The following is a 121,896-nucleotide window of genomic DNA, read 5'->3' on the forward strand; positions in this document are numbered from 1 at the left end:
ATCGAGGCACCATATACATGTACTTTTGTAGAGGAAGTTTTCTTTTTTTTTCAAATAGATAATTCTTCAAGTATTTTGTTTGGTGTGGTTCTCCACTTTCCGACTTTGATGATTTAAACCCACAATCTAGCTAGCTAATTATAATGTTAGTTATGTATTCACGTGAATAAATAATTAACTTTTGTTCAAGATCTTATAAATATACTTCACTAATTATTCATAAATATTTGACTGTAAATTCAATTATTATTGTCCCAGCAGAAATTTATTATCTTTAAATTCTACACATGTATAACCTACGAAAGAAAGACAAATTAATTACTTGAAGAGGTTAGTTAGCCAATAAAAAATGTTTAACAATCCATTTTTACTAATTTATGTAAGTAAGGCCAATTTAGAATTAGTATTTTATCAAAGATATTAATATCGAGTAGCCACAACTTTTTGTTTGTCAATAAGCTACAATTACTTTCCTACTCAAAAATGTTATTGTCATTGATTGATTTTAAAGAAAAATAGAATTATATTAATGAAAAAATAATAATCGTGTATCCCTTTTTAAGGCAATACTCTTTATATATTGTATTTTTTTTAAAAACCTTAGCAAAGTATTATATTGAAAAATAAATTATAAATCTAAGACCTCTACGTATATAACCTATACTTGATTTTATGAAGAGACTATGAATTCACATATCTCATATTTAAGCCTGCAAATCCTCCATTTAGCATAAACGTAATCGTTGTTCTGAGCCGGTTGTGACGCGCGAAGAGGCTATAATTGCAATTTGGCTATTTGAGAAAATCTGCCTACAAAATTTGAAGGCCTAAATGTATTCCCAATATGGCTGCATTAAAAAATCTTGGAAAAATTACTTGAATGAGTACCTTTTAATAAATAATTATTGATTTTAGTGATTCTTTTTAGAGAAAATTGTATGAAATAGCAAATTATTAATTCAAATTAAATGATACAACCATAGTTTATTTTATTTGTAATTTGCAGCAAATATCCATTTTTTTGTCATCTGATTCTGTATACAATTAGTCATTTTATACATTTCACTATAAAATGTATAAAATGTGTTTGTGTTTGTATAAAGTGAGAGAAAAGTGTATATACAAATACAAATACATATATTTTCATCCTATACACTTATAATTATACAAATACAGATCTTACTATACAAATTACAATATATAAATGAATTTATACAAAACTGAACAATTTGTATAAAACTGGATGTATCTAGTGAATTATAAAAATTAAAAGCTCCATAACAAACATAAAATTTGTTATGGAGCGCAATTATGCAAACTATAGCTATAACATACAAATATGATTTTTATGTTTGCTATATGTGAAAGTTGCTCTACTTTTTACTTATTATCGTTCATAGCAATACTATATTAAATCTGCAATATGTATTAAAAGTGAATTATGTATGCAATATGTATGCAATATATATGTATTATAACTATTTTAAAAAAATATATTATGCTTGTTTGGTAAGAAATTGACACATTGTATTATCAATGTATTAAAATGTGTGATAAATGTATTATTCATCAACAAAACTTGTATTATATGTGAATAATAAATTATTCTTTGTAATATGTATTAAAATTGTATTATAAATGTATTAAAAGTGATCAAGTGAAAAAAAAATGTTATTGCTATAAATGATAAATATTTTTTAATATAGTATATTTATGTAAGTTTCCCTTAAATCTTCATCTTTGTTAGGAAACTTACAAAAATCCCACTACTTTAGAAGCTAATTGTAACAACCTTTTTTTCATCATTATAGAAATGCCAATGGGGGAAAATTAGGGGCCGGCAAACTTTTTCGTAGTATTTGGATTTTCCCAACCTAGTCCAGATTAAGACAAAATTGGAGTCTTTAAGGTGTAGGGAAATCTGGTAACAACCAGGTGAGTTAATTATTATTTTGATTATATGAGTAGTTAGATAACCCGTTAAAGAACCTGTACGACTTTACGAAATTGAATTCGGGCAAGTAAAACTCCCGAAATCGATCTTAGCGTAAAGGGTATTTTTTGATCGTCGTTGTTTAGAGGTGTGTTGTGAAATGAGGGTCTTCGAATTCTTTAAATAGCTCACTACTTCCGTGCAAGCCGCTTTAGCGGGATTGGTGTCGCTCTGGCGGGGCAACTGCATCGGGGTGAGGGCCGCTGTGGCGGATTCAACGCGACTTAAAGTCGTAAATAAACCCTTAAACGATCTTATTTGGCACTTTTCAATTTTTAGAGCTAAGGAACGAACCCCAGGCGACTCCTACTCGTTTTTCACCATTCTTGAGGCTAAAGGTAAGTTTTTCACTCCCCGAATTCATTTTTTAATCCATAGAACGTATTAAAATGGGTAATTATCGATGGAGAAGGGTTTTGATCTAGATTCTATGGTGGAAACAACCCTATTTTGGATACTTGGGGTCATGGGTTTGATCTAGGGTTCATAGAATTGTTAGCAATCCGGGTAATTAGTGATTGTTTGTTGATTCCCGTGTTATTATGATTATTTGTAGACGTAGAACAAGCGGAACGAATCTAAAAAGGGAAGGATCAAGTTTCTTAGGGTTTCAAGCTTGTTTCGAGGTAGGTGATGGTTGTGATTCTATGATTGTGTGATGTATGTTTGTTCTTGTTTCATTATGATACATGTATGTATATGAATGTTGCATTATTGATCACACTTGTTGTAAATGAGATAGATGAATGATGTTTACCAAGAAATCATGACTTAATTGTATGATCTTAAGGATATACTCGTGATTGTGATTGTGGTGTGTTGAATGGATCAGTTGGCACGTTCCGGCATAACTAACTTGGATCGGTTACCACGTTTCGGCATAATTATGGGATCAGTTGCCATGTTCCGGCATAATCATTGGATCGGGTACCACGTTTCTGTATGCTAATTGTTTGGGTTTGAGTTCCATGAGAGGACCAATGACTTGTCATAATTATGTATCTTGAGAAAATGTGAAGTTGTTCATTATTCGTATATGTTGATGTTATTGTATATGTTCGATATATGCATGTGAGTATATTGTTGTATTGACTAATGGATGTTACACTTAGTGGGATAACCGCGTGATCCTACCAGTACACTGTGGTTGTGTACTGATATTGCACTAGCGCCAATTCTTTCGGGCTACAATGAGTTCTCTTTCGTCTACGTTCACCATTTCCGGACTTAGACTATGTTCAAGTTAGTTGATTAGTTCATTAGATTGGGGTTGCATCCTTTCTTGGTTAGACTTGTTGAACTTTAGATGCTTTGGTATATTGACTTTCAGGTTCTAGGTTATTTCTTCCGCATTGTTAGTTTATTATTGTTAGACTTTTGTTAGAGTTATGGGAAGTCTATTTCTTTCCTTAGTATCTTTCGTGTACTTAAATGCCTTAGTTTTGATTTAGTTGCTTGTTTTGGGTGTAGTAGTGGTTCTCTCACCGAAGGGTTAGTGTGGGTGTCAATCACGATAGTCTGGGTCGTGACAAAGTTGGTATCAGAGCCTAGGTTCGTTGATCTCGATGTACCAAAATGAGTCTAGTAGAGTCTTGCGGAACGGTACAGGGTCGCATTTACTTTTCTTCGAGAGGCTATAGGAATTTAGGAAATCTCTTTGTTTTCCCTTGTCTCTTTTCGTGCTATGACTTGATTCCAATTGGGATCTGGCGATTCAAATTGGTATCTAACCTCCTTCACTTTTCTGTCCGCAGATGGTTAACACTAGATTCAATGACGTCAATCCCATAACTCTCGTTAATGCTCCAGTTGAGGAATCTGCAGCAAGAGGTCGTAGTTGAGGCATGGGTAGAGGAAGAGCTAGGGGTAGAGGCCGTGGAAGAGTAGCGTCTGCTGGAAATGGAGCTCCTATTGAGAATGCTCCTATGAATGAGAACCCTTTTGCGTATCATGAAGAGATAGAAGAGAATGTTGATGTTGAGAATGTTAAGGATGTGGGACAAGAGGAAGAGGTGCAGGCTGAGACTACCGATGTTCCTCCCATAGACCCAGTGTTAGCTCGACATATCATGTCATTCTTGAAAAGGTTGGTTGGTCCTGAAGTGCTTCCTTCTGTTCAAGCAACTCAAGTTCCCGCTAATCCCCTTGTTGCTAGCATTGCTCCCAAGACGAGTGGAACAGGAGGTAACGATGCTTTCTTCCGTTCTTTGTTGGGTTCTATTATGACTGGTAATGAGCATGAAATGTTGACTAAGTTTTTGAAGCTAAAGCCTCTTGTGTTTCTTGGTTCTAAGAATGAAGATGTTTATGAGTTTATCTAAGATTGATATGAGAGGCTTCATAAGTTGGGAATTATCTATCAACATGGGGTTGAGTTCGTGTCCTTTCAACTTCAAGGTGAGGCTAAGAAGTGGTGGAGAGCTTATATGGAATGTAGATCTTCAACTTTACCTCCACTTACTTGGACCCAATTCCATGCTCTGTTTCTAGAAAAGTATGTGCCTAGGACTTTGAGGGATCACAAGAAGGATAAGTTCATGGCTTTGGAGCAAGGTGGTATGACTGTGGCTGCTTATGAGGCTAAGTTCCATGCTTTGTCTAGATATGCTACTCAATTGGTGACGACTAAGAAAGAGAGAATCCGGTTATTTATTAGGAGACTAAATTCTGAGTTGCAAGGATTATCTGTTCATATGACTTCTGCAGGGAGGAGCTTCAATGAGGTAACAGACTATGTTAAGAAAGTGGAGGGGGGGGGGGGGGGGGGTGAGACAAGATGGTCAAGCTAAGGCATGGGAAAAAAGGGCCAAGAACTCGGGTAACATTCAAGGTTCTTATTCCAAGGGGTCCGGAAGGCCAACGCTTTCAGCCAAGCCAATTCAGTCCACTATGCCCGCCTCTGCAAGTAGTTACTCGGAAACTCAATCTCATAATTTTCAGGATAGCTAGAAAGTCGCGCCTTTGGTGGGTAGCAGGCAATCTTTTGATCGCACGTGTTACAACTCTGGTGAACATGGGATATGAGGAGAGATTGTCCCCACCCACGTGTGTTAGATTCCGCACAACAATAGACTAGAGCAGTGGTACCCGTGGGAAATGGTAATAATGGTCGAAGGCGTCCATAAGGTGGATGAAAAGGTAATCAGCGAGGTCATGGAGGTAGAGTAAATGGTAATACAGGCAGATGTAATGTGCAACCAGGCAGGGAAGTGGTTCGTCAAGATGATAGGGCTCAGTGTTATGCCTTTTCGGGGAATAATGAGGTAGAGTCATTTGACTCGGTGATCACATGTACTATTCTTGTCTGTGATCGGATGGCTAATATGTTATTTGATCCGGGTTCTACTTATTCTTATGTATTTGTGCGCGATTTGCCTCAGAGTTTGATATGATTTATGATATACTTGATGCCCTTATCCATGTTTCTACCCTAGTTGGAGAGTCAGTCATAGTTACCTATGTCTATCGTGCTTGCCCTATTTTGTTTATGGGTTTTCAGACTTGGGATGATTTAGTGATTTTGGATATGATTGACTTTGACATAATCTTAGGCATGAGTTGGTTGTCCCCCTATTATGTCGTGCTTTATTGTAATACTAAATCTGTAACTCTAGAAATTTCGAGAAGGGAAAAATTAGAGTGGGAAGGGGTGTACAAGCCTAAGCAAGCTAAGATCATATCCTCCATTCGGGTTAGAAAATTGGTAGAGCAGGGTTGTTTGACTTATTTGGCTTATATTAGGAATGTTGAGATTGAGGCTCCATCCATTGGGTTTATTTCTGTGTTGTCAGAATTTAGAGAAGTGTTTCCTAATGACTTGCTTGGTATGCCTCCGGATAGAGATATAGATTTCTACATTGATTTAGAGCTTGGTACGCTCTCCATTTCTATTCCTCAATATCGTATGGCTCCGGCGAAATTAAGAGAGCTTAAGACTCAAATCCAAGAGCTTCTTGACAAGGGATTTATTCGACTTAGTGCTTCCCCATGGGGTGCTCCAGTTTTGTTTGTTAAGAAAAATGATGGTAGTATGAGAATGTGTATGGATTACCAGCAATTGAATAGGGTCACTATTCGAAACAAGTATCATTTGCCTCAAATAGATGATCTTTTAGACAATTGCGAGGTGTATCAGTTTTCTCTAAGATTGATCTAAGGTCTTGTTACCATCAATTAAAAATTAGGCCTGAGGATGTGCCCAAGACGGCGTTTAGGACTCGCTATGGGCACTATGAATTCCTAGTTATGTCCTTTGGTTTGACTTATGCACCTGCAACGTTCATGAGTTTGGTGAATGGGCTTTTTAAGCCGTTTCTTGATTAATTTGTTGTAGTCTTTATTGATGATATTTTGGTCTACTCGAAAAGTGAGGAAGAGCATGCCGACCATCTTCGTGTTGTTTTGGGCGTTCTTGGGAAACAAAGGTTGTATGCTAAATTTTCTAAGTGTGAATTTTGGTTCACTTCGGTAGCATTTTTGGGGCATGTAGTTTCAAAAGAAGGGGTAATGGTAGATCCTCAAAAGATTGAAGCGGTTAAGAATTAGGTTCGGCCTAGCTCCGTGATGGAAGTTAGGAGTTTGTAGGGCTCGCTAGCTATTATCGTCGATTTGTGAAGAACTTTGCTTCTATCGCCACTCACTTGACTAATTTGACCAAAAAGGAGATACTATTTGAATGGACTGAAAAAAGTGAGGAGAGCTTTCAAAAGCTCAAGACTCTCTTGACCACCACACCTATTCTAGCATTACCGGTGGAAGGTAAGGATTTTTATAGTTTATTGTGATGCTTCTCATTTTGGGTTGGGTGCGGTGTTGATGCAGAATAAGAATGTTATAGCGTATGTGTCGCGCCAATTGAAGGTGCATGAGAGAAATTATCCAACGCATGATTTGGAGTTGGCAGCGGTAGTATTTGCTCTTAAGATCTGGCGGCATTATTTTTATGGCATTAAGTGTGAAGTATTTACTATTTACTGATCATCGTAGTTTGCAACATCTGTTCACTCAAAAAGATCTGAATTTGAGACAACGAAGGTGGATGGAGTTACTTAAAGATTATGATGTCACCATTCAATACCATTCGGGTAAGGTTAATGTAGTGGCAGACGCTTTGAGTCGAAAAATGGTGAGTATGGGTAGTTTAGCTTGCTTGAGTGTAACCAAGCGACCTTTGACTAAGGAAATTCAGACCTTAGAATCTAAGTTTATGCAGTTGGGCATCTGAGAAAGAGGTGGGGTATTAGCTAACATTGAAGTAAGTTCCACATTCATTGAGATCAAGACCAAACAATTTGAAGATGAAAATTTGGAGGAGCTTAGAAAGAATATTGTGATTGGTAAGGCGCAAGAGACCACTCTTGATGCGGAAGGTGTGCTCACTTTTAAGGGAAAAATTTGTATTCCTAGAGTAGATAACTTGATTGAGAAATTGTTGGCAGAGTCTCATGGTTAACGACATTCTATTCATCCGGGTGTGACCAAGATGTATCGAGATTTGAAGCGAATTTATTGATGGTCGGGCATGAAGAAGGATATAGCAGAGTTTGCGGCGAAGTGTCCAAATTGTCAACAAGTGACGTATGAACATCAAAGGCCTGCATGTTTGTTTCAGAGAATGCCAATTCCGGAATGGAAGTGGGAAATAATAGCCATGGATTTTTTTGTTGGTCTTCGCAAGACTTTGGGAATGCTTGATTCTATTTGGGTATTGATTGATAAATTGACTAAGTCAGCCCATTGTATTTCGGTAAGAATAGATTATAATGTTGAACAATTGACTAAAGTTTATGTGAAAGAGATAGTGAGGTTGCATGTGGTGCCCCTTTCTATAAGCTCAGATTGTGGTACCAATTCACATCCAAGTTTTGGAGGAAATTACATGATGAATTGGGCACACAACTCACTTTTAGTACAACCTTTCATCCACAAACAGATGGACAGTCAGAAAGGACCATTCAAGTATTGGAAGACATGTTAGGGGATGTGTGATTGATTTTGGAGGGCATTGGGATAAGTTCTTACCTTTGTGTGAATTTTCTTATAATAATAGTTATCACTCCAGCATAAATATGGCACTATTTGAGGGACTCTATGGAAGGAGATGTAGATCACCCATAAGATGGTTTGAAGCTGGCGATGTGAAACATTTGGGGGTTGATTTAGTGAAGAATGCTCAAGATAAGGTGAGGAGTATTCAAGCAAAACTATTAGCAGGCCAGAGAAGACAAAAGAAGTATGCGGATCATAAGTGTAACATCTCACAATTTGAAATAACTAGGAAGAAGCTAATAATTGGAAATAGTCATTTTTGGAAAAATGAAAATCTGGAAATTTTGTTAAATTAGAATGAGTTGAATTTTGGTCAACTTCAAATGGCCATAACTTTTATCTCAGGATGAGTTAGGTGTACTTCCATATATGGTAGGAAATCTCTTGGAATGATCTTTCCAACAACGCCAAGTTTGCGCGATTCCGAGTTCATACGAGTGAGTTATGCCATTTGGAAGTTGGGTTGTTCGAATAAGGAAAGTCTGAACCGGATTTTAGAAGAGTAGTTTGGTCTTTTTCTTACCCAACAAAATTAATTCATTTTTAGGATTTTAATTGGGGTAAAGTCAGATTTTAGTCTGTTTAGAACAAGTGAATTTCACACTAGGGCTTGGAGAAAGGAGAAGATAGGAGAAAAGAGAAGAAAAAGCAAGATTTGTCAAGATCGTCGAGTTTATCTTGTGGATTTCATCAAGGGGTGATCCATATGAAGTATGTGAGATCACATTGTGTTGGGTTAGTTCACCCATGCGCTAGTCATGATTCAATTCAGCGAAATATGTTTGATTTGAAAGTAAATCCTTTGAGTTCTTGATAAAATTCGTTTGAATTCTTGTGGGTTGTTTTGTTGAAGTTTCTTGCGCTTTGATTCATGTTTCCTGGTGTAATTTCGGTTTGAATCTAGTATATAATACTGGTATAAATGATTCTAAGTGTTTGGGGAAAGAACCATTGAAGTTTAGAGGGTTTAGAGATAAAAAAACGAGCAAGAAAAGTTGGAGTTCACCTGGGAAAGGGCTTGGGGCGTCGCGCCTCTCAGAGCCACATGAGAGGCTCTTTGAACTTTGACCTCTGGGGAGCCGCGCCAGCCAGAGAGCCCCAAGTCAGTCTCTTAACTTTGAGGGTTGGCGCCCCGCGCCTCTCAGAGCGCCAGGGACACCAGTTCTCCTCATTCGTTCCCCTACCTTTTAGTACTTGTTCCTTAGAAATATACCTATCTTTTCTAGTTGATTTCAACACTCTAAGGTACATATAAACATCATGAAATCATCCATAAACATGAGATCATGAACCTTGAATTCATAATCCAATTCAAGGAAAGTTAAGATCAAAGTCAAGAGAAGTAAGAGTCAAGTCAAGAGAAGTTAATAAAGTTTTCAAAACTCTTTCACAAATGTTTTAACTTTGTTTAAAGACTTAAGTTTCAAGTTAAGCAAAGAGTAAAAAGTTGAGTTCATTTCTTCAAAAGAAGTATATCGGGACTATTATTCCCAAAGAGTAAAATGTTTTCACATTTAAACAAGAAAGGAAACCTTGATTTCCAAAGAGCCTTTAAACTAGTTTTCAGTAAAGAATAATCGCTTTCTAAATTAAGCAAAAGAGGAAACTATGATTTCCAAGATAACCTTTGAGCTAAGTTTTTGAGTAATTATCTCAAATCACAGAAAGAAGTATATTTTTAAACATAAGAGCTAATATCACATTGTTGAGAGTAGTATTGAACACCGATATGAGGGAGAGTTCAAACAACTCACAGCCCCCATAAACCATGTAGCCATCATGGGTAGAAAAGGGTCATACTTTTTAAATGATTCCTTTAGTGTTTTTTAGCATAGACTAGTGGATCCACTTAGTAATTCAGGTTCTATACCCTTGGCAAGGTATAGGATGGCCTGGCAGCGTGAGGCAAAACATTGTATCATCACAATAGCTCTTACGTGATGGTTGTCGGTTAGAGAAACTCCCACAGAAGTAATTGTATTCTTAAATACACAGTTTATTTGTATTTTTACATACATCTCAGAGTTATATGTATCTTTGCATACACACAGAGTTGACATTATGTTTTAAACAATTTTTCTTTATATTGCACTTGTTTTAAACTGCTAATTTATATTGAAATGAGTATAGTTATGCTGAGTTGAGTCGAGCCATGTAAGTTCTTCAGATTCCTTTCAAGCCTATATTGTGTTTAGCATTCCAACACGCATACTCGTACATTCAATGTACTGATGTAGTTGGCCTGCATCTTATTGTGATGCAAACACATGTAACTACGATCGGTATCCAGCACATCGTTGATCCAGTGAGCACTTCAGAGTCAGTTGGTGAGCCTCTTTGCATTTCAGAGGACTTCTTTTTATTGCTTTCAGTTATTTTATTAGTTCATTAGGATGTCGTGGGGTTTGTCCCGACATCTATCTCAGTTATTTTAGAGTCCTCATAGACAGTCAAATGTTAGTTCTTTAGTCTTTTCATTGTCATTATCTTATGTTAAGACTTGAGTTTGCCTTAATGGCCAAGTTGAATGTTCCATTATAACAGTCCAGTTTACTACATAGACTTGTCTTTGTTGAATTAAGTCTTCCGCTGAGTAAGTAAGCTAGGCCAAAGGTTCGCTTGGGGCCAGCAATGGTTCTCGAGTGCCAGTACCGCCCAGGGTGTAGGCTCGGGGGGTGACAATAATGTAAGAGATATGACTTTTCAAAGTGGTGAAAATGTTCTTCTTAAGGTATCACCCATGAAAGGGGTGATGAGATTTGGCAAGAAAGGTAAGCTAAGTCCTAGGTACATTGGTCCATTTGAGATTCTTAAATGTGTGGGACTGGCATCGTATAGATTGGCTTTACTTTCTAATTTATCGAAAGTTTATCCGGTATTTCATGTGTCCATGTTGAAGATATATCTTGGTGACGGGGATTATATCATAAAGTGGGACTCAATTGTGTTAGACAAGGACCTCCAATATGAGGAGGAACCGATTGCAATTCTTGATCATGATGTGCATAAGTTGAGGACAAAGGAGATTAAGTCCGTGAAAGTTCAATGGAAGCATCGTCCAGTTGAGGAAGCTACTTGGGAAACCGAGAGAGACATGCGAGACAACTATCCCCAATTTTTCGTCGAGTCAGGTACTATTTCATTCCATCATTGGCCTATTTTCCTAAGTTTTGTCACTTGGGGACGAGTGATGGGTAAATTGGTATCTATTGTAACGACAAGTTCCCGTCGTTATAAAAAAGCCAACAGGGGAAAATTTGGGGACGGAAAACTTTTTCATAGTATTTGGATTTTCTCAACCTAGTCTAGATTTGGACGAAATCAGAGTCTTTAAGGTGTAGGGAAATTTGGTATCAACTGGGTAAGTTAATTATGATTTTGATTACATGAGTAGTTAGATAACTCGTTAAAGAACCCGTACGACTTTACAGAATTGAATTCGGGAGAGTAGAACTCTCCGAATCGATCTTAGCGTAAAGGGTATTTTCTGATCATCGTTGGTTAGAGGTGTTTTGTGAAATGGGGGTCTTGGAATTCTTTAAATATCTCACTGGTTCCGTGGAAGCCGCTTTAGCGCGATTTGTTTCGCTCTGGCGGGGCAGCTGCAACGGGAGGGCCGTTGTGGCGAGTTCGACGTGACTTAAAGTCGTAAATAAACCCTTAAACGACCTTATTTGGCACTTTTCAGTTTTTAGAGCTAAGGAACAAACCCCAAGCGACTTCTACTCGTTTTTCACCATTCTTGAGGCTAAATGTAAGTTTTTCACTCCCTGAATCCAATTTTCAATCCGTAGAATGTAATAAAATGGATAATTATCGATGAGGAAGGGTTTTGATCTAGATTATATGGTGAAAACAACCCTATTTTGGATACTTGGGGTCATGGGTTTGATCTAGGGTTCATACAATTGTTAGTGATCCGGGTAATTAGTGATTATTTATTGATTCCCGTGTTATTATGATTGTTTATAGACCAAGAACAAGCGGAACGAATCCGGAAAAGGAAGGATCAAGTTTCTTAGGGTTTCAAGCTTGTTTCGAGATATGTGATGGTTGTGATTCTATGATTGTGTGATGTATGTTTGTTCTTGTTTCATTATGATACATGTATGTATATGAATGTTGCATTATTGATCACACTTGTTGTAAATGAGATAGATGCATGATGGTTACAATGAAATCATGACTTAATTGTATGATTTTGAGGATATACTTGTGATTGTGATTATGGTGTGTTGAATGGATCGGTTGCCACATTTTGGCATAACTAACTTGGGTCGGTTGCCATGTTCCGGCATAATTATGGGATCGATTGCCACGTTCCAACATAATCATTGGATCGGGTACCGCGTTCTGATATGCTAACGGTTTGGGTTTGGGTTCCATGAGAGGACCAATGACTTGTCATAATTATGTATCTTGAGAAAATGTGATGTTGTTCATTGTTCGTATATGTTGATGTTATTGTATATGTTCGATATGTGCATGTGATTATATTGTTGTATTGACTAATGTATGTTACACTTAGTGGGATAGCCGTGTGATCCTACCAGTACACTGTGGTTATGTACTGATACTGCACTTGCTCTTGTTTTTTTTTAGTACAGGGCATCTTCAAGCTGCTACTGACAGACCTCGCTTAGGAGATCAGTGATCGTTCGAATTCAAGGGTGAGCCAATTCTTCCGGGTTGCCATGGGTTCTCTTTCATCTATGTCCACCATTTCCGGACTTAGACTATGTTCTAGTTAGTTGATTAGTTCATTAGATTAGGGTTGCATCCCTTCTTGGTTAGACTTGTTGAACTTTAGATGTTTTGGTACATTGACTTTCAGGTTCTAGGTTATTTCTTCCGCATTTTTAGTTTATTATTGTTAGACTTTTGTTAGAGTTTATGGGAACTCTATTTCTTTTCTTAGTATCTTTCGTGTACTTAAATGTCTTAGTTTTGGTTTAGTTGCTTGGTTTGGGTTGTAGTAGTGGTTCTCCCACCGGAGGGTTAGTGTGGGTGCTAATCACGATGGTCTGGGTCGTGACACGTACTAATTACTTAGATACATTTAAATTTGCAATATTATGAATCGTACCAAATTTTGGTGCGTCCATATACGTCTAGATACATGTATCTCGGTATACATGAAGTCAAAATTATGTGTAATTTGTTCTAGATACATTGTATCAAATGAATTCACATGTATTTGGGATACATAGATAAATTTCGCTCGCTCCCCTCTCATCTTGCTCGTCATTCTCCTATGTATCTGGGATTACGTGTGAATTACACTAGATACATACAAATACATGTATCTACTGTGATTAATATGTATCTTGGATACATGATCTCCTTATCCATCTTGCTCGACTTTCTCCCTATTTTAGTGTATCTGATAGCAAAAATATATGTATCTAACTAGGTATATTTTCCTCAATAGATGATAGAGAACTCTTAATTAGTAGTAAAATATGTAATTAATTAAAAACATAGGTAGAATTAATATATATGATATAGATATATTTCTAATAAAGTAGTTTTTCCATCTTTGTTTGGTTCATAAAAAGATAGAACATATCTTCTCAAAAGAACAATTATTCACAATTAGCTTCTTTTTTTAAAAAACAATGTTCATTTTGTAAAAAGCTACTTTAAAATTTGTGTGTTAAATATTTCTACACAAAATTATCCCAAAACCTGTATAAATGCCACCTAAATCTTATGAACACATGTGGTTTGGTGTGACTAGGGTGTGAAAAATTGAATCGATAAAAGTGTTATTGGTTTATTGTTATTGGGGTATATTGAGTTAACGGGTTTTTAATGATTTTATAAAAAAATTATTGGGTTATCGGTTCAGTATTGATTTTTAATATTGGGTTATTGGGTAAACCTATAATCCATTAAGACTAGTAATTTACTACTTTTACTTGTACATAAATATTATATATAAATCTCAATATCTTACTAGTTACTATCTTTGTCCTTTAGCCTTCACGCTTCACAATGACTTTGAGTTCACATTTTCACATTATACAAAACGTTAAAATCTAAAGTAAGAACCCTATTCTTCTTAATTTCTCTTTTTGTTACACTTGTATAGTTCTTTCCATGTTTGTTATTATTGTTTCTATTTTATGAGCATTTGTAAAGTTACATTATTGTGTTTTCGCATCAAATTTATTAGAAAAGTCATATATTTGTTTTATAAGTATTTTCTTATTGGTTAAACTGAAAATCGAACCGTTAAAGACCAAAATCGATAAACCGATAAAAAATATCTTATTGATTTGGTTATTGGTTTAACATATTTAAAAATCGAAAATCGATAAATCGAACCAATAATACATAAAACCGAACTGAACTGACCGATGCACACCCCTAGGTGTGACTGATCAGGGATAAAAATATCATAATAAAATATAAGATTACTTTATCTTGCGTTTGTTTAGAAGTATTAATTAATCTTGTGATAATTTATCCCAATAAATATACTATAATAATGAAATAAGTTATTCAATAAATATGTTAGAAAAATATATGCACACTGAGAGCATTTCAAAAATAAATTGCTTACTTGAATGGTAGATTACGCATCTGTTTATGCTAGAACAAACACATTCATGCTAAAACACCTAAAACTAAATTTAATTTAAAAAATACTTTTTGAAGCGTAAATAAATATCTTTAAGCAAGTTCGTAAGTTTGACTTTAATTTTACAGTGATCCCAAATTAATCGTCGTACTCTTTCAATATATGAATGGGTAAGTATTGTGGAAAAACCCATACCTTTTCTAGGTAAGAAAGAGCTTATATATAGGACACATTTTTTTGTCCAAAACCTAGATAAAAACGAATCTCTTGTTTTTTTCTACGAAGAATAACTAAGTAAGATTTTGTTCCTAATTAAATACGCGCACATCAGGAAGCACAAGATTAATTATTGAGGCCTCCTAATATGAATATTATTCGAAAATCTGATTTGAATATTCTATGATATATTAAAACTCAATACACTAGAAATTTGTACGGGATAATTAAGCAGAATGACACTTCGGTCATATATCCTTACCAAAAATAACCAAATTATCAATTTTTACCAAAAATGGTCATCCGTACTTTGGTCTTCTTCTTGCAATCATTAATGACCTCTTCTTCTCTAGAAGCTCATATCTAAACTTTGGGATTGTTTAGAGGATATTTGAATTAGTTTGGATTAAATAAATCTGTCTATAATGTTTATTTATTGTATCAATAATATACATTCAATGTATATTATTATATCAACAGTGTATATGGATGTATATACATATCTGAGATAGAATGAAACATCATCTATATATGAGTGTACACTATTTATACAATATTAATATATTATAGATACATATCGAAACATTATATATACATGCATATGGCCATTTGGTTGAAGATATTTTTTGTTGCAGGTACACATATTGCTAATTTTGAGCTATTTTTTATATATAAAAAAAATAAAACTTGGTTAGGAAAAATTACATGAAAAGCCCATCCTTAAGACTTAACTACATAAATAATAGTAGTACTTTTTTTATTATTACAAATATGAAAGTTTTTTTAAACATATATAGTAGTTTTAAAGAAGTTGACAAGATGATCATTATTATTAATATATGAATATATGTTAATTATTTTTTACCTTAATTCAAGGGTGATTGAATAAGTTCAACACGTTCACTACTAAAAAACTGCCAAAAAACGACGGACAGAAAAGTGACGGATTGCGTCGCTCCAAAAAGCGATGCCATTTGCCACACCGTCCGTCGCTTTTTAATAGAAATAATTATTTTTAAAATTATTTTACAAAAAGCGATGGACGGCATCTCTTAGTCCGTCACTTTTTTTCGCGAACTCTTGCGCTAAATATATATATAATTAATAATTATTTATTTAATATATATAGAGACGCCGTCCGGCGCTTTTTAATAAAAATAATTATTTATAAATTAAATAATAATCACACTGTCCGTCGTTTTTCTCTCTCTTCTCTCTTCTCTCTTCTCTCCCTTCTCTCTAAAACCAAACTGTTGCGCCGCCGCCGACGTCGTCGCCCTTCTCTCCTTGAGCATTAGTCCCGTTGCTGCCTTACCCCGTCAGCACCTCCACCTGTCGTCCCCACTGCCTCTTTTCCTTAGCTTGTTAAGGTTAGGGTTTAACTTTAGTTTTTTTTTCAATTCTAGTAATATTTGATTTGTTACAAATTAGTATATTGTTTTAGTTTGATGAATTGTGTTATTCAATTGTTAATTTGTATATTTGATTATTGTTAGTTAGGTAGAGAATTAGGGATTTTTTATTTTAGGATTTTCTTCTAAATTGGGTTTTTTTTTTTTAATATGATTGTGAATTGAGTATTAGAACATAGAACTAACAAATAATTAGAAGCTAGAAGTTATAAAGTTAGAAGTTAGATTAGTTGCATTTTCCAACTTTGAAATTCTTGAATTTAGTATGTTCGACGGTTGAAATTAGAAAAACATTCAATTGTATATGAAAGTTAGATTACTTTGAAGTTAGAAAAATATTGGATAGTATATGAAAGTTGAAATTAGATTAGTTGAATTTTCCAACTTAGAAGTTCTTGAATTTAGTAAGTTTGAAAGTTGAAGTTAGAAAAATTGGGGATTTTTAAATATGATTGTAAATTAAGTATTAGAAGTTAGAACTAACAAATAATTAGAAGCTAGAAGTTAGAGATTAGTTGAATTTTTCAATTTGCCATTGTATTTATTGTTGTTGAAAATTGGGTTACTTGAATTATATTTTTGAACTTAGAAATTCTTGAACTTGGAAATTCTAGAAATTAGATATGAACTTGAATTTTTGTAGGATTTTAGAACTTTAATTAGGTTGTCAACTTTAGAAATCTTGAATTATTGTAGGATTTTAGAACTTTAGGTTGTGAACTTTAGAAATCTTGAATTATTGTGGGATTTTAGAACTTTTAAGTTGTAAACTTTAGAAATCTTGAATTATTGTAGGATTTTAAATTTTAGGTTGTGAACTTTAGAAATCTTGAATTATTGTAGGATTTTAGAACTTCAGGTTGTAAACTTTAGAAATCTTGAATTATTATAGGATTTTAGAACTTAAAGGTGTGAACTTTAGAGAACTTGAATTTTTGTAGGATTTTAGAACTTCATAAGGTTGTGAACGTTAGAAATCTTGAATTATTGTAGGATTTTAAGTTGTGAACCTTAGAGAACTTGATTTTTGTAGGATTTTAGAACTTTAGGTTGTGAAACCTTAGAAATCTTGAATTATTCTAGAATTTTAGAACTTTAAGTTGTGAATTTTAGAGAACTTGAATTTTTGTAGGATTTTAAAACTTTAAATTGTGAACTTTAGAGAACTTGAATTTTTGTAGGATTTTAGAACTTTAGGTTGTGAACTTTAGAGAACTTGAATTTTTGTAGGGTTTTAGAACCTTAGGTTGTGAAGTTTAGAAATCTTGAATTGTTGTAGGATTTTAGAAATTTAGGTTTAGAACTTTAGAAATCTTGAATTATTGTGGAATTTTAGAACTTTAGAAATCTTCAATTATTGTAGGATTTTAAACTTTAGGTTGTGAACTTTAGAAATCTTGAATTATTGTAGGATTTAAGAACTTTATAAGATTGTAAACGTTAACAATCTTGAATTATTGTAGGATTTTAGAACTTTAGGTTGTGAACTTTAGAAATCTTGAATTATTGTAGGATTTTAGAACTTAAAGTTGTAGACTTTAGAGAACTTGAATTTTTGTAGGATTTTAGAACTTTATAAGATTGTGAACGTTAGAAATCTTGAATTATTGTAGGATTTTAGAACTTTAAGTTGTGAACTTTAGAGAACTTGAATTTTTGTAGGATTTTAGAACTTTAGGTTATGAAATGTTAGAAATCTTGAATTATTGTAGAATTTTGAGAAAATGGCCAAATGAACACCCAATCTAATACCGGATTTCCAACTACACACCTATTTTACCCCCTGAACTAGTTTAAAATGGAATAAGTAACCCCTTAAGTGTTGAGTTGGCATAGAGAGTGTATGTCACTCTCTTTGAGAGAGTGAGTTGCCTATTTTTTTTAATTTCCGTTTTTTTCTAATTTTTCTTTTTTCTTTCTCTTTCTTTCTTCTTATTTATCTATGCAACTATACATTTTCACCATTATCATTGTTGAAGCTTTTTCAATAGATGTTTGGTATAAAAATTATCAACAACTAATGCATTTTATGAATAAATAATTTTTCAATAGACTTATTTAGAACATATCTAACAAATTAAATTTATTTTAAAAAAAAAAACATACCCATTAATTTTTTTTTTAAAGTCATGGACTCAAGAGTAACAAAATCAAAGTGAAGTAATTGTATATTTAAAAAATATCTTCAAACTTATTAAAAGAAACTAAAACAAAACAACTTCTTCTACATTTTAAAGAAGGGTCCTACAGGTTCTCCTAAAATCCATGAAGAAGCAAAATCAAAAACTCAAATTATAAATTAATCATGAAAATTTTAGAGGGAGAAAGAATAAAGAATGGGAAAGAGAAAAAGTGACTTGAATTTTCGTTTTTATAAATTTTTAGAGATATAGAAATTTATTGAGGTAAAAAATGGTGTTTAGAATAGTTAGGGTTGAAAAAATACTTGGGGAAGAAAGGAAGAGGAAGGAGGAGAACTTTTAAAAAAATAATTATTATTAAATGGTGAAATACACGTGTCAAGTGCGTGTATTTCACCACAAGACACATGCATGGTAATGACATTTCAGGGAGAAAATAATTTCAATTTAAAATAGCTCAGGGGGGTAATAGGACCCCTGTAAAGTATAAGTGTGTAGTTGGAAATCCGAAAATAGATTGGGGGGTCATTTGACCATTTTCTCTAGAATTTTAGAACTTTAAGTAATGAATTTTAGAAAACTTGAATTTTTTTAGGATTTTAGAACTTTAAGTTGTGAACTTTAGAGAACTTGAATTATTGTGGGATTTTAGAACTTTAGATTGCTATCAAAAATATTGCAGAAAAAGCGACGGATAGGGTGGTTTTGTCCGTCGCTTTTCTGGATTTTTTTAAAACCCAGAAAAGCGACGGACAGGGTCCTTTAGTCCGTCGCTTTTTTTAATTTTATTTTTTTTAAAACCCAGAAAAGCGACGGATAGGGTCCTTTAGTTCGTTGCTTTTCTAGATTTTTCAAATTTTTATTTCCAAAGTCTAAGTCAGTTGAGGCTAACTGATTTAGTGGACAACATTGTTTGCCGCTTAGTCAAATTCTAAGTCATCTAGGAGCTAGTTGATTTAGTGGGCGGTGTGATATCCGCTTAGCAAAGTCTAAGTTATCTAGGGGTGAAAGCTTAGTGGGCAGTGTTGTATCTGCTCTGGCTCATCTAAGTAATAAGTGTTATTGCTTAGAGTTGGGATTAGTAGGCTAATCTCAGTTTGTAAACTTGCTTTTACGTTTGCTTGAGAAGATTAATGAAAGCAGTTTTTGAAAAGTCCTGGCAGGCCAGGTCGTGGTTTTACTCCCTTGAGCAATGAGGTTTCCATATAAAGTTGTTGTGCAATCTTTACTTTCAGCACTTTGTTTATTTTCTGTTGAGGACCTGGCCCCATCTAGACCAGTGGACGCATACATTTCAATAGTAGACTCATGAAAACATTCTCCTCACTCGTACTCACTTACTCGAGTCTTGAAACAAGTTATTAGAAATTGTAGAAGACTCCTCAAAAAGACTTAAAGAACTTTCTTAGAACGTTCGAAAGAATTCTCAAAAAAATTAACTCTTAACTTTACCTTGAACTTGAATTATGGATTCAAGGTTGTGATTTGTGATAAGAAAGATCTCATGATGTTTAGGATTGATTTTAGATAGCTAATCATGAGAAAAGATCAAAAATTCACTGCTTGGAAACTAGTCCGCGACGCGGAGACTCATCAAAATAATTGGTCGCGAAATAACTTTTGAGGCAGAGAGGTTTGTGACCTCTCCGCGACGCGAAGACAGCTTAATGAAATGGGGAGGGAGGTCCGCGATGCGGAGCCAAGTGCCATATTTGCCCGACTTTTCTCTCCTTCGTTTTCTAACTCCAAATCGCCTAAATTCGATTATTTTGCTCAACTTTTCTTTAGATTCAGATAACCATCACATGTACATAAGAATCTAACTCTAACCCCTCTATAAATTGACACATTAACCTCAACAACTCCTCAATCTCAGCCCAATTCAAGAACGAAAGCAAATTCATGAATACATAACAAGAACACCAAAGCTTCAACTTTAGAACGAATTTAAAGCTGAAATTAACATGATTGGCCTGTGGGTGAACAAACCCAACACTATGGAAGCTTACATACCTGAATGAATCATCTTCTTGAAGAACTTGACGGAAAATCTGGAAAGAAGAACCCTAGCCTTGGCTTTCTTGAATTTCTGGAGCGTAGAATCTTTGGAGTGGATGAGAGGGTTTAGATTTAAGAAACTGATTTTCTACACTTTAGGGCAATTTAGATGACCTCCCAAGGGTTTTTAGGACTAAAATACCCTTAAAAAAATAAATAAAACGACCTGGGAGTCGGAATTATTTTTCGCTAGGCAGTGAGGTCAGTGTTTGCTCCGCGTCGCGGAGCCGCTGCCAAGTTTGCACGACATTAGTGAATCCATCATAACTTTTTAGTCAGAGCTCGGAATTTAGAAAAGTCAGTGGCGTTGAAAAGAGGACTCGAAGGGCTTTAATTTTCTATCTTGTAGATCACCCAACTCATCCTATTCTAGGAGTTATGATAGTTTGAATTTGACCCAAAATTTCAGAAAACTTAAGAATTACTTGAATGCTTTTCTCTTAAATTCTTCTGGGAACTCAAGGTGCTACATCTAGTGACCTTAATACTCAAGAAATTTTAAATTCCTTGCAAAAATCTCACTCACTACAAAGAACGGTTCGAGTCTTAGCTCAAAAATTTTCTGGGGTGTTACAAAAATCTCATAGTAAACAGTCATTCACTTGATTTGTAGAAGGAAGAGATCACCGATGTATTAGAATTCTTACGAAAGGTAGTTATTGTTTGCTTAAAAAAGGAACTTTAGAGTTTGTGGTGCCTTGAATCTCTACCATATCTTAGACACGATCTATTCAAAAAAAAATTGTTTAAATCTCAAAATCCAAAAGGTGTCACATAAATTGGGACGAAGGGAGTTTAAAATAAAGATTGTGTAATAAAATAAAATGACAAAAAATGAGAGAAAGAGTAGTACCCCCTCTACCCAACAATAGATGTCCACTATTGACTTGACAAATGGATTAAGAAATAGTAAATGATTGGGGTAATTTTACCAAATCACCCTTATTAAATATAAGTCATCTAAATATTGAAAAATGAATAGTATTTAACAACAAGGATAAAATAGACACAACATGATAAATTATTCATTGGCTTTATAAATTAGATAAGTATTATTAGACATCCTCAAATAATATAATGAACAAGTAAAGATCAACGGAGAGAGTAATAAGTAAATTTGTTTTCACTTTCTGGGTCTTCCTTTCATTTAGCATTTGTAGTGTCTTTTTTTTATGGGAAAATTACATGGTTAAGTAAATATATACTAGTTAGTAAGTCATTATAGATATAGTTTTAGTTAATTACTATTCGTGACCAACACTCAGTGATAATTACGTGATCTGGGGTTTCAAGTTTGTATAATTCGCACATTTGTATAATTCAGAATCTATATAATATAATTTGTATGACTTTTGTATAATATAATTTGTATAACTATTTAAAGTTCAGATGTTTGTGTTTGTATAAATTTATTATTTCGAATTTATACAAAAATAACTCAATTATACAAACGTACCCGTGAATATACAAACGGGACAACTTAAATTATAATTATAGCCCGTAAATATGCAAACTATAGTTATGGAGCATAATGAAACTTTTTATAGTAGTTATTTGCAAAAATTCCTCTTTTTTTAATTAATGACATAAAAGGGTAACATATAACTTGGACAAGGAAATTTATTATAGTTGAGCGGCCCACATTGGCATCCACTTGACTTCATTATTTATATTAGGGTTGTTCAAAATTGAAACGAAAAAAAGTTATTAGTTTATCAGTAATGAGTTATTGGTTTATCGGTTTTGATTTTTTTGTTATCGAGTTATCGGTTCTTAATGGTTTGAGATTTTTTCTTAACGGGTTAACCGATAAATCGATAGTAAATTAAATAATTATATTTATACCATTTTATATTTAAAGTCTTTGACTTAGAGTTTGATTTCCTACTATTATTTCTGGTTGTCTCAAACTCTTGGTTATTCTACAATGTAAAAGTGTTTGCTTTTGACCAAAATGTAATTTGTGAACTCATGTGCATGGTTCATATGGTTTGTCACCTTATTTCTAAGTGATTTTTAATGTTTTCTTTTTGTGTCAAATCTTAACGGTCAAACCGATAATGATCAAAAACCAATAAATCAATAACTGATAAGTCAATATCTTAATAGTTCTATAACTGTTTAGCATCTATACAAATCGATAACCAATAAGCCAAATCGATAAACTTCAAAACCGAACCGAACCGACCGATGAGCAACCCTAATTTATATTCCATCCATTCTTATTATATGTCATCATTTTAGAATTTAAATTCCTTAAGAAATTATATAAATTTATCATTATACCCTTATTTAATGTTCTCTTGAAATCAAGTTTGCAATAAATGAACATAAATTAATTTATTTTGACTAATAAAATTGGCCAATGAACGTGAATTAGTGCCCGTTTGGATGGACTTTTAAGTTGGTCAAACTGACTTTTACTTGTGAGAGTGTTTGACAATTATAAGAATAACTTAAAATAAGTCAAAAGTTAAAAGTAGGATGACCCCTATTTTTTTTTAAACTTAAAAGTCATTCTACTTTGACCAAGTATATTATTGTTTTACCCTTGATTCTTTTAAACAATTCCCAAATTCTTTCATGTGATCTATTCAAATTATATATTTTTGGAATTTAAAATAAGTTGCACATTTAAAATTAACTTAAATATTAAGTTATTGAAATTGAATTAAAATATAAATTAATTTTATTTTAATTTTTCTTAGAAACAAAAACCTTAGATTAATCAACTTTTATTATGTTAACAATTTTAATGGTATTTCAGACATTTTGATTAAAAAAAGTGTTTAACAACACTTATTTGCCAAATACATCAACAACTTTTTTTCAACTACAACACTTTTATCCAAACACATAACTACTTATTTTTAAAATAACTTTTGGCACTTTAAAATGTTATTTTTTAAAAGTTATTTTTTTAAGTCAATCCAAACGGACTCTTAATCATTTAGTTTCGATCAAATTCATACTTTCAAAGCTAATAACTCTCAAAGATAAAATAAAAAAATATATTATTTTATATATAAATTTTGTAAAATAATAAATATCAGGGAAAATCTATTTTTAACATATGCCACATATAAATAAGAACAGAGTGAGGGAGTAACATGGATAAATTTATGCACAATTGCACACAACACAACCATACCACAGCCTCGATAAGACAATAACATCAGCAAACTGAAGAGAAAAATGACGACTCCTCTCCATGTTGTTGTTTTCCCTTTCATGTCCAAAGGCCACACAATTCCTATCTTTGACCTTGCTCGCTTTCTTCTTTGTCGCAAAATTTGCATCACCATCTTCACCACTCCTGCAAATCGTCCATTCTTCTCTGATTCCCTTTCCGACACCAACATCAATATCATCGAAATCCCTTTTCCTCAAAACATACAAGGAGTTCCTCCAGGTGTGGAAAGCACTGATAAACTTCCATCCATGTCCCTTTTTGCTACTTTTGCCAATGCCACTAAATTGATGAAACCCCATTTTGAAAAGGCCTTGGAGTCTCTTCCTCCTGTTACATTTATGATTACTGATGGCTTTCTCGGCTGGACTTTAGACTCTGCAAACAAATTCGGTATCCCAAGACTGGTTTATTTTGGCATGAGCGCATTTTCAAGGGTCGTGTCAATTTCAGCTCTTTCAGTTCTTAGGACACAAGCGTCGGACAATGAGCTATTTGAAGTCCCTGATTTCCCCTGGATTAAACTCACTAGGAATGACTTTGATTTACCCTTCAGAGACAGGGAACCCAAAGGTCCCCTTTTCGATTTTATGATGGATTCACTCATGGCAGCCTCTAAAAGCTATGGTCTACTTGTCAACACTTTTTACGAGCTCGAATCTGTTTATGTAGACGTCTGTAATCGCATCTCTAGTCCTAAATCATGGTGCATTGGACCTTTTTGTGCGGTTCATGAGTCGCCTAAAGAAAAACAGGAGAAACCTTCATACATTAAATGGCTTGACGGAATGCTAGAACAGGGGAAGCAAGTTTTATACGTGGCATTCGGGACCCAAGCAGAGTTATCTCCTGAACAATTCAAGGAAATCAAGATTGGGTTGGAGAAATCCCAAGTGAGTTTTTTGTGGGTAGTCAGGAAAAGTCTAGATGAAGTCGATGACGGGTTTGAAAACAGAGTAAAAAACAGGGGACTAGTGGTGACAGAGTGGGTTGATCAAAGAGAAATCTTGAGTCACGAGAGCGTTCAAGGTTTTCTAAGTCACTGCGGTTGGAATTCGGTGATCGAGAGCATGTGCGCGAAAGTGCCTATATTGGCATGGCCAATGATGGCAGATCAACACATGAATGCAAGAATGGTGTTGGAGGTAATCAAGATTGGGCTAAGAGTCGAGACGTGTGATGGGTCAGTGAGAGGATTCGTGAATTGGGAAGGTTTGGAAAAGGCAATAAAGGAATTGATGGAAGGAGAAAAAGGTATAGAGGCAAGGAAGAAGGTGATGGAGATTGGAGAGGCAGCCATTAATGCTGTCAAACAAGGTGGATCGTCATGGCAAATGTTGAACGAGCTTATTAATGAGTTAGCTGAAAGAGGACAAGTTTGAATGTAACATTTTTCTTGTGGGCTACTGACACTTTTGTTTGGATAGTTGTTATGTATTTGTTTTAATAAATATAATATTTGCATACACTGTATCCTTTTTCGCTGGGTCATATATCCAGAAATTGAGTGATAGACATATGAAAAAAAGTAAGGCATGGAATAGAGCTATTATGAAAAGATAGGATTAAAAATGAAATATAATTATTAAATAATAAATAAAGATAAAATGAAAAGAAAATATAAACATAACGATACGATCACATCAAATCAATCGTTACATAAAACGAGTCTTTTCGTTATTACCCAACAATGGATTTAAAAAATACAATATAATAGAATTTAAGTAACAATCAAAACAAACATTATATTTAAACTAACAATACAATACAGCGGATAACAAGTAACAACCATCCAAACAAGGTTTTGGGATGTGTCTAAAATGAAGGTAAAAAAACTCTGAAGTCTGAACTATGCCTTTCTCGGTTCACTAGTAAAATAATTTGAATCTCGTCATGTTACAAATCCTTTGAACGTGAATGTTCATTAGTAACTTCTATTGGTTATATATATCAATTCTTGATAATTCATTATTCATGTGATAGATAATACTATAACACAGAGAAAGAAATAACAAATCATTCTCTCATATCTTTGGTCTATGAGACTTTCGAAGATATTTAGTTATATTAGACTTTTTTAAAAAAAATATTTGAGACAAGTGTCAAAAACACATTTAAACTATTTTTTATTTTGAGTTTCATATCTAAATTATTGGGAGTGTGAGTTTCATACCTAAACTATCACTTATTAGTTTGAGAAACAGAGTATGTGTAATGCACTCTCTCTTTTATTTCCAGTCCTCAACGCAAGCAAACACCGGGGGGACGGAAAGAAATGGCTCCGAAGAAAAAAATTGGAGTTCGAGAACTTGTATAGAGAAGGATTTTCCACGGCGCAACAGTTCTTCCATACCAACTCATTTCTCCGATTCAACGTCAATTTCAACACCGCGCCCCTTCTCCAAGGTGGCAGATGGGTCTAGAGAACCAAACTGTCTCACGTGGCTTCCTCGATCACAGCTTCTCGCTTAGCTAATTGCCAGACAAGAATGCAAATCAGCTCCTTATATAGAATGTTGATCGACACATTCAATGAAGACTGAAAACTTGTCACATGGCATTCCACATAAATAAAATATTTCACATTAACAAAAATTAACTATTAATATTAGTTAAAAACTAAAGACTAAAGTATTACTATCCCAAAAAATTATTTTCTCCACTCCATCATTTCCTACCCCAAAAATTCCACGTGATATTACTTTTTTGCTCCTCTATTTCTACTAAAATTTTATATGATTTTTCTATTGTTGTCAAATAATATGTAATAGTGGTAATGTGGTTGGTAGCCAATTTAATTGTTGATATGCAATACTATTTATTCTTGTTGGAGTTTAAACATTTTAATAATATTTTGAAGTGCTTAATTCTCAAATGAGTTGCACGCTTGTGGTACTTGTTGCGGAGCATTTGATTTGTTCCGTAAAGGCATTATATATCCCCGTTACTTTCATTAATTGTGGTATAATGTGGTCATTAGTTATTAGTAACCTACTCGCCCTGTCCCCATTATTTTACCTAATCAGTCTTGTAACTTATGTAAAATTTGGGTCATTCATTTGTCAATTTACTACCCATTATCTTCATATTCATTGCAAGGAGAATTCATCATCTATAAATAGTGGTCTTCCTTTAGGTTGAAAAGTAGAAGAGAAATAATCTCAAAAAAAATGAGAAGTGTGGGAAAATATATTGAGATTAGTGTAGTGAAAAAGAGAGTTAAGAAAAAAAAAATTCTAAATCTTCAACTATATTCACTATACAAAAGAGAGTAATTATATGTTGAAGAAAGGTGTTCTTATATGGAGCTTTGGGCTCTTCAACTAATCCGGAGTTGCTTGAGTTGTACGACGTTGTTAGACTGTTGTATCTTGGAGGAGACAAGCCAAGAGATATACTGTTGGATCGGGGCTTGAATCTACTTAAAGAGAGCGAGATATACACGCCCCAGCCTGAATATATTTTTTATTTATTTTTGTCATTTTATTTCAGCTATAATTTATTATATTTGTGGTATACTACCCGACAATTCTCTTTTAAGCACTATCACAATCATATTACATATGAAAAAAGTTAATATAAAAAAATCAAGAAAACAGCAAGGTTGCATTTTTGCATAATGAATACATATTATTGGTGTATCATATAATAATTATGGCAGTTTTGTGTTTGATATATTCATTAAATATATATTTTTACTTTACATTTTATTGCTCTTTTGCACTTATTTTTTTGTTAAATAAATTGTCTCCTTTTTCATGAGGAAAGAGAAATAATTATAATCATGAAAATATGGGTAGCAAACAAAATTTCCATCTTATTATTTGTAATTTTGAAACTTTTCTAATATAGGATTATTCATTATGTTACAAATAATTCTGTTGTATAGTAGCTAATTAATGAAATGATGAGCTAATTTAAGAAATAAGATAGTTTATTTATTTTTTTATAGAGAATTGCAAGGGAAAAAAAAATGGAAAAACTTGGTTATAGTAAGTAACATTTTCAAAAATTCCTGAGTGAAGTTATGGCTAGTGGACGAAAAAAAAACAGGAAAAAAGGAAGAAGAGGAGAACACGGAAACAAAGAAGATAAGGAAAGTAAAAACATTTGAAAAAAGAGAAAATATTAGTGGACTCTAATTAAAGAGTAAATATATATATTAAATGTTAAAAAAGGGAAATTATTTATTCAACATATGTCTGTCAAAATAAATATACATGTAATGTAACCATATAAATAAGAAAAAACTAACAATAGTAAAATTTCTAAATTAATCTGTAAGGTAAAATTATGTCATCTAGAAGTAAATAGACTTATTTAGTACTAGTAGGTATACACATTAACTAGTTTTTTTATATTACCCTTATTTAGAAATAAGAGTTAAAAAGGACGAACACTGCATCTACTAATTGTACAGAAGGTAGTACTAATTGTACAGTAAACTTGGCCCTTTTTCATTGATGAATAAACACGTGTCTCATTTTGCTTCACTTTGTGTACAAGTTTTGCACTATCATCTCACAATTCTCTATAGATTTCTCTCTCCTCCTCTGCTAAGCTTGGTCTATTTTCTCAACTCTTCTTTGTAGATCTCAACTCTTCAATGGCGAATTCATGTGTTGCTGAGTGTCTTCTCTTTGTGTAGACACTTTAAATCTCTCTGTGAAGGTTTCCTCAATATTTTTGTTTGTTTGGGATGCCTTACCGAAGTATTTCTTCATGATTTAAGGTAAATTTACATGTTTCTCAATCTGGCTAATATGACCTATTTTCTCTTCAAGGCTTATTATATTCATCAAGTCCCTGATTCTAATATTCAAGGGCTGTTTTGGGTCCTTGTACTTCCTGTACTAAGCTTCAACACAAAAACACAAGAGCAGAAAACCTAGCATTGTTAATGCAAGTTCCTCCATTGTTAATTTGCTCGGTGAGCTTTATACTATGAGTAGGTTCCTTCTCTTTGTGCTTTACTGTTTTTATAGTTTCTAAACTTCAGTGTCGGATCTCGGGTCCATATATATTGCTATGTGCCTTTTCTATGTTCTGCATTCTTTTTAAAGTGTAATTTTTTTTATTGATGGTGTGTTATGTTGCCACTCTTTCTTTTGTTTGTTTATTTATGTCCTTATGCTTTCACTTTATATTTTTGTGTAGGAGTTTGAAATTTTTATTCAAAATTCGAAAATTGGATTTAGAGCAAAATCCTCCTCCAATATCACTACCAAGCAATAAAAAAATTAATATGTGCACATGAACCCCCCCCCCCCCCCCCCTACAATTTATGGAAACAGGGGTTTAAGAGTGAAATTGTTCAAAATTATACAAGTGAACAATTTCAGTGCATGTGGATTATATAAGTTAGGGAATTGGATGTTCAATGGAGTAACATGATCCGTAAGATTCTGAAGCCTACTCTAATTTATTGGGGTTGATGTTATAGGCTCTCACTTTGATAATTGTCAAGGATTCCTTTATAGGATCATTTGATTTTATATAATTTTAATATTTGAATTTATTAATTCTTCATTGTCCAGTTCTATATACATTTGCCCGTTAACATGATTATGTTATTCTATTTATTAGGATATCAATTTTTGCTTTCTAATTTTTCTCCTTTTCTCTCTGTTGACATTAGTAAGATCAAAATTTGTTTGAAAAATTAGTCTTCTGTCTCCACTTCTTCATTTCTATAATCTTTTCATCTGTTCTCAGTATAACACAATTGTGACGCTGAGCTCTGTTCTATTGATTGTTGAAAACTTGGATCCCGTTACTATATCTTGATGATTTTACTTGATTTTTGCAGGATTAATGACTTTTGACGAGCAACAAATGGCATTGGGTTGCAAGTACGTATACATTTTCTTCTCTTCTAAGGTAACTCTCGCCAACTTCATTACATTGGCTCATTGTGGGATGGTTTGGATGAGTTGTCGTCAGTTTAAGCCTCCTCTTTTGTTCTCCTTTCTCTATGACTACAGTTCTTATGTGCTTCTATTTTTGGGTGAATGGCGGTTCTCTTATTATTTTTTTTTGAACAATTGCACTTATGATATTAAACTTAAAGGCAAATACAGAAATTTCATTGATCTCCAATGTTTCAGATGTACCAGATACATTGTTGATCGATAAATAAAAATAGTAATCATTTCAAGAGTTGGTTGTATTGTCAATACATACTTTTAAATGCAGTAAGTTTTTACTTACTTCACTGATAGTTATCTTTACTAAGATGTTCACTATTTGCACTTAAATTTAGGAGCTCTTAGCATTAGATTGTCTTTGAGCTTAACATTTGTTTCTCATATTTTATCATAGTAAAATGAAGAGGCTAGCTAGATATGATTATTGAGACATCAACTGATTTTCTAAAATGCTCAAAGATTATTCTACTAAAGCTGTGTTTAAAGGTGAAATGGACAGGATTTCAGCAATAGAGGTTAGATCCTGTTTTTCTTATGCCTTTCTCTTTCCTTCATCAGTAAGTTTATCTTCTAACTTGATCGTTTCCCTTTTCAGTGATCTTCTTCATTGAATTTGTAGTGTTCTTGTTCAGAGATTTATCTTTTTTTTTCATCTGTTTGTTGTCTATTGAGAGAGATGTTATGTCTCTGTTATCATTGATAATAGAGTTTATAAACCCAAGGGTGAGATGGTAAAAGAATTTGCTTATTTAAAATGTTGAAGCATCTACCATTGAGGGAGTAAAATCCTTGGTTTATTTACATTTTTTTAAAAAAATTATTACTTTGGTTCAACTATTCTTCTATTAAAAGCCTATAGCTTTGTATGGAGGAAATATGAAAAGCCCTGTTTACTAATGCCCTTTCAGAAATATCTATTGTATGTTTGTAGCGATGAAGACACGTGTTGTTTCATTTACTCATGTCGAACCAAATTTCTCCTCTCTCTCATTGAACCTTCTCAGTTAAATTCCTTGAACTTCTTTTCTTTTTTTATTCCTCCCTTTCTCATGTACATTTAGGGACTGTGTTGGTCATTATCAACCTTCCTTTTACAAGGAAAGATATGATATGGAGCTTTGTGCATGTTTACTCTAATAAATGATTTTGCTCTGTTAATAAATGATTGGGCTTTTAAATCTAGCAAATTTAACTTTTTTCCCTCAAGATTTTGCAGGCTGAATACAGATCCAACAAATGTATTACCTATTTTTTCTTGGAAGCAGCATTTAAATATAAACATCATCAACAATGAAGATGTGAAACTAAAATATGCTTACTCTTTTTTGGTGTTTATGAAGGAGAAAGAACTCAACTTTGCATACAACAACATGCAAATTTTTTCCCAAGGTAGCTACTTTGTTTAGTTTCTTAATTCTTAAAGTTATGGTTTGACACTTGATATATTTGAATATATCAAAGATCTGATCTATTTTCTGAATGATGAAAGTTAAAGATTATATTTATGTAGATCTCAAAACTGAGTTTTTAAACTGTCAGAGCATTCTTAATCCTTTCATTTTCATCTTACTGTTAGATAAAATGGACAGTAGAGGTTTAGCCATATTTGAATATCCTTGAATGACGTTAATTTTTTTGTTAAAAAAAAAAGAAAGGAAAAATATTATACGAGTTATAGAATCTTGAAGGAAGTAGAGGATAGAGTTTAAGTTAAGAAGAAGTATAGAATAGAGTTTAACTTAAGAAGCCTGCAATTTTGCAAATTGTAATAGACCACTGTTGGAAGGATATCTCAGGATCCTCTATTTTTTAAAGTTTGGTACTGAACTGGCACTCATAGGAAGAAAACACTTATTCAGATTTCTCTGGGTTTTTTTTAAAGTACTTTGGGACTGCACAGGCACTCATAGGAAGGCAACGGTATATGAATTAACTATCTCTTTACATTATACTTCTGAGGATCTTTATAACTATTCCTTTAATAATTGAAATTGTTGGAATATGAATGTATATGTTATCTTATCCTTCGTATCATTATTTTATATATCTCATAAATCATAAAAACAAATTTATAATTGTGTTTCAACTTTCAATATAAATAGCCATTAAATGAATGATTACTGACTTTTAGAAGACATGATCCCAATAAAAGCATATGATGACAATTTTACATTTCCTTGGTTGGTGTTACTTTTTTCTCAATCTATTGAACAAATTTGTATTTATGTTTTTGTTTCTTAGAAAGACAGGTTAGTTCCTACGCAAATAAGGTATTCACAATGAATGATGACTAAGATATGCATGTAATGTTTTTGAAGTTGCAAAATTTCCTATAGATTTTTGGGGTAGTTTATGGAATTCTGATTTTGTAAATTTAGGGGGAAGCAAGGGAGTATGGTAAGGTCTTAACTCGGAACATATTATATATGATGTAAAAAGTCTCATTGGAAGTAAGTTTGTAATCAGTTAAGAAGTATTTTTGTGTGAAATTAGCATAATAGTATTGTCGTGCTTCTGTTTCTTGAGATCTTTGGTATCCTAATTTGAATTGTTAGTGTTGTTTGGCAGGTTTGATGTTACAGAAGTTCAAAAGATTATTAAGACCTTCTCTGACCCATCTCTATTTTACTCTCCATTTTCTATATTTGGAGAGTAAATTAGAGAATGGGCACTCCAACCCACCTCCAAATCACCCTCTATTCTTCAAATTTAGAGAGTTGAATAGTAGTTCTCCAAATTTGGAAAACTACTATTCACTCTCTATTTCACTTTTTCATTATTTTATTATTATTTCTATTACTTTCTAATTAACATATTATTTTACATATAATTCCATTAATTAAATATGTAATATTCATAATTCTTTCAAATGTAATATAATAATTTTAAAAAGTATTATTTAATATGTATTATTTTAATTTTAAATTACTAGTATTTTAATTTTTTTTCTAATTTTCGTGAATAATAAAATTTTTATTATTAATTTTCATTATAAAGAATACGCAAAACTAAAATGGCAAGATGAAAAAAAATTAATTTAAAAATACAATGCATGATATGATAATTTAAATACAAGATAACAATACAATACATAACATAATAATTTAAATACAAGATAACAATACAATATAATACATAACATAATAATTTAAATACAAGATAAAATACAATACATGACATAATAATTAATTGTTCACGACAATAATTTAGAAATCCGGTAGTCTCCAGATTTAGCACTATTCGGAAAAAATTAGGATATGATTCCGAGAATTGTTGCGATTGTGGTTGTGACTGCGGTTGTGATTGCCGATTTCTTTTTTCAAGTATTCATTGTTGTTCTCATTGTAGGTAATCACGAACATTTGGATCACTAATAGTTTCTAAATTTTTCATTAAAATTTTAGTTTCGTCTTAGACTCCGATGATTGTAAAGTAGAGCCTTGTCCTCGAATTTTTTGCAATCACATTTTGCAATTATTGCAGGACCGTCACGTTTTTTGGAGAAAGGAAGTGCTACATCATGATATAATGACTATATGTATTATACTGCACACCATGATAATTGAGGTTGAACGCGATCTGAATGCACCAATTCAAGATGTCGTAAAGGCTCCAACTCCAACTATAGAAATGGTGGTAGATGAAAATCTCTGGTTTGAACAATTTTTAGCTAGACATAAAAAAATTAAAGACAAAAATGCTCATTTTGAACTCCGTAATGCATTAATAGAGCATTTATGGGAGCAACATAATAATTTTGAAAATTGAGTGTTTATGTAATTGTATGTCACTTTTATTTGAATTTGTCTCCTAATTTATGTATTATATTATATTTTCTTGCAATTTATGTTATTTAAAAATTTAGAATAAAATATAATTTCATATCACATTAAAAATTATATAAAGTAATTATTTGGAAAAAAAGAAATAAAGGATTTATATTATGAAATAAGAAAATAAGAATGAAATAGAAATAATAATATAATATTGAGGAGAGAGAAAAATGTTCTTTTTTAAAGAATAAAATAGAGAATTAAATTGAAGTTGATTGTCTGAAAAAATAGATAACTCTATATTTGGAGAGTAAAATAAGAATTGGATCGGAGATCTCCTTAAGATATGAGCAAAGATGACATGTAGAAGTGAAGATTAAAGGTGGCTACACTAAATTGTTTAGCAAGAATTGAGCATGTTGTCGTCCCTATTTCAAGTATATTTTATCCATAACATGGGTTTTCACATTACTACCTACAACAGTGATACTCAACCTATTTGTTCATGAAAAAGTTACTCCCTCCGTTTCACAAAGAATGACCTCCTTTCCTTTTAGTCAGTTTAAAAAAGAATGACCTCTTTCCTTTTTTGGTAACATTTTAATTTCAGCTTTCCACGTGGTATGTTTAAAGTCACAAGATTGAAGGGCAGTTTAGTACATTTGACATAACTTTAATTTAGGACCACAAGATTCAAAAATCTTCTTTATTTTCTAAAACCTTGTGCCAAGTCAAACCAGGTCACTCTTTGTGAAACGGAGAGAGTATCTTTTTTTATTCTTGTGTAATGTACAGAGTATATATATTGGTTTTTCACACACACACATATATAATATATATATCAACTTCTTCATTGAAATGGCATGATAGGACTTTCTTAGGCATATAAAACACAGGTCTTTTAACGTGTCACGCCAAATTTCCTGAACATTATGTTACTTTGATGTTGGGCCCGTGCTGTGCCCATCTAGTTATCCTTATTTAGAAGTGAGAGTTGGAAAGGACCAACACTGCATTAATACTCTTGTATAACATGCATACAATTTTGTACAGGGAAAATACATCATTACCCCATTCAACTATAACATTTTTTCTAAAAAGACACTGAAACTTTGAAATGGTCCTAATACCCCCTTATTCTTGTTCAAAGTGGATTTATTACCCCCTTATGATCCTATGTGGCACATGGAGTGTAATTCACTCGCTAGTAGCGAGTGAGACAAAGTAAAAGAAATATTATTTATTTATTTTAATATTTATTCAATTAAAATATTATTTCCTTTTACTTTATTGGTTTTATGTTTTTTTTTTTTAAAATTTGTACCGTCCTTCATCTACTCTTACCCAGAAGAGTTCTTGGACTCATTTTTAGCTGAGGGAGATCTAATAAATGAGATTATTGACAGAGAAACAGATGAAAGCGGAGTGAGGTTGCGGAGGAAGATCGGAAAGGGAAGGTGAGAGAAGCATCGAAGATTTGACGACGACGGAGGGAGAATCGTCGGGGTCACGTTCAAACCCAGTAAAAAATACCCTATCTGAGTTAGAGAGAATTTCAGTCTTTGTAGATACAACGAATGTTGATTTTGAGCAAAAATTAAAGGCGAAGTACACAAAAATGATTGAACGATCGAAGAAGAAGCGCTGGAAATTTGATAGTGTTTATTATTTTTCAATTGTATTTTTGATTTGCTAGAGAAAATGGTTGAGATGGTGTTAAAGTGTGGTGGGTGGTGGCTATGGTGGAGAATCGCCGGCAGCGTGAAAGAAGAGATCACCAGCGGCAGTTGAACATTGAAGAAGAAGAAGAATAGAGATTTTTTATTTTTTTAGAAAACAAAATTGAATAAGAAATAACATTAACATATATGAAAATTAAAATTAAAATTAAAATATAAAAATAAAATAATTGACACGTGGTAAGTATCAATTGGTGCGTGTATTCACTTTCCTTCTTAAACTTGGGGTTGACCGAAAAATGGGACACTTTTACCACTTTTAAATTGTTTAAGGGGTTACTAGGACCTTTACAAAGTTCAAGTGTCTTTTTAAAAAAAGTGTTATAGTTGAATGGGGTAATGATGTATTTTCTCTTTTGTACATTAACTTTTGACTGCATTAATTAGTTGTACAACGTGCAAAAAGAATTGTACATTAATAGAATGACTAACACCAAGGACTAACATTGCAATTATTATTATTACTCATTACTTAGAAGGACTAACATTGCAATTATTATTATTACTCATTACTCCTTATTAGAATTATTATTATTACTCATTTTGCTCCTTATTAGAGTTCACACTTTAAAGCACGAACACGGCACTACCATGTTGTACACAAAGCATTTCAAATTGTACTATAAAATTAATTGTGCCTCATTAATTGTACACGTGCCTTTCTACATATACAACAACCCACATGAAGAATTAATTTTCTGACAATTTTGGTTATATTTTTCTTTAAAATAATTATTGCCTCGATTTTTATTTTTATTTTTAACATTTATTTTTTATTTTAAAAGATTGGAAATTTTATGTTAAAAATTTAAATAATAGAAAAAAGGATTTATTTAACTTTTATCATCATCAATACTACTAATTTATTTGACGTTTTTTCTTAATCTTCATCTCATCATTAATGTTATTTATATAATTTTCTTAAATCACTTATTTTTTCTATTTTAACTCTTTTATATTTTATTTTACTCTTATTTCGAAATGGGAGTTTGGAGGATCAACATTGCACTAAAGAGTTGGACTAAAAGCTATAGAAATTGTACATTGAGGTCCACCAAAAAGATGAACTAAAGTAACTTCATCTACTTCTACTTTTTCTACACATATTTTTCTTTAATAAAATAATTATTGCCTCCATTTTTTATTTTTTTTTAACATTTATTTTTAGTTTTAAAACATTGGAAATTTTATGTTAAAAATTTAAATAATAGAAAAAATGATTTATTTAACTTTTATCATCATCAATACTACTAATTTATTTGACGTTTTTTCTTAATCTTCATCTCATCATTAATGTTATTTATATAATTTTCTTAAATCACTTATTTTTTCTTTTTTAACTCTTTTATATATATAAAAGTTGGATATGTAAATGATGATGTCACATTTCTTAGAAGCTAAGATTACTATTTATCTAATTTCTCCAAATTTTTAAAAAAAAATTAAGATATCATACGCAATTTATGGTTAAACTTAAACTATTTGATTCTCGAAAAATAAAAAGTCTCACATAAAATGGGACAGACGAAGGATAACTCTCAATTAAATTTATTTCACTTTTTATTTTCCATTTTTAACATAATTTTTAGGAATTCTATAGTAGACCCATTTAAATTTTACTTTTTTGTTTTAAATTAGAGAACTTGGCCGCACTTCGCGCGATCATTTAAATTAAATATTTTTGATTAATTTTATATTTACTTTGTTGTTTAATCGTAATATTATTATTTGTCTTAATAATATGAAGATTGTGAAAAAATAAAGCTTCACAAATTTTACATCTATTAATTGAGGAAGAATATATTTTTTATCAAATATGTTAAAATATATTTGCTAATAACAAATTCTTCCATTGCATGAAGTTCATCCTTTAATATATAATATATATTTCGGTCTACCATTCTCCTTAAATGTCTAAGAAATATCTCATAATGTCAAATAAGACTGTAATACTCCCTCTGTCCCTAATTACTTGTCCACTTTTAAATTTACACATTTATTAAGAAATTAATTAATGACATAGTGAGTTTATCATTTTACCCCTATTAATTATGAAGTAGATGAAAAGTTCTGCAATTTTTAAAGTAATTAATCATTTAATTGAGGGTATAATAGGTAAAAAAATAGTCTTTCTTGATTTGTCAAAATCGACAAGTAATTAGATACAACTATAAAAGGAAAAGTAAACAAGTAATTAGGGACAGAGGGAGTACTAAACAAATACATCAACAAATGAAATTTATATTAAAAATATATTGAATAATGACGTAATGATACCTTAATAGAATTTCCTATCCATGTACAAAAAAAAAAACCTTCACCCTTTCAATTTCGTTATATCTTCTTATTTAGTAGAAGAATCATCATTTATTATATTCTACTCCACCTTAATTTGTACCATCAGAGTTTTAAGAATAAACATTAAATTTTAAATCGAAATAAAAATTCATAACAAAATGAAGCTAATTTACAGCTCTTGTCATATATCTATAATTGCTTCCAATAATTATGAATATATAGTTAATTTTTTGCGCAAGCCGTACATATTGCGTTAACAATAATGGGGGGAGGTGGTTTTGGTTAGTTAAATATAAGTTGTAGTTTGAGTCCTCTCGAGGACGGGCCCCCTTTTTTTGGGAAAGGATAGTGGGTAGGGCTTATCTTTCCCCCAGACTACTTTACTCACTGGAAATCATTCCACGTACAGGAACTGGGGAAAAAAAAGGGCTCGAACTACAGGGTTGAAAAATGACAAAAAAAATAATAATAGTATATGAAAATTAAAATAAGGTGCAACAAAAGCCTTTTCACGATAATTTTTTGAAATATATTGACAACAATTAAAATGAAGCTGTTATTTTATCTTTAAAATTAAGTTTGATTGAATTGAATTAGTACAATGAGAAAAAATATTAAACTAATAACTTTTTCATGTTATTAAATGCATTTTATTTTTAATTGAGTAGTAGATTAAAAGTTTCGAATTAGGATATTAAAATAATATCTTACTCTCTCCTTAATTATTATGGTATTGCAAACATTTATTTTCCTTAAATCGTAATTCATTTTCCATTTACAGTTATATCCAATTAATTTCTAATGTATTGAATGTGGTTATGGGATATTGAAATAATATCTTTATTTTTCCTTAATCATAATAAAATTATAATTTAACATTTATTTTTCTGAAATGATAATTTTGTTTTAATTCCTAGAACATGTTGTTTACTATATTGAATGTAATTATAATAAAACATATTGTATTTAGTATGACAAAAGAACTCAAAAATTGGAGAAATTAGATAAATAGTAATCTTAACTTCTAAGAAATGTCACATCATCATTTACATATCCAACTTTATATATATAAAAGAGTTAAAAAAGAAAAAATAAGTGATTAAACAAAATTATATAAATAACATTAATGATGAGATGAAGATTAAGAAAAAACGTCAAAAAAATTAGTAGTATTGATGATGATAAAAGTTAAATAAATCATTTTTTCTATTATTAAAATTTTTAACATAAAATTTCCAATCTTTTAAAATTAAAAATAAATGTTAAAAAAAATCAAGGCAATAATTATTTTAAAGAAAAATATAACCAAAATTGTCAAAAAAAATTAATAAAAATAAATAACTATCTATTAGTAAGAATGGTGTCACTACATTTTCTATTTTAACTTTATTGTTATGTATGGATAGAAACTTTTACAAGAAGAAATGATCCAAAAATTTAAAAATAATGATTCCTTAAATGGTGATTCCTTTTCCATTTACAGCTTTTCAATTAATTTTTAATGTATTATATATGGTTATGGATATTGGAATAATAATTTTATCTTTCCTTAATCATAATAAATTATATTTTAACCTTTGTTTTTGTGAAATGATAATTTTCTTTTCATTCGTACAACATATTGATTAATATATTAAATGTAATTATAATAAAACATGTTGTATTTAGTATGACAAAAGAATTCAAAAATTTTTTAAAAAATTAAATAAATAGTAATCCTAACTTCTAAGAAATGTCACAAATATATATATATATATATATAAGAAAATGATATAAATTACATTAATGATGAAATGAAGATTAAGAAAAGAAGTAAAACAAATTAATAATAATATTGATGATGATAGGAGTAAAATAAATCATTTTTTATATTTTGTAAATTTTCAATATAAATTTTTCAGTCTTTTAAAATTAGAAAATGCTAAAAAAATAAAACTAAAACTAAAAATCGAGGCAACAATTATTTTAAGGAAAAAATGTCAGAAACATTGATCAGAATAAATAAGTATATATTGCTAAGAAGGTGTCATCCCACATTTTCTATTTTAGCTTTATTATTGCATATAGATAGAAACTTTAAGATGAAGAATGATCCAAAAATTTTAAAAATAACAAATCAATTATGTAAAAGTACATGTGTAATTCTTATAAAGTTATAATAACTAATTTCTTCAAATAAATAATTAAATGAAAGAAAAAAAAGTAATTAAGAAAATAATATAAATAACACTAATTATGAGATTAATAGCATTGATGAGGAAAGGAACTAAATATGATCATCTTTTTAAATTCTTTTTTAAGAAAATATATATATAAACTTTAATTAAAGATAAATAAGGAAAAAAAACTTTAATTAAAGATACAAAAAATCAAGACAAAATAAAAGAAGAAAGAAATTAGAAGAATAATGAGGTTGAAAGAAATAATATCTAATTTTCTCTCTTTTCAAATCACAAAATAAATTTTTGCTTGTTCTCCTCCTAATTTGATACGAATTCCATAAATAGAATGATTTTTTCTCCAAATATTTTTTCTTACCCTTTGAAACACTAATCAGGCTTCTTATAAATTTCTCAACCACAATAAATTTTCTCTCCTTGTAAGAGGAATAAACATTTTTTCAAAAAGTCTTTTATTTTGAAAAGAATTTTTTGTTACATAATCTCTTTCTTTACATCAATGTCTTCACAAGAATAATGAGATATTCTCTCTTTCTCTTTTGTTAAAAAAGTCACATGACCTAGAAATTTGATAGACATCTTAGCGACAAAAGTTGATACCATATATTGATCATTATCGTCAGAAGAAGAAGAGCCAAAGTGAAGAAATTTGTTCTTATTTGTTACAAATGCTCCACTATTTTGTTTTTATTTTATAGGCTAAATAATTATAAACAGTTATAAAAAATGAATAGTTTTTATCTTTTCATCTTCCATTTTCATTTACTTAAATCTATATTAGTGTAATGGATGTTATAAAGGGCATAATTAATCGGGTATGACATAAATACTTTTTTTTTAAATACAAAACAAATATAAAATATCAAAAAAAGGAAAAAAAAGATTAATACAAATACTGGTCATAGAGAGATGCCACATCAAATTGTTAATATTCAGCTTTATATATACATATATAGGTTCATGCCCTTAGATGTTATTTTATTACTTTAGCTGGCATCGACATTTTTGTAAATCTGATATCTACTTTGGAACATTTTATAATGTGGCATAGGCTGACAATTGAGATCATAAATTTAAAATAATAAAATTTAATTTATTATAATACTAATATCAATATCATAAAGATATATATATATATCATTTAAAAAATATATAAAAAGTATTATAAATTGTAATAATTAACCGCTTTTTTTTTAATCATATAACTAATTTGATTTACACTCCAAAATTCATAGGTGTCACATAATTTACACATTAATTCTTCATTACTTAATATATGTAATTATATCAATGACATATAAATTGAAATTAAAAAATACATATTTTATTTGAAAATCACGTAATAGTACTATAAGGTATAATAATTAACAACTTTACATATTTTAAAATTTTAGTTGACTCTCCGAATTCCATATATCTCATGTAATTGAGACAGAGAAAAACATATATTAGTTTAAAATTAATAAAAATATTATAAATTATAATAATTAACAACTTAAAATTTATAAAAAATTTCCTTTAAAAATTTTTAGTTGGCTCTCCAAATTCAATCGGTATTACAATAATTAAAATATAGAAATTAACATAGATTGGACTCCTGCTGACATTTATGTTACCTTTTTCTAAATTTTTTCTTTTATACTTTATATAAACAACTTTTTTATGTAAAAAGTATTATAAATCATAATAATTAATAGCTTAAAATATTTCAAAACATATAAAAAGTTTTTGTTAACTTTCAAAATTTCATCTATACCGCATAAATTGGGAGAAATATAGATATATAGATATTTTAAGTTGCTAATTATTGTGAATTATAGTACGTTTTATGTAATTTTCATATATATTTCTCGGTCCTGATTTATGTGATACAAATGAAATTTCAAAAGTCAATGAATTTTTTATAAGTTTTTTTTTATATTAACTTGTTAATTATTGTGATTTCTAATATATTTACGTAAAACATACTCTAAATACAAATAATTAGCAACTTAAAATATATAAAAACATACTAAAAAATTGATTAACTTCAAATTTCATATGTACCACATAAATTAAAACAGAAACATAAATGTAACTTTCATTTATAAATGTAACTTTCATTTGTCAAGAAGTTGACACAACCAACACATGTTATTGGTCTTGACATTTTACGCAAGCACAAAACAACGGTCCAAATTAGTCTTCTGGAGGAATATTTCTGTATATAGTCATAAATATATTTTGGAGAAAATTTGAGAAAAACTAAAAAAATAGTATATTACTCTTTTCTTTTAAGGACAGAAAAGATACTACAGTATATATATTTAATGGATATTAAAAATGATATTTCTTTTGTTTAGAAGAATATATTAGTCTTTTTTTAGATATATGATATATGAGAAATATATTTCATAAGTCCATCTTTCTTTAATTACTATTATATTATAAGATAAGACCATTAGAGTATATAATATATTATTCTCTCCGTCTCAATTTATATGGTAAGTAAAGTAATAGCATACTTTTCCTTTTAAGTATTATGTTTGTTGGCCAAACGTCTTCTTTGAAACGATCCTAAATTCTCAAAAATATAAACAAGACGAGGAGCTGAGTGCAGATAAATCAGAAATGGCTTCTCTTCCTCCTCGTACTATCCATGTTGCTCTGTTTCCTTTTATGGCCAAAGGCCACACAATTCCTATTTTTGACCTTGCTCGCTTTCTTCTCTGCCGCAAAATTTGCATCACCATCTTCACCACTCCTGCTAATCGTCCATTCTTCTCCGATTCCCTTTCCGGCAGCACCAACATCAATATCATCGAAATCCCTTTTCCTCAAAACATACAAGGAGTTCCACCAGGTGTGGAGAGCACTGATAAACTTCCATCCATGACCCTTTTTCCTACATTTGTCAACGCCACCAAATTGATGAAACCCCATTTTGAAAAGGCCTTGGAGTCTCTTCCTCCAGTTACTTTTATGATCACTGATGGCTTTCTCGGCTGGACTTTAGATTCAGCAAACAAATTTGGTATTCCGAGGCTTGTTTATTACGGCATGAGCTCATTTACAACGGCCTTGACGATTTCAGCTACTTCCCTTCTTAGAACAGAATTGTCCGACGATGAGTATTTCCAAGTTCCTGATTTCCCCTGGATTAAAATCACTAGAAATGACTTTGATTCACCCCTCAGAGATCGTGATCCCAAGGGTCCCCATTTTGATTTTATCATGGAGTCAATTATGGCGACCTCTAAAAGCTATGGTCAACTTGTGAACAGCTTTTACGAGCTCGAATCTGTTTATGTAGACTACTGTAACCGCATCTCTAGTCCTAAATCATGGTGCGTTGGACCTTTTTGTGCTGTTCACGAACTGTCTAAAGAAAAACAGGAGAAACCTTCATACATCAAATGGCTTGACGGAATGCTAGAACAGGGGAAGCAAGTTTTATACGTGGCATTCGGGACCCAAGCAGAGTTATCTCCTGAACAATTCAAGGAAATCAAAATTGGGTTGGAGAAATCTGAAGTGAACTTTTTGTGGGTAGTCAGGAAAAGTATAGATGAAGTCGACGATGGGTTTGAAAACAGAGTAAAAAACAGGGGACTGATGGTAACAGAGTGGGTTGACCAGAGAGAAATCTTGAGGCACAGGAGCGTTGAAGGTTTTCTAAGCCACTGTGGTTGGAATTCAGTGATGGAGAGCATATGCGCAAAGGTTCCCATACTGGCATGGCCAATGATGGCTGATCAACACCTGAATGCGAGGATGGTGGTGGAGGAAATCAAGATTGGACTAAGAGTCGAGACGTGTGATGGGTCAGTGAGAGGGTTCGTGAAGTGGGAAGGTCTGGAAAAGCCGATAAGGGAGTTGATGGAAGGAGAGAAAGGAAAAGAGGGAAGGAATAAAGTGAAAGAGATTGGAGAGGCAGCCATTAATGCAGTAAAAGAAGGTGGATCATCATGGCAAACGTTGAATGAGCTTATTCATGAATTAACTGAAAGAAGACAGGTTTAAATTTAAGGTAGCATTATACTATATTTTTGGGATGAATTATGTGTCGTCCAAAATGAAGGTAAGAAAACTCTCAAGTCTGAATTATGTTTACTAGTAAAAATAATTTGAATCTCATTAATTATCTTCATTTCTTTCCAAATATGTGTCATATGCCTTCTCAAGAACAAATAATTTTCTTTGTATCATTCCTATAAAGGAAAATTAATGTTTTTTTTTTATATTAATACAGAGAAGTGTGATGGTAATATTAGAAGAAAATAATAAAATTTTCTTAATTTGCTAAACTATCCAGTAAAAAAGAAAAAAATAATTTTAGTAAAAAAGTCAAGTAAAATGAAACGAACGGAAATAACTAGAAGAACTTGTTTGCTTTGCATCACATAATTATAGTGTATTTGAGACGTATGATGGATCAGTGAGACGGTTCGTGAAGTGTTGAAGGTCTGGAAAAGCCGCTAAGGTTGAATAATAATTCTTGACATCTTTTTAAACTATTTACAACTTTTTAATTATTTTTCACGTATTGTCAGTTTAATGTTTTTTTTTAAAATGAAGAATAAATGTTCATAGGGTTTATTTGTTACTAACACTGATCGATAAAACAATTTATTTTGAATCAAACAAACTTTGAAATGATCTTTTTTAACAACACAAAATTTGGTAAAATAATTATCATCCGGTGTTCATACAAAATCATATTTAACTTACGCAATCACATCATATGCATCTATTTATTTATCGTAAACACTAAGATTAAGCTTACTATTATTTTTCTCTTTTCCATCATGCACGTGCTCCTGCTTATTTTTTAAATGAGGGAGAGTGTAGGTCGGGAGAGAAAATCGGTAAAAAAAGCTTTTCATCTTTTATTTTTTCAGTGACTTGAATCTACGATTTTAATCAAATATAGAGAGAGAAGATTTAATTCATTTTTTCTAGTTGCAATTTTTTTTTTTATCTCAAGATTTTTCAAGGAGTTCTATAGTGAAATATATTATTATAGTCTTCTTTAATGAAAATAGACCTCTCCATTTATAGCTTATAATTAATTAAGCTAATGTTTAAATATTCGTGACAAGTTATTTTTGAGTGAAGTTTTATTATGCAGTTGATCATAATTTTGAGAAGAAAAATTGTTTTTTTTTTTAAATATAATTTATATCCATAAAATTTAAAACTATTAAAAATATCGTAATAACTCGAATTTCTTATCACAATACTAATATATATAATACTCACTGAATCCAAAGTACAACTAAGAATTAGAGCTACAAAGTAATAGTGAACAATATTAATGGGAAAATTTTAGAATAACTGAGGAAGAAGCTAACTTGAAGGGGATGAGAACTAGGCCATAGAAAGGGGGCAAGAGAATCACAAACTGAGCCAAAACTACACATAATACACATGAAATTCTTCTTTCTAACACACAAAATTCTCTAATATTTTACTCGACCTAATAACTTCAACTAAATCAAGTCTCCTTCACCAATTCTAGCTTATAGGTCCTTATGAATCCAACTCGGTTCCACTACAAATATTTATAAATTTGTATTACTATCATTTTATAGTGAACATGCTCAATGAAGAATCATAACAATGAATACAACTAATATAAATTGAAAAAGAGGAAGAAAACAAAAGAAAAATATTGTTGATTATATGCAAAAAACTACTATTATTATTTATAATTAGAAGTAACTTGGAGAGCGAATTTGGATAAAAATGTATAAAATATGTATATAATTGTATAATTTATACGATAAACTGACATTTAAATTCAGTCTAAATCTATAAATAATCAGTGTTTTTATGAGATATAAAAGTTTGAGATAATTTTTAAATTGTTAAAAGTTTCCAATAATAGAAATTGACGCAATTACTATTTTTTTTTCTAGTATTTAGAAATTTTTGATTGTTTGTTAAAATATTGCTAAACAATAACAAGTTATATTGACAAACAATATTTGTCAAATTTTACTCCAAATATTTTGATTTTAAAAAAAAATATTTATGACCAAATGGATCCATGTATTGAATCTCACCTGTTTTAGTTTTACTTAAATGAAAATGGACCTTTCCGTGTTTTTTTTGTAGGTACAATGAACATACAAGAAAGCTTTAAGATTTTTCTGTTTATTATTTTTAAAAAATATTTTTATTTATTATTATTAAAGTATAATTATTTTTTTTCACATTTTATCCTTATACATTAGTTATTTATTTCTCAAATCATTTTTAAAAATATAATAGTATTAAACATCAATTAATAGGAAAGTGTAGTAAAATAATCATAAAAGTGAACGAATGAACTAGTTTATAACCTACCCTACTTAAATTTGTTTAAAATAAAATTTTCATTTGACTTATTGCATTCTCTCAATATAAGTAAATTTTTTGATAAATGTGATTTTCATTTGTCAAAAGTTAACATTATTGGTCTTGACATTTCACGCTAACGTATAGTGTGGTCTAAATTCGTCTTTTAGAGGGATATTCTTACGATCTCCTTTCCATTTCACATGAAAATGAAATTTCTTTTTATTTCGAAGATTATATTATCCTTTTTTATTAGATAACTTGTTTCAAATATTGCTAAATAATGACAAGCTTTATGGCTAAACAATATTTGTCAAATTTTCCCCCAAATATTTTTTATTTTTTCAAAAAACATTTATAATCAAATGGATCCATGTATTGAATCTCACCTGTTTTAGTTTTACTTAAATGAAAATGGACCTTTCCGTGTTTTTTTTTCGTTGGTACAATCAACAATGGACATACTAGAAAGTTTTAAGATTTCTGTGTCTATTTTTATTTGTTTCTTATTTCTAAAAAAAATATTTTTATTTATTACTTTTAACGTGTGAAAAAAGATAATTTTTTTCATATTTTATCCTTGCATCATTAGTTATTTATTCCTCAAATTGTTTTTCAAAATCTAATATTAAATATAAATTAATAGAAATAGTGTAGTAAAATAATCATGTCAATCATTATTATGTTAATAATAATGAAAATTTAAATATGACGAGTAAAAGTGAATGAATTAACTAATTTATAACCGACCCTACTTAAATTTGCTTAAAGCTAAATTTTCATTTGATTTATTGCATTCTCTCAATATAAGCAATTTTTTTTTTCATAAATGTCATTTTCATTTGCCAAAAAGTTAGCATTATTGATCTTGACATTTCATGTTAACACGAAGTGTGGTCTAAATTCGTCTTCGAAGGATATTCTTACGATCTCTTTTCCATTTTATATGAAAATGATTATTATTTTTTATTTCGAAGAATATATTGTCTTTCTTTTTTTGACTATATAGCTTGTTTCATACATTATATTTCAAAAAACAAATCTTTCTTTTATGAGCAACTTTCACATATAACAAACATAAAAATCATATTCGTATGTTACGGCTATAGTTTGCATAATTGCGCTCCATAGCAAATTTTATGTTTGCTATGGAGCTTTTGATTTGTATAATTCGCTAGATACATCTAATTGTATACAAATTGTTCAGTTTTGTATAAATTCATTTATACATTGTAATTTGTATAATAAGATTTGTATTTGTATAAGTATAAGTATATATGATGAAAATATATGTATTTGTATTTGTATATACACTTTTCTCTCGCTTTATACAAACACAAACACATTTTATACCGAAATGTATAAAATGGTTAATTGTATACCGAATCAGATGGCAAAAAAATAGGATGTTTGTTGCGAATTACAAATAAAATAAACTATGACTATAACATTTAATTTGAATTAATAATTTGTTATTTCATACAATTTTCCCTTCTTTAATTACCATTATATAAGATGAGACCATTAGAAATAGAGTATCTTGATTTTTATGTCTCAATTTATATAATAATAACATACTTTTCCTTTTAGTATGTTCTAAAAGTTTATTACCTCATTTATATTTAGAAACAATTTTACTTTAAAATTTTCATTTCATTCTTCACTTATAATCATACAATCATTTAAAATTTTTGATAATAAATCTTAAAATCTTTATTTCTCTCTAAACTTTGTGATTTTTAATTAGTGTCAGATTCTTTGGGTGTGTTAGATACAAAGTAAAATGTGTTTTTTGGTTATTAAAATATTTGAAAAATATCTTTATAAGAAAACAAGCTCCTTAAAGATAAGGAAAATGATTTTCCTAAATGCATGCAAAGAAAACAAGTTGTATAGATAACATTTCAAATTTATTGTCCCGTTAGTCGTCACCACCCACTCAATCCCCCGAACCCCCATTCTACATCTCATCCCGTCTTCATAATATTTAGCTAGATAACATATAAATGCTCTTTGAGAAATATTTTGTTATTTACCAAACATTGGATCTATTTATGCAGAAGGATCCCAAATTCTCAAAAATATCAACAATCCAAGGAGCAGAGTGCAGAGAAATGGCTTCTCCTTCTCCTCGTACTATCCATGTTGTTGTGTTCCCTTTCATGTCTAAAGGCCACACAATTCCTATCTTCGACCTTGCTCGCTTTCTTCTCTGCCGCAAAATTTGCATCACCATCTTCACCACTCCTGCTAATCGTCCATTCTTCTCCCATTCCCTTTCTGGCACCAACATCAATATCATCGAAATCCCTTTTCCTCAAAACATACAAGGAATTCCCCCAGGTGTAGAGAGCACTGATAAACTTCCATCCATGTCTCTTTTTGCTACTTTTGCCAACGCCACTAAATTGATGAAACCCCATTTCGAGAAGGCATTGGAGTCTCTTCCTCCAGTTGCTTTCATGATTACTGATGGCTTTCTCAGCTGGACATTCGATTCTGCAAACAAATTTGGTATCCCAAGACTCGTTTATTTTGGCATGAATGCATTTTCAAGGTCTTGACGATGTCAGCTACTTCAGTTCTTAGGACACAAGTGTCTGATGATGAGCTATTTGAAGTCCCTGATTTCCCCTGGATTAAAATCACTAGGAATGACTTTGATTTACCCTTCAGAGACCGGGAACCCAAAGGACCCCTTTTCGATTTTATCAAGGAGCAATCCACGCCGACCTCTAAAAGCTATGGTCTACTTGTCAACAGCTTTTACGAGCTTGAATCTGTTTATGCAAACTGTTGTAACCGTATATCTAGTCCTAAATCATGGTGCATTGGACCTTTATGTGCGTTTCACGAGCCGGCAAAAGAACAACAGGGAGTCTCAGAGAAACCTTCGTACATCAAATGGCTTGACGGAATGCTAGAACAGGGGAAGCAAGTTTTATACGTGGCATTTGGGACCCAAGCAGAGTTATCTCCTGAACAATTCAAGGAAATCAAAATTGGGTTGGAGAAATCCCAAGTCAACTTTTTATGGGTAGTCAGGAGAACCATAGATGAAACTGACGACGAGTTTGAAAACAGAGTAAAAAACAGGGGACTGGTGGTAACAGAGTGGGTTGATCAAAGAGAAATCCTGAGGCACAGAAGCGTTGAAGGTTTTCTAAGCCACTGCGGTTGGAATTCAGTGATAGAGAGCATATGCGCGAAGGTGCCTATACTGGCATGGCCAATGATGGCAGATCAACACCTGAATGCAAGAATGGTGGTGGAGGTAATCAAGATTGGACTAAGGGCTGAGACGTGTGATGGGTCAGTGAGAGGGTTCGTCAAGTGGGAAGGACTGGAAAAGTCAGCAAAGGAGTTGATGGAAGGAGATATAGGCAAAGAGGCAAGGAAGAAAGTGAAGGAGATTGGAGAAGCAGCCATTAATGCTGTAAAAGAAGGTGGATCATCATGGCAAACGTTGAATGAGCTGATTGTAGAGTTAACTGAAAGTAAAAGTGTTTGAATTGTGATTTTCTTATGGGAGTATTACTATATCTTCTTTCATGAAATAAATTTGTGTGTCTTTTATTCTGTTTTTCGTTTAGTTTGTCAAAATGGATTGAGCATCCCTTTGGATTTCTGATGAGGTCATGTTTGATCCAAGATTTGAAGTTTTGGATTATCGTGTTTAAATGCTTTCCAGAAGGTAAGTCATTTACTAAAGAAAATGAAGATCACTTGAAGAATCATACAGAACAGAATGCATCAGAATAGAATTTCATCTGTGTTATTTACAATCTCATAATTAAATGAAGTAAAAGGTATATAAATTATAATAGTTCAGTGATTAAAAAAAAAATTATACGCAAACACGTGACATGCATCTATTATTGCTCTCAGATCACTAAATGTTGATATTTTTGGTAGGCCATTCTAAGAAACATCTATATTTCATTTTCTCTTTTCCATCATGCACCTGCTTAATTTCTGCTTTTTTAGTACCGTGCGTATTATATAACAACACAAAAAAGGAGAAATATTGTCATTTCAAATTGAACACCCAACCCCCACGATGATTCACCATAATTTAACTATATCAAACTATGATTAATTTCAATCCATGAAGTAGTCGTACACACCAATTACTATGCCTCTCTGTTTGCTTTGAAGCTTCTGCTTATTTGTCTCTCTTTCTCTTCTCATTTTTATAATAAGGGAGAACCAAGTGCGGGACAGAAAACCAGTAAAAGAAGCTTCCCACCTTTTGTGACTTGAACCTACTATCTTAGTGTTCGAGGTAGAGGATGCTTATCAATCTGAGAAACCCGACCTCTTGTCATAAAGATCAAAACTAAAAAAAAAGAGGGTAAAAAGACAAATATACCCCAAATTTTACAATTTAAAGCTGATGTACTTCTCATTAAAAGTAGCACATATATACTTTCGACGTCTTACAAACTTATTGAATTAAAAAAAAAATCCTAAAATTGATTTTCTTTTTAATTCCAAAAATTTTATGTGGCTTTAAAAAATCACATAACCTATTTTCTTCGGTTGGGCCAAGTCTGGAGGGGTAAAAGAACTTTTTTAAAGACACATGATATTTTTGGAATTAAAAACCAATTTATGATTATTTTTTTTCAATTCAATAACTATGAGTTTGTTAATAAGAAGTGTAAATATGTTATATTTGTTAAACGGTAAATGTATATATGTGTCACTTATTTAACGAAGGGTATATAGATCTAAATCACAAAGGTGGGGTTTCTTTGCATCTTTTCCCAAAGTAGAATTATGATCAACGTACTAAGATTAAGCATGATTAGTGTTACTTAGCAGCAGAACAAAAAAGTAAATAAAGATAGCAGGATGAAATCTAACTGCACTATTTTAAGAAGTCAAATGACATGAAGTGATTCCAGTAAAGGGGTAATACTACAGCAATACCTTTCTTGGATCCCACCACTATTAAAACACAAAAGATTGTGGTAAAAACCTACCCCCCCCCCCCCCCCCACACACACACACACACACACTTGCTAAATCAATCAAGATGCTTCATGGAAAAAAGAAAATCTTTCTTTCATTTACTAGGAATCAAGATAACCTAGTGGAGTTTCACTTTCCTGAGAGGCTGAGACTCAAAGATTGTTTAGAACTATGTGGAAATATAGCAGTCAATTGTTCTCAGAATCTAGCATTCCATTTTACTTTTAAAAACATTAAACAGCACACAAGCTTTATATGGTTGAGGACAGACAGGACACTTCTAAAGGGGTTATATTCCAATTTCTAGACATGTTTAAGGTTGTTTGTAACACAGGCAATACATATTGTGCATCATCTCTAATCTTAGCTCATCATGGCTAAAGATAGCACCTCATACTTCTGATTACAAGAATGCTTCTCAACCATATTGATATAAAATAAATTTGGCAACTGCAAGTATCAGGATGCAGCAAAGAAGCCAGTGTCGAGTGACTCGTGTCTAATAGAGTAATTAACATTTCAAGATTCAACAACAACATATTCAATATAATCCAACATGTGGGTCTGAAGAGGTGTAGAGCGTACGCAAACCTTACTTCTACATAGTAAGGATAGGGAGGTTGTTTCTGATAGACCCTCTGCTCAGAGATGACTATGTTGTAGGACTTCAAGAGATCAAATACAAATACAAGCAATCACAGCATACAAGAATGTATCGATTCTTCAATCTCAGATTGTTAATATGTAGCATATCAAAGAATTCCAGTACCTCTATGCCATCAGATAACAAAAAGATCAACAAAGAAACCAAACCATAATGTCCTTTAACTGTCTTCTGTTTTTGCCAACCATGGTAAGTCCATATTAGGACGCGGATTCTCCAATTGACATTCTGAAGAACTTGCAAATTTCCCTTTCTTAGACCAAAGCCAAATCTTGGAAAAAGAATAGCTATCCGTCTTCGTTCCAATGCCTATCCTTTTCCCATCCCCATCACCTTCTATTGATAAATTAGCACAACGTTCACGCAACTTGGCAAGCTTCACATTGTACGCGTTTTGCTCACTGCTCAAGTCTACCATAAGATTAAAATCACCCACCACATACTGATATGAACCCAATGAATAGCATCTCCTAGCATCCAAATTACTACTACTACTCTCTCCTTCTCCTTCTCCCTCCTCTGCACCAACATTCAATTTTTTAAACTTACCAAGTCTCACAGGAAATGTTGCTTTATCAACTGCAACTTCCTCAATTTCAATTGTTTTCTGAGCAGCAGACAACACATGATCTCTATTACCAGCACATCCATCTTCTTCTATGGGGCTATCAAAATCAAAACCTGTTAAGAATCCGGGATCGAAAAGGGTTCCTCTACATAAGGGGCATGTTGAGTTTGTTAAGAGCCATGTATCTATGCAGTTGATATGGAAAGCATGGCTGCAAGTTGGGAGTAATCTCAACTTGTCCTTTTCAGAGAATTCACACAAACAAACAGCACAATCAAAGGGCTCTTTAGTAGGACCAACAACAACTTCTTTGTACACAAAGACAGGTAATGCATCAATAAAAGCTTGATCAAGACCAGACTCATGTTGATGGAAAAGCTGCTGCAATTGTCTTTGCAAGGCCTCAGAGCTAGAAACTTCTGGCTGTGTATTAGACTGAGATGATGATGGTGAAGAAGAAGAAGAAGAAGAAGGGTGTTTGATAACAAATCTAACAAGCAAGTGGAGAAGACCTGATATGAAAAAGATAACAGCTAATATGACTATAATGATAAGAACAGCTGGACTAATTTTGTTCCCAGAAGAAGATGGAGAAAGGCTTGGTGCTTTGTGAAAATTAGAATTTGCACCTAATGAAGAGTGAGATGTGGGAGATAGAGAAGGGGCATATGCAAAGACACCACCTTTCTTATGGTGAATCCATGACATTTTCAAATGGGTATGCCCAAAATCCAATCTTTGCACTCTTCTAACTTCACTAAATAAACAGATCATCTTGAGCACATTTCAAGAAAAACCAAAGTTGGAACTACTTAAATGTTTTCACCGTCTCAAAAATAAAAGACTTCTTTCAAAGCATTAGAGGTTGCAGCCTTGCAGCAAGCTGGCTGTTGCTTAAAGCAGCAATTTGTTCAAGAATTGTACAATAAACAGAAAGATGATGACAAATTACCCAGACAGAAAAAAGATAAAGGCCAAATCTTTAGCTGACAAGACACCCAAATAGCCACAAATAGCAACCAAGACTGAATACACAAAGACCTTTGAAAAAAATGGAATCTTTTCTTGCCTCAGCAAAAACAAGAATCCAAGATTAAGGTGGATCTAAGAACCTCTAATATGGGAAGACAAAAAAACAAAGTACAGATTGAATCTTTGAGCATGTACAACTCTTAATCTCTCTCTGAATATCTCATACAGCAAATTATACATACAACTATATATATATACTGACAAAGTGGCTGCAAGGGGGTTGAGATTTGGTGGGGGTGGGGTGTTGTTCTGAACTGGAAAAAGAAAGAGACAGATTTGGAAGAGCCAAAGTGAGGCAGTGACAAGTCGCTAGTCTCCAAGAATAAAGAGTAAAGAATGCCAAAAAGGAACAGCACAATTTGCTCTTTACTTCCCGATAAAATCAAAAGGAAAAAAAGTAAAAAAGAGAAAAGGGAAAGTAGTAAGAGAAAAAAAAACAAGTTTTAAATATTCGCACGCACCAAAAATGAGGCGCGTAAATTTTGGTAGTAATGGGCTTTTATTTACGTTTCCCGCGAGGCCCGTTTTGCCAAACGCGGGCCTTATTTAGATCTACGAAGGGGCCCAGATGAAATTTTTTAGTCAAACAACTCCCCCTCTTTACAACTTTTTCCTTTATTCGTTTTTTTTTTTTTAATTCGATAAATTTTTAAATTTAATCTCACGTGGCTTGTTAAAGATCATAAAATTAAAAAATATTTTGTTATGTTATATCACAAGATTCAAAACTCTTTTTTTATCTTCTTAAATTTTGTGTCAAGTTAAACTAAACACAAATTGAAATAGACGGTAAAGACAGTTTTACCATACCAACATAAATCATTTTACTTAAGGTAATTTACTTATTGAATAATCAGTCTAAGTTTACTATAGAGATTGATATGTACCTAATTTCTAAATAATACTATGATAGTGTTGCACAGTTGAATGTAAAATAATAATAATTGTATTTATGTAACTTACACCTTACATGTATAAGAGCAGAGAAATTAGAATCTTTTCATGCTACATTCCATTTGAGTAAAGATAAATTACAACTGAAACAATTTTATTTTGCAATGATATTTAGTGCACTGTTATATACTACTGTAGCATTTAAAACTGAAAAAGGAAGTCGTTACTGTGGTTCCTAAAGGGTGCTTGTTATCCGAGCAACTCCCTCTGTTGGAATGTATGCGTCCACGAATATCGATGGGACCAGGTCCTCAACACAGTTACAATAACAGACAGTAAAATAAATACTGAAAGCAAAGATTGCACAAACAACTTTACGTGAAAACCTCTTTGCTCAAGGGAGTAAAACCACGACCTGGCCTGCCAGGACTTTTCAAACTACTTTCACTAATCTTCTCCAAGCAAAAGTAAAAGCGAGTTTACAAAATGAGATTAGCCTGCTAATCTCCACACTAAGCAATACCTCCTATCACTTAGCTGAGCCAGAGCAGATACCACACTGCCCACTATACTAATCCTAACCGATTAATATAGACTATTAGAGTAAGAACCTAAGTTACCCTTAACCTAGTTCTTACAATGATTCACACAAGTTTGAAACGTTTCTATCACAAGTGAAACGAATCCTACAATATAAGAACTATTACAAGCAAACAAAAATACAGTTGGTGCAGAAAGCAATGGAAGCACTTCTATCAGGTCCCTTGCTGCTTTGAAGCTTGAAAGTTTTTCTCTTTGAATGAATGAATCAATAATGTTGTTTGTTGTTTGATATATACCATGAAGAGTTATTACCCAACATACAAACAACCTCGTCGCTTCTGATTGGTGAAGTACTCTGCAGCTTCACCAACTCTCTGACACAGACAACTTTTACAGTTGTACAACACTTTGACAACTGGACGAGTATTCATACTCTGGAGAGGACCAAGTCCTTGCACTTGTGAGGAAGATCATCAAAACATCTAGGAGCATAAGCACTAGTCACCCTCCAACTCCCTCTTGTCAGGTTGCGACTATCTAATCTACATGTTTGATTATATATTTTTTTCACCATTCAAATTGCGATGAAATATTCTAGTTCTGCCACAACTTTTGTCTCTTGTAAGGATTATCGTCAATAGTCAATACTATATCTATCCCCCACATCACATTCACACAGACAACAGGAAAGTACTTGGTACTTGCACCAACTATTTTGTGCCATATTAAATAATTTAACATCACTATTTAGAGTGGAAATACACATCACTTAATTAAGGTAATTGGTAAGTGATAAATGTGTGTACCACATACACGTCTTGTATTCATTGCTTTGATAGAAACACTTTTGGTGATTAAGTTCAATTTATCCAGAGACAATTGGTAGTGGGGAGCAACCGTCCCACCAACATCTCCCTTAAACACAACTTAGAAATAGAGTTTGCTTGATGCATGTCCCAACATATGCATTCGTTTTATTCTGTAAGTAGTTTTCTTCATATTGGGCGACAACTTGGAACAGGTTTTTTCAACTATAGCCAATGCATTTGACAAATATGCTAATGGTACACTACGAGGAAAACAACAACTAATTCTTCAACTGTTTCTCCCACATATCAGCCAATGTCTCAGCTGCCTAGGTTTTCAGTGGCAGAAACAAGTTCAAAGGTCGAGTGGATTGCGAATTTGCAGCAGTAAGTCAAGATCTGGCTCTATTGTAGCAGGGAAGAGAATATTATCTTCACAGCTCTTTGACAGATGTTTTATTTCCATGGCATGATGGCATTTTCAAATGACTGAAATTCAAGTGCTGAAAACAGCATGAAAAGGGAAACAGAAACGGCATGTGGCTACTTTTCTTGCTAAGTCCTTTAGAAAAGAAGTACTTAGTAGATTCAGAGTAAGAAATCAATCTATTAAGCGTTTGTTCTTAATTCACAACACACTTATTTACACATTCTCCACAACAAAGCTAGAATACATAGATCAAGAATATCGAAGATGCTTATGTAAGATTGGCCATCTATAGAGACACTACCTGAAACGCACAAATATTCAAGTAAAGAATGACACTACTACCTGATTTCACACAAAGACAAGCCATGGAACCTCCAGCTTCAGTATTTAGGCGCTTAACTTTGCTCAGACATCACCTCTGATAATAACCATCAAATATGGTCTCCAAGGAAATACACTAACCAGTGAGAGTCACCAAACATCTCTGTGGCTCACTTTTGTAAGAGCCCTATTTCGAGTTGTTCGAGGTTTTCATAATACAGAACTTAAATGCCTTTATCTCCCAAAATTATTAACAACACATATCACATCCAGGAAATCAGGACAAGTACAATGATAATTGTTCTTGCCAAAAAAAGAAAGATGCAACTTCTCTTGGAACTTTTAGCAGCAATGTATTAGCAAGATCAAAAGCTCATGTATATAAACAACTTTGTTACTCATGAATCCCATGTTAGTTCATCACCAAGCAGTAAGTACCACATATGCAGCTTGGAAGCTTATCTGTTGCACGACGGATGAATTCAAACTTATCCGCTTATACAAAAATCATACAAAGTGGGAAGTCCCATGTGATGCAGGCATTTAATGCGAGATATGAAAAGGAATTACATGCTAACCTACTTCATATACAAAGGATTACTCCACACAGCAGCACTGGTATCATCAGCTATTCTTCTTCCGCTTCCTCAAATTTGGCATTGCACGTAGAAATACCGAACTGGAAACATAATCATTGTTCCCCATATTTTCTAGGTGTGGGGATACATCGTTACAGGTAATATTAGTTGTGTTGTTTATATCTTGCTCAATTTCAGATGCACCTATCCCTGCTTCACATTGCTTCTCACTCGTTTTCCTTGAGGGGCTAGAAACCAATTGATTTGAAGCATTACCACTATTCTCATCTCCGAAAAGCTGAGAAGAATTATAAATATCAGAACACTCAACTGATAAGATAGGGCTAGAAGCATTTATCTCATGCTCCATATCTCCATCATTTTCCTCTAAACAAAACCCACCCCCCATTTTAAGGTACTCCTTAGACAAAAGATCCCCTGGAATAGGATCAGAAGTTTCATCAAAGCTTGGTTGAACAGTAGATTCCATCTCTGCCCCACCTGCATCAACACCAGCATTTGTTTCAAGGTTTGGCAGTTCTTGTGGGCAGTAATCATTACTTGCATCATTCTCATTCATCTTACTAGAATCAGCAGGATAACGTTCAGCTATGTCCACATCTGCTCCTGATTCTCTCCTTTCTAACTTTTCAGTAGTAGAATCTCCATCATCTTTGTCATCTTTGTCAAACTCATCATCTCTCTTCTCACTGTAATTTACTATTTTCCGATGACGCTGTGACTGAAATTTCAATTAGAACAAAATGGAAAAAATATTAGTCATGAACTGTAGATGTTTCAAGTAAATAAAACAGAAATTGATAATAGAGTGAAAGTTCCCTTCCCCTGAACAGTGAATATGTAGAAAGTGAGTAATATATCATACATCACATGTAACAAGATACTACTATGAACACCATAAATATAGGACTTGCAGAAACAAAATATCATAGGCATAGAGATAGGACTTCCAGAAGCTGCCTTGAAAGTATTGGACCTGAGAGAATGGAATATCAACTCTGATTCTTAATGGATAGGAATTCAGTAGAGGTTAGGGGAAAACACTAAACAAGGCAAAGGTGACTTGACATTAGCACCAATGCAATGAGTACCTTCCACTATAACAAAATATAGTTATCTAGATGAGTTCTCAAAAGCTATTGTTAATGTTTGTAAATTTCACTCAAATAGGTGTAATCATTATGGGTTAAACTACAATTAATATTGCAGGAAAATGACTTACCCTTCTTGCTTGATTTGGCTTTTCAAGCTTCTCGATTTGTGATTGTTGCTCTATATCACTATCTTTTTCATCCTCAGAGCTTGTTTTGGAGGATCTGGAGGAGGATTTTTTACTTGCCTTCCGCACAGATCGAGCTGTTTCTTTCCGTCCTCCTATACTACCACTTGATTTCTTACTGGTGTTTCGCTTGCTTTCTGCTCCCTCTGGTGGTTCCAAATGTTCAGTCTGCAGAAGCCCTCCTTTCCTTTTCCTTGACTGCTTCCCAACTGATCTTCTTTTTGTTGTAGTCTCCTCATAATCAGCACCAGCAGACTCTAGTCCCCTCGGAGGATCTTCCATCTTTTCCTCATTCATATAATTAGATTTTACTACTCTTTTTTTACAGCTTCCAGGAGCATCTTGTGCACTTCCATCCATTAAATCACTGGATTTGTTCATAGTCATATATTTAACAGCCTTATTTATCCTCTTGCTACGGATTTTCGCAAATCTCTCATTGAAAGAGTAAAAGGCTTCCAGTCGAAGTTGTGTCTACATCAAGTAAATAAAGGAACAGTGAGAGAAAGATCTTCATCAGCTTCCTCTTTCTCCAATCAGACAAATTACCACAAAATGAAGGAAATTGTAAGTGCAGATCATTCAGAAACAATACAAAAGTGACGCATTGATATTTTTCTTATCATATAAACCATTACTTTATTTCGAACTGAATATGTCAATTGACATGGTTAATATATCCATTTGTTTTATTTCGGCGGACACAATTTATTTCCATACATATTTTTTTTTATAGATTTCGATAGCAAGAAAAGATTGTTTAAATAAGACAGAGGTAGAGGAATATGAAAAAGGATCAACCTCATGTTTGTTGTACTCTTTCAGTACCGGTACTAGCAATTCATCTGCCTTCTGGCTGTTCCAGCCGAATTTCTCCCAACAAACTCTGCAACAAGCAAAATACTCATTAAGAGTCGTATATAAATCCTAAATCCTCATTAGACCTTTCTAAGGAAAAAATAGTGTACAACTCACTTGCGAAGAACAGAAACATCAGGCTTCCCCCATGCAAAAGGCTCTGTTGACTTGTCAACTCGTGGAGACGTATATGCTGAAATTACAGCATTACTCGGAAACGAAGAAGGAATATGCCAGTTTTTACTAATATTTCTCTGTGAAAACGATCCCAACATAAAGAAAGAGTGAGGTCATGCTTTTCCAATCAAATAGACAATAGATTTGAAGCAAAAGCGCACAATTGGTTTACATGTTTATTCATGAAAATCTGCCTCAACTTTTCAGCTCTGTCCTCGGAAGCAGGATTGCCTTCCAGATTGCTGGTTGAGCAACTCATATCAGGATCACCACCTTTACACCCTCTCTTCCTAGAGCTGGAACCTGTCTGTGCATCAAGCCCCCCGAGAATGGATGGATCTGGCGATTCCACCCACTCACGAAATTTCTGAAGACCGTCTTCCTCAGGAAATGCATTTACAACTTCAATAGCATTAACAATACCGACCCCACTGCACCATGAAAGAAAGAATGGATTAGGACTTCCGAATGTTTCATACATAATTACATAGATGCTTCATGTAAAAGAATTATACGATCTATTGTCTCCTGATGAGAATATGCAAACAAGACTAATTGGCGGAGTCAACAAGAGAGGCAGAGACACCTGGTTAGCAGGATATAACACTTTGTAAAAGAACCACAGAAATAGGTTTACCTCACTCCTTCAGTATAATCGCTCCCAAGGAGCAATGCCATACGAATTATTTTTTCTCTATCCAACCCAAGCTCATTCTCCACATCCTATAAACAGCAGATATGTGATCAACCACATGAACTATAAATGAAAGGAAACTACAATGTTCTCTACGAAATAAACATTGGCCCCGTAGTGTACCACCAACCTCAAAACCTTTTTCTTTTCTTATGCTCATTTTTTATTCTCACTCTTTTGGGCGGGATGGGGTGGGAAGTGGTTGTGATAGTGATCACGAAAAGAAAAACAATTCCTCTTACTACAAGCGTCATTTAACCATTGCAGTGGGAAAAAAATCGTTAAGAAAATGACCTAAACAAGTGTAGCTGTAGAAACCTAGTTGCACAGAGACAAACTTAAGGGAAAGAAGAGTATTCAAAACACTGATGAATCGATGATAAACCTTCATAAAGTAAGTCTCCACATATTTGCGATCGTCAAAAATATTCTTGTATACACTTCGAGCACCAAACAAGAATGCATCAGAGTCGTCAGTAACCACACCATCGACAAGATTTGTAAGTTCCATGTACGCACATTGGGCTTCAGCTTCCATTGGAGCTATGATATATGGCAAGCCAAACATTTGGAGCAACTCCTAACATAGAGAAAGATGTAAATCAGATGAATTGAACTAATAATAATACTATATCACCACAAAACATCAGGGAAAAGGAATTGAGAACAACAACGAAGATGACTCCAGACCAGAAAGCTGGAGCAGGAAAAGAAAAAGTACTTTTTTGGTAAGGAAAGATGTATCTATATAAAATTTTGTTCAAAGATATTTCTATAATCTACCATATAAGCCAAAGTCACTAAGCAAAAAACAAACACGCATGTTTGGAAGTCAAGTTGATAAACTAACCAGGATACACCAAAATTACATGATTTAAATAAAATGAGATACTCCAATACAAAGCATGATCTTAGCCTAGAAGCATTACATCTAAAAGGAATGATCCTATAGACTAGAAACATTACACCCAAAGAGTTGCTGCAAAAAATTCGATGAGATAGAACAGACTGTATGGCATGGCAATAACAAACTGAACTGGTATCACTAAGGATCAACATGTAATTACACCCAACTAGCACATTTCGGCAAAACTGAGAGAAACTAAATAAAATGGCAAGGAACACCTCAACCAAAAATTCCTACTCCCTAGTGTAAAACAACTTCCAACTAATAAAATTTGTTATTCGGAAATAAAGTAGGTTTAGAATTGCATTAAAAAAAAAAAAATCATCTAAAACCTACCTGGCACTCTGCAAACATTTCAGAGCTAACAGACTCTGCATTACGCTCAAGCTTTCTCTGCTCATCTCCTAGTTTTTCACGCTCTTCATCCAATACATGCATCTCCTCCTCCAAACTAGCCATCATAACTTTTTGATCTTCTTTTGTACTTGCAGAGTTCAAATTGCCAATTCTCTCAAATAATGGGTCATCACAAGCACCTTCCTCATCTAGGTTTTGTGCACTATTGATATCAGTTGTAAAACCCTCGGTGAAAGCTTTGGTGAGTTCTGTCGTCTCTTGTGTATAATGATGTGTGGCCGCTCCAGATTTATATTGTTGGGCATCAGTGGTTCTTGCATTCGTTGATTCATTAAATGTTGATTGTTCTATATAAGTAACATCTGAAGCACTATTTGTGTTATTGTTACTCGAAACCCCAACAGTGGTATCTGCTATCGTCTTTTTAATCATGTCAACCTCTGATCCATCAAGTGGAATGGTCGGTTCCATATGTATGTCACAATGCAAATTTCTGTTAGTATGACTGGTTGCTTTTTCAATCTGCAAATTTCTGTCAGGATGACTGGTTGCCTTTTCAATCTGCATATTTCCATAACCAGAATTAGCTTGAAATTGTTCTCCCAAATGGGTCCCCAAACTGTTATTACTCCCTGCAATATCCATCTCATGAACAGTATCATGCAAGTCAGCAGTCTGAATTTCAGATGGTAAATCTTTCGGTTGAAGAATTTTGTGTACCTTTGGGCAGTAGTTCTCTTGACCAACAGATTCAATACTTATACCCTGAGCAGTTATTTGAATAGCTTCTTCAGACATCTCTTTTTCATGAGATTTATCAATGTATCTATGATCTCTCATATCCTCGAGACTCCTCCTTACTGCTTCCTGATAATTGGCTTCTTCTTCCAAAGCACCATTATGAGCACTTCTTGAATCCAGTGGAAGTAAGGGAGGCTCCTCGCAAATGTCTAAACATCCTTCTTCCCATTCTACTTCAGCCTCATCATCCATGCCATCTATCTCCAGTGATGCCTGACCTTCCCCTTGAGAGTTATTGCTTAGCAAGTCACCTTTCTCTTCAATCACTCCTTCCTCCCACTCAACGTCCGAAGCAGAATCTAGAGACTGTTTCTTTGAGGGGGAATGATCCATAGGAAATTCCATCCCTGGATCACCTGCCACTAAACTCGCAAATATATCATCATCATCATTGGCACAATCCTGTCCAAAATTATCTTCAAAAGATATCTGAATTGTAGTCCCACTTCTCAACTCAGACTCTTCAGTTTTGTTGTTTAAACAATCCTTCCCATCATCATCTGGATTGGATGAGTTCAGATGCAAAATTGTATCAGAGACATTTCCAGGGGTATGTACATCAGTGTCACTTACAGTAGGCACATCGCTAAAATCTTTATTTCTGGACACACTCTCCTCCTCAATTTCTTTCATCAAATCTAAATTTCTCTGTAAATCTCGAGTCATGCGTACACCCATGGCTCTCAGTCTGCTGACTCGAAGATTACCCCTCTCATTCAGATATGTCTCCACATCATCATTAAATGCGCTTTCAGGCTCAGACACAATCGATTCTAGCACACTACTAGATTTCCTTGTCGAAGCATCACCCGCAGCATTTGCCAAATTATTTTCTGTTTGTACTTCACTTGACTTCTTACTAATTTGATCTTCCCCAGCAGATGCAAGGGCACTGATAAACGCCGACGTGCAAATTTTTTAGTGGACAACGATGATTTAAGCAGGGAAAGGAAAATGAACGAATCACTAGAGCAAACCAAATGATTGTTACTTACTCTTTGTCCCCAGTAAAAGATGAGGAGAAAATAAATTCCCTATTTGCTTCAGAAGCAATCCTTGAAGTATGCACACCACCTATTCCCCTTCCAGCAGCAGCTTTCTGTACTTCACCTATCTCGCGCCGAAAAGCAACAGTTTTCAGATAAGATTGTATTTGCAGTTCTGAGAACTTTTCCGGGGCCTGAGAGATGCATCAAGAGAATTAGAATGGAAAAGATAAAGAATGTATCAAGAGGCACACAGTACCAGTTCTTAACCTAGCAACCACAACTAACATAATTGAACAACATAACAGATAAAATTGTAAGCCCAATAATCCTGGAAAAGGACTAAAGAGTGCTTGAAGTCCACCATCATAAATTATGTAGCATGTGAGAGAAGTACTAACTAAACCATCAACCTGACAAAAAACCTTTTTAACAATAAATAGATCGTTTAGAAGATATCATCATGATCCATCTAATGTAACTCGCAAACAAGGACCAGTATTTTATTTTATTTTTGATAACCGAGAAATCCATCTGTGACCCGCCCTTTGGACCAATCACAGCCTTCTAAACTCGGTGGATAATGGGCCCGCCCCTCTACCCTTCTCCACTTAAATACCGGGCTTCGCTTTGCATGGTGTGGGGCTTGAACCTGCGACCTAAGCCACAAATCCTCCACCTTTTGCCACTTGAGCTAGGCCTTGGGGGCAAACAAGGACCAGTATTAAATATTGAGCTATTGTGTTGTCAAACATGAAATGCTGTGCGCAAATTATAAATTTTGTACTTCAAACTACAAAAGGTACATATCTTAAGAAGATACAAGCCCCAAAAAACATAAAAACGATTGCAGAAAGACAAATCATTATGTACTGATGCGCAAGAAAACTTAGTGATATACCTTCTTGACCTTCTGATACTTTTGTCTGTTCTCTGCCATCAATCTCTCCCTCATCTGGCAAACAAGTTATTAATTGATCAAACAAAGAGAGAAAATTCAGTATACACAGTTTGTTTGTCTCCCTTTTGAGGGAGTAGTAACTGGATACTTCTTCCATAAGTAAAAGAACTACCATTACCTGACCAAGAAGATCAAGTTGCATAGATGGAGGTAAAGCAGCTAAAACAGAAGGATCAACTTTTCCTTGTGTTGCTGGCTGCACAATGCATAAAGAGTTTGGGGGTTAGTAAGAGAAAAAAATATATTCATAACCTCGTCAAATATTACCACAAGCATAACAATTACATTTACGCAATTAAGTCCACGGATTGAAATAGTAGAAAATGAAAGCATACTCCTAACCCAAAAATTATTTAGATTTCCAGCACCAGAGGCATCAACGGATCTGATACTTGTTAGTTTTATTACACACACAACTATAAGGTGTACTGAGACCAAAAGCGTCAAAAGATCATTTTACTACTCAAATAAAGTGACTAGCATCATGCACATTCTAAATCTGACATGTGAAGATATAAATGGAATCAACAAGCAGTTGCTAACCAGTATCATCTCTTCATCTTCATCAGTGTTATCATTTTCAGCAGGAGCCGCAGCACAAGATGTTGATGCATCATCAGCAAAATTCCAGTCTTCCTCTGCTTGAATAGAAGCTGCCAACCTTAATTAACTTGTCAAACTGAGTGTCAGAATCATTAATGTCCACATTCAAGTATAAAGCAACAAGATCATACAACTATGAAGCTTGTCAAAAAACAAAAAACGATCACACAACTGACTACTATAACTTACAACTCATCCAATGCTTCTTTGTCATAATTTTCTGCCCCCAAGCCATTTCCTTCAGCCATGTTCTCCATATTTCCAGTTGCTTCTGTTATAACCTTTTTACCCTTTGCATCATTCAGTTTCCTCTGGTTCTCCAGATCCACAGACAGCTCTTTGAGCCTCATTGCCTTAAGCTGCAAGTAGAAATGGATAAAAAAAAGTTATCCAACATCATGCAAACTTCTAAATGCTTACCATAATGAGGTTGCTAATAAATTGAGTGCATTTTAAGCTATATTTAACACTGCCAATTTCCAATGTCAACAAAACAGAGAATCAAGGAAATATCGGTTTTATCAATGGTTCTGTCATCTGCCTGCATGATAATCCACGCCAGCATTGATGACAAGCGCTTACGTGATCCAGAATAGAAAAGCAAACATATACTCAATTTGATGGACCATCTCATCCAACAGATAAGGAGAAATGTTATTTAGGTTTTAAACATGCTCCTTAGCCGTGAAAATACTTTGTTAGTAACTAAAACACCTATAGAATATATATTGAATTGTGTGACCCGTCTTATCCAAAATCGTAAGTTGTTCTAAAAATGGTACACTCATATGTTCCAAGTGTGCAACACATTACTCCAAATAATTGAGCGACTAACATGATTAAGGAGCAACTTTTCAGCCGTCTTCCTAATTTTGGCCTGAGCATTTTCCCTCTGGCGGCGACGGGCGATCACTGTTCGACGCTTCAGAGCAGGTGTGCCACCGTCAAATACAAATACTGGCTTGGTCCGAAGGTAGAGTAGCTTGCAAATTCGACGGAAAAATCCCAAAATATGAGCATTCCGCACCATCTCTCCCTTTTCATCTCGCATTGCTTTCATGAATTGTATAATCCATATACTCGCATCTGATGAATAACAATTTTCACATAGTATAATCAGTATAAATATGATCAGTGAGTTGTATTAATTAGGGTTAGGGTTTAAGGAAACTGAAGTTACCGATTGCCAGTTTTTTCCCGGCGAGGGTCTCGACGGAGACGCGGCGGCCAACGGGGGCGATGAGATCCCAGAGACCTTGAACACCCATTTCAGTTCGCCACTAAACTGTCAAAGATCGTGTTACAGTTTTGAATTATTGCCGCCAAGTTAGTACAAATGGGTTGAAAAAATGGAACGGGAAGTCGGTTGGTCATTGAAGGGGCAAATTGGGCAGATTGTTTTTATCCCTTAACGAAGTTCAAGGACCATTTAGGTAACAATGACCTTACTTTTTTATTTCGTATTTGGTTATGGTTAGTAATTAGTCTCGGAAATTATTTTATACTACTAAAATAGTGGTATTAACTATTCTATATAGTAAAAGGTAAGATAATTATTCCATATAGAAGGTGGAAAGTTAATCTCATGAGATGTCCTAATCTATCTCAACCAAATGACTCCTAATGTAAAGACTATTGATACTCAAATTATGAAGAGCTTCAAAGTGGATGTTGCATGTCTTTGTCTGTTCTCAATTAATGGTTGAATTCGTTAAAATCATTGGTAAAGCATGAGATTAACTATAAGAGGAGGTTGTTCAGGTAATAAACACCATTTACCTCCAACTTTAAAGGTTGTTGGTTCGTCACCAAAAGAGCAAAAAGATGAAAGCTACCAAGGAAGGGTAAAAGCAAAAGTTTGGAACCTAAATAAGCCACAAAAACATAAAAGTGACCAAAATAAGTCACTATTTTAGTAAGTAACTAAAATAGGCTTAGTGGAAGAAAAAATTCCACTTTATCTAATATTCTAAACGTTTTCCGTTAGTCTCATAACGTGTATATTTTAATATATAACAGAACTATTTCCTACACTTTATAAAATGGAACTATTTCTTACACTTTATAAAGTGTAAGTTTTTCTTACACTTTGTAAAGTGGAAGAAAAATTTTTGTTTTACAAAGAGGAATATTTTTCACATTTTTATCTCTTTATGAAACTTTTGCAGTGTTTGTCATACAATTATATTGATTTGACATATCATAAAAATGGAAGAAATTATTACATTATGTATTTTTATTTTTTTATTCTGAAAAATCCTCTAATCTCTATTTAAGGACGTTCAAACATAGTTGATAGCACCTACAACATAAAGTCTTCTATATTTGTTCATTTTAATCTCAAAAAAAAAATGTCTTCTAAACCAAAAGTTAGAGTTTCGATTTATTGGGATGGAGAAATTATACATGACGAAAATACCGTTTATTATAATTGTCCTCCCAAACACAATGCTAAATATTCAATTAATGTCCGATATCATAAATTTCTTTCATCAATTTATAAAAGAGTGAGTATAAACAGTATTGATTATAATTTGATTATAGTCGGAAAATACCCTACTTTATTTTTATCACAAGGACAAGTAAATTTTGGAGAGTGGATTATCTATAATGAAGAATCGCTGACCGACTTTTTGAGGGTTCCAAATGGCTACATAGATCAAATCAAGTTAACAATACTTGAAATCTATGTTAGGAAGGAGCCTAAGACTAGTCAACAACGTTCTCTTTTATCGGTCAATGTCCATCCCCGATTAGAAAATCATAATAGCGTTGATGGATTTTCGATAACTCAATCTACTGATTTTCCTAACATGACTCATTATCAAAATATTCTTACCGGTCGATATGATTTTGATTTGAGCGAAACTATCAATGAAAGTGACTGGTAATGCTCAATAATTATATTTCGATTATTATTTGTTGATTTTGTCAATTATTTATTAATTTATATGATTTATTATTATTATTATTATTATTATTATTATTATTATTATATATTTTGTAGCGGTTTACTTCATCAAGATAGGAATATTGCTCCAAGTTATGGACTAGATAATTATTTTGGTTAGTTCTCACACTTTGAAATAACGGAAAATGTTGGGACATCCTCAAATTTTCATGTCTCGCCTACTTTTGATGCAGATGATTATTGGTATGTCCAACACTTGATTTTTTATTTAAGTAAGTTAATTGCATGAGACAAATATTTATACTTTTTTACATATATAGGAAAAATATCACACAAGATGAGCCCATTGATCCTGTGAATATCAATGATCGCAACCTTCCAAATTACGGCTCACCTTCAGCTAGTAATAGTGATGATTTGCCTAATGTCGAGGAATCGGGAGATAATGTTCCATTAATTGAGGCATCATCTAGTGATAATGATTTTTTAATGTCCAATCGATCGCCAAGACCAATGTCCATGAGTTCATTTCGTAATCATGAAATTCCTTATCTTGATCATCTCCCAGATGGTCCAGATATCTTTGGCGATACACATGATGAATATACATCACAATGTACGTGGCGTGAACCGGAAAATTTCATGAATGGTGTTATTTCTATTGAAAAGGGCATGTTATTCAATTCAAATAAGCAGTTGCAAAGAGCAGTTAAGCTTCTACATTTAAAAATAGCGAGGGAGTACTTTGTTATTAAATCGACAAAGAAATCATGGTGACTTGTTTGCAGGCGTGTAGAACAAGGATGTCGATTTAGGCTAACTTCTTTTAATGATAAACATACTAACATGTGAAAAGTTGGAAGATACATTAAAGACCATACATGTGATATGGGTGCGTGCCGCGATGGACATTTCAACTTGGATGTTGAGATGATTGCTGACGTCCTCCGTGTTGATATAGAAAAAACGCCAAGGAACTATTTTATCCTTAGATGATTTTTCTTTAACAAGAAAATATTCATTTTTTATTTGATAATTAATATTATTTTTACTTTTCAAGTTTTTCATCAAAGACTGTCAAAGAGCAGTTCTTAAAGCATATGACATTTCAATAAGTAGAAGAAAAGCCTATATTGGTCGCAAGCGTGCTTTTGAAAAAGTCTATGGTACTTGGGAGGGTTATTTTGCCAAGTTGCCGAGGTTCATGGAAGCTTTGAAACACTTCAATCCCGGAACAATAGTTGAATGGAAAACAGAGCGGCGTGCCGATGTCATTAAAGATGTATTCAACTATGTGTTCTGGACTTTTAAACCATACATTGATGGGTTTGTGTTTTGTCGTCCTGTTATATCGATCGACGAAACACGTGTCTATGGAAAATATGATATCAAGTTGTTGATTGCGATTGCAACGGATGGTAATGACTCAATATTACATTTGGCATTTGCAATAGTTGCGAATGAGAGCATGGAGACATGAAGTTTATTTTTAGATCAATTGTACTTGCACGTTGTCAAAGGTCGTAGAAGTGTGACATTGATTTCAGATAGGCATCATGGAATACTCTCATCCGTGTATAATTCTCTCAATTGGCAGGCCCCATTTGGGTTCTATCATTTTTATTTAAGATACCTCTTCACCATGTGAAGCTGAGGCTGTGTCTCTCTGCCATTGTAATGCAAGACTGTGCAACTTAAATAGTCCTCTAGACATCGCAATGCTAGTACCAGCGGAATGAACAAAGCATAACGGTACATCAACCTCTAATGTAGGCTTACCTATAAGCAACCTTCCATACCGCATGTACCACAATTTATACCCTTCCCCGCTAGTACCATCATCTACCTTAACTACTAAACTCTGATGTTGATTACCCTAATCACGAAAATATTTATCCAATATTTCAAGAACCTCCGGTCCAAGCCTCCCACGCTGATCATACACGTGGTGGTTGGTTCCCCAACTAGGAATCGCAGTTACATGTTGGGGACGACCAAACTGACGCATCACTCTATCAGGTGCGTGCACCTCAACAATCTCTAGGCAAAGCATAGGCACACATGCCATCCATAAAGGCTTATCGACCGTACAACAACAAGGAAGTGTATGTAAAATCTCATTATACGGTGTCCATCGAAACTATTTTTAAAATATAACAATTACATAAAAATCAACATTAACCGCTTAGTTTATAAATAAAATTATTATTGATTACTTTTATATAATTTACTTTATATGTAATTTATATTTATTTTTTAAAAAAACTAGTAAAAAGTTGCAAAAATTATTTGATGTACCTGATCCTTCGTCATGCGGTCTAGCTGTCTCTAATCGGGATAAGAACATGATGTGACTCAGTATCCCTATCAATTCCACTCGTCCATCACCTAGCATATGGAAGCAATACGTCACCATCATGCAGCGGAAGAGTTGATGGTTGTACGACAAGATCCTTTCCCAACACCAAACCTTAATGTGACAAATAAAATAATTAAACTATCATCATTAACAAAAAAAAATTAACAATATTACATATATCTATTTTTAATAATTTTTAAATTATTTGTATGTAATTTAAATATTTTTAAAAATTGAATATAGAAAAAATATTCTTGTACAGTGTAATGTTAAAAGATTCTTTGTATTTGAATGTATTTTAAAACTTTAGTAAAGTTAACTTAAGGAGAGGAATAAATCCACAAATGTCAACCACATTATCGATAGATGCCCGACAAAGTGCACGGTACAAGTAGGACAACACTGCACTGCCCCAACTGTACTTATCTACGTTGTGGATGGGATCTAGGAACGCCAGGTATTGTAAACTAATAAGGTTCCTCGACGTGTTCGGAAATAAGATGCCTCCCAATATAACAAACATGTAAAGTCTAGAAATTTTCTCAACCCGCTCCACTGGAGTACCATCTCTTATCAGATCTACTTGTAATTGATCTCGCAAGTAGCGGGTAATGTTATGTATCCTCACCTGGCTCGCACCATCCATATTAGCAGGTGCTATGGCACATTCTATGAGTGTCTCTAATAAAGTACGCCATGAACGAATCCTCCGTGCAACATCCTGCATGTACACAACATCACCATCGATGTGCAAACCAAACAAGACCTGCACACCCTGTAATGTAATCGTGACCTTACCAAAAGGTAAGTTGAAGCAATGAGTCTCTGGCCTCCAACGCTCAACCATAGTTGTAACAAGGACATGGTCATATTGCATCCTTCCTACACAAACTACATCATACAATCTTGACCTACGTAAGATCTCCTTAACACGTCTATGAGGTCGATGCAAACGAAATAAATTTCAGGCATCATTCATGCGCACCGTCCTCATAAGGCTACTAAATGATATCTCACCTTTCCATAACAATTGTGATTTATGCTCATGCTGAGAGAGAAGAAGTGTACGATTAATCGGTCCAGGATTCACAACACGCTTCATTATATTCTGTAAGAAAAATTCTATTAATTCGTTTAATATAATTATATCTTGACAAATTATACCGTGAACTATCTTCAAACGAATAATTGTACGAAAACTAAAGAATCTCTAACTTCAGCAAGTCAATTAAATGTGTTATTTGTCGAGTCAACCACAAGAAAATAAAATAGGAAAAAAACCCAAAAGGAACATATACCTAAAGAGAAACAGATGGAACCATCTATTGGAACAATTGAGGGATGACTATATGTTTGATGAATTTTGTGTTCAGTTTTGCAGACAAATTTAACCAACTGAATTAACAAGAATATAACCATTTGTGCAATCTCAATTTATTGTCAATTTTTACAAGGATCTCGACACAATTTATGTGCATAAAAATAATACTCTACTATTATTTATTTTTTGTACTTTGATGGGATCTAAATGATAGTTTGGGTACATTGCACATCGTAAAGTTAATACAACCAGCAAGAACAAATGAAAATGAGTGTCCGTCTAGAATAAAAAAAACATGAGACGAAAAGGTGTAATTCAGCAGTAGTCAAATACTATTTGGCAATACCAATCCAACAGTGTAATTCTTTTTGTTTATTTCAAATTAAAGACTTTTTTTCTAACTCAATATTTTGTAATTGAATGCACTGTATAAGACTTGCTGAAATTTTGAACAAATTACAACATAATTTTAAAGTAACGAAAATATGAGATAGAAAAAAATGCCTAATTTATATAATTTGTAGGATCGCATTGTTATGTTGTCGGGTTGTGCTACTCCAATCTTTCAAGATTTTTATTTTTTAGTGTAGGGCCGCTTCAGTTGTCGGATTGGGACCATCAACTGTTAATCTTCAAAGTGAAAAAAGTTTGGAAGCCATGAAAGTGAAAGGAGAGAAGAAGAAAATGAAAAGGTAAAGTAATTTTTTATAAAGTGTAAGAAAAAGTTCCACTTTATAAAGTGTAAGAAAAAGTTCCACTTTATAAAGTGTAAGAAAAATTTACACTTCATAAAGTGTAAGAAATAGTTTCATTTTATAAAGTGTAGGAAATAGTTCCGTTATATATTAAAATATACACGTTCTGCGACTAACGGAAAACGTTTAGAATATTAGATAGAGTGGAATTTTTTCTTCCACTAAGCCAATTTTAGTTACTTACTAAAGTAGTGGCTTATTTTGGTCGTTTTTATGTTTTTGTGGCTTATTTAGGTTCCGAACTCGTAAAAGCACACACGATTATTTCCGAAAAGTAAAATCCATTAATTGTCTTTTTTTTTTTTTTTGGGTACTAAAGATTAAACTTCATTAACTAAACAGGAATGCTACAAGGAATGTTCACAGACCTATTTGGTGATACAATACATTTTCACATGCCAATCTTTTGAAGTTATGCAACTGGAGTAGTTCTAAGCATAACTTTGATATTCTTCATTTTCCATGTAATAGGCCAAAGGCAAATTACTCAAACAGCTTAGAATATCTTGCCTATAATCTTTCCACCACTTCATGAAGCTACTATGAGGATGGAAAATCTCAGAGGATACTGAATAGCTCCATATCATTTTCATTACATTTTCCCCAAAATTAACCAAATGCTCCGTTGCATTTTCCTTCTCTTCTAGAATGCCTTCTCTCAGTCTTTTGGAATTTATAATAGCTTCCTCCACATATGCCCAAAAGCAAGAATCTTCGGTGAGGCTAACGGCCTTCCTTCTATCGTTACCACTTCCAGACGGGTTGTCTTCTTTCCTCCATTCCTCCAACTTTTTATAGTGCTCGGATCTACCAAGATTTACATAGTCTGTGTTCCCTGATTTCATATAGTATTCAGCTATGTCGAGTGGCTCAACCATCCTTCTATAGTTTGTCCCTGAATACAGCCAACGAGTACAAAAAGTTGCCTTCTCGCTTTGTGGCATTTCTCTTTTTTATTTCCCGTTCACACCTTGCTAAACTCAACATGAATTCCATGATGGACATTCTGATATGGCTTGTTGCAGTTCACTATCACCAAGAAGGGGTGAACCAAAAGTGAAGCAAGTGGGACGCTTATTATTGTCCTTAAGTAGCCAGAGAGTGAATAGAGATGCCACAGATCCTCCCAAAGAAACTCCAGTGATTATTAGAGGACTGATATTGCCCAACTGCAGTCAATCAGAATGAACAAAATATCAACATGAATATATGAACAACAAGGTTCCTGCAGCCAAAAGTATGTAACACCTTAAAATCAATGCTTCTGAACTCTCTAAAGGAAGAAAGTTTTGGTCTCGTAACAGAGTTTCAAGTCTTCTGTCATGTCAAATTTCCAGCATTACCATGCTAACATCAGTCAAGGTATTCGAGATTTTTTTTGCAGATAAATAAAAGAATATTATAGTACCTTTTCTTTGAGAGTAGAGAGCTCATTCAGTAGTGAGGCAAAAAGGGTTATTGCTGCTTTGTTAACTGAGAAATGAGGGTTGAGTTTGGTAGAAATGAACTCAAAAGGAGAACCTTTAAGATAGTAGGGTTTGAACTTTGAACCCACAACTCTAGCATGGAGAGTATTTCCATGGTGATCCCTTACTTAGGCTTGAGTCCTCAATCAATTTTGTTAGTGAGTTCACAAGTTAATATAAGTATATATTTATTTAATTTTCTAATACAAATACAATTTTTTTTAAAAAAAACTACTAGTTCGTTCCAACACATGAATCCCAACTTAGCTCCACCTTGGAAGTTATTAAGAAGTACAAATTAGTAGTTATAAATTGAGGATATGAAAATAAGAGAGTATCTTAATAATTTCCCTTTTTGAGTTCAAGTGATCTTTTCCCGCCAAGAAGGCCCAAGGGAACAGCTCCGGTATTTCAACAAGTGATGTAAGAGGAGACCCAAAAGCACAACACACAATTACGATCCTCCATTACCACTTAGCACGGAGTTCTCATATCATTCTCCGCTCCTTATTCTGTAATAATTCACATTTTTCTTACTATGCTTTCACTCCCTTTCTCCATTCTCTAGGGTTTCTTCTATTTGTTCTGCAGGCAAGTACAATGACAAGTAATGTACAAGAGAAAGGGGAAGGGGATGGTGAGCCTTTGATTGTGAACCATATCTATGACAGTGCAATAGTTCCCCCACCAATTTTAGCAGCTGATTTCAATTTCTTGTACCTGTACGAATTCTTGGTAAACAGGGGTTTTTTTGGGGGACTACCTCATGAAGACCCCAATCTCCATATCAAGAATTTCTTGCTTGTTTGTGCCTTGCACAGACAGAAAAACGTTTCTGATGATGCATTCAGGTTGAGGCTCTTCCCCTTCTCCTTAAAAGGGAAAGCTAGATCTTGGTTGGATGATCTTCCAGCACGATCAATCCACAATTGGGATGAGCTTTTGGAGGCCTTTTTGGATGAATTCTTTCCCCGGGGAGTGATTGTGGAGTTGAGGTGTCGTGTTTCGACATTCAAACAGTAGCCACATGAGAGACTACATGAAACATGAGTGCGGTATAGAAAGTGTATTAGAATGTGTCCTCAACATCGTTGCACAGATGAGTCGCTTCTGCAGAGATTCTACTATACTTTGAACCTAGAGAATCAATTTTTTGCGGATAATATGGCCAAATGAGCAATCCTAAACTTGACTTTTCCCGAGGCGAGTAAAATATTGGACCAAGTGGCTAAGCAAGCACATGCATGGGACAATAAATGGAGAGATGTGTCCTATGAGTCCTCAAATTCCACAATCTCCCAAGACAGAGATGAGACCATAGCCCAACTTTCCACCCAAATGACACTTTTGACTAAACTAATAGCGGAGATGATGGCACACAAGGTCCACGTGGTTAAAAGCTAAAGTGGGCAATTACAGGAGCAATATATCATGTCCAAGACCAAGAGGAGGATGCAAATTACGTGAGCAGCTATCAAGGAGGGCCAAAAGAACAAAGAACCAACTACCAAGGAGGTCAGGATCATGATCTATGGAGACCACTCCAACAGTGGAACTCAAATCATGGGTGGAACAACCAACAAAACAAACAAGGATGGAGTGCTAACAACCAAGGGAATAGGGGAGCCGGTTCTTCACAAGCATATAATGCATCAAGAGCCCCTATGTACCAGCAAGGCAACCAATCTCCACCCTATCACAATCAAGGTCAATAAGTCAGTTTATCCGAGGATAATTATGAACAAGCGAAGGAGGCTACAGATTTCTCGGTAAATAATAATCGCAATGTCTTTGCTCTCATGTTTGTCTGTTTTTAGCAATCTTAGTGCAATGTGGATCTTGTATTTGAAGAAACATCTGCATGTCCTGCTAGTATTCCAATCAAATATCATGTCATGAAACTGAGATTATTAATTTTCTTATCTTGTAGCAATCAGGTTCTTCCAAAGATGAACCTATTGGGAAGATTTTTCAGGGAAAAAAGGATGCAAGTAAATCTTGAATGGTCTGCCAAGTTGCTCTTTCATTTCTTAAATGGAAAATACTTCATTGAACGATCTTCTCACAATCACTTCCTCTTTTTTAGAATCTGTCACCCTGCTTCTGTCATCAAAAAATACTATTTCATGCTGGTCATTTTAAAATATTTGTGGTAGAGTAGTTTCACGATAAATAGATTCACTTGTGTGTTTTCGAGCTGTTGAGCTTTAGTGGAATATATTTGTGATGCTGATGATAATTCTAGAATGATGTATATACCCAGCACAAGTGCAAGTGCTCAGCTTAGATTTGTTTGCAGCCTGTAGAGCATCTTGTAACAACGTTATACATATAGTTAGCATTAGTTGCTTTTAGTCTGATAGTAAGTTTAGAAGTATCATCAAAACTCAACTTTCATACATGTGATTTAGTTAATCAGGCCTTGAGTTGAGCTTATGAAGATTTGTGATTCCTCCAATTGGTGGTACTATAAGACAAAAGACATAGCTGTTGGCGAGTTCAAGTCAGATGAGTGTAGTTATGCTCGCTAATGTCTCTGAATACCTTATGGGATGGAAATAAAATTGTTTTGTAAGTAGAGTGAATTCACTGGAAAATGTCTTTGTTACTGTTCTATAACATGAAGAATCCATGTGTGTCCTGTGTATATTGGAAATGCTTTTTAAAAGGGAAGGTCTGTTTACACTTGAAATTTACTTGATGTTTGTTTAAAACTAGTTAACCATGTATGCTGTCTGCCCTCCAGTTAGATATGGTTGTATCAGCTTCTTTTTCAGCAGTTGCTCAGCAAAAACATGTCAAATTAGACAATTTCCTTGTAGACCCCCCAATATCTACTTATTGCGTAATTTCTTTTTGTAGCCAATTATTTCTGTAGCAAAATCTTATCCGGTTTAAATGTACAATTTCTTCTTGATGTACATTAACTTTTTTAGTTTTTTTCCAATATGTTAAGTGATTGCATGAAAGTTTGGCTTTGAGATTGCTTGGTTACTTGTGACACGTTCTATTTATCCACAGTATGCTCTCTGCCATGTGTTCCTTATATTCTTGTAAAATGCTGGTGTTGCTTCAAATAGAGCAACCTTTTATTTGCCGCTAACAATGAAATCACATATCGTCCAGTTACTAATTCCTGCTGGCTTATTCTATGAGAATCGTTACATAGTTATTGATTACGGCATTGCCTCAATTGCTAGTACTAAAATATCTAGTTTTTCTTGGATGGTCAAACTTCTATCTGTCTTTGAATTTTGATATCATGTTCTGATGGAGTAGTCGAGGTGCGCACAAGCTTGCTCGGACACCAGGGTTATAGAAAGAAAAAGAGTACCGGGGGTTGGAGAGAATGATTTTGCATTGGGGAGGGAATTTCAGCACCGCCCTTTAGAAATGAGGATTATGAAACTGTGTCTGGGTTTGGGAAGTTAATAGAGGTTGGTCAGGATGCAGGGAGAAATGGAGAAGAAAAAAAAGAAAAAGAACATGCAAAAGAAGAAGCTCAATTGGTCAGTTTTGGCTATTATCCAAATGAATTGTTAGTCTTGAATAATAATCCTACCCCCGCAGTCCCCATACTCAACATAATGTTCTCCTGAATTATGGGAGACAAAGTTATCTATCCCTACTTCTCATGAATGCTCTCAAATGTGGAATATACAAGGTAGACTTTTTCCAGGGCATATATCACTGACAAAATAGCCCATGTCATTATTCAATAAAAATAGGTAAGACTTTTGTGAAAATTGAGTGCAGCTCCAAATGTTGAAGATTGTTTCCAGGCTTCACTGTACTAGTAATAACTTTAAGTAAAATATATTTTTCATTGAAGCACATTCATATGATTCACGTGTAGAACTCCATTCTAAGGAACTCTCTGATCTTAGAACACATTGTATTTTCTTTGGACTTTAGTACGTGTGCTATACTGGTTTTCCTTGTTGCTGCCAGAAAAGGAGTTGCGCAAAACGTCTTACTCTGATCATATGAACATTCTTTTACGTATTAATAATATCTTTTTGTTATTTGATAAAGCTTCTTGGAATACCTTTTTAACTGCTCAGTTCCCCCACATGCAGTTTCATGCATTCTTGAATTTTGATGGTGCTTCAAAGGGAAACCCTGGACTAGCTGGTGCAGGTGTTGTTCTGCGAGCTGTAGATGGAAGTGTGGTATGCTCCCTTTTCAGTTTGAAGACAGTTTTTTACCCCAATTTTACAGTTTTTCGACTTCTAATTCTCTTTTTCTAGGTTTATCGGCTGCGTGAAGGTTTGGGCTTTGCAACTAATAATGTTGTTGAATACAGAGGTGTAATCTTAGGGCTGAAATATGCGCTTGAGAAAGGTTTTAAACACATACAAGTTCAAGGGGACTCAAAACTTGTCTGCATGCAGGTCATGTATTCTCTTTCTTTTATATCCATCTCTAAGGAACACTATTTTTTATTTTATTCCTTCAATTAGAACATGGCCATAGGGGGATACCCTAATTATCTGTAGAAAGATCATAGGTGTAAATTCACTGTCAATCAATCTATCTAGCAAGCCCATTTGTGATGAGCTTTCTCTAAAAATGTAACTTAAAAGTGGCCTGAGAATTGTTTATACAATGTCATTCTTTCTTAAAAAGTGAATACAATTAACTCTTTTAAGGCTAAAAGGTTTCTGGTTTTAGAATTATGTGGGAAGTATTATAACTTGCCAAGTGCAATGGGAGAGCTCATCCTTGAACAGCTTTGCTGGAGCACTGTGGGTCAGATGGTTTTGGGAGGATCCCTAATGTTGAAGGGGATAACAGAATGTAGATTTACAGTTAGTTAAAGAAGCTTACTTTTCTGCAACACTGTTATTTTAGTCTGCATTACTAGGTCACGGGTTTGAGCCGTGAAATTAGTCACCGGTGCTTGCATCAGGTAAACTGCCTACTTTTCACCCCCCAGGGTATGGCCGTTTCCCATATCCTGCTTGAACATAGGATGCTTTGTGCATCAAGATGCCCTTTATATTTTATTATATTGCAACATAAGAGATCAACTGCAACAGGTTAGGGAGTGAGTGTAAAATCCTATATAGGATTTGAGAAGTGTTGCGGCATAAGGAGTTAATCGAAATTATGGGTTAGGATCTTGGACTGTTAACTGAACCATCAGGCATACAAATTTTAATTTAATGTCCAGGGCCTCGTTTAAGTGAATAATGGGTTATGTCGAGCCTTGTTTCTTTGGAATGTTATCCTCCCATTTGCGTTCTAACTTACACTGAGATCAAGGTTGAAAAACTGAAGCTAGACTTCACCATGCCTGTCTGATCATTTTACTGGGATTGTATTTATTTACCAACTTAAGTTTATTTTTCATTACTGTTTATTTATTTACTAGATCTACAATCTACTTGTTGGTGGTCTACAGTCACCCATTACTTTATTTTCTATTTTTTTTCATGGAACAGATTCAGGGAATCTGGAAAACTACAAACCAAAACATGGTGGAATTGTCCAAGACTGTCGAAGAGCTTAAAGATCAGTTTATGTCTTTCCATATTAGCCATGTAGAAAGAGTATGGACAACTCTTGCAACATTTTTATAATTATGATCTTCTTGCTTGAAAAGAGTTTGTTTAGTGAAAATATGATGTGCTAAGTACCCGGGAATATATGTTGTATGATGCCTCTGCATAAATGAGTGTGGTATAATCTGTTGAAAAGAACTCCTGAAACAAAAGATGGACAAGCAGTGGGTACTCGGAGGTTGGGTTCAATTTATGCAATATTTTTGGTGTTGCACCATCTGAAAATGGTTCTTCTATCGATCTGTTTCTGGATGCGAGTGCATGCTTCCCAAGCATGTCATTTGACTTTTTCTTTTTGCATTGCTCAATATGAGAGTCTACGGTGTTGTTTATATATTCACCTTACCCAATTCTTCAAGTTACCTTTCTGCATATGTTACATTCATAGTTACCTTTCTGCATATGTTACATTCATTTCTGAGGTGTTACTTATTTAACATGTCAGGAACTCAACACGGAAGCTGATACGCGGGCAAATCTAGCGATGTATCTTGAGAGTAAGGGATTTTTTTGTTAGTCCCCTGCCCTGAGATTCAAATCATCACTTTTTTTTCTTGTGAGAAATTGTGTTAAACAGGATGCTTGCTTTTGCAGATGGTGAAACTCAAGTGGAATCGACATGAAGTAGCTTATACTGTGCAGTCTTGAACCCACTTGATGTTTTTGGGATTTTGGAGGGCCAATGCTACCAAGGAAAGCGATACGTGTTCTTATGGTCTGAACAATTTATTTCTCCTTACAGATATATGATCTGGATTATATGCATGTATTAACCTAGTTATAACTCTGGATAGCCCAACTTAGATTTGGCTTTACAGTTACATAAGCCAACTACTTTTTGTAGCTTTAAATTGTGCAGACTGAAGTAATGAGTCAATAGGTTCAATTAATTAGGTACTGACTGGTTTAATTGTTCAGTTGAGATAGTTATCCTTCAAGTCTGATCAACTTCATTTGGGGTAGTGGAAGGGGAAATCCGGGAGAGGATTATAACGTGGGGAATCAAATTCCATCAATAAGGTGAAAGCTTAGGTAACGAACCAACTAAGCTACTAAGATTCCTCAAGTTGGATTAACTTAGGTACAAAGTGCATAAAAAAAGCTTGTGATTGGAACACAATTGACCCAATCGTTTATTTTTCTGCAAGTTTTTTACTCAAGTGGCTTTCAGCTCCCCTTTTTTTAATTTATAGGCACAAGAGGTCAAATGTTGATTGTTTGTGAAAATTACTGAATGAATCTATTTTACACTACGGGTGTGTTTGGTATGAAGGAAAACATTTTCCGGAAAATGTTTTTCAATTTTCTCATGTTTGGTTGGGTTATATGTTTTGGAAAATATTTTTTCAAATCAACTCATTTTCCTCAAATTTAAGGAAAATGACTTTCCTTCAAAACTTAAGGAAAACATTTTCCAAAACTCTCTTCCAACCCACCCTACCAGCCCCCAACCCACCCCCCTACCAGCCCCTCCACCCCCAAAGAAAAATTTAAGTTTATTTTTAAAAAATATTTTCAATTTCAAAATTTCTTTTTTTTCACCCTTACCTCAACCCCCCCCCCCCCAACCCACCCACTCCCTCAAAGAAAAATTTAAGTTTATTTTTAAAAAATATTTTAAACTTTAAAATTTCATTTTTTTCATCCCTACCTTCGACCGCCCCCCAACCACCCACTCTCTACTAGCCCCCCCCCCCCCCCCCCCCCCCCGCTCCCAAAAAAAAAAATTAAGTTTATTTTAATAAAATATTTTCAACTTCAAAATTTCATTTTTTCACCCCTACCCTCAACTCCCCCCCCCACCTACCCCCTACCCCCTACCAGCCCTCCACCCCCAAATTTTTTTTAAAGTTTACTTTTAAAAAAAAAAATTCAACTTTAAAATTTCATTTTTTCACCTCTATCCTCGACCCCCCCCCCTCCCCACCCCAAAAAAAAAAATTAAGTTTGTTGTTAAAAAATATTTTCAACTTCAAAATTTCATTTTTTCACCTTACCCTCGACCCCCCGCCCACCCCCTCCCCTCTACCGGCCCCCCCATCCACCCTCTATCAGCCCCCCACCCCCAAAAAAAATTTAAGTTTGTTTTTAAAAATATTTTCAACTTCAAATTTTTATTTTTTCATCCCTACCCTCGATTCCCCCCCCCCCCTCACCCCAAAAAAAAATTAAAGTTTGTTTTCAAAAATTATTTTTAATTTCAAAAATTATTTTCAACTCTAGTAAAAATAAAGATATTTCTCAAAAATATTTTTCATTCAAAAATCAAACACTAAATTTTTTTTTCGGAAAATATTTTCTCCTCACCAACCAAACATGAGAAAATAAGTCAAAAATCTACTTGTTTTCCAGAAAAACATTTTCTAGAAAAACATTTACCTTCATACCAAACACACCCTACATCGATCTCATAAAAATACAACAACCATCAAAATAGGCAAGAAACTTTTTCTAGGAATTGCTACATTTGCTAATCCTCGTTATGTGTAATTGAATATACTCTACACACTAGTAATTAAAGGACTAATTAGTTTTCATGTGTTCCTAGCTTTAAGAAACTTTGATGTTGAACAGTACCATCCTTAAATTACATCAAACATTTTGATAGGCTAAAGATGGTTCTCATGCATCACCAAATTGGCTTAATGTTTTTTTTTTCAAACATATTTTGCGTGTTTAATGAGCATGCCAGCTTCTTGTTTCTCTAATTTGTATTTTAGATCAAGTTTGAATCTATTCTTTTGAATCGTTTTAGAATTTCACATTTTATATTGTCTATCATGTTTTTACCAGTTACATAATGTGTTTTGACACTCCATGAGTACTCTTTAGACCTCATTTAGGGACCACTCAACAATGAGATGGAATGTAAAATATTATTTTTTGACCTTTTTTTCTCATGTATTTCTCAATAAAAACAATAGTTATAGGCTTATAGCGATGATAGTTTGATATACCACACTAAGTTTGAGGATTTCAATGAAAAAACAAACACACTCACCATCAATGAATACATGACATTTGTCGTTCACATACAACTCTATTACTAACCATGATCAATAATATATATATGATTACCTTTATGTATTAATACTAATTTGGCTTGGTGTAAATATCAGAGCCACTCATTAACCATAATAGAATCATGCACAAAGTTTTCTTCCATGATATGAGTTAAGACTATTCATGTTATAATGTAAGATACAGAGGAAGTTGGGATGCAACTTCTTCAAACTAATTAGTTGGTTTATGTCCTTTGGAAAATTGTCGTGACGTGTAGAATTTTCCGCTTCTGCTTTATGTTACAATCATTGTAGTTGTAATAGTACTACATTTTATAATTAAAATAAACTACCACTAGTTTACTCCTTTCTCCTTTCAAAAATTGAATATTTCAATTGATTCTACCTTATAGTCAAGAAACACCATAAGTGTGTTTTAATATTAGGATATCAAGAAGTATAATAAGTATATAAAGAAATATTACTCTTCACTATATCTTCTTAAAATAAAGCTAGTGCGTGCATATTTAAAATTAAATATCATGGAATCATCCTCTTACTCCCACCAACCCCTCCCCAAGTTTTCAAATTCATGTCTATATAGTACACTAGGCATTAATTTAATAGTGTAGGACTTGTTCAACTTGCAGAAGAAAAAAAGTCTTCAAGAATGGAAGATGATTAAACTAAAGCTGAGAAACCTCTCAGAAGTTTAACTGATTACGACTACTCTCTCTTTTCTTTTTCTTTTTTATTGGGAGGGAGGAGGAAACAGGGGGTGTGGGGGCAAGAGAATTACAAAGTAGAAATAAAATCCTGTCCAACAAATCGAAAGTTTAGATAGTTAATCAATTAAACTATTCTTACTTACGAGTACTCATGTGTACCCTTAGGGATCGTTTGGTGTGAAGGATAATACCAAATAGTCCCGGGATTAAATTATAGTACCGCTTAATTTGTTGTTTGGTTGGCAAGTTCGGGATAACTTATCCCGGGATTAATAATTAATACCGGGATAAGTTATCCCTCTCTTGGGGTGGTATAGTAATCCCGGGATAAAATAGGTAAATGACAAAAATGTCTCTTTCAACCCATTTGTTATATCACTTTTTACATTAATGAAGGGCATTTTTGTAAACAAATAAATTGTTCTTAAAATTTATTATTTTGAATACAATAAACCAAACACTCAATAAAAAATAATCCAACACAACTTATCCCATCATAACTAATCCCAACATAACTTATCCCATCATAACTCATTTTCAAATCAAACGACCCCTTAGTCCCATATGACTAAAATTTCTTTAATTTTGTTTCATGTCAAACTGTGTCACGTAAACTGAAACTAAGGGAGTATTAGTTATACTAGTAGACTTGAGAGTCAAGAAAAATCAAAAAGTAAACCACCATTCCCTTCTTCTCCTTCAATTTCTGGGCATTTTCTTCTTGTCCTTTACATCTACTTTCCTCATTCCTTTCTCATTTGCCAACCTTTTTTGTTGCCTCATTTATCAAACTTGTATTTTAACTTCTTGTACAATATCTTCTACTGCTATGCTTATTTATATTAGATGTTAGCTAGGCCTTCAGGAATATCTCAAATTCTCCAAAGGCCAAGATGAGCCAAGTTTCCATGTGAGTGGCAATTTTTATTCTTTTATAGCATATACTACAAAAAGTTCAAATCTTTTTGCTTTATTGTTCAAGATTGTATTGTTTTACATGACCCAATTTTTCATTTTTTTGTTTCACAGGTTTAGTAGTGGCCAAGAATTTGCAAATTTGTTGGTGAGCTCAGATCTACTTCATCATTCTTGGTTTACAATCTCTGACCTTAGGAATCATCCTTATTTGAATAATCCAATTTTGGTTAAAGTTTACCCATATCATTCAAATGGTGCTATTGTTGCTTTTGTATCCTCTCCTACTTGTACTCTTCAGAAAGAAATGGTCTCTTCAGAAGATCTGGAAGGTTCTCAATCTCCTTTTCAGTTCATTTCTACCAAACGCAACCCTCATTTCTCAGTTAACAAAGCAGCTATAACCCTTTTTGCTTCATTACTGAATGAGCTCTCTGCCCTCAAAGAACAGGTACTATAATAATCTTTTATTTCTCTGCAAAATTTGTGATTTCTCTTGAGCTTTCCTTACTTGTGCTAGATATTACTTTTTCCGTTTTAATTTGTTTGTTTGGTTTTGACTTGGTACAAAACTTAAAAATGCAAAGAAACTTTTTTATTTTGTGGTCTTAAACTAAAGTTACGTAAAAGATATCGTTTAATGTTATAATCATAGACATGTTAGGTAGAAAACTAGAAGCAAAGAGTTGCCAAAAAAATTTAATCATTGATTCTTTTTTAAACGAACTAAAAAGAAACGCAAGACAAGGAAATTGAAACAAAGGGAATATTTTAGTTATTTTGTCTTGACATGGGAATTATTGACCATAATATCTCCAAGAAATAAAGAGAGATGGAAAGTTTAAAATGAAGCATTATGTGGTTTCAACTGTCAATACACTATGTTAACCTAACTGAGTGGTACATTTAGATTGGTTAGATTCTGGTGCTAAAGAAGAAATCTCTTTTTGAATTTACAAATCCTGAGCTTCTTATTAGTTGCCAAATTAGAAATGTGTCCTTTTATTAGTATAAGTTCGCCTATAAACTTTGTCGTAATTGTGCAGTTATTTCTGTAAACAAACAGCAAAAGAAAAATCTCGAATACCTTGACTGATGTTAGCATGGTAATGCTGGAATTTGACATGATAGAATACTTGAAACTCTGTTACGAAACCAAAACTTACTTCCTTCTGAAGCATTGATTTTCAGGAGCCTTGTTGTTCATATATTCATGTTTATGTTTTGTTCGTTCTGATTGACTGCAGTTGGGCAATGTCAGTCCTCTAATAATCACTGGAGTTTCTTTGGGAGGTTCTGTGGCATCTCTTTTCACTCTCTGGCTACTTAAGGACAATAATAAGCGTCCTACTTGCATCACTTTTGGTTCACCTCTTCTTGGTGATAGTGGCCTGCAACGAGCCATATCAGAACGTCCATCATGGAATTCAAGCTTCTTGCACGTAGTCTCGAACCATGATCCAATCCCAAGATCTTTAATTTCACCTACTAATGTCTTTGCTGGTTCTATTCCTCAATCTTGTATTTACAATCCATTCGGTATGTTTCTGCTGTGCTCAGATTCAGACTGCTCCTGTTTTGAGGAACCTGAATCAGTTTTGGATATTATGATGGAAATGAACTTAAATAGCCAACACCAGGACAGTCGTTTCTTGGCTTTCGACTATGAGCAGGTTTTGGAACGCCTCAAGGATAGAGTAATCTTTAAGGGAGCTTCTCAGCTGTTTCACTCTAGCGTGGATCAACTTCAAGCAGGTATTGATCTACAGCTAGAAGCAATCGGAATTGGTGGACAGGTAAAACAAACTCTTACTCCTAAAATGAAAGCATGTATAGTTTCCCTTTCTTTAGCTAAAGTTCGAATGAATATGAAATCAATAGAAATAACATTCATAAAACTTGTTTCTAAACCTGTATTTCTAACTTCTATAATGCATATATTTGTCGTGGCAGCAGACAAGTAACATGAACCCTCTAAGGACTAAAGTGAAGAAAAGAGTGGAAGAATCTTTTGCAAAGAAGAGGAATGCCTTTGATCCTGGCAAGAAGCTAAACAAAATGAAAGAATCTATGGCATGGCTAGAGTGGTACAAGAAAGTAACACTGAAAGAAGGAGGCTACTATGATAGTTTTAAACGCAGTGAGAATCGAGGCAGGGATGCTGTCAAAAGCAGACAAGAAATTGTCAAGCACCAAAGAGTCCTCACTAAGTACTGGAAAACAATTGTTGAAGAAGTAGAGAATATGCCACAAAGAGAGGAGACAACTTTTCGTACTCGTTGGCTGTATGCAGGGACAAACTATAGAAGGATGGTCGAGCCACTCGACATAGCTGAATACTATATGAAATCAGGGAACACAGACTATGTAAATCTTGGTAGATCTGAGCACTATAAAAAGTTGGAGGAATGGAGGAAAGAAGACAACCCACCTGGAAGTGGTAACGATAGAAGGAAGTCCGTTAGCCTCACCGAAGATTCTTGCTTTTGGGCATATGTGGAGGAAGCTATTATAAATTCCAAAAGACTGAGAGAAGGCATTCTAGAAGAGAAGGAAAATGCAACGGAGCATTTGGTTAATTTTGGGGAAAATGTAATGAAAATGATATGGAGCTATTCAGTATCCTCTGAGATTTTCCAGCCTCAGAGTAGCTTCATGAAGTGGTGGAAAGATTATAGGCAAGATATTCTAAGTTGTTTGAGTAATTTGCCTTTGGCCTTTTACATGGAAAATGGAAATTATCAAGAGTTATGCTTAGAATGGTAATTAGTGTTAACTACTCCAGTCTCCACCAGCGGCTCATGTAGTGGTCGGCCTTATAAAAATCGCTAAGCCTGGCTTCCCTCTCCCCTTTACTTACTAAGTGGAAAATAGTCGTCGGCATTCTATAAGCGACTCTACGCCAGTTGCATAACTTAATAAGATTGGTATGTGAAAATGTATTGTATTACCATTTACCAAATAGGTCTGTGCACACTCCCTGTAACATTCTTGTTTAGTTAATGAAGTTTTATCTTTAGTACCCAAAAAAAGAAGAAAATTTTATGGATTTTACTTTTCGTTCGTAATATCTTAAGAAGTTTGAATATCAATTTTCAAATTGTTTGGAGACTATTTGAGGTGGATTTGAGCTGATCTTCAAATTAAAAACTTGAGGTTGAAAACGACTCCATCTATGTATATCCCCCTTGTATCTCCTATATATCATGATATCATACACATATATCCATGAAAATATGGGTATGCTCAGTGATATACACAATATATACATGTGATATATTTAATCAAGAGACTATAGAACTGAAATTTAACGCCAAACTAGTCCACCTCACCTACAATCATCCTCTTCATCTAGAGGGGTCAACCGTTAATCAGAAGCGGAGTTAGAATATCAGTAAATAAACTTAAAAGCTTAAAATCCAACACACCATTCTCTATCCCCATTGAACAAGTAACTCGTTATCAGAGAAAAAGCATTTCATTTCCAAATCCTAGTAGTGCCTAAAAGTCTGCTCATTTATATAAATCTTTTTGCGATTCAAGTACACATGAGAAATGAGTTAATATCTCAAATGCTCACTCAACTTTGCGTTGTTTACTTAGAAAGTCACTCAACTTTAAGTTGTTTACTTAGAAAGTCACTCAACTTTGTTTTATAACTCAAAAGTCATCCAACTATTGATGTTTCACTTAGAAAGTCACCAAACTATTTATATTTCACTCAGGGGCGGCTCAAACCCATTGGTGGCCTAAGGCCAAAATCAAACTAGAGGCCTTAAAAAAAAATTATAAATGTTTTTATTTTAAATCTATTTTTCTAGCTTTTTGAGATGCAAAGTTGTTAATAATTTTTGTGTAATCAATCTCTTCTAATAATTCCTTTTCAATCGATAATATAGCCAAACCACTTAATCTTTCTTGAGACATTGTCGATCTTAAATAAGATTTTATTATTTTTAATTTTGAAAAACTTCTTTCGGCTGAGGCGACTGTTACGGGAATTGTTAACATTATTCTATAAGCAATGTAAGCATTTGGAAAAGAATCAAGTCTTTTTATTTGATTGAGTATCTCAATTAGAGTATTGTCTTCTAGTTTTATGATTTCCCTTAACACTTTTAATTCAAAAAATAAGTCTAAACCGTCAATATCGGAGTGAGTACTATGTTTTAAGGAACATTCAAGATTAAGACAATATTTTTTTAAATTCTCATCATCTAATGATCTCAATTTTTCCCCACTAAATAGAAAACCAAAAATATTTTCATATACTTCAAATTGTTCAAATCTATTTTAAAGTGAAAAGATGGCTTGGTCTACTATGTATAAGAAGTAATCAACTCTAAATGATTCTTCAAGAGATCTTGTGATTTCATTATCAACATTCTCATCAAATTGTTTTTTTCTATAAATTACACGTTTTTTACGAAATACAGGTTCAATATTCATCTCTAATGCAATTTCCTTAGCCGAAATCATAGCACTTGTAAATCCTTCTTCTCTATATGTTTTAAAAAAAGAAACTAAACCTCTTAATTGATCTATAGCGACATCAATATGCATATCTTTTGATTGTAAACTTTTGCTAATTGAATTTACAGCAAATAGTACATCATACCAAATAGTCATACCCAATAAAAATTCAAAATTTTCAAGCTCAAAAATTGCTAAACAATTAGCTTCACTTTTAATTTTTGGATCATCACTAACTTCTTCTAATTTAAATAAAGCATCTCTTATTTGTGGAGTTTGAAATCTTATTCCTTTAACACTTTCAATACGACTTTCCCACCGTGTTTGTGACAATGATTTAAGAGTTAAACTAGGTACACTATCTTTTAAATTTTTCCACCGCTTAGTAGACGAAGAAAATAGTGAATATATACGTTGTACCACTCCAAAGAATGATATAGCTTTCGTACAAGAATTAACCATATCACAAAGTACCAAATTTAGATTATGACAACCACATGGTGTATAAAATGATCTAGGATTTATATCAAGAAGTCTTTTTTGCACTCCTTGGTGTTTTCCCTTCATATTAGACCCATTATCATATCCTTGTCCTCTTAAATTATCAATATCAAGTCCAATACATTTTATTTCATCTAAAATAACTTCAAAAAGACCTTTTCCACTTGTATCATCCACTTTTAAGAATTCTAAGAAATATTCAGTTACATTTATTGGAGTTGTCGAAATATCTACACTCCGTATTATAAAAGACATTTGGTCTTGATGACTTGTATCTGGCGTGCAATCAAGTATGATAGAGAAATACTTTGTTTTTATAACTTTTTCAATAATCTTGTTCTTAATTTCACTTGCCAATAAATTTATTAATTCATTTTGTATATTATGTCCAAGATAATGATTATGAATTTCATCATGTTTGATTCGTCGAATATGTTCTTGCATAATTGGATCAAATTCTGCAATCATTTCAATAAGACTCAAGAAATTTCCGTTATTTTCTTGATAGATTTTTTCATTTTTCCCCCTAAATGCCAAATTATTTCTTCCAAGAGTTTTTATGACGGAAATAATTCTTGACAATACATTTTTCCAATGTTCTCTATCTCTATTAATTTGGTCTTGAATGTTTTTATCGATTGTTTATTATTACGCAATCTAAATTCTAAATCAATCCATGAACTCATATTAATAATATGTTGGCTAGTTGTTTCATGGGTTCTAAGCTTAGTAGTAAGATTTTTCCAATCTCTACTACCTTCATTAGCTAACTTATTATTCTTTGCATTAAAGGTCATATTAAATAACTTACAACAAAAACAAAATACCTTATTCAAATCTTTGGAATAAACTAACCATCTTCTTTCATGTCTTTCTCCATTTGCCAACTTTTGAAAATAATATGTAGTAGAAAAGTGCCTTAAAAATTTATCCTTTGGAAAACATGTGTCGGTAATTCTAATTGGTCTCTTTTCTACTAATAAGTCTCTTAACTTTGTATCAACAATATTCCATTGACTAGGATCATAGATATTTTTAGGAGCATGATTATTTAATTCATTTATAAGTTCTTGATTTTCTTGGGAATCTACATCCGACTTTTCACTAATTTCCTCTCCTTCTTCTTCTTTTTGGTTTATATCATTATCTAACTCAACTTCAACTAAGTTTGTAACTTGTTTTTCTAAAGAGCATTCCCCTACCTTTTTTGATTTAATATTATCATTGTTTTCCAAAAATTTATCAAGAGCACCTTTTTGAGATTTTATCAAGTTGTCGACTTTTCTTTTTCTTTTAAGTTTTGAATGACCGGATTCATATTTTCTAGTTGACATATTAAAATCTAACAAATATTTTAAACACTATTTACAATATCAAATAAAAAATATAATAAACATAAGACACAAAACAAAAATAATATTAGAAATTAGAATGATATTACCAAATTCAAAAGCTATGAAGACTTGATTTCCGAAAATGAATCGGGCTGCTGCAATATAGTTTTCTCCAAATTTAAAATATAAATTATCAATAGAACAAGTAAATTTTTTTAGCTTTGAATAAGAGAGAGATGTAAGATTAGAAAAGAGAAAGTGAGAAGAAATAGAAGGGAGGAGGATAGAATATATAAAAATAAAATTAGAAAACAAAATAAGGTAAAAAAAAAAGATAACTTGTAAGTTAAAAAAAAGTACACAACTTTTCAATTTTTTATGGGAAAGTTAAAAAGTCATGGTCATATCTATGACAATCACCTCATTTAGCCGTTTCACTATTGACTTATTAGCTCAAACAATATTTTTTTTTTAAAAATTTAATCTTTCCTAATTAACTAAAAAATGGGGCCTTTGCATTTATTGTCTTAGTTCTAATTATTTTTTTTAAAATTTAATCTTTCCTAATTAACTAAAAAATGGGGCCTTTGCATTTATTGTCTTAGTTCTATTTTTTTTTTTTTAATTTAATCCTACCTAATTAACTAAAAAATGGGGCCCCCTAAAATTGGGGGCCTAAGGCCAAGGACTTTTTGACAAGCCTTGCCAGCCGCCCCTGATTTCACTTAGAAAGTCACTCAATCAATGTAAATAATTTTTTCATTAAATTTCATCTTAAACTATTTTTAAAGAAATAATAAGATATCTATTTTAATTATTTTATTGATCCGCTCCAATTATTTAATTATCTTTCTAAAAATAACGTAAAAAACGTAGCCAAAAAAAAAAGCTTTTAGCTTCTAGTAATTGTAAAACTAGAAATAAATTGTTAAAAGATTACCAAAAAGAAAAATTGGAATTGATAAGAAGTATAATTAAAAAAAAGGGGCAGTAACGATCTTCTACTATTTTTTTTAATGAAAAGGTAGTAAAAAAACAATAATTAAAATAAGCATCTTATTTATTTTTTAAAATAATTTAATTATTTTTTGTATTTTTACAAAATTTAATGAAAATAATATTTAAATTGATTAAGTGACTTTCTAGTGAAATATAAATTGTTGGGCGACTTTCTAAGTGAAACATCAATAGTTGAGTGACTTTTGAGTTAAAAAACAAAGTTGAGTGACTTTCTAAGTGAACTATTCAAAATTGAGTGACCATATAAGATATTATCTCTTTAAATATGAAAGAAAATTACAGTAATTTTATAATTTTTAAGAAAGAGTGAAAAGACTGTTTTGTCTAAAGGAGATACTTTTCTTGAACTTTAATCCTTTTAGGTTTATATGTACCAAGTTATAAATAGATTAACATGCGATCCGGATTTAGTCGGAGCTTCAATGTAGGCTCGGACACTAGATGGGAAACAAAAAGAAAAGCATTAAATCATATTCTCTTTTAGTCTTCGTGAGTATGGCAATGGGAACTCACATTCCAGAGGAAGAAATACTTATGGACATTCTCACCAAACTTCATGCTAAGTCTCTTTTTCATTTTAAATGTGTTTCGAAATCTTGGAAGACATTATTCTGTCAAATTTAGACATCCACCATTGATACAAGCTCCATGAGAGCATCCTTCACAAGGTAGATCAGCTTGGGGAAAAAGAAAACTGTTTTATTGAAGATGTCAATTTGTACTTTATATACAACACTTGTAACGTTATGACTTAGCTAACTAATCTACTCAACTAATCAGTTAATTAACAAACTAACAACTAACAAATCAACAACTAAGCATGCTGACTCAGCATATAATTAGGCAACAACTTATCTTAACACCCCCTCTCAAGTTGGAAGTGTGCTCTTTACATCCAACTTGCCAAGAATAGCTGAATGTTTAATTCCTGTCAATGCTTTGGTTAAGATGTGTCACGACCCGATTTCTCAAGTCATGATGACACCTACTATAACCCACCAGCAGGTAAGCCAACCCGTAACCCGAAACAACAAGTAGTGGGTCTGAGGGTAGAAACTAAACAAGAGTAGGCAAATAACAATATAAACAGGCAGAGGCAAACCAAAACATATATACAAATAAAGATCCCTCCCAGAACCTGGAAGTCACTAGTACAACGCTACTACAAAATGAATACAAGTCCCAAAAGTGGACAACAGAGATTGGACTGTCTCGAAAGGTAAAATACAAGTCTATATACACAGATGTAGACTGAACTCACTCCCGTTTCCGGATCAGTTTGCTCCAAGCTCGATCAACGCTGGCTACTAGTGCCTGGACCTGCATCACGAAATAGATGCAGAGCGTAGCATGAGTACCAAAATAACAGGTACCCAGTAGGCATCATAGGCTGACTGAACTTGAAAAGTAAAGGCAATATGAAAAGAAGGAATACACAAATCGAGGTCAAAAACAAAAATCTAACTAACAAAAAAATGCACATGAGTGTACAAAGAACTAACTAAAGTAATCTATAAGTTAACTACACCTAACTGGAACCCTATAAGCCCAGAAGGTACATTCGTGCGCAAGTTAAATAAAAACCCGAACGGGCCCCCATAAGCCCGACGAGTACACAGAATAACTATAACTAAAGAGAATTGCATATAAGAACCCAAGAACGAAGAACATCGAACCAGAACCTCAACCCTAATTAGTAGAATCTGACAGTACGGAGGCCGGACCTCGAATCGGATGCTCACCAGAAGTACCCAAGTAACCAATCACAAGTATCAAGTATTTGAGGTCGGAACTCTAACCGGATGCTCTATATAAGTATCTGGGGAATAGAGGCCGGACCTTAAACCGGATGCTCTATATAAGTATCTGGCAATAGAGGTCGGACTTTAAACCGGATGCTCTATATAAGTATCTGGGCAATAGAGGCCGAACCTTAAACCGGATGCTCTATATAAGTATCTGGGCAATAGAGGCCGGACCTTAAACTGAATGCTCTATATAAGTATCTGGGCAATATAGGTCGGACCTTAAATCAGATGCTCTATATAAGTATCTGGGCAATAGAGGTCGAAACTCTAACCGGATGCTCTGTATAAGTATCTGGGCAATAGAGGCTGGAACTCTAACCGGATGCTCTATAAAGGTGCCAATGTAGCTGCTGAAAGAGTCCCAATCGATCCATACTCATAAATGTCCGTGAAACGCCGTCCACACATAGCCAATCAATGTAAGTACTTGGAACCAAATCGAAAACCAAATTCAAATCGTGAAGCAGAACTAGTGTCGCCAATGTAACTCGTGAAGCCGTAACATCGGGGAAACTAAGAATAACTATAGTCGGAGAAAGAGTATCACATAACTAAGGCCCAAACTATCAGACTCAAGTTTGCTACACCAGTCTACAGAGATCTAAGCCGACCGAGCGACGTCAGGGCAAAACTAAGACATATTGGATCCGAATCATGTATTTCTAAGGCAAGCCCTAGTCAAACCTAAACTAAGGCTCAACATGCTTCAAATAGATAATAATTAAGCATGCAAGCACTCCACATAGTGAGGAAGGTCCATTAATAGCACAAAACATGCTCACAGTTACCCGATAATTCTCGAAATAGGCCGAAAACATGATTTCTTAACACCTATGCAGGATTCAATTTTGGGGTCAAAACGAGAATCATGGGACCCGCGCTGAAAATTTTGAAATTACCCCAAAAGTATGTTCTTAACAGCTCCCCGAACTTGTGTTCCATGATGGTACACAATTTGGGGCTTAGAAACAACACAGTACCAACATACAACCAAAACCCTAATTTTCCTCAAGAAATAAAGAAATGGGACAGCAGCTAATTCAGCATATTTACTAGAAACTGGACGTCTACAGTGAAATGCGACAACACCACGACGTTCTACTCAAAAAACCACTCAAGATAGCCTCAAAAATCACTGGAATCGGACCTAGAAAGGCTGAGAAAAACAAGTCTCAAAATTTTCCAAAATTAAGCTCACAAAAAGGGTGTGGCAGCAGGTATTTTACGAAAATTACCTCAAACGGGGACCCAAATCACTATCCGAGCTCACCAATGCGTTGTCCTCAAAAAATCTCACAACTTTGCCTTTTGAATCGCCCAGATCGGACCTGTATAGCTCAAGGTATCGCACTTTTAAAATGAGAAATAAAGCTAAGTTAAGGTTTTAAAAAGGACGAAACCGGTCGCTAAAACCCAATAACTGGTCGTTAAAGGCCCAAACTCTGGTCGCTAAAGAGCTGCACCAGATCTCAGCTTTGGCTAAATCTTCAAAGTCTCCGATGGGGTGCTCGGAATTCGATCGGTACCCGATAAAAATAAAACAGATATGCTACCCTACTAAATTTGATATTCCGGACTCAACGGCGCAGTCAAAATTTCCATCCGAGGTCATCTCGATAAAAAGTGGGTCCCACTTCCAAATGTCATTTTAACCAAAATCCATTAAGGGGCTCGAAATGAGTCCGGAGGCCTCGGGAGTCGAATGAAAGGTCGTTCTAGACCAAACTCAACATTCTGGAGCTAACCGCGCTGACGAAATTTTCATCTAAGCACGTTTTCCAAGAATGTTGACCAAAGTCAACCTTAGGCCAAATTTCAAAGGTTAAAACGCTTAATGGTCTAAACTCGCATCAAAGGACTTAATACTCGTGCCAACCATGTTACCATCCTAACTTGGCCATTCCGGAGCTGATGGAACCGTCAGAATTCCATTATGAGGGCGTCTTTTTGAACTTTTGATCGAAAATGATCGTTCAAGGTTCATAAGCTTCAAAACACTAAAACTCACCCCATAACTAAACGAACGACTAGGTGACCGAACCGTCAGTCCCAGAAATGACTTGGGGTCGCTATAGGAACGCTTTAAACGACACATAGAGGGCAAGATATAGAAATGACCAGGAGGGTCATTACAATATCCACTACTAAAAAGGACTTTCGTCCTCAAAAGTAAGAATAAGGATATACCTAAAGTCTCGAATAAGCTAGGGAACTGCTCTCGCATCTCCTGCTCGGTCTCCCAGGTAGCCTCCTCGACTGGATGGTGTCTCCAACGTACCTTAACAACAGGGAAGGCTCTCAACCGCAATTGTCTGACATCTCTGACTAGAATGGCAATCGAAACATGAGACTCATCTGGAACATACCGGCGCATCATCGAAACATGAAACACTGGGTGGATAGCCGATAGTGCTGGAGGTAAAGCTAACTCATAGGCAACCTCGCCAACTGCTCTCAAAATCTCAAATGGACCTATATACCTGGGGCTAAGCTTGCCCCGCCTCTCAAATCTCATCGCGCCCTTCATGGGCGATACTCGAAGAAATACCCGGTCACCAACTGCAAACCTCAATGGCCGACGCCTATGATCCGCGTAACTCTGATGTCTACTTTGAGCCGTCCTGAGCCTATCATGAATCACCCGCACCTGATCCAAGGCCTCCTGAAGCAATTATGTACCACACGGCCTAGGCTCTGTAGACTCAAACCAACCAACTGGAGAGCGACAACGCCTATCATATAAGGCCTCAAACGGGGCCATCTGAATACTAGAGTGGTAGCTGTTGTTGTACGCAAACTCCGCCAAAGGGAGGAACTAGTCCCACTGACCTCCAAAATCCATAACACAGGCCCGCAACATATTTTCAAGGATCTGAATAATACGCTCTGACTGACAATTCGTCTGTGGGTAAAATGTTGTGCTAAGGTGGACACGGGTGCCCAACTCCTCCTGAAAAGTCATCCAAAAGCTGGAAGTGAACTGTGAACCCCGGTCTGAAATGATAGAAGCAGGCACGCCATGAAGATGGACCACCTCCCTAATGTAAATACGAGCTAACCTCTCGGCACTGAAAGTAGTATGAACAGGAACGAAGTGTGCTGACTTGGTCAATTAATCCACGATGACCTAAATGTTGTAAACTCCTCTAGAAGTCCGAGGCAACCCCACAATGAAGTCCATAGTGATACGCTCCCACTTTCACTCAGGAATGGGTAATCTCTGGAACTCGCCACCAGGCCTCAAATGCTCAGCCTTCACCTGCTGGCAACACAAACAATGGGATACGTAGTCGGTAATATCTCTCTTCATACCTCTCCACCAGTAATGCTGCCTCAAATCACGATACATCTTCGCTGTGCCTGGATGGATAGAGTATCTAGACTCATGGGCCTTACTCAAGATCAGTTGAATCAAACCCCCAGCTCTCGAAACACACAACCGTCCATCGACTTTTAGAACCCCATCTGAATCTAAGGTAGCCTGTCTAGCATCACCTGCCAATACCCTATCTCTGAGTGCCACTAAAGACTCATCCTCAAACTGACAACCATGGATCCGATCTAGCTAAGATGACTGAACTCCCACATAGGCTAATACCCGTCTGGAATCTGAAATATCAAGTCTGATCATCCAATTAGTTAAGGACTGGATGTCCAAAGCCAACGGTCGCTCCGAAACAGAAAGGAAGGCTAGACTACCCATACTCACCACCTTCCGGCTCAAGGCGTCCGCTACCACATTCGCCTTGCCCGGTTGATAGAGAATAGAGTGGTCGTAGTCCTTCAGGAGCTCAATCCAACGATGCTGCCTCGAATTAAGGTCCCTCTGGCTCATGATGTACTGAGGACTCCTATGATCGGTATAGATCTCACATCGAACTCCATACAAGTAATGCCTCCAAATCTTAAGCGTGAAAACTACCGCCGCCAACTCCAAGTCATGAGTGGGGTAGTTGCGCTCATGGATCTTAAGCTGCCTCGACGCATAAGCAATAACCCGGCCATACTGCATCAATACACAACCCAAACCAACGCCGGATGCGTCACAATAAACTGTGAAGCCCTCACCCTCAACTGGAAGAGTCAATATAGGAGCGGTGGTCAATAACTCCTTGAGCCTCAAAAAGCTCGCCTCACACTCCTCTGACCAAACAAAGGGAACATCAACACGAGTCAATCGAGTCAATGGGGTTGTAATAGTGGAAAAGCCCTCAACAAAGCATCTGTAGTACCTTGCTAGTCCGACGAAGCTCCGAATCTCAGTAACTGAGGTGTGCCTAGCCCAATCACAAATAGCCTCAATCTTCGCCGGATCTACCATAATGCCCTTCTTGGATACAACATGCCCTAAGAACGGTACAGAGTCTAACCAAAACTGGCACTTTGAGAACTTGGCATAAAGCCGTTGATCTCTCAAAGTCTGGAGCACAACCCTCAAATGCTACTCATGATCATCCCTAACTCTGCGAGTATATCAAAATGTCATCAATGAAGACTATGACGAAGGAATCAAGAAAAGGCCTGAACACACGCGTCATCAAATCCATAAAGGTAGCAGGGGCATTAGTCAACCCAAATGACATCACCAAGAACTCATAATGGCCATAACGGGTCCTAAATGCAGTCTTAGGGATGTCTGCTGCCCTAATCCTCAACTGATGGTACCCGGACCTCAAATCAATCTTAGAAAACACGGCGGCACCCTGAAGTTGATCAAACAAATCATCAATGCGAGGCATGGGGTAACGGTTCTTCACCGTCACCTTGTTCAGCTGCCTGTAGTCAATGCACATCCTCATAGTCCCGTCATTCTTCTTCAATAACAGAACAGGAGAACCCCAAGACGACACACTCAGACGGATGAACCCCTTACCTAAGAGATCATCTAACTACACACTGAGCTCCCTGAGCTTTGCAGGAGCCATCCGGTAAGGCGAAATAGAAATAGGACGAGTGTCGGGCTCCAAATCTATGACAAAATCAATGTCCCGATTTGGGGGTAAGCCAAGTAGGTCTGTAGGGAACACATCTGCAAACTCTCTAACCACAGGAACTAAGTCAATTGAAGGGCCCTCCCTACTCACATCTCGCACATAGGCCAAATAAGCTAAACACCCAGAAGCAACCAACCGCCTAGCTCGAATAAAATAGATGATTCCCGTCAGTGTGTGGCTATAAGCACCCTGCCACAACACTGGGGGAATGCCAGGTATGGATAAAGTGACAGTCTTGGCGTAGCAATCCAAGACCGCATGGTAGGGAGATAACCAGTCCATGCCCAGAATCACATCGGAATCAACCATATCTAGCAGAATAAGATCAACTCTAGTATCATAACCCTGGATAGTCACTAAGCAAGATCGTAATATCTGATCCACTACTAAGGACTCACCCACCGGGGTCGAAACATGAATCGGGTCTGCCAAAGACTCGTACTTCATACCCAATCGGGGAGAAAAATAAATAGATACTTATGAGAATGTGGACCCGGGATCAAATAATATTGTAGCAGGCTGATGGCATAATAAAAGTGCACCTGTAATGACATCGTCAGATGCCTCAGTCGCCGCCCTCGCCGGGGCTGAATAGAAATGGCCTTGAGCACCTCTGCCCGATGCATCTGATCTACTACCTAATCTGCCTCCCCGAGTCCGCCTCTGGTATCCTGTCGGCTGTCCCGACGATCCTGGCTTTGACCACCACCTCTAGCTGGAGGGGGCACTGCTGAAACTGGTCTAGGTGTAAAGGGAGCTGGTACAATCGCCCCTGGCCCTTGCCGGGGGCACCCTCTGGACCAATGGTCAAGTGCACCGCAATCAAAACACCCCGAAACTGAACGCCCTGAAGTAACTCGACTGCGGTAGGAAGGGAGGAAATCTGATCCCCTCGAACTCTGGCCCGTACTAAGACCAACCTGCTGATGCTGGCCTCTCTCAGAAGTAGGTAATGTCGCCTGAACAGGACGATTGGAATGACCTTATTGGAACCTCTGGCGGGGCCTATCATAAGAGTATATCCCTCTAGTCTAGGACCCGTTGTAGCTACCCTAGTAGCGTGCCCTCTTATCGCTGCCCCCTTGGGCCTCGCGATGAATATGCTTCATGGATCGGGCCTGATCGACCACATCAAGAAATGAACGGCCGACTGAAACCAAATGCTCTGTGTCGACCCTCAGACGGTACCTCAACCCACGTACAAAACAACGATCTCTCACCTCCTCCATATCTCGGGCCGATGCTGCGGCCCTGACTCAACCTCGGTGTCAACGTCTACCCCAAGATGGGGATCTGTCTACAGGCCCGATTGCATCAGCCCCGACCGCGCCGCCTCGCGTGCGAGTCATCCCCCGAAAGAGTGAAACAAGTGAGGTTTCAAGGAACCAATAAAACACAAGCTGCACGAAGTGAAACAAAAGAGGAAATCTTTCTAAATACATCATGTAGCCTCCCAAAAATAAGTTACGGACGTCTCTGCACCGATCCGTAAGACTCTACTAGACGTTAGCTCTGTACAAGTGAGACCGGTGAACCTGAGGCTCTGATACCAACTTGTCACGACCCGATTTCTCAAGTCATGATGACACCTACTATAACCCACCAGCAGGTAAGTCAACCCGTAATCCGAAACAAAAAGTAATAGGTCTGAGGGTAGAAACTAAACAAGAGTAGGCAAATAACAATATAAACAGGCAGAGGCAAACCAAAACATATATACAAATAAAGATCCCTCCCAGAACTTGGAAGTCACTAGTACAGAGCTACTACAAAATAAGTACAAGTCCCTAAAGTAGACAACAGAGATTGGACTGTCTCGAAAGGTAAACGACAAGTCTATATATACAGATGGAGACTGAAATACTACAAAACGCCGTGTGCTCACTCCCATTTCTGGATCACTCTGCTCCAAGCTCGATCAACGCTGGCTACTAGTGCCCGGACCTGCATCACGAAATAGATGCAGAGTGTAGCATGAGTACCAAAACAACAGGTACCCAGTAGGCATCATAGGCCAACTGAACTTGAAAAGTAAAGGCAATATGAAAAGAAGGAATACACAAATCGAGGTCAAGAACAAAAATCTAACTAACAAAGAAATACACACGAGTGTACAAAGAAGTAACTAAAGTAATTTATAAGCTAACTACACCTAACTGGGACCCCATAAGCCCAGAAGGTACATTCATGCGCAACTTAAATAAAAACCCGAACGGACCCCCATAAGCCCGACGAGTACACAAAATAACTATAATTAAAGAGAATTGCATGTAAGAACCTAAGAACGAAGAACATCGAACCAAAACCTCAACCATAATTAGTAGAATCTAACAATACGGAGGCCGGACCTCGAACCGGATGCTCACCAGAAGTACCCAAGTAACCAATCACAAGTATCAGGTATCTGAGGTCGGAACTCTAACTGGATGCTCTATATAAGTATCTGGGCAATAAAGGCCGGACCTTAAACCGGATGCTCTATTTAAGTATCTGGGCAATAGAGGCCGGACCTTAAATCAGATGCTCTATATAAGTATCTAGGCAATAGAGGCTGGACCTTAAACCGGATGTCTATATAAGTATATGGGCAATAGAGGCCGCACCTTAAACTGAATGCTCTATATAAGTATCTGGGCAATAGAGGCCGGAACTCTAACCGGATGCTCTATATAAGTATCTGGGCAATAGAGGCCAGAACTCTAATCAGATGCTCTATATAACTATCTGGGCAATAGAGGCCGGAACTCTAACCGGATGCTCTATAAAGGTGCCAATGTAGCTGCTGAAAGAGTCCCAATCGATCCATACTCATAAATGTCCGTGAAACGCCGTCCACACATAGCCAATCAATGTAAGTACTTTGAACCAAATCAAAAATCAAATTCAAATCGTGAAGCAGAACTAGTGTTGCCGATGTAACTCGTGAAGCCGTAACATCGGGGAAACTAAGGATAACTATAGTCGGACAAAGAGTATCGCATAACTAAGGCCCAAACTATTAGACTCAAGTCTACTACACCAGTCTACAGAGATCTAAGCCGGCCGAGCGACGTCATGGAAAAACTAAGGCCTATTGGATCCGAATCATTTATTTCTAAGGCAAGCCCTAGTCAAACCTAAACCAAGGCACAACATGCTTCAAATAGACAATAATTAAGCATGCAAGCACTCCACATAGCGATGAAGGTCCATTAATAACACAAAGCATGCTCACAGTTACCCGATAATTCTCGAAATAGGCCGAAAACATGATTTCTTAACACCTATGCAGGATTCAATAACTACCCAACCCAAATCCCAACTAATCAACATGCATTCACATTCTAGAGCTCAATCTAAGAGAGGGAAACCGTAGCCTACCTGTAGGCCGATCACGCGCGCTCCAAAATTATTTCTCCGAAGCTTTACCTTTCCGAACGTCCTCGAAACGCTGCCCCGCTATCAAAAATAGAGTCAAAACGTTATTATGGTCGTTTAGACACCAAAATCACAACAAATGGAGATGAGTCAATTTTGGGGTCAATACGGGAATCGTGGGACCCGCGCTGAAATTCTGAAATTACCCCAAAAGTAGGTTCTTAACAGCTCCCCAAACTTGTGTTCCATGATGAGACACAATTTGGGGCTCAGAAATAACACAGTACCAACATACAACCAAAACCCTAATTTTCCTCAAGAACTAAAGAAATAGGACAACAACTAATTTAGCATATTTACTAGAAACTGGAGGTCTACAGTGAAATGTGACAACACCACGACGTTCTCCTAAAAAAATCACTCAAGATAGCCTCAAAAATCACTGAAATCGGACCTAGAAAGGCTGAGAAAACAAGTCTCAAAATTTTCCAAAATCAAGCTCACAAAAAGGGTGTGGCAGCAGGTATTTTACGAAAATTACCTCAAATGGGGACTCCAAATCACTATCCGAGCTCACCAATGCGTTGTCTTCAAAAAATCTCACAACTTTGCCTTTTGAATTGCCCAGATCGAACCTGTATAACTCAAGGTATCGCACTTTTAAAATGAGGAATAAAGCTAAGTTAAGGTTTTAAAAAGGACGAAACCGGTCGCTAAAACCCAATAACTGGTCGTTAAAGGCCCAAACTCTGGTCGCTAAAGAGCTGTACCAGATCTTAGCTTTGGCTAATCTTCAAAGTCTCCAATGGGGTGCTCGGAATTCGATCAGTACCAGATAAAAATAAAACAGATATGCTACCCTACTAAATTTGATATTCCGGACTCAACGGCGCAGTCAAAATTTCCATACGAGGTAATCTCGATAAAAAGTGGGTCCCACTTCCAAATGTCATTTTAACCAAAATCCACTAAGGGGCTCGAAATGAGTCCGGAGGCCTTGGAAGTCGAACGAAAGGTCGTTCTAGACCAAACTCAACATTTTGGAGCTAACCGCGTTGACGAAATTTTCATCTAAGCACGTTTTCCAAGAATGTTGACCAAAGTCAACCTTAGGCTAAATTTCAAAGGTTAAAACGCTTAATGGTCTAAACTCGCATCAAAGGCCTTCATACTCGTGCAAACCATGCTACCATCCTAACTTGGCCATTCCGGAGCTGATAAAATCGTCAGAATTCCATTATGAGGGCGTCTTCTTGAACTTTTGATCGAAAATAATCGTTCAAGGTTCATAAGCTTTAAAACACTAAAACTCACCCCATAACTAAACGAACGATCAGGTGACCGAACCGTCAGTCCCAGCAAGTCATAAATGACTTGGGGTCGCTATAGGAACGCTTTAAACGACACACAGAAGACAAGATATAGAAATGACCAGGAGGGTCATTACACGATGTCTGCGAGTTATTCTGAAGTAGTGACATGATGCAGGGTCATGAGGCCATCATGTAGCTTGTTCCTCACAAAGTGACAGTCCACTTCTATATGTTTAGTTCTTTCATGAAACACTGGGTTTCTGGTAATATAAAGGGCTGACTGGCTGTCACAAAATATTGCATAGGGTGTAGAGGTTGGCACTGCTAGTTCTTCAAAGAGTCTATTCAACCACACTAGTTCACCAATGATCTTTCTCAAATATCTGTACTCTGCTTTAGCTGAAGATAATGATACAGTCTCTTGTTTCAAAATTAAGGAATGGTGACTCAAGTTTTAATTATTGAGTAGGGGTGATAATTTTTAAATTAAAAATTAAGGGATTGAATTTTTCACACCTAAGTTTTTTATTTTACATTTTAGTCCATCTTATATAAAATTCTAAATAATAAGAAATTGAGGGGAAAAAAGGGTACCAACGGCTCACTTTTTTCCCTTTTTCTCTCTTGCTTATTCTTCTATTGTTGGGGACCATTGTTGTTGCTCTTCTTCTTGATTCTTCTTCTCCATCATCATGCTTTCTTCTTGTTCATCACCATCTCCTTCTGGTTGTTCATCATTTTTTTCTTCCTGAGTTGATATTCACATAGTACTACTGCTTTTAGACCAAATATCATTGGGCTAATTCATAGGTGATTTTGGTAAGTAAACTAATGATTTTTACTCTAATATTTTATTTTGGTAATTTGAGTGTTTCTTAATAAATTTACAGTCGCGTATCCAACAAGTAAGACATCTATTGCAACAAATAGATTCGCCTGATAAAGAACCAGAAGCTTGTCACAACAGATAAGTCATTTATTGCAACACATGAGTCATCTGCTGCACCAGACGACTCATATGTTGCAACAAATGGCTTACCCGTTGGATACATGTTACAGTATCAAGTCAAACTAGGACAAAACCCGAAATTTGTCCAAACATGTAAGTCATATATCGCAACAGATCAATTAACTATTGCAATAGATGACTCATCATTTACAACAATAGACTTACATGTGAATCATCTGCTGCAACTGATGATCTACTTGTTGCAATAGATGATTGACTTGTTGGGACAATGATTGTGCATATGATTTTTAATTGTATATAGCCACTAAACTTTACTAGACAATCATTATTAAATTTTTTTAATAAATTCCTTTAGGTACCATTAATGGAAAAATCAATAACAATAGATATTGATTGTTGTGGTGAATGGATTGAGAAGAACAATCGATTTATTTGGCGTTGGAAGGATGGTGACATGTCAGAGTCAATATTGATAACCGTCCAAAAGGATATTTTGTATAATGATTTTGTGAACTCAATCATTAGCTAATGTGGACTAAATTGGACGCAAGAGAACAACATGCCTGATTCAAAATGCTCCATAATTATTGTAATAGTGAAATAATTATTTTGTACTTAGTTATGAATCTTATAATTTAAACTCATTATGGTTAATTGTGTATGTTCATATTTATTATATAAAATATATTAGTTATGCTCATCTATTGCAACAAACTTTGTATATTTTGTATTAGATGCATTATCTATTGCATTATTTGTTGCAATAGATAATCCTTCTGTTGAAAATACTTAAATAAATATGATAATCTGTTGCAACAATTATAGGAATCTGTTACAACAAATGTCTAATATGTATTACCTGTTATAATAGATGATCCATCCATTGGAAATAATCAAGCATATATGCTCACCTATTGCAATGGATGTTTCATCTGTTGCAACATATGAGCATATATGTTTGATCATTTTCAATCGACTTTATATATATTTGATATGAAATGTTTTATTAATCCATAAATAGTAATAAATAAAGTTATTTAATTATAATTACCTTTCAATTATAAGTTTAATTATAATCTCAATGCATTATAGAGTAATTACATGATCAACTAACTGTATTCGTCTTAAATAAAGTGATCAATTGATTATTTTGATATGAAACGCTTCATTAACCCATAATTAGTGATAAATAAACTTATTTAATTATAATTACCTTTCAATTAATAAGTTCAATTACATTTTCGATGCATTATATAGTAATTACATGATCAGTTAATTGTATTCGTCTTAAATAAAGTGATCACTTGATTATTTTGATATGAAATGCTTCATTAACCCAAAATTAGTGATAAATAAACTTACTTAATTATAATTACCTTTTGAATTAATAAGTTCAATTATATTTACTATGCATTATAGAGTAATTACATGATCAGTTAACTGTATTCGTTTTAATTAAAGTGATCAATTGATTATTTTGATATGAAATGCTTCTTTAACCTATAATTAGTGATAAATGAAGTTCAATTACAATAGATAACCTATATGTTGAAAATAATCAAATAAATATGATTATTTGTTGCAACAAATATAGAAATCTGTTACAACAAATGTCAAATATGTATTATCTGTTGCAATAGATGACCCATTCGTTGAAAATCATCAAACATATATGCTCATCTGTTGCAATGGATGATTTATCCGTTGCAATAGATGAGTTGCAACAGATTATAACCTGCTACAACATCTGTTTCAATAGTATAATTTAACATTTTATAAATCTCAGAATAAAATAGAATTCATGATCAAATAACTGAATATCTATATAATATAAAATATTGTCATCGACAATTACAATATATGATTAACTAAATATGATAAGTGTTCATGAATTACAATTCATTTAAAATTCTTCAGCTTACAAAATAGAATTCATGATAAAATAACTGGACGTCTATTAAATATAAAATATTGTCATCAGCAATTACAAAATATCAGGTTCTTCACCTTACAAAATATGACTTCAACAACCCATACCATCTACAACTTTTGCTACTCTTCTATGGCTCCTGAAGATGACTCAACATTGTAGGGAAGAGGAGTAGTTGCAATTTGTTGTCTATTTTTCATATTTGATAATATCTTGGGAATTGATTTTCTTCTCCTCTTAATCTTTAATGGTGTGAGTGGATTCGAAATTTTTCTTGATGGAATAACACCTCTTTTAGATATCAATTCTTTAACAACACTAATAAGAGCATCGAAATTTTTCTTGATGGAATAACACCTCTTTTAGATATCAATTCTTTAACTGAGCCTATTTGTTCTTGCATTCTTCACATTTACATGCAGAACATGAGCTAAAACGAGCAAAAGATGTGGTATGTCCACTGAAAAAGGTGAATCCACCATTTATACCACCAACATCATCAACATGCTTACCACCACTTTTTAGCACCAACATCACCAATATCGATACCAACATTAACATCAACATCTATTGCAATATCATCAGCATCACCAAAAACAATAAGTGTTTCCCTTTTGATCGTTGTTGCTCCAACCAATTCTTTTTTTATCAGATTCACTGTAGGGTCTGATTTTGTGTCAATAATTTCTAAAGTTAAAAAAAATGACATTTGCAACTCTTACTCTGTGGGGACAAGTCATGGATGTACAATCTATACACAAAAGTAGTTTATATTAAAACTAATCTATAAATTATAATTTATAAAATATTTATTGTAATATTTACGTATATATATTTTATTCTAACAGATGACCAATCTGTTGCAATAGATGGGTCATCTATTGAAACAAAGCAAAACAATAGCAAATGATTAAGTTTTCTTACAACAGATGACTGATCTGTTGCAGCAGATAGGCCATCTGTGGAAAGTAAGCAAAACAGCAGCAAACTACTGAGATTTCGTCTAATAGATGACCCATTTGTTGCAACAGATCGGTAATCTGTTAGATGAAAGCAAAACAACAACAAAAGATTGAGATTTCGTCCAATATATGACCTATTTGTTGCAACAAATAAGTCATCTGTTGAACATAAGTCAAACAATAATAAATGATTAAGTTTTTGTCCAACAAATGACCTATTTATTGCAATAGATCAGTCATCTATTGGACAAAAGCAAAACTGTCACACCCCAAAATCGAATGTGATGGCACGTGCCCAAACCCCACCGGACACGTAAGCCTAACATCCAAAAATCCGACGATGCGAAATTAATAAAACAAGAATAAGATAGAAAGATAAGCGAAAGTCTTTAAATAAATTCAACATAACCCCAGAATTGGTTGTCACATGTACAAACCTCTAATACAGAATCTGAATAAAATATACAAGTCTCATAGTAAAGTTCTAGAATAGAACAGAACAGTAAATATAGATAACTTGAGGGCACGTCTGGAATGAACCGCTACCTCTCAAGTAAGTCTGGAAGCTCTAATCTGAAGATGAGTAATAAGGCGGATCTGATAGAGCTGTCAACCTACACAACTGTGTAGAAGCAAGGGTGAGTACCAAAAGCAACAGGTACTCGCAAGTAACACTAAACTAAGCTAAACTAGCAGCTACAAACAACTCCTTTCAATCCCAACCGAACCACCGAAACTTCATTCTAACAGCGAACCAACAACCTATACTACACAATTCATAATCAGCAGATATATCCAACAGTGTCTCAACATCAACCTCATATCCTCATGTAAGAGCAAATAGATCATATATCACATGAAGAGGGGCAAATAGGAAAAATCCACACACCACAGACAAAGATGAAGTCAAATGCGATGCAAATACAATAATGATGTCATGTAGTCGTGATGCATGTCTGTCCTAAGATACACATCTGTTGACGTAATCAGACCGCGCTGAATACTCAAATCAGAACCCATGGGGGCCACACATGGACCATGTATCACCGCCGGAATCAGATCCCATCGGCATCCAAATCGCTAGCCGGAGCTAGTCCATCTCATATATCTCTAGCCGGAGCTAGTCTCAACTGTGTCTCATATCCATCCATCCTCATATCAGTGTCTCAGAACTTATGCAACAGATGGTTCACACATGGGATGAATAATGAATATGCACATGTCATCAATCACAATTATTTCACGATCACATCATAGTATTACACATCATCTGTCTCAATCACAACCATATCGCGATCACATCATAGTATTACACATCATCTGTCTCAATCACAACCATATCACGACCACATCATAGTATTACACATCGTCTGTCTCAATCACAATCATATCACGACCACATCATAGTATTACACATCATCTGTCTCAACATAAATGTCTGTATCAATCATAGCCTACTCATGCTCTTCTATCCCCTCAATATCAGTTATCACATGACTTATTCAACAAATTCAAGTCACATATAACACATTTAGCTCGTTTTATTCCCCATCTTTCAATTACAACAATTTCAATCAACAAATAAAACTCATCCTCAATCCCCATTACTCCCCAACACAATTAGGAAAGTAGTCATGTGTAGTCTAAGAGTTTAACAAAGTTTAGAAGTCACTTGCCTCAAAACACTTCAACTAGTAACTCAAATTTGAGTTTTACCCTTCCGAGCACGCTCCAAATCACCACAATCTATTCATAAATGGAATCTCACAATCAATACGAATCTAACAACACCAATATCGTGAAATTTGGAGAAAAGGGTAAAATGGTCAAAAAAATCTCGTTCCGAAAAATATTCTCGAAATTTGGAAATTTTTAGTGAAAAATGTTCCCCAAGAAATTTAGAATCCAATAGTGAAAACCGTTTCGAAAAAGGAGTTGAAATGAGTTCACAAACTCAAATTTTCTATTAAATTCGGATTAGGCAAAAAACCACAAATTTTTCAGTTGAGATCTCAAATTTTGATGTTAAAATCCATAAATAATCGATGGAAATCAAAGATATAAGTTGGAAATAACTTACCCAATGAATTCCTTGCGAAAACCCACTTGAAATCACCTATTTTCGAGCTCTCAAAGTCTAAAAATGGAGAAATGGGTATTTTTCAAGTTGGGGAAAAATGGCTACTGATTTTGGCTTTAAAAAAAAGAAAAGAAACTGTTGTTGCAGCTAAAAAAAAACACAGCAGTTGAAACACAATTATAATACCAAAGTTTAAGTCCCCGTTGGACCCTCGGGATTCGTTCGGAATCTCGTGCACACAAACTAAATATGTACCCCCACTAAATTCGACGTTCCAGACTCAATGGAACCGTCGAAATTTGAATTCGAGGACTCCTTGACCATAAATTCAATAAGATGCCAAGAAACTAGTTTAACGCCAAAAAAATTCGAAACTCAAACGGAGCGTCTAAAAATTCAACCAAGACTCATTCTAGACTTAGAATCGCCTCTTGAAACCAACAGTACTCTCGGAATTTCAATCTGAGCCTCGGAACCTCATATGATGACCAAAGTCAACTCTTTATCAAAATTTCACAACTTTAGCAAACTTAGGACCTCAATTCTTCGTTTCAACTCCAAATTCGACTCCGTAACTTCACACAGACCCGTTTCGACATTCTAAAACTGCCGGAATCGACGGAAATCCGATCCGAGTCCCGAAACTCCAAATGACTCGAAAAAGCACTTTTTAACCAACTTTAACTCATAAAAACTCAACTTCTCAAAAACTCAACTTTTTACCAACTTTTCCTCAAACCAACTTTACAATCACAAAACATGAGACTCGGGGCAACTACTGAAAGGGCAAAATAGTCATTTCCACGTAAAATTACCAAAATGACCTTTCGGGTCATTACGAAAACAATAGCAAACTCTTTATGTTTTCTTCCAACAGATGACCTATCTATTGCAGTAGATGACTATAGATGAGTCATAAAATAAAATTGATATAAAGAGGACTCTTTGCAAGATCAATCTTCTTTCTCACATTTGAAATTGCTAACGAATACATAATGAGAAGACAACTCAAGTTCTTCTTCTTTATAACTAAAAAGGAAAAGAGATCAAACTTCTTTATTACATTTGAAACTACTAACGAATACATAAAGAGAAGACAACTCAAGTTCTTCTTTTGCTTTATAACTAAAAAGGTAAAGAAAACTTGATCCTGATTATGATGTTATGCACACCTTGTAGACATTGCTGCTCAAATCCAATTGGGCAGAATCTCTAACTTACACTATTGAAAAACTTATGGCCCCATGACAAACTCTTCTAATCTTCCTTTAACTGCAACATAACTATGTGTAAGTTAGAACAACAAATCGTATATTAGCCAATAGTTCGATTTGATTAAAAACATTTAATCATTTCAGCTTAGCCTAAGTGTAGAAAACAATCTTAGAAAGACTTTGTCCTGTACTTGTTGTTTGGTCCAAAAATATTATAACCAGAGGGATCTTATTCCATAGATATAAGAGTTTATAAGTAAAGAAGAATAAAGCCATTCTCTTTGCATGAATTGTCGAAAGTAAAAATCATGTGAACTCTAGAAAATTGACTTTAGCACTGTTCTTGGAGGCAATAAATTATTTATGATGTCTTGATTATGTTTTCTTTTCTTCATTCTTTCCAACAAAATCAAGAATACCAACAACACCAATTGATTCAATACAACAACACAAACAACAATAAGAAGTCAATATATCAACAATTGTTCGAGAAATACAAATAATAAATATGTCTACGAAAAACTCAAAAATCACAATAACTATTACTATTACACAACAATGTTGGAGAACAACAACAACAAATTAAGGTTTTTTTTCGGATTTGTCTTCCTTTTCAAGCATCAACTTCTAAAATTGCTAACGTATACATAAAGAGAAGACAACTCAAGTTCATTTTTTTCTTTATAACTAAAAAGCCCTAATTTTTTTCAAAAATAAAAGTTTTTACCTGTGAAGAGAGAAAATTGATGCTTAGAATCGAAGCAATTGTCGGAAGTTGAAAAGTTGAGACCCGAAAGTTGAAAGGTTTTCGGAAGTCGATTGGGAGCGATGGCGGAGCAGATTTGAGGAAGAGACGTTCGGAAGAGAGGAAGAACAATGAAGAAGAGAAGTTAAAGAAAGTGGAGAATCCAAGAAAGTGGAGAGAAATTTGGATTGTTTTGTATTTTAAAATTTGGACTAATTTGTATTTTTAAAAAGATTAGAAATTTTAAAAATGTTAATTCAGTCCCAATTAACTTAATCTAATAATTAAATGTTTTGACTCTTTTTTTTGGTCAAAATAGTCACCAAAATTTAAATAGAGACTTAAGAGATACCTTCCATTCAATTTTCTCCAATGGTAAATAATAATCGCAATGTCTTTGCTCTCCTGTTTGTCTGTTTTTAGCAATCTTAGTGCAATGTGGATCTTGTATTTGAAGAAACATCTGCATGTCCTGCTAGTATTCCAATCAAATATCATGTCATGAAACTGAGATTATTAATTTTCTTATCTTGTAGCAATCAGGTTCTTCCAAAGATGAACCTATTGGGAAGAATTTTCAGGAAAAAAATGATGCAAGCAAATCTTGAATGTTCTGCCAAGTTGCTCTTTCATTTCTTAAATGGAAAATACTTCATTGAACGATCTTCTCACAATCACTTCCTCTTTTTTAGACTCTGTCGCCCTGCTTCTGTCATCAAAAAATACTATTTCATGCTGGTCACTTTAAAATATTTGTGGTAGAGTAGTTTCACGATACTTAGATTGACTTGTGTGTTTTTGAGCTGTTGAGCTTTAGTGGAATATGTTTGTGATGCTGATGATAATTCTAGAATGATGTATATATATACCCAGCACAAGTGCAAATGCTCAGCTTAGATTTGTTTGCAGCCTGTAGAGCATCTTGTAACAACGTTATACGTATAGTTAGCATTAGTTGCTTTTAGTCTGATAGTAAGTTTAGAAGTATCATCAAAACTCAACTTTCATACATGTGATTTAGTTAATCAGGCCTTGAGTTGAGCTTATGAAGATTTGTGATTCCTCCAATTGGTGGTACTATAAGACAAAAGACATAGTTGTTGGCGAGTTCAAGTCAGATGAGTGTAGTTATGCTCTCTAATGTCTCTGAATACCTTATGGGATGGAAACAAAATTGTTTTGTAAGTAGAGTGAATTCACTGGAAAATGTCTTTGTTACCGCTCTATAACATGAAGAATCCATGTGTGTTCTGTGTATATTGGAAATGCTTTTTAAAAGGAAAGGTCTGTTTACACTTGAAATTTACTTGATTTTTGTTTAAAACTAGTTAACCATGTATGTTGTCTGCCCTCCAGTTAGATATGGTTGTATCAGCTTCTTTTTCAGCAGTTGCTCAGCAAAAACATGTCAAATTAGATAATTTCCTTGACGATCCCCCAATATCTACTTATTGCGTAATTTTTTTTGTAGCCAATTATTTCTGTAGCAAAATCTTATCCGGTTTCAATGTACAATTTCTTCTTAATGTACATTACAATTTTTTGTTTTTTTCCAATATGTTAAGTGATTGCATGAAAGTTTGGCTTTGAGATTGCTTGGTTACTTGTGACACGTTCTATTTATCCACGGTATGCTCTCTGCCATGTGTTCCTTATATTCTTGTAAAATGCTGGTGTTGCTTCAAATAGAGCAACCTTTTATTTGCCGCTAACAATGAAATCACATATTGTCCAGTTACTAATTCCTGCTGGCTCTTTCTATGAGAATCGTTACACAGTTGTTGATTACGGCATTGCCTCAATTGCTAGTACTAAAATATCTAGTTTCTCTTGGATGGTCAAACTTCTATCTGTCTTTGAATTTTGATAACATGTTCTAATGGAGAAGTCGAGGTGCACACAAGCTTGCTCGGACACCATGGTTATAGAAAGAAAAAGAGTACCGGGGGTTGGAGAGAATGATTTCGCATTGGAGAGCGGAGAATTTCAGCGCCACCCTTTAGAAATGAGGAATATGAAACTGTGTCTGGGTTTGGGAAGTTAATAGAGGTTGGTCAGGATGCAGGGAGAAAGGGAGAAGAAAAAAAAGAAAAAAGAACATGCAAAAAGAAGAAGCTCAATTGGTCAGTTTTGGCTATTATCCAAACGAATTGTTAGTCTCGGATAATAATCCTACCCCCGCAGTCCCCATACTCAACATAATGTTCTCCTGCATTATGGGAGACAAAGTTATCTATCCCTACTTCTCATGAATGCTCTCAAATGTGGAATATACAAGGTGGACTTTTTCCAGGGCATATATCACTGACTAAATAGCCCATGTCATTATTCAATAAAAATAGGTAAGACTTTTGTGAAAATTGAGTGCAACTCCAAATGTTGAAGATTGTTTCCAGGCTTCACTGTACTAGTAATAACTTTAAGTAAAATATATCTTTCATTGAAGCACATTCACATGATTCATGTGTAGAATTCCATTCTAAGGAACTCTCTGATCTTAAAACACATTGTATTTTCTTTGGACTTATAGTACGTGTGCTATACTGGTTTTCTTTGTTGCTGCCAGAAAAGGAGTTACATAAAAAGTCTTACTCTGATCATATGAACATTCTTTTACGTATTAATATCTTTATGTTATTTGATTAAGCTTCTTGGAATACCTCTTTAACTGCTCAGTTCCCCCACATGCAGTTTCATGCATTCTTGAAATTTGATGGTGCTTCAAAGGGAAACCCTGGACTAGCTGGTGCAGGTGCTGTTCTGCGAGCGGTAGATGGAAGTGTGGTATGCTCCCTTTTCAGTTTGAAGATAGTTTTTTTACCATAATTTTACAGTTTTTCGACTTCTAATTCTCTTTTTCTAGGTTTACTGGCTGCGGGAAGGTTTGGGCTTTGCAACTAATAATGTTGCTGAATACAGAGGTGTAATCTTAGGGCTGAAATATGCGCTTGAGAAAGGTTTTAAACACATACAAGTTCAAGGGGACTCAAAACTTGTTTGCATGCAGGTCATGTATTCTCTTTCTTTTATATCCATCTCTAAGGAACACTATTTTCTATTTTATTCCTTCAATTAGAACATGGCCATAGGGGGATACCCCAATTATCTGTAGAAAGATCATAGGTGTAAATTCACTATCAATCAATCTATCTAGCAAGCCCATTTGTGATGAGCTTTCTCTAAAAATGTAACTTAAAAGTGGCCTGAGAGTTGTTTATGCAATGTCATTCTTTCTTAAAAAGTGAATACAATTAACTCTTTTATTGCTAAAAGGTTCCTGGTTTTAGAATTATGTGGGAAGTATTATAACTTGCCAAGTGCAATGGGAGATCTCATCCTTGAGCAGCTTTGCCGGAGCACTGTGGGTCAGATGGTTTTGGGAGGACTCCTAATGTTGAAGTGGGACAACAGAATGTAGGTTTACAGTTAGTTAAAGAAGCTTACTTTTCTGCAGCACTATTATTTTAGTCTGAATAAATAGGTCACAGGTTTGAGCCGTGAAATTAGTCACCGGTGCTTGCATCAGGTAGACTGCCTACTTGGCACCCCCCAGGGTACGGCCGTTTCCCATATCCTGCGTGAACATTAGATGCTTTGTGCATCAAGATGCCCTTTATTATTATATTGCAACATAAGAGATTAACTGCAACAGGTTAGGGAGTGAGCGTAAAATCCTATATAGGATTTGAGAAGTGTTGCGGCATAAGGAGTTAATCGAAATTATGGGTTAGGATCTTGGACTGTTAACTGAACCATCAGGCATACAAATTTTAATTTAATGTCCAGGGCCTCGTTTAAGTGAATAATGGGTTATGTCGAGCCTTGCTTCTTTGGAATGTTATCTGCCCATTTGCTTTCTAACTTACACTGAGATCAAGGTTGAAAAACTGAAGCTAGACTTCACCATGCCTGTCTGATCATTTTACTGGGATTGTATTTATTTACCAACTTAAGTTTATTTTACATTACTGTTTATTTATTTACTAGATCTACAATCTACTTGTTGGTCTACAGTCACTCATTACTTTATTTTCTATTTTTTTCATGGAACAGATTCAGGGAATCTGGAAAAACTACAAACCAAAACATGGTGGAATTGTCCAAGACTGTCGAAGAGGTTAAAGATCAGTTTATGTCTTTCCATATCATCCATGTAGAAAGAGTATGGACAACTCTTGCAACATTTTCATAATTATGATCTTCTTGCTTGAAAAGAGTTTGTTTAGTGAAAATATTATGTGCTAAGTACTCGGGAATATATGCTGTATGATGTCTCTGCATAAATGAGTGGCATAATCTGTTGAAAACAACTCCTGAAACAAAAGATGGACAAGCAGTGGGTACTCGGAGGTTGGGTTCAATTTATGCAATATTCTTGGTGTTGCACCATCTGAAAATGGTTCTTCTATCGATCTGTTTCTGGATGCGAGTGCATGCTTCCCAAGCATGTCATTTGACTTTTTCTTTTTGCATTGCTCAATATGAGAGTCTACGGTGTTGTTTACATATTCACCTTACCCAATTCTTTTCAAGTTACCTTTCTGCATATGTTACATTCATTTATGATGTGTTACTTATTTAACATGTCAGGAACTCAACACGGAAGCTGATATGCTGGCAAATCTAGCGGTGTTGTTAAACAGGATGCTTACTTTTGCAGATGGTGAAACTCAAGTAGAATCGACATGAAGTAGCTTATACTGTGCAGTCTTGAACCACTTGATGTTTTTGGGATTTTGGAGGGCCAATGCTACCAAGGAAAGCGATACGTGTTCTTATGGTCTGAACAGTTTATTTCTCCCTACAGATATATGATCTGGATTATATGCATGTATTAACCTAGTTATAACTCTGGATAGCCCAACTTAGATTTGGCTTTACAGTTACATAAGCCAACTACTTTTTGTAGCTTTAAATTGTGCAGACTGAAGTAATATGAGTCAATAGGTTCAATTAATTAGGTACTGACTGGTTTAATTGTTCATTTGAGATAGTTATCCTTTAAGTCTGATCAAATTCATTTGGGGGGTAGTGGAAGGGGAAATCGGGGAGTGGATTACAACGTGGGGAATCAAACTCCATCAATAAGGTGAAAGCTTAGGTAACGAACCAACTAAGCTACTAAGATTCCTCAAGTTGGATTAACTTAGGTACTAAGTGCATAAAAAAAGCTTGTGATTGGAACACAATTGACCCAATTGTTATTTTTCTGCAAGCTTTTTACTCAAGTGGCTTTCAGCTTCCCTTTTTTTAATTTATAGGCACAAGAGGTCAAATGTTGATTGTTGTGAAATTACTGAATGAATCTATTTTACTCTTACTTCGATCTCAGAAGAATGCAACAACCATCAAAATAGGCAAGAAACTTTTTCTAGGAATTGCTACTTTTGGTAATCCTCGTTATGTGTAATTGAATATACTCTACACACTAGTAATTAAAGGACTAATTAGTTTTCATGTGTTCCTAGCTTTAAGAAACTCTGATGTTGAACAGTACCATCCTTAAATTACATCAAACATTTTGATAGGCTAAAGATGGTTCTCATGCATCACCAAATTGGCTTAATGTTTCTTTTTTCCCAAACATATTTTGCGTGTTTTATGAGCATTCCAGCTTCTTGTTTCTCTAATTTGTATTTTAGATCAAGTTTGAATCTATACTTTTGAATCGTTTTAGAATTTCACATTTTATATTGTCTATCATGTTTTTACCAGTTACATAATTATGTGTTTTGACACCCCATGAGTACTCTTTAGACCTCATTTAGGGACCCACATTTTATATTGTCTACCACTAGTTTACTCCTTTCTCCTTTCAAAAATTGAATATTTCAATTGATTCTACCTTATAGTCAAGAAACACCATAAGTGTGTTTTAATATTAAGATATCAAGAAGTATAATAAGTATATAAAGAAATATTACTCTTCACTATATCTTCTTAAAATAAAGCTAGTGCGTGCATATTTAAAATTAAATATCATGGAATCATCCTCTTACTCCCACCAACCCCTCCCCAAATTTTCAAATTCATGTCTATATAGTACACTAGGCATTAATTTAATAGTGTAGGACTTGTTCAACTTGCAGAAGAAAAAAAGTCTTCAAGAATGGAAGATGATTAAACTAAAGCTGAGTTAGAAACCTCTCAGAAGTTTAACCGATTACGACTACTCTCTCTTTTCTTTTTCTTTTTTATTGGGAGGGAGGAGGAAACAGGGGGTGTGGGGGCAAGAGAATTACAAATTAGAAATAAAATCCTGTCCAACAAATCGAAAGTTTAGATAGTTAATCAACTAAACTATTCTTACTTACGAGTACTCATGTGTACCCTTAGTCCCATATGACTAAAATTTCTTTAATTTTGTTTCATGTCAAACTGTGTTACGTTAACTGAAACTAAGGGAGTATTAGTTATACCAGTAGACTTGAGAGTCAAGAAAAATCAAAAAGTAAACCACCATTCCCTTCTTCTCCTTCAATTTCTGGGCATTTTCTTCTTGTCCTTTACATCTACTTTCCTCATTCCTTTCTCATTTGCCAACCTTTTTTGTTGCCTCATTTGTCAAACTTGTATTTTAACTTCTTGTGTAATATCTTCTACTGCTATGCTTATTTATATTAGATGTTAGCTAGGCCTTCAGGAATATCTCAAATTCTCCAAAGGCCAAGATGAGCCAAGTTTCCATGTGAGTGGCAATTTTTATTATTTTATGGCATATACTACAAAAAGTTCAAATCTTTTTGCTTTATTGTTCAAGATTGTATTGTTTTACATGACCCAATTTTTCATTTTTTTTGTTCCACAGGTTTAGTAGTGGCCAAGAATTTGCAAATTTGTTTGTGAGCTCAGATCTACTTCATCATTCTTGGTTTACAATCTCTGACCTTAGGAATCATCCTTATTTGAATAATCCAATTTTGGTTAAAGTTTACCCATATCATTCAAATGGTGCTATTGTTGCTTTTGTATCCTCTCCTACTTGTACTCTTCAGAAAGAAATGGTCTCTTCAGAAGATCTGGAAGGTTCTCAATCTCCTTTTGACTTCATTTCTACCAAACTCAACCCTCATTTCTCAGTTAACAAAGCAGCAATAACCCTTTTTGCTTCATTACTGAATGAGCTCTCTGCCCTCAAAGAACAGGTACTATAATATTCTTTTATTTCTCTGCAAAATTTGTGATTTCTCTTGAGCTTTCCTTACTTGTGCTAGATATTACTTCTTCTGTTTTAATTTATTTGTCTGCTTTTGACTTGGTACAAAACTTAAAAATGCAAAGTAACTTTTAAATTTTGTGGTCTTAAACTAAAGTTCTGTAGAATGTACTGAAATGCTATTTCATGTTGTAGTCTTAGACATAGTAGGTAGAGAGCCAGAATCAAAGAGTTGCCAAAAATATTAATGATTGACTGCATTCATTAAATCTATAAAGCTAGAATCTTTTATAGATTTTATGGTGTTAGTTTCGTCTGCAGGAGCCTTGTTGTTCATATATTCATGTTGATGTTTTGTTCATTCTGATCGACTGCAGTTGGGCAGTTTCAGTCCTCTAATAATCACTGGAGTGTCTTTGGGAGGTTCTGTGGCATCTCTATTCACTCTCTGGCTACTTAAGGACAATAATAATAAGCGTCCCACTTGCATAACTTTTGGTTCACCTCTTCTTGGTGATAGTGGCCTGCAACAAGCCATATCAGAACGTCCATCATGGAATTCAAGCTTCTTGCACGTAGTCTCGAACCATGATCCAATCCCAAGATCTTTAATTTCACCAACTAATGCCTTTGCTGGTTCTATTCCTCAATCTTGTATTTACAATCCATTCGGCATGTTTCTGCTGTGCTCAGATTCAGACTGCTCTTGTTTTGAGGAGCCTGAATCTGTTTTGGATATTATGATGGAAATGAACTTAAATAGCCAACACCAGGACAATCGTTTCTTGGCTTTCGACTATGAGCAGGTTTTGGAACGCCTCAAGCATAGAGTAATCTTTAATGATGCTTCTCAGCTGTTTCACTTTAGCATGGATCAACTTCAAGCAGGCATTGATCTACAGCTAGAAGCAATCGGAATTGGTGGACAGGTAAAACAACTCTTACACCTAAAACGAAAGCAAGTAGAGTTTACCTTTATTTAGCTAAAGTTTGAATGAATAGGAAATCAATAGAGATAACATTCGTAAAACTTATAGAACTTGTTTCCAAACCTGTGTTTCTAACTTCTATAATGCATATAATTGTCGTGGCATCAGACAAGTAACATGAACCCTCTAAGGACTAAAGTGAAGAAAAGAGTGGAGGAATCTTTCGCAAAGAAGAGGAATGCCATTGATCCTGGCAAGAAGCTAAACAAAATGAAAGAAGCTATGGCTTGGCTAGAGTGGTACATGAAAGTAACCCTGAATGAAGGAGGCTACGTTGATAGTTACAAACGCAGTGATTTTCGAGGCAGGGATGCTGTCAAAAGCAGACAAGAAATTGTCAAGCACCAAAGAATCCTCAATAGGTACTGGAAAGCAAAGGTTGCAGAAGTAGAGGAAATGCCACAAAGCAAGAAGGCAGCTTTTCGTACTCGTTGGCTGTATTCAGGGACAAACTATAGAAGGATGGTCGAGCCACTCGACATAGCTGAATACTATATGAAATCAGGGAACACAGACTATGTAAATCTTGGTAGATCCGAGCACTATAAAAAGTTGGAGGAATGGAGGATAGAAGACAACCCGTCTGGAAGTGGTAACGATAGAAGGAAGTCCGTTTGCCTCACCGAAGATTCTTGCTTTTGGGCATATGTGGAGGAAGCTATTATAAATTCCAAAAGACTGAGAGAAGGCAGTCTAGAAGAGAAAGAAAATGCAAGGGAGTATTTGGTTAATTTTGGGGAATATGTAATTAATATGATAAGGAGCTATTCAGTATCCTCTGAGATTTTCCATCCTCATAGTAGCTTCATGAAGTGGTGGAAAGATTATAGGCAAGATATTCTAAGCTGTTTGAGTAGTTTGCCTTTGGCCTTTTACATGGAAAATGGAGATTATCAAAGTTATGCTTAGAATGGTAGTTAGTGTTAACTACTCCAGTCTCCACCAGCGGCTCATGTAGTGGTCGGCCTTATAAAACTCGCTAAGCCTGGCTTCCCTCTCCCCTTTACTTACTAAGTGAAAAACAGTCGTCGGCATTCTATAAGCGACTCTACTCCAGTTGCATAACTTAATAAGATTGGTATGTGAAAATGTATTGTATTTTACCATTTACCAAATAGGTCTGTGCACACTCCCTGTAACATCAATTTTCAAATTGTTTGGAGACTATTTGAGGTGGATTTGAGCTGATTTTCAAATTAAAAACTTGAGGTTGAAAACGACTCCATCTATGTATATCCCCCTTGTATCTCCTATAAATCATGTATATCATACACATATATCCATGAAAATATGGGTATGCTCAGTGATATACACAATATATACATGTGATATATTTAATCAAGAGACTATAGAACTGAAATTTAACGCCAAACTAGTCCACCTCACCTACAATCATCCTCTTCATCTAGAGGGGTCAACCGTTAATCATAGGCGGAGTTAGAATATCAGTAAATAAACTTAAAAGCTTAAAATCCAACACACCATTCTCTATCCCCATTGAACAAGTAACTCGTTATCAGAGAAAAAGCATTTCATTTCCAAATCCTAGTAGTGCCTAAAAGTCTGCTCATTTCTATAAATCTTTTTGCGATTCAAGTACACATGAGAAATGAGTTAATATCTCAGATGTTCACTCAACTTTGAGTTGTTTACTTAAAAAGTCACTCAACTTTAAGTTGTTTACTAAGAAAGTCACTCAACTTTGTTTTATAACTCAAAAGTCATCCAACTATTGATGTTTTACTTAAAAAGTCACTCAACTATTTATATTTCACTTAGAAAGTCCCTCAATCAATTTAAATAATTTTTTCAATAAATTTCATCTTAAACTATTTTTAAAGAAATAATAAGATATCTATTTTAATTATTTTATTGATCCGCTCCAATTATTTAATTATAATCTTTCTAAAAATAACGTAAAAAACGTAGCCAAAAAAAAAAAAAGATTTTCGCTTCTAGTAGTTGTAAAACTAGAAATAAATTGTTAAAAGATTACCAAAAAGAAAAATTGGAATTGATAAGAAGTATAATTTTAAAAAAAGAGGCAGTAACGATCTTCTACTATTTTTTTTAAGGGAAAAGGATCAAAAATACCCCTCAATTTTGGTTTATAGTTTGACTTTACCCTCGCCGTTAAAATGAAGTTAAATTTACCCCTCCCATTACTAATTTCACCAAAATTACCCCTCATTTGACGGAATCCCCCAAATTGATCCAAATTACCCGAATTTTTAAAAAAAAAACCCTATTCCCTATTTTTAACCCAATGCCCAGACATGCCCCCGACCCCTCTAGAGGATAACCCATTCCCCTTTTACCCATTCTCTCAAATTTTCCATATAACTCATTAACTTCTCTTCTATTGTTCTTCATTTATCTTCCTTCTGATTGTTCTTTCCACCATCTCTTTCGTTCACTTCTGATTTTTCTTTTCAGAAAATGTCACAAAATAGTTATTCGTCTCAAAGAAAATGTGCTTGTGGTTTAGTGGTCAAAACACTGATTTCGAGTACTACATCTAATCTCGGAAGAAGATTTTTCAGATGCCCTCGTCCAGACGTAAGTATATGAACTGATTTCGAATTTCTTCGTATGAACTGATTTCATATTTCTTAGTATGAATTGATTTCGTATTTCTTCGTATGAACTGATTTCAAGTATTCTTATGGCAGTTTTCTTCATGTGGATTTCAACATCGACAGTGGTTGTACTACTCCGTACATGAGTGGTCCGTCAAGTCCTACACGTGCTGCCACATTGTTTTACAGTGCACCTGCTAGTCCTACTCAAATTTCCCCTCTTTACAATGAATTCAATTGGGAAGAAATCCCAAAAGAGAAACATAACCCAGATGAAGATGATGAAAAAATTTCTTTTGATTTTAGTGGGCAATTGGAGAGGATTTTGCTATCTACAGCTGATGAGTTCTTTGATTGTGGAAAGATTAAACCTTTGAAACCACCTCCAAGGTTTCAGTACGAAGGAAAACACATGGATTCTCCAAAATCTCCGAAGATATTGTTCATGGAATCATTTTCTCCTCGACATAAAATGAAAGATTTTGACCCATTTGTTACAGCTTTACAAAAACAAAGCCGAACAGAGAAACCCCACCAAAATTCTTCAAATTTATCGCCTTTGAAAGTTTCCAACTTATTATTTGATCACGAAAGCAATCAAGAAAACACGAAAAAATCCGCTTCTGTTTCTTCTTCTTCATCATCATCTTCTTCCTCCTTTTCGTCTTCTTCAGTTTCTTCGATGATCTCACTCTGGTCCAAAAAATGGAAAATCAAAGACTTGTTGCTATTCAGAAGGTCGACCAAGTAGTAAAGAACAACTAAACAAGTATGAATTGTTGAACAAAACCCATGAAGAACAATTAGAGGGAAGAGAAATGGAGAACAATGGAGGAGAAGTTAATGGGTTATATGGAAAATTTGAGAGAATGGGTAAAAGGGGATGGGTTATCCTCTAGAGGGGTCGGGAGCAGGTCGAGGCATTGGGTTAAAAATAGGGAAGAGGGTTTTTTTTTTAAAAAAATATTCGGGTAATTTGGATCAATATTGGGGATTCCGTCAAATGAGGGGTAATTTTGGTGAAATTAGTAATGGGAGGGGTAAATTTAACTTCATTTTAACGGCAAGGGTAAAGTCAAACTATAAACCAAAGTTGAGGGGTATTTTT

General features: G+C 34.3%; 7 protein-coding genes and 4 pseudogenes across 9 annotated transcripts; 7 read left to right on the top strand and 4 right to left on the bottom strand.

Moving 5' to 3' along the window:
• The first annotated feature begins 23,682 nt into the window (after window positions 1-23,682).
• Window positions 23,683-49,399, top strand: LOC125836605 (UDP-glycosyltransferase 90A1-like; annotated as a pseudogene). Its single transcript, XR_007443459.1, has 2 exons — window positions 23,683-23,866; window positions 48,226-49,399. The product of XR_007443459.1 is annotated as a UDP-glycosyltransferase 90A1-like (transcript).
• Window positions 42,196-43,563, top strand: LOC125836606 (UDP-glycosyltransferase 90A1-like). The gene has a single exon (XM_049515796.1). The coding sequence runs from the start codon at window positions 42,220-42,222 to the stop codon at window positions 43,561-43,563; it is 1,344 nt and encodes a 447-aa protein (XP_049371753.1). The 5' UTR covers window positions 42,196-42,219.
• Window positions 49,400-51,274: 1,875 nt separating the features above from the next.
• On the bottom strand, window positions 51,275-53,669 carry LOC125836133 (RING-H2 finger protein ATL46-like). Its single transcript, XM_049515215.1, has one exon. It carries the CDS (start codon window positions 52,863-52,865, stop codon window positions 51,684-51,686), a length of 1,182 nt encoding a protein of 393 aa, XP_049371172.1. The 5' UTR covers window positions 52,866-53,669; the 3' UTR covers window positions 51,275-51,683.
• A 3,000-nt stretch (window positions 53,670-56,669) lies between these two features.
• Window positions 56,670-65,726, bottom strand: LOC125836131 (DNA repair protein UVH3). The gene is made up of 15 exons (XM_049515214.1): window positions 65,520-65,726; window positions 65,175-65,425; window positions 64,529-64,698; window positions 64,280-64,397; window positions 63,855-63,932; window positions 63,677-63,730; window positions 62,785-62,969; window positions 60,968-62,681; window positions 60,110-60,304; window positions 59,668-59,753; window positions 59,203-59,461; window positions 58,971-59,107; window positions 58,797-58,881; window positions 57,939-58,469; window positions 56,670-57,437 (listed from the first exon to the last, which is right to left on the bottom strand). Exons 1-15 carry the CDS (start codon window positions 65,605-65,607, stop codon window positions 56,742-56,744), a joined length of 4,647 nt encoding a protein of 1,548 aa, XP_049371171.1. The 5' UTR covers window positions 65,608-65,726; the 3' UTR covers window positions 56,670-56,741.
• A 4,181-nt stretch (window positions 65,727-69,907) lies between these two features.
• LOC125836496 (serine/threonine-protein phosphatase 7 long form homolog) lies at window positions 69,908-70,456 on the bottom strand. The gene has a single exon (XM_049515669.1). The coding sequence runs from the start codon at window positions 70,454-70,456 to the stop codon at window positions 69,908-69,910; it is 549 nt and encodes a 182-aa protein (XP_049371626.1).
• A 3,295-nt stretch (window positions 70,457-73,751) lies between these two features.
• Window positions 73,752-79,366, top strand: LOC125836497 (uncharacterized; annotated as a pseudogene).
• A 3,897-nt stretch (window positions 79,367-83,263) lies between these two features.
• On the top strand, window positions 83,264-86,420 carry LOC125836391 (senescence-associated carboxylesterase 101-like). 2 transcript variants are annotated; one of them, XM_049515563.1, is made up of 4 exons: window positions 83,264-83,358; window positions 83,478-83,814; window positions 84,611-85,159; window positions 85,317-86,420. In XM_049515563.1, the coding sequence occupies exons 1-4, from the start codon at window positions 83,342-83,344 to the stop codon at window positions 86,127-86,129; spliced, it is 1,716 nt and encodes a 571-aa protein (XP_049371520.1). In that variant the 5' UTR covers window positions 83,264-83,341; the 3' UTR covers window positions 86,130-86,420. The 2 variants fall into 2 exon arrangements, with proteins under 2 accessions (XP_049371520.1, XP_049371521.1); XM_049515564.1 differs by having other exon boundaries at window positions 83,305-83,358; window positions 85,320-86,420.
• A 4,891-nt stretch (window positions 86,421-91,311) lies between these two features.
• LOC125836498 (uncharacterized) lies at window positions 91,312-97,940 on the bottom strand. Its single transcript, XM_049515670.1, has 5 exons — window positions 97,397-97,940; window positions 96,648-96,846; window positions 95,345-95,567; window positions 94,687-95,161; window positions 91,312-91,385 (listed from the first exon to the last, which is right to left on the bottom strand). Exons 1-5 carry the CDS (start codon window positions 97,938-97,940, stop codon window positions 91,312-91,314), a joined length of 1,515 nt encoding a protein of 504 aa, XP_049371627.1.
• Window positions 97,941-110,455: 12,515 nt separating this feature from the next.
• Window positions 110,456-114,753, top strand: LOC125836500 (uncharacterized; annotated as a pseudogene).
• Window positions 114,754-116,567: 1,814 nt separating this feature from the next.
• LOC125836392 (senescence-associated carboxylesterase 101-like) lies at window positions 116,568-119,162 on the top strand. The gene is made up of 5 exons (XM_049515566.1): window positions 116,568-116,752; window positions 116,873-117,209; window positions 117,598-118,149; window positions 118,180-118,182; window positions 118,318-119,162. Exons 1-5 carry the CDS (start codon window positions 116,736-116,738, stop codon window positions 119,116-119,118), a joined length of 1,710 nt encoding a protein of 569 aa, XP_049371523.1. The 5' UTR covers window positions 116,568-116,735; the 3' UTR covers window positions 119,119-119,162.
• Window positions 119,163-120,680: 1,518 nt separating this feature from the next.
• On the top strand, window positions 120,681-121,687 carry LOC125836501 (uncharacterized; annotated as a pseudogene).
• The last annotated feature ends 209 nt before the right edge of the window (window positions 121,688-121,896 follow it).

Source organism: Solanum verrucosum, unplaced genomic scaffold, assembly GCF_900185275.1.
Source record: "Solanum verrucosum unplaced genomic scaffold, falcon-dt-bn FXZP01000278.1, whole genome shotgun sequence".
Classification (NCBI taxonomy): domain Eukaryota; kingdom Viridiplantae; phylum Streptophyta; class Magnoliopsida; order Solanales; family Solanaceae; genus Solanum; species Solanum verrucosum.

Excerpts from the sequence above, each read along its gene's own strand:
- LOC125836606 (XM_049515796.1), top strand. The coding sequence starts at position 42,220 with ATGGCCAAAGGCCACACAATTCCTATTTTTGACCTTGCTCGCTTTCTT.
- LOC125836133 (XM_049515215.1), bottom strand. The coding sequence starts at position 52,865 with ATGATCTGTTTATTTAGTGAAGTTAGAAGAGTGCAAAGATTGGATTTT.
- LOC125836131 (XM_049515214.1), bottom strand. The coding sequence starts at position 65,607 with ATGGGTGTTCAAGGTCTCTGGGATCTCATCGCCCCCGTTGGCCGCCGC. Across the intron at positions 63,933-64,279 it reads AAGATGAAGAGATGATACTG|CCAGCAACACAAGGAAAAGT; the intron begins GTTAGCAACTGC and ends TGCATTGTGCAG. Across the intron at positions 58,470-58,796 it reads AAGAGTACAACAAACATGAG|ACACAACTTCGACTGGAAGC; the intron begins GTTGATCCTTTT and ends TACTTGATGTAG.
- LOC125836496 (XM_049515669.1), bottom strand. The coding sequence starts at position 70,456 with ATGGTTGAGCGTTGGAGGCCAGAGACTCATTGCTTCAACTTACCTTTT.
- LOC125836391 (XM_049515563.1), top strand. Across the intron at positions 83,815-84,610 it reads TCTCTGCCCTCAAAGAACAG|TTGGGCAATGTCAGTCCTCT; the intron begins GTACTATAATAA and ends GATTGACTGCAG. Across the intron at positions 85,160-85,316 it reads CAATCGGAATTGGTGGACAG|CAGACAAGTAACATGAACCC; the intron begins GTAAAACAAACT and ends TTGTCGTGGCAG.
- LOC125836498 (XM_049515670.1), bottom strand. The coding sequence starts at position 97,940 with ATGAAGTACGAGTCTTTGGCAGACCCGATTCATGTTTCGACCCCGGTG. Across the intron at positions 95,162-95,344 it reads AAAATATGTTGCGGGCCTGT|GAGGCCTTGGATCAGGTGCG; the intron begins GTTATGGATTTT and ends TAATTGCTTCAG. Across the intron at positions 91,386-94,686 it reads TAGCTTATTCGAGACTTTAG|TTTTCTTTTTCCCCAAGCTG; the intron begins GTATATCCTTAT and ends TCAATAAAACAG.
- LOC125836392 (XM_049515566.1), top strand. Across the intron at positions 117,210-117,597 it reads TCTCTGCCCTCAAAGAACAG|TTGGGCAGTTTCAGTCCTCT; the intron begins GTACTATAATAT and ends GATCGACTGCAG.